The sequence below is a fragment of the Gallinula chloropus genome, assembly GCF_964237585.1.
Source record: "Gallinula chloropus genome assembly, chromosome: 5".
Taxonomy (NCBI): domain Eukaryota; kingdom Metazoa; phylum Chordata; class Aves; order Gruiformes; family Rallidae; genus Gallinula; species Gallinula chloropus.
Window position 1 is genome coordinate 17,688,598 of NC_140090.1, and position 105,695 is coordinate 17,794,292.

The window sequence follows — 105,695 nt, forward strand, 5'->3', positions numbered from 1 at the left end:
TTGTGCCCTTCCCAGAGCCAGTTGCCAGCCCCATGGACACTGGTTGCCGCAGAGATGCAGGGCAGTGGCACAGCTCTCTCCAGCCCCTCTCCCTCACACAGGTCTTTGCCAAGGCCACCTCCCTCACCTGAATCCTGGGCAAAGGCTGGGATAGCCCATTTCTTTGACACAGGTTGGTACTCCTGTGCATGGCCCTGAGCTCGTCCCGAAAGCTTGTCTGGCCTTAGGAAGGGGGAGGCTCCGTAGCCTTGGGCAGCTTGCCGCCCACTGCTGCCTTGTGCCCCTGCCCTGGCCTTCCCTGCTCATTGACCTTCAGGGCTCTTCGATCCTCCAGATCTCAGAGGTGCTTGTCCTGGGACTGCTCCCCAAAGGGACCCATAGGAGAATTAAACAGTCTTTCAAGGGAGTGAAAAGGGGGCATGGGAGCCAGTTCTCTGTTAGAAGCCTCTGGTGGGGACAGCATCCCTGGATATGGAGATCTGACCCTGAGTGTTCCCCTCCCACCTCCACCTGGCTGCCCTCAGAGCGAGGACCCTGCCCGCTGTGTCACAGCCTGCTCAGCAAGCACATTCTGCCTGCTAGAGAGCTGGATGGGGCTGTGCCCAGCCCTCCTGCCCGCTGTCAGGACACCCCAGGGAGGGAGCCAGGGCCCCGTGGCTGGGAGCTCTTCTCTGGGGACAGTGCTAGGAGACTTTGGACCCTGTACAAGGTTCCCCTGTCCAGGTGCACACTTTTGACTGGGGTGCCCCTACCCATGAGCTCCCGTGTCTTGCTGTGCAGAGGGGGTTCATGTGAGGTCTCCAGCAGAGAGGGGCAATGCTGCTGTAAGGTGGGGATGTAGCAGGCTCAGTCTTGGCTCCGAAATTTGGTTGCCAAAGCTTTTCCCTGCAGAGAGCAGGAGAGAGATGGGCTGGCATCCATGGGTGTCCTGCCTCCCTCAGAGGCAGCCTCGCAGGAACTGGAACAAGGAGAAGCACTGAGCACAAGCACTACACAGCATTCCACATCGCTCCTGCCAAATTGTTGTGTGACCTCCTGGGCCACCAGCTGTCAGCTGTGACCTTGCCGCTAAGCAGGATGGACAGGTAATGCCTCTCTTGTGACTTCTGCAGAGAGCGGGGACCTTGTGGTCCCTGCTGCCGGAGCCCAGCTGGATGATTGCCTTCATCTATCAGCCCAGTGTCCCTGGAGGATGTTCCGCCCTCCGGCACACAGGGCAGGGACACATCACTGGGGGCGGGAGAGGCTGGGGAGCGGCTGGCTCTCATCCTCAGCAAGGACAGATGGCCAGATGCTGGGGCTGGTTCCCGGTGCTCTGAACTGGGGCTGCACTCACTTCTCAGCCCTGACACAGACCTTGAAACCGAGTGCTCTTGCAGACTGGAGGCAGCTGCCTTTGAGAGAGGGAAGATGGAGCTGGGGTGACTCTAGCCCCACATGCTTCCTGGGCTTGCTCACAACCAGCACTGCCGGTTGTCTCCAGGGGACTTACAAGGGACACTTACATGCCAAACCAGGACAGGGATCGGCACTGTCTTGGCTGTGCGTGCACAGGGAGGAAAAGAGCTCACTCTTTGAGCGTAGAAATGGTTTTGCAGGCTGAAGCTGCGCAGCGAGATCAGGAAGAGGAAATGCATCGAGCTCCAGCTCCCCACACCCATCAGCAGACCTTGGCCGAGGCCAGGGGTAGTGATATGGCACCGTTTAACCTCCTCACTTGCTTTCCTGGGTTTGTCGTGCAGCCAGAGACAGAGCGAGCTACCCGTGTCTGGTAAAGTGGCCCTGCCCGGGCAGCGGCTGCGCCACAGCTGCCTGACACACTTTGTACAGCATGAATCCTGCAGTAATGGTATCTGTGAGCAAAGCCCTGCTTATACACTCAGTTAAGCAGAATCCGTAAGGCTGTTTGTAACAGAGCCATCTGTGACCTCCACAGCATCATGCCATTAATAGTGAGGCTTCGTCTGGGTCAAACAAAAGCAGGGCAGGCTTAATAGGAGAGGAAATTAGGTGGATGTGCTTGGCTGGCCTCATCCCTGCGTGTTTGTACTGTAATTATAGCCTTGTGCAGCTCCGCTCTCTTATTCAGCAAGCTCGCTGCCAGGACTGCATTTCTCATGGACAAGGTGTAAAAGCTGCACGTGAATATGTTTTGGCTCCAAGCAAACCTGCAGCAGCAGGAAGGGGGCAGGGAACCTTGTCTCTGCTGGGAACTGGATGTGTTGCCCAGGATAAGGGACGGAAGGGTCACGCCATGGGAACAGTCAGCAGAGAAAGCTGGAGATACCTTCTTATGGGTTTGGTCTATCTGGCATGGCCAAGTGCAGACGGGGCTGATGAAAAGTCCCAGGTAGTGTGGGCCCACTGGTGTGGCTAGGGAAGATGCTTTGGGGGTGAAGGGGTGGTGAAGGCATGGCACAGGGTGACACTGGGGCAGACCTTCCCAGCGTCCGCCCTCTGCTCCAGATCTCTGCTCTTGTGCTCAGGCTGAAAATTAAGAAGACATCCTGTTTCCCTGACCTGTGGAGAAGGGGCAGCCCTGGAGGGCAGTCCCGTGCCTGGTCAGGATTGAAAGCTCTTCCCACTGCAGTCAGACTAAGCAGGGATGTAGCTACCTTGGCCTGAGCTCTGTAGCGTGCCAAGGCAGCGCTGAGTACTGTGGTGAGACATGCTGGCTGCTGCTGCTGCTGCTGCCTGAAGTGAGACAGGAGCCAGCGGGGTGCCCGGGACACATAAACACCCCCCCCCACCCCATGTTGTTTCCCCTCGCAAGGAGGGTTCCCCCTCACATTCACACTCTCCAGGGGAGCAGGTGCCATCATGCTCGGTGTGACCCTGTGAAAGCCTCTCCAGGCGGCTGTAATCACATTCCTCTGCAGTGGGGACACATCTGGCACAAACATGATCCTGTCCCCAAGGAGCCTGGGCTAATTCCTGCCACAGAGCCCCAGAGCAGCTCCAGGCAGGGACAGCTTCAGCGTGGCTTTGACCACCACCATCCTCACCTTATGGGGACAGGGCTGGTGGGGAAGGCCACAGCTTCATCCTGAATTGGGGCAGCCTGAGCCCTCAGCAGGCCTGGTCAGCCCCTGCCCTGAGCTGTGGCCCAGCTCTCTGCAGGCTGGCAGCAGGAGAAGGGAGGAACTGGCCTTTTTTAATTGCTTTCAAGCAATTATGAAACTGGCCAGGACAGCGTGTGCCCTGCTGTGTGCCCCGTCCCCTCACACATCTGTGGTCTGTGTCAGGAGAGCACCTTGGTGTCTGGTGCTCTGCCAGGGTCAGGGGATCCTGCCTCGATTGCCAGCTCACCAGAGTGAGATCATCCCAGGGATCATGGTGGAGGAGATCAGTTCTCCACCCTACATGAGTGGCCCCAACATGGAGTGGGTGGGGAGGTGGCACCCGTGGCTGAAGCATCACAGCTCATTCCCTCACAGGCAATGGGAGACGAAGGCTGGCAGATGCTCACCGCCCGCGGTGGGGGCATGTCGGCCTGCCCGCCTCCTAGCCGTGTGCCAGACCCGTGGCAGAGGAGGAAATTGGGATATTGTCTGGTGTCCAGGAGGAATTCCTGCCTCAGCTTGTTCCTGCCAGTCCTGCACCGACCTTCCCTCGGTGTGGGAAGCCCAGCAGGAAGCTGACTCACTGTCTGCCGCTGCTCGGCGGCTGGGTGCGGGGCTCTGCTGCCTGCAGCGCTGGAGGGCTGCTCCTTTCACGGATGCAGGAATAGCTCATCGCCCAGACACCCCCCCCACCCCGCACCCACCCGCCTGGTTCTCCTCTGCCAGAGCCTGGCTTTCTGCAGGCAAGCACAGAGGGGAATAGCCGTGGAACCCTGGCTCCTGTGCCATCTGTGGCTGGATGGGCAGGAGGGCTGCCGCTGTGCCAGGCTCTGGGCAGGAGGCTGCCCCAAAGCGGGGAGGGGGCTGATGAGCTGGAGAAGAGCCCTGGGCTCATCCTGCGCAGTGGGGCCCATCCCAGCCCTCGCTGACTGCTCCATGTTCACTCCGTTGGTGATGTGGCGGCCAGCCGGGGAGCCGACAGGGTGGCAGAGGTAAGGCGCCAGACACCGGTGGCAGCCACTGGGCAGCTGGCAGTGGCAAGTTAGCACTCATCTGCTTATCAAAGCTCTGTGAAGAAGCAGATTGCAGTAGCCACATGTTCCCGGTGAGCAGCACCTAAAGAGACTTAGAAGACAGTTTAGACATCCCCAGTTCCAGGTGGATGGATGTAGGATGAACGACTTAATCCTGTAACAGAAAGGACCAAATATCAGGCATAAGTTTCTTAGCAAGATTCTCACAACTTTTCCTGCCAGGCAGCTGGATTGCAGGGCTGACAGCCCCAGTCACTGCTGCTGCACTTGGGAAATCCAGTGCTTATTGCCTGGAGAGTTTGGAAAATTACTTTGTTCTGAGGACTGGGTCACGACACTTTCTTCTCTCCTAGAAGGTGTCACTTACAGCAGTATTAATACTAAAAAACGTGTCTTCAGAAAAGTTGGTTCCTCAGCTCTCCCTGGGCTTTCCAAGCCCTGTTAAACCCCAGGCTCAGAGCTGTAGGGAGATCTGTCAGGCTGGAACAGTGCCTGCTCCCTCACACCTCCAGCAGTACGTGTGCTGCACCATGCTGTAAACTACGGCAGGTAGGGGCTTAGAAATTTTTTCCATGGTGTGTGTGGAGACCTTTTCCATGGTGTGTGTCCGGGAATTGATAAATGGGAAAGGGAGAGGGAGTGCACAAGGGCCCTGGCCTGGGAAACGTGATTGTGATGAGTGCGTTTGGTGTGTTTGTTTGGAGCAGGTTTGCTGCTCGCTTGCCACTTCATTGCCACTTCTCCCTTGACATGCAGCTGTGAGGGTCATGTCTTCATGGACAGCCCAGCCCTGGATGACTGGTACCATGGCCAGTGTTTCTCCACTGGAGAAGTCCAGGAGGACACATCTGGTGCTGGAGATACCTGCTGCTGGAGACCCTTGGCAGGCAGAAGAGGTAAAGGAGGGGTGTGCTCCTCAACTTTCCTATGGGTGTGAGGAGCTCCACATCCCCATGGTGATCACCTAGAAGGGAGAAGCTGGGCAGCCCAAATGATCTGCAGAAGCAGCAATGTTGGAGGAGGAACTCCCGCAGGGAGAAGGCTGGCTGTGGCAGAAACAGCCCGATGACAAACGCGTGGCTGCAGAGGGGACTGTCAAGGACAAATCAGTGTTGAGTTGATTTAATCCTCTTTGCTAAACAGGGTAATTGGCCTTGCGGATAGAAGTATTAGATGGGAGATAAGGACTGTAGTTAGTCTTCTGGCGCCGTCTTGCTTGATGTTTTCATAAGACAGGGAAAGTGGTGTAGATTAAGCTAATCCAGTGCAAGTACAAAAGGGCTTCCAAAGTCATGTCCAGGGTGGCTTGCAGTAAGTTGGTATCAAAATGGAAGGACACACTTGGCAGTGACTCACATATTAGGAAACCTTGCCAAAGACAGTGAAGGTGGAAGAGGCTGGTGGGGGTGGTCATCACAGGTTAGACAGTGGCCTAGGTGTGGCTCTCCTGTGGCAGAGGTTGGACAAGATGCTGCCATCTCCCCAGAACCCTCTCTGTGTTTTAAGTGAATTATTCACAAAGAAAGAACAAAACAACTCTCCTTTTGTGTCCTCCACGTCCTCCGTTGGATCTCCTTTCTTTCAGAATGAAGAAATAACTTCTTACTACTGCAGGAAACCCTCCCCCAGTGTAGGCACCCATGGATTGTGATCTGGCCACACTTTTTGGAGAAACTTCGCCCAGCCTCTCGCCCCATGCCAGCTGTTCCAGATCTTAGAGCCATAATTTTGAAGCTCCCTTGGGATTCACTATATTGCAATATGATGACCCGCTGAAGGCACCCTAACCCCCAAATGCTGGCTCCCCCAGCTAACATCAGTTGTCACAAAGCCTGCACTTAGGTTCTGGTTATAGGGAGAGGGGGGGTCTCTACCCCCCTCGTTGCATGTCCGTGCGTGGCACCGGCTGTTCGGGCTCAGCCGCGACCCCCGCACCCCAAACCCTTTCCAGCACCATCCTCTCGAGATGCCGGCCCCTTCGCAGCCAGCGTGACCAGCTCCCCTGCTCCTAAACGCCCAGGGGCACGCCGAGCCGGCCTACCTGCCGCGGCCGCGCTCCCCGCGCCCCGGGGAGGAGCGGGGCGGAGCGAAGCGGGGCGGCCCGGCCGCTCCCCGCGGCCGGCGAGGCGGAGCCAGCGCGGCGCGGGGCCGGGGAGTCGTGCCTGCCCGGCCGCGGCGATGCGGCGCTGAGAGCCGGCCGGCAGCGCTCCGTGCGGGGCGAGACCGCCCATGGACGCCTCTCTCTGCCAGGTGGGCAGCGGCGGGGGACCGGGGGCGCGGCGGCGGGGCTGCCCGCCCGCCTGCTTGCCCCTGCCCGGGGGCTGGTACCGGCGGGGATGTGTGGGGGGAGCCGGGCGGAGGCCGGCCGGCAGGGTCGGCTCCCGGGGTGGGACGAGCGCCGGGGTGCCGTACCCGGGCGTGGGGCCGCCGGGCGGTGCCCGGGGACGGGAGCGCCCCTTGAGCGGCGGGATGCTGCGCTCCCCGCGGGGCTCCCCCGCTGCCCCCCCAGCCTGGGCAGTCCCGGTTACACTTTTTCGTGAGCGCTGAGGTCCGGCGGGTTTTGTGCCCGAGCGCTCCCTGTGCCACACCGGGCAGCCCTTGCGGGGAGCCGGCGGGATGCGGGAGCCAGAGCCCGAGCGATGTGCGGCTCCTGCGATTCAGGCGGAGGGCTGCTTGCAGGAGGAGAGGATTTGTCGCATGATAGTCATGGCTGCCCGGAGACGGCTCGCATGCTGCTTTAATCCCCTGGAGCCACTTCTGGGTCCGGAGTCTGCTCCTGCCTGTGTGTGCATGTCACAGCTCGGCTTGCCGTACGTGGCACCGGGCCAGGGCCGAGCCGGTGAGGAGCCGGGAAGCGTGCAACGGGAGGGAGCGCTTGCCTTGGTGCCCTGCCTCCTCGGTGCCTCTGCCCAGTCACCTTCACGCTGATGGGCAGAACGGGGTCCTCCGGGGCCAGGCTCATACCTGTCAGGCCTAGGCTCAGGTCTCGTGCTTGTCTGCACCCTTTCCTTGGGGGTTCACAGCAGCTGTGTGGGGCACTGTGCTGCTCGGGGGGTGAAAGTGATGTGCAGCCTTAATGCAACATCCCATGCCAGTCTAGCCAGCCTGGTGCTGCCTTTGGTCATGAGGGGCAGGTGAAGGCAGGACTGGGGCAGCCCTTGGTGGCCCCATGGGTGACAACGAGTGCCCGTGGCACTGGCAGTGGGCACAGCAGGCACAATGGGATGACAGGGCCATCCTGAGGTCTGTGCCTGTGCTTTGTAAGCCTCCCGTTTGGGGCTAGGGATGTCAGACATCTCCTTCCTCCAACCCCCGATTGGTTTCCAGGCCATTAAACCCAGTGTCTGGCCCTTGCTGTATCCTGGGTGCAGTGGGAGCGCTGGCAGCCCCCCCAGAGCAGTGTGCTGATGGGCTGGGGCTGCCCCCTCCCTGGTGAAGCACTCTCTTTATCAGAACAGATGTTTTCCCAGATCTGGCCCCAGTGAAGGAGTGGCTGCCCCAGGGGCTGTGTGGCTGGGCTGCCCCGCAGCATGCGCAGCACATCTCCCAGGATCCTTTCAGCCATTAACTGATTAACCTGCTGCTCCTGGAAGCCTGGGCCGCCTGTATCTAATCAGATGGAAGCCAGGGTTTCCCAAAGGGCCATTTCACCAGAGCCTTTAGCCCACCCCTCTGCCACAAGGAACCTCCTGGCCTCTTGCAACAGGAGTAGCCACTGAGAAGACTGAAGGACCTGATGGGAATGGGAGGCTGGAGAGGGGATGCTCAGAGAGATGTGTGTCTCAGCAAGAAGCACCCATCAGAGAGCTGCCTGCTTTGTCCAGCACCACTTGTCCAGGCATGATTCTGCTGTTATCTGGAGAAACAAGGGTTTCCAGGGAAGGGCTGACAGACCAGAGACTCTCAGGGAGTCTTAAGTCTCTTGTAAATCATGGATGTAAACCCTGGTGAAATAAGGTGGCCCAGCCTGGAGAGCTGGGGTGAGTGTGTGTGGGAAAGCATTGAGCTTTGCTTTGCAGGAGAGGCAGTGGGGGTGGAAGAGAGGGAACGTGGCTTCCCTGGAGTGGGAATGTTTGGCATTTGCTGCACCCCGGCCACTCTTCCTCCTTCTCTGTGGGGGGTTCTTGGTGGGAGGGCAACGCCTGAGCAGAAGGGAGTTGCTCCACCTCTTTCTGCTGCAGCAGAAGCCAAGCTTGTCCCAGGGGATGCATGTCAACCCTTACAATGAATAGCTGAAACCCCAGCGTGTATCATTGGTCTTGCCTTAGCAGGCTCCCATGCTGTGCTTGCAGCATTTAGATACCATGCTCAGCCTGACCAGTGTCTGGGGTTAGGTGAGGATGTGGTGGGTCTTCCCAGCTTTCCTGGTTCCTCCCTGGCATGCTGGAGACCAAAGGAGTTCCTATTCTTTGAAGTTCATCTATGACAAGTGGTGTAGTGGTGGGTTCAACCTACATATATCATCATGGATCTATCAAGGGGAGAATAGTTTTGGCAGGTTGTGCCAGCTTGTCGCTGCTGAAGGGTTTCCCATGTGCCATGCCCTCTTCTGACTGCTGAGCCTGGGGAGCGAGCTGGTGGGTTATGTGCTGCCACCACTCTTCCGCTGCAGCATCCCAAGCAGGCCAGATTAGAAAGCCTTCATCCTCAGCAAGTGGTACTGCACGGAGATGTGTGCCTCTGCTGCCTGAGGTCTGGTGTGCAGCCTGGCTCGGAGGGGTGATGGATGATGCCTTCGCTCCAGCCAGGTCTGAGCAGAGGAGCCAGGATGGTGTGTGCGCTCTGCTGTCTCCTTCCTCGGCTGCTGCAGTGAGTCCTGTGCCCAGACAGGGAGGAGGGGCCCTGGAGGCCAGGGCTGTGGCACAGTGACAGATTAGGGTTTCCCTGCGTGTCTGGAGTGTGGGCAGGAAGTGGGGTGACACAGAGGATGTGACTCGCTCTCCAGTTTCCCCCAAGGAGCAGGAATGTCCTGGCCAGGGTTAAAGGAGACACTTCTCCCATCCCCTCCCTCTCTGCTCTCCACTTCGGGTGACCAGCCAGCACGGCCCCACGGTCAGCCTGCCCTGAGCAGCAGCAGCCCCAGCAGCCAGTGCGTCACAGATACCGTTCTTCTGCTCGTGTGCCACTGGCCTAGAAACGCTGGCATCTGAAGCGTTAAGCAGTTTTCTCATGGCTCTCTGGGTGAAATGCAGTGCCTTTCATCTGTGTTGTAAAATAAATCCCCCAAAGTCCTTAAGCTTTCTGACATGGGAAGGTGGGGGTGATCCTGTGCTCATGTCCTGTTTGGCTGTGGTGGTCTGAGCTGTTTTTCCTACAGATGGCCTGGTCTTCATTTACTGTGGCCCATCCTACCCTGGCTACAGCCTGTCTCTTTTTGTGCCCTGGGGCATCTGCCATGGAGGCAGGAGCCGCTTTACCCAGGGACACATGCAGAGCAGCAGGGACTCTCAGGGTCAAGTCCATGAGGAAGTACAAGGTCTACCTGAGATGGCACTGTGTATGCATATGAGCTGCTTTCTTGTCCCCAAATTGAGGCATCATGGTGGGGAACAAGCAGCTCTGCCAGGTTTCTTTTGCTCTGGCAGCTTTGCCCTGGCCGCAGCACGAGTGTGCTGACTGCTTGGTGCAACTGGGAAGTGCCTGACTACTCCACAAAGCCATCAGCTAGCCGGCCGCGTGATGCTCAGCTGTACACAGTGTCCTCCAGGCATCTGATGGCTCCTTGCTCCTGGTGTAAACTCATGTGGTGTAAGCATTTGCAGCAGAGTACATGGGTAAGAAGAGCTGAAGGGACTTGCAAGTGAATGCATCCTGCAGTGTGGAGCCCTCCTTATTCATGGGTGCAGCAGGTACATGGCAGGTCTGATTTTTGGTTGCACATGTGATTCTCACCAACTTTGAGCTCTTGGTGGAAGCTGCCTGGGTGCATTGTTCAGAGATCAGTGTCCCCAGGGAGCCCAGCTTCTGCTGGATGGGGAGGGCTCATACATATCGTCCTGGATTAGGTCTCTCAGCAGCTTGGTTTGCTTTCCCCATGGTCCCTGGGATTGGGAGAAGGTGTAGTTTCTGTGAGAGGGAGTGTGGATGGATGTCCTGGAGAATCCTTCCAGAGGCGCTTGTCTGAGACAAGGGAAATGGTTCAGCTGACTTGGATGACACTGACCATGAATGATGTGCTGTCTTTCCAGATAACAGTGATCTGTGTGCCTGTGTGTTAACAGCCCTTGGCTTAGGAAAATGCCATCTTGGAAAGAAAGAGTAGATAGAGCATTGTCTTCAGCAGTGGAACTGCTTCATGAAGGAGTAATCCCACCAAGCCTCTTTCCTCCCCTGAGGAACAAGTGCTTTGCTAACTTTCCTTGACAACCTCCTCTTAGTTTACTGAGAATATTGTGACCTCTTAGAAAAGAGGATCTGGAGAGATTAGGAAGAGACAGGGAAATGCTGACAATTACAGCCATGCTGTGCATGTAACTCTGAGTCAATACAGAACAGAGCATCCCCTCTCTGCTGAATTAGTCTGCACAGTTCAGCAAAAGATAAGTACCGCTGCCCTTGAAGATGTCCATGGGGTTCATGTAGCACGGATGTTCCTACTTGCAGAGTCCGTCATCCCAGCTGCATCTCCCCAAAACCATTCAGGCGATTGGAGGCAGATGTAGGGCAAAAGGGCTCGGCTGCCCTGTTCTGGAGCAGCACTGGTGAAGAAGAAAGCTCTTGTGCCGAAGGTGACATGAAGAAGTGTCTGGCAGAAGAGAGGGAGTCCTGTTAGCTCCTTCCTTAGGGCATTTGTCTGGAGCCAGGCTGCGTGAGCTGCAACCTTGTCAGATCCTATCAGCAGCACGAGGGTGGGCTGGGGCAGGCATTGGATGGGAGCTCCCACGTGAAGGGAAGCCAGGTCTCCCTGGGCCAGCCTGCAGCTGCCCCATCGCTGCCTCCAAAACCACCTTATACTGCTCCGAAGCCACCTCATTCTGCTCTGCTTTCACCCCCTTTATCTACTTTTTTAACATCATAATCACAAACGTTTCGCAATTTCTTATTTCCCGTTTTGCTGTCGGGGGAATGCGGCAGCTATTTAAATCCGATCATTAAGACTGAAACTTCCGCGAGTCTCGGTTTCCTGGGTATCCTCCAGTTACCCTGAGCTCCCTGGTTCCATCTCTGCGTTGCCATCCAAGACAGCAGGCAGTTCAGCAGTGCTGTGGGAGCCGAGTCCCGGGAAGAACACCTACAGTGGGAATGTCTGCCAGGTGCCGCTTGGCACGGCGTCCAGGGACTCTTAGGTCCTGTCATTAGGCGCGTGGTCATTATCGTAATGACTGAACCAGAGCTGGGACCTCTTGCAGTTACGGTGATTGGCTTTGATGAGGTTTGATGAGAAGGGGTCGAAATTGGGGTTAGGACCAGGTTTGTGTATGTGTTCCTGCTGCCTGCTCCCTTAGCCAATGGTTTAGATTTGGCTGAATCATGCTTTCTGGGAAGGCTGCTTATTTCAGTCGGATCCCCCGCTTTTCTGCAGTTTCTTCAAGTGGTTACACAACCTTGGTTTAAAATAAACCCTGCTTCATTTCCAAAGTGTCTGGCAGATCTGTCCATTTTTGGGCCCTACTTTTCTTCTGCTTTGGGAGAGTTGTTCTGTCCCAAATAACTTCTCTGTCTGCAAGAAATTCTTCTCCAGCAGCAGGTTTCTGACAAAGGTGAGACCACAGGTAGCAGAGCAGTGGCCTCAGTACCCCTGTGTCCTCCCAGCTGGGTGTCCTTAGTTGAGTATGCCAGGACAGAGGTGAGGTCTGCAGCCCATGCTGGGCCACATGCTGCTGCCACCCACCCTCAGGCTATCGGCGTCTGGGCTAGATAGAGCAGCCCTACCTCTGGCAACTCTGCATAATAACATTAACATTTTGACAAGTGCATTTGCATTACAAGGGATCTTTCTGAACAGCAAAAATGATGGAGGTTTTTAGATGTTCTCTGGAGAGCTTCTTCTCACACCTTGAAGTGTGAGCATAAACTTTCTGAGCTCCCATTTATGTATCCCAGGCATACATCAGCTCTTGTTGCAAGTAAATGTCCTGGGAGTTTCTGTTCAGCAGTTCCCAATCCTCTTTGGGTCTGTGACTTTCCAGAAGACATTCCTCCCTTTGAAGTGCTGCTTGCATTCCTTCTCCCCTGAAGCTGACCTCTCAGTTTGGCTGCATTTTAATCTTGTTTTGTTCAAACAAGAGGGCTGTGGAATCCATGCTGCTGACGGCCTCATCCTTGTAGGTACTTGCTGATCTGCCAGATGTTGGCATCTGCCCGTGCTGTGAGTGCTACTTTTGATTTTAGGTCCTTGGTGGGGATACGAAATAGAGACACAGTCTCTGCAGAGTTTTGTTAGAAACTCCCTCAATTAATCATGATTTCCCCACTCGTAACAAATGTTTTGAGATCCCTTTGCTGCTGTTTGCTCCTCAAGGGCTGGCTTTTATCACAATGCCGTGCTCCACGTGAACAATGCCAAGAGAGTCTACTACTGTCCTGTTTGTCTCCTAGGCTTGGATGCTAACCAAAGCACCAAGAAGTCTTTTTGACCAGACTTCTTTCCACATGTTGGCTGGCACTGGACAATGACTAGAGTATCTTTAAGGTGGAAAAGCTGAGAGAAAGATTGTATTTTCCTAGGGGTTGTAAGACCAACAACCCATGGTTACATGGAATTATCCTGATACCACCCTTGTTTAGGCTCTGGCCCATCCACTCTCTTGGGATTTTCTCAGCATTACCAGACCTATCAGAAATCAATATTAGCTCATGAGAAACTTTAACAGACAGATCTCTGGGAGCTCTTGGGACCTGTTGCTTTTTAAAATGCTTTACGTCCTGCCCATATACTAATATATGGGAAAGCACTTCAGCGTCTCAGTGTGATGCAAGAGGGGTACTTTCCAGTGATGTTTATTTAAAAACTTCTGCATGTCTCCATCATTATTCACAAAGCTGTCATCCCCATCCAGTAGCTGGACGCTGCTGCTAGCATTTCTTTATCCCCAGTGATTTTTAAAGAGAACATAGTGAAACACGGAGCCTACTGTCTTTACTATTCTCTAGCTCCTTACTTGCCTGGGCTGCTTCCCCCTTGTTCCCCGTGTTCACTCTTATTTCGGCTTGGCGGGCAGCTCAGTGGCACCCCCCTTGTTTTCTGCGCGGTGTTGGAAGGAAGGACACTGAGGACGATCAAACACCCGGAAAATTTTTCACGTGAAGAGTTTAAAAACCCTGAGAATACTTTATTGGTGAAATGACAAATAGGGGGAGACATGGCAAAAGAGCAGAAAGTAATGGATGAGACAGGGAAGGTGGATTGGATTCCTCTGTTCCTCCACCTCTGACTGCCAGAAAAAGGGATTTTCTGCTTCGTGGAGGTGAGGCTGATTAAAAAGTGTTTGTTTCCATATAATGTGTGAGTAGATGATAGGACTCTACATGGCAGGGATCTATTGAAGTCAGGGATGTGGCAAGATGCAAAAAGGTATTGGACATAATCCCAAAACATGCATAATAACAACTGCAGAAGTGTTGTTTCAGGGCTCTCGCCTGAGAATTTTACAAAACACATTGCACAGTGGCTGCTTGGAGGCAGGATGCTGGAGCTGGGATCTCTTTGATAGAATGCCACATCCTTGTGGCTTCCTGAGGCCCCGAGCTCCCCTCCCTGGACCTTGACTACTACCCAGCCATCCATCAGCCCAGCTTCAGCCTTGAAGCTATCAGCTGATGTGAGAGAGGGAGGGAGCTGCAAGGAAGCTGCGCCGCTATATGTTTGGTGGCAAGAGGGAGAGGACACCCAAAACAGTGTCCACGTTGAGGGAAGGGAGTTGGTCAGTGACAGCTTTGCTGGGGCATTTGCAATATTGTTGTCTCCTTCTCAGGGCTTCTACAGAGGTGATGTGGGAATGCTGACACTGCTGAGATGTGTTAGGGATGCTCAGAGATGGGGAATACTCATCTGTGGGCATCCAGGCTCTGTGAATAATGTGTCCTATGGAATGACTTGTTCTAATTCACACTTATGGTGGGGACGAGCTAGCAGAGACGGCATGGAAGTGGTACTGGGCAGCTCCACTGGCTCTTGTGGACTGAATGTCAGTTAGTATGTGTTCTCAGGGTTGAGAAGTTGAGGAGCTGGTGTGGGCACTATAGTGGGTAGTTGCTCCTTCGAGAGCCTCTGAGACCTCCTTAAGGTCCTCCTTTGAGGACCAGGCATTTCTTGGGGGATATCTGAAGTTGGGAGATGTGCAGAAGAGTGGGGAGAAGAGAAGCTGTGCAGCAGCCAAACTGGGGGAGGAGAGAGGAACAGAACAGATGGGAGGGGGAGGCAAAAGAGGGGTGGGAAGCAGTGCACATACATCAGTGACCAAAAGTGACAAACTGCACTTAGATTAGATGATTTAAAATGCACAAACCTTTTCCTGATACTGCTGTTCCACAGAGCTGCTGGCAGACTGAGGGCTTTGCTCCTTAATTAGCAAGAAATAGGGCTGCTAATTGGCAGAAGTAGTCTGAGTCATGGGCTCAGCCTGGGCTGCAACTTGGGAGCAGCAGGACCCATGGCTGCTGCTCTGTGCTCAGCTCTGTGAGTTGTGCTGGCTTGCAGAGTCTGCTTGGGCTCAGTGGGCTACAGCACTGGGAGCACTGGACCTTCCCGGGTGCAATCCAGACCCTTCTAGCTCTGCAGCGTGTCACCCTGCTGCTGTTGCAGGTATTGTCCCTCTTCCCAGCTGCTCTGTGCTGGCTCCTGCCAGCTCAGCTGTTCTTGCTTCTGTCTCTCTCCTTACCTGTGGCCTTCTGGGCTGAGCCCTCCCTTCCAGTAGCTGGTCCAGGTTTGATCAGATACAACCCAGGGACCGGCAGTGTGACTTCATTTCAGCCTGACATCAGAAAAACGGCGAGGCTGCATTCCTTCCCATGTGGGTCTAGGGTGTCAGGGACTCCCCCTCCCCACCAATCTCGTATCCATTAGCTGGGTCTCTTCATATCTGTCCTATCACTTATTCATGCTCATCTGGATCAATCGGTTGAAAAGTGCATTTATTGAAACCCGACCCTGGCTTTGTCTGGATGGCGCGGGCCCTTCCAGCCCCATCTCTGCTCTGTGGCTTACAACCACAAAGCCCACTGAGGCTGGGAGGAGAGCTGGCTTAGCACAACGCTGCTTCCAAGCCTGGGAGCGTATGGATCCCTCTCCAGGAAAAAACATGAGGTTTGGATGCCTCGTACCCATTGATCAGCCTCAGTGTGCCAAGAGGACAAAGGAACGTGTATACACAGCGCTTGTAGCTGGACAACGTACAGCACTCAGGGAGGTTTTTGACTTGGACGTGCGAGTGTGGAGAGGTTCGTTTCTCAGCCACCCCTGCCCTTGCTGCAGCTGTGACTGGGGATGGTTGTGCAAACCGAGGCACTGTAGGACCATCTCGTAGTATTGTGTTTGGGGGTTGATCTGGAGCCTGCGGACTGCACTCACTCACAAAGAAAACATCACTGAAGCCTCTCTCAATGGGAACAGAGTAGACAACTCTGTGTGTGTTTCATGCACTGGAAGCACTTTTCCTCTTTGAATAAACCCTGGAAAAACAATGGATCCATTGTGGTTGTTAGGAGCGTGTTACTCTTGGGAGTAACTCAGGTGTGTGCACAAGGAGGAATGGGGCACGTGAGCACTGTCAGAGGGGCAGCGCTGCTGCCTGCCTGCTCAAGCCCCTCAGCTGGGGCAGCTCATCTTTGCTGGAACCCAGGAAGAAGCCACTTCTACTCAAGAGGACATCCTGGGCAAACGTGACGATCCAAGGGTAGTCCAGACTACACGAATAAGAGGAGGGCAGGATATGATGACTTGTTTTTGAAGTGTGGTACAGTTATGGAGCAGCAGCTTGCTCTTGCCATTGCCCGAGTGCGTCTCCTGTTGGGCTAGGAGGTTGTGGGGAGGCAGAGGCACCCGTGGGCACGCCGTTCTGCGTACTTCCCTTTCGGTAGCTGGATAGCTCATGAGGAGGGTGTACCCGCTCTACTTTGATACACGGGCACTTTGCTTCTGCAGTCAGGGTTGTGCGCTGCTTGTTTGCCCCTGCACCCTCTCCCTGGAGTCAGCATTCCCTCATCCTTTCCCCACTGACACGGTACACTGCGTCCACTGAGATGCGGACACGGGAGTGTGAGACAGAACGCCTGGTACCAGTCATCCTAAAAAAGGCACAGAAGGCCAAAGAGATCTGTGGCTTCAATTGATTTCTTCTTATCACAGGTATCAGGAATGTTACTTATTTGCAAGTCTAGGGCCACAAAGTGCCAGGTGTTATTTGAACAGGGAAAAATGACATCTTAGAGCCCACAGTCCGCTATGGAAAACATCACGGTGTGAGTGAGGCAATACTGATGAAACAGTGCTCTTGGAATGCAAGTGACTTTATTTCCTAAATTATAACCCCATGTAATGGGATCAGTTTTCAGGATTGTGCTTCGTACGCGCTTTGTGGCGAGGCCAGTTCATGGATGGGTTGTCACTGAGGCCGTCGGAATGAGGATGCTGGTCTCTTCCTACCCTTGGTGCAGGAACTCTGGTACATTACTATTTGTTCTCTCCGTCAGCTCTTGCTGTTTCTGCTCCTCTTAAACAAACCCCCAACAACCTCCCTAATAAACTCCTCGTTAAAAGAAGGGTTGGGCAGCATTGAGGTATTTGTGCTATGTAAGGAGCTGGAGTTAACGGTATCATCAGTGTTCAGGCGGCTTTATTGGGTGGAAAGCAGTTACACAAAACCACGGCTCTGCTGTTCCTTAGCTGTCGTGTATCAGTTCACTCATCGCTTGTTGCTTCATTCTGTTAAACTGTTTTGTCTGGGGATGCCAGTGAGCACTTCTGTAACCTGGTTTGAAAACTGAGGGGCTCTTACTCTTGTTCTTGGGGAGCAAGGGTTTTCCCATCATCTGTGATGCCAGCAGGAGCTGGGACCCCGCATCCAAAGCTGGTGGGTCAGCACCCTGCAGTGCTGGGCCATGCTCTGCTTTGCTGCCCTCATCCCTCCTGTGGAAGTTCAGCCTCACTGCCTGGCAGTTCTTGGAAGCTTTCTGCTCAATTTAATCCTTTCAACTGATCAATGAGATGTGCGGTATTGGGGTGAGGCGAGTGATGTGAGGCCAGTCTCTTTGGTGTCACCATCTGCTTCTGTAGTTAGTCAAGGCTCCCGGGGGAATGTTGTGTTTAGAAAAAAGGGCTGATGGAAGGAGATGCACTAAAGCAAACTCAGCCTTTCAGGAAACGGGGGCTATGCTGGGCAGAAGTTACAATAATTATTTACTCTGTGGTTCCTATTCTGGCTGTCTCAGCATGATGTTCCTTTTGGAAGCACCATAAATGGGTGCAGTTATTCTACTGGGCAGAGGCAATTGCTGTTGTAAAAACAGCTACAACATCAAAGTGAACTGAAGTAAGTTCTGGGTGGTTGAAATGCTACAGTGCCTGGGAGTTTCACCATGTTGCCTTCTGCTTCTGAGCAGCACAAGAAGGATCTGCCGTAAGCTTGTAGGAAATGGTGCAATATTGTACAAAAAGAACTAGGTCTCCTCTTGGGAGTATATGTCATGACTCTTGCACATGGACTTCTGCTGGGAAAGGGGTCTGGGTGAGCCCAGACTTACCTGCAGGCTCTCATCTGTGTGCCTCTGGGTTACTGGTGTCTGAAGGCATTGAAATGTGCTGTTGGGAATGCATGTTTGTATTAAGCATACTAGAAAAGGTTTTCTGTCATCCCACTGGTGGGAACTCCAGACACAACTTTGCCATTTCCTGACTCTTTCTCTTGATACTGTGATGGTAGTAGGAGCCTTTGGTGAAAACAGTATCAAGATCTTCTAGTAATGCATACTGCTGTGCATATATTTATGCAGAATAGTCAGAATGTGAATTGGGAAACGGATGATTTCTCAACAGCAACATCTTGCCCAGACACCTCAGGACATGCTGTCTCAAGCATCAAGAGTTCCAGAAAATGTAAGAGGTTGCCATGAAGACCTCTATATAGTTCCTTAAAATATGTGTTTAACATTGCTTACCAGCTCTTATAGGATCTTGAAACTTGAACCTGCAACATAAGTTGTTTCTTTCTATTGTTATTGTTCGCTGGTTGTGAGGATGATCTTTGTGTGCCATCATTGGGTTTGGACACTGGTCAGCTGCACCAACGCTTTTCATTCACTCACTGAGGGGAAATAAATCTGCCTGCTGTGGAAACTCTAGAGCAGAACATAGCAGCAAAGCTAGAATTATGTAGGCCTTCTTAAATGTTGTTAAAAACAGTCCCTTTACTGGGAGGACTGGAGGTTGGAGTTATCTTCGACAATAAGGAGAATCCAAGGTAGCAAAGTGTATAAAGCGATTAAAGTAGTTTGAACAAACCCCAAGCGACAAACCGCAAACCCACCTAAGCTAAAATAAATCATTCAGGATGGAATTAGCATTCCACATTCTGTACAATGTAATACAGAAACACTATTGCATCTCTTCAAATGTGATAAGCCTATAAGCAAAGAGCTAATGGTGCTGACGGGCTTAAGAGGATAAGAAGGATTTTTATAATCAATAACTTAGGGGCAGAAACAAATTAGGAAGAAAGTAGGTCTATGAATCGATGAAAAGCAGGATGGCCTTAACGTTACTCATCAGTTCAGCACTTTGGCTTCTTCTCAATACTTATCTAAGCAGAATTTGTGATTTGTATGGAAAGGTACAGAACAGATTAGGTCTCAGTAACTGAAATGCAGTGTGACGTTATGTTCTCCCTGATTTGCCTTCGTGCTCCTGCTCTTTCCCTTGTACCAGGTCCCAAAGTTGGGCAGGGCAGGAAAGGCCAGTCCAGCAGACTGGTTTCCCCAGCACTGTTTGGGAGGGGAGGTATGAGGTCTGCTCGCCCCCCAGCTCCCTGCATGTGTGTTACCAGAAGTCTGCCCTGGTGCTCAGGGCCATCTTGAGGGACGCTGAGCAATTTAAGATGCAGCAGTGTGTGCGAAACTATACGTACATGGACGGCCATCATATATACATCAGTGTGTGTATACATCAGGGAAACACTCAAGTCATGTCATTTAACCAAGGAAACTCTCACAAGAGAGGAAGGCAAAGCTCTGTGAAGTCTACTTAGCTGTTGCTGATGACTTCTGGAAGCATTTTGACTTACAATGGTGTGTGGGTGTATGAAACTGTAAACACGCTTTATTTACATTTTCTATTATTATTATGGCATGACTTTTAATGAGTGGCTATTCAAAGTTTGAAAATATTTAGACAATCAAACCCACTGTTCTGCATGTTTATATCTCTCAGTGACTCTTCCTATAAAAGCTGACGTTTCTTTACACTGGTTTCCACGTGAAGCTGAGTAAAACTGCTTTTTCTTCCTCTCATGTTACATTAAAAATGTCAAAACCAGTTTCCCTGAAAATATAAGTAGAACTTGCTTAATAACTCTAAGCAGCTGTAGCTTGGAAGTAGCCTCTGGACACCGCAGGTTCCCCCAGCTTGCCCTGGGTGTTTGCACCCCATGTGTGCACCTCACAGGCTCCAGTTCTCTCTCACAGGAGGTCTTCTGATTTGTTCTTTTTGCAGGGTGCCAGGGTATGGCTGCGGGAGCAGGACCAGCTGCAGCCATGCACTGTTGGCTCATGTGCCGATGGAAATGTGTTCTTCACCTCGGATTATGGCATGGTAAGTGAAGTTTGCATGAAGCTGTAGCCTGTACCAAGTTGCAAGATGGACTTCTTGCGTGTCCTTCATGTTAAAAGGAAGTGTGTCAATTGAAATGCTGAAGTTTTGTCTGAGAAGTTGCCAGTCTCTGTTACAAACCAAGGTAAAGGTCTAACAATGGCTAAAAAGAGAATAGTGTTCTCTTTCTTCTGGCTATCTGTCTGCCCAACTCACTTGGCATGATTTTTCTCATGCCATCTTTGAAGGAGTTGCATTAACAGCCCAACAAAACCATCATATTGGCAAAATGCACCTAGGAAGGAGGCAGCTTTACTGACCAAGCAGCTCTTTCTCCAGGCACATGCTTCTTGTAAGCCGTGCTGCTGTAAAGGCTGTTGTACACACCATCATCTGCTGCAGCAGCCTTTGCCATCAGCCCTTTGGTTCAGGGGTATGTGGAAGTGAGGTCCCTGCATATGCTGGCAGCATAGCAGAGCTTGCTGTCAGCAACAGGGATCAGGTCTTTTCCCTGCCTTATTTCCAGCCCCATGCTCCTTGTGGCTCCCTGGCATGCCTGCTGCTGTGTTTGTGGAGTAATATTGGGAAGAGGGGACATCCGGGGATCATCCAAGTCCTCGGTGAGACAGCTGAGCTCCCTAACCCTGGGAAAACTACTCACTGAGGTTCTCTGTGAGTCAAACTGGGTCTGTGAGGAGCATGGGGAAATGTGCAGGACTGTGCCTTCCAACAGTGAGCCATGTGATCTGCTCAGCCCTTTTGAGGAAGGGTGCTCTCTAGGCAGCTGCTTTGTTACAGAAAACCAGACAGGTTTTTTCAGTCTCTTACCTGGCAAACAAAGGAGGACTCAGGAGGAAAGGGGATGTAGGACTCCAGCTTGTGGAGAGTGAGTGGTAGGACCATCATATTTTTCAGTCTTGCTTTGGAAGGGCGAGATTTCATACAGTTCCTTTTTAAAGAGCCCTATTTGTTTCTCAGAGACAGGAACTCACCTAGCAGACAAATAGGTTTTCTGTCTGGTTACTCTAGTCTCTCCAATTCTTTCTTGAGGAGTTCCCTTGTTTTGGGAGTGATGGATGGCCACTAACTCATTTTGAGACATCACAGGTAATGCAGCAGCCTGCGGAGAGTTGACACATAGTCCTGTGACTCTCCCAGACTTGCTCCTGTCTCTTCTGATAAGCTGCTGTAGCCTTGGAAAACCCTTCAAACACACCTGGCATCTCTGAAAGGACAGCAGAAATCCCACCATAGAGACAGCTGAGAGGGTGCATCCACCGCCAGCCAGGGTCCATGCTAGCAAATGTGCACAGTATAATTAATGCTGGATGGAGTCACAGGTTTTCTCCTCCCTGAAAGAAGAAATCCTTATGTTGATGGAGCATGTGCCTTATGGCTTATGCAGAAAAAGCACCTGGTGATCATCAAAAGGCTTCCTTTAGTTGGTGCCCTCCATGATAGCTCTTATGTGCTTCCCTTGCCTGCTGCCTTCAGTGCTTCACGACCGCAGGCTGTCCTAGCCTGGGTGAAAACTTGGATGAAAACATCTTCACTTTACTTTGGGTTGGATGGGCCAGATGATCGGTCTGATTTTAGGATCCTTAAATCTAGTACTGTTACGCTTGCTGTGGCCTGGCATTCCTGCAGCTCTGAGGTAAGAAGTCCAGTCATGCTTCAGAGCTTTTGCCATTTGTTTTCACTTCCTTAAAAACACCTCAGCAACAAATCCATCAGAAGTGTGACTTCCTGGGAGGAAAGGAGGAGCCGGCGCTTAGAAACACAACATTGGAAACCACAGACCAGCCAGACCAGCCAAAAGCTTTATGGACAAACATAAGTTAGATGCTGTGCTCAGGGTTATGCTAGTGGATGGATTTGAGGTTGAGAAGGAATCGTTTCTCCCTCGGTCAGCCTGGTCAGCAGGGTTGGCAGTCCTCATCTTGGCTTGTCTGCTGGCCAGGTTTTGCTTTATTCCTGACCATTGCAGCCCCTCTGAGAGAGTCTTGGTCATCTCGTTCAGACCACGGGCTAAAGCTGAGACAAAAATCTGTTTGTCACTGGGGAGAAAGTAGAAATCTTTGGCTGTGATGTGAGGTGTCTGTGTAGTATTTGGTGGCTTGTCTGTAGTTAGACTGAATAAACCCAATCAGGTGGCTCAAGACAGCTTTAATGGGTGATGATCTAATCCCTGATAATCATTTACTTGTGTATTCAGGGCCCCTGTTGCTCTTTGGGGTCCCATTTTCTCCTGTGTTGTCTGCAAGAGCAAGTAAACAAGCTCTGACCCATCACAATTATTTCTCATGCATAGCAGCTCCTTGGCACAAGTGCTGCCTGGTATCTTTCGGGACACTTGTCCACTCAGCTTTTTACCTAAATGTTTTCTTAATTCTCTTCTGGCCCAAATGGCCACGGGTGCTGACAAGGCAGTGGTAAATAAGTAAGTGCTGGGCAGATGTAAGGAAAGATCACGTGAGACTGTTCTGGACTTGGACAAATTTTTGAAGGGGACAAGTCAGCAGAGAAGGGAGAGCCAGGGTGGTTTGCTGCCTCATGGTTTGAAAGTGCCATAGTGGTTTTGCTCCTAACAGAGCCTGGTTCATCGGCAACTTAAATTTGGGGAAGAATACAGCTGTCCCATTTTCTCCCCTTGCTCCCTCAGTTTTCTTGTGGAAGTGCCTGAGGCTTCTGGAAAAGGAAAAAAAAAAAACCCAGGGTTTTTTTTTGGGCTGTGCTTACAGAGTGGGGCTGGCAGAGCTGCACACCTCTGACACCCAGGCGCAGGAGTGGTGTGGAGAAGACCAGAGAGGTCTGGAGAGAGCCTGCATGCTGGGGTGGGCCTTTGTTCTGACCTGTGAACAGAAACTGTATTTTGGAAAGCCTCCTGGCTGGCAAGAAAATCGGGCTGGTGGGCAGTGTCCTGGTGTAAGAGACTGAGTCCTTGTGTGACTGGGCAGGCCGGGGGTGGTCCCATCTGGGGAAGAAGCTTCTGCTTCCCCTCCAGGAGCAGAGCTGCTGTTTCTACAGCGCAGGCTTGTGGAGGTCTCGTTAGGGGATCCTGTGCCGGGTTATTCCTACCATGCCGTGGCAGGGTGGAGCGCAGGGCCCAGACAGGGTGCTGGCTGGGCACCTGCAGCGCGATGCGGCAGCCAGCGCCCTGCGAGGGACTCGCTGGAGGGGGCAGGGTGACCTCATTCTGTCTGCAGCCTGCGGCTGCCTGGCTGGCCTCTCCCTAGCAGTTAAGGCAGCCCAGGGCTGCAAGAAAGCAGGCAGGAGAAACCAGCTAGATCAACGCTTTACGTCATGGGTCTCTCTGGAGCCCTTCAGTCTCTTGCTGGTACCTGGGAAGGCTGACAGGCAGGGGTGGGAATGAGGTAGAGACCAGAGCCCCAACAGGGAAGGAAGAGCCCAAGTTTCTTTGGAAGGGTTACTGCGGGACAGGTGCCTTCTCCAGGCCACCTGTTTGAAGTCTCTCATCTATCTGTGCTGGGTTTTACCATCTAGTGCAGTTTAGGATGCAGGATGGGAGGTGGTTGAATCCAGGAGTGGGAAGCAACGGAAATAACTTTTGTGAAATGCCAGCATCGTGCTTGAGGAGGAGGAAAGGAGGGCTGGGACGTGGCTATGGTGGAGGGTAACAGTCACATAATCTCATCTGTGTTGAAAGGGGGTGAAGAAGATGACCTGATAGCTCAAGAGTGGGTTAGTGAGGAGGAGAAGGCTCTAGCAGGAAGAAGGATTCAGCAGTTTAGACAAAAAGAGTGCAACTGCATAGAGGGAGAAGAGGGCACTTCTCAGGGCAGTGGTAAAAGTTAATGGCAGTGACTGTGCAAATGCTTTGGAAATGTCATCAGAGATATGCATGCCAGCATGCATACAGGAGTCAATACTATATTTGACTTCTCATCTGCTTTGCTTTCCTTTGCCCTTGACATAGCACCCTCTCCCAGACATATTCTGGCTGCTCTGGTGGAGAGTGCAGGGCCAAACCTGGAAGGTGAATAAGCTTTTCCTTGACCTCCCCACAGTCAGGGATGTGAATGATCCCACCTATGTTTTCATGACAGACTGTTCCTGGTCTCTTGAGAGCAGCTGCCTTCATTAGTTGGTCGTGAGCTCAGTGTATAATACCTGTCCAGCCTAGTGCAGCTGGAAGCTGGTGCTCTGCTTCTGCTGAAGGGACTTTGGTAAAGATCAAGTAGCTTCCATGTCAATAGTGAAGGTGAGAGATTGACTCTATAGCAAAAGAATGCTGTATGGCTTCTGGCCAGAGAGCTCAAATAGGTAGGAACAGAAGAATAACTATAAAAACAGGGAGCAGATCTGTGCCTCATTCATTTGCTTTTCCAGTGTTGAAGTATAAAGCTGTGGAAAGGGCTGGGCATCTTTCCAGTGGGAAATTAGACCATGTGCCCAGGTGTCATGAGCTTATTTGTCCTCCTTTCCATTCTTCCAGGTATTCCAGTACCCCAAGGCCTCCCTTTCCAGAGAAAAGGTCTTGCCGATGCACCAGACCAGCGTTGATGGGGTAGAAGATATGTCCATGCTGGGAGATCTGCATGAAGCTGCCATCCTGCTTAACCTGCACCAGCGCTACCAACAGGGTAACATCTATGTAAGTGCTAAGCTGGGTCATGTCCCTTCTGGCCAGTGGTTTTTGTTTAGCTTCAGGGCTGCCCACTTTGCATGTGAAATACTGATTTTAGCATTGTTTCTGGAGCATTGTTTCATGTGGATAGAAATGGAGGGCTTTTTTCTGCCTTGCAAACTCCATCAGTCCTGTGAGATCCTACCTCTACCAGAGGGAACTCTTAGCATTTATAGAAAAACTTCTTCTGTGGTAGTTGTGCAGCTCTCTGTCCTCCGTGACCATCTGTGTTTTACAAGCTGGCCTCCGCGATCCCCATGTTCCCCATTATTGCTGTTCAGAGGTTTATACGACCAAGCAAACTGGGAAGTGCAGTGTACACAGGTAGTTGCTGAGTACCCTCCCAATCTGGATGAAGCTACTGCTTGACAAAGCTAGGAAAGCAAACTTGCTGCCTGTTTCTTCTGCGTTTATGTGCAGTTGTGCTTTTTTTGAGTTGCTCTGTTCTCATTGTACAGATGAATACTCAGAGCACCTCCTGATTTCCCTCTTGGGCCCTCAGGAAGGAGGCAAGTGTCAGGAAGGGGACCTGTGAGGGAAGACACACCTGGGATGAGGCATCCCCAGAGTGCCAGGATAGTGGCGTGCTCTGTGGAGACATGGAGAGGACAAGGAGGATACATTACAAAGACTGCCTTCCCTTGCTTGGCCATGCTATGCACACCCAGAGTTTTTCAGATTATGACAGGAAAAATGTAAATCTCTATCTGTGCTGCATGGCAACTGTTACCAAGGCAACCAAACCATACGCACCTGTATTCCAGGAAATGATCAATAAAGTGACCCCGTTTCTGAGCCACCTCCCACACTGGGATGCGGAGGACACTGCCTGTTCTCTCTTTGTTGCTGTAGACCCCCTTGCCTGTTGTCTGACAGCACAGCCCTGTGCCCCTGCGGCAGTACCCACGTGCATGGACTCTTTTGATGGCCGTTGTCCTTGTGGCTCCTCTGACCTCTGTTTGACATGTCCAATGCATTCATGCTGCTCTTCACCCATTAGGGTACATTCCTCTTGTTTCCTCAGGCTTTGAACTGTGAGGCAGGATTCTCCCCCTTTTCAGTCTGCTCCCTGTGCCAGGAATGCCACGCCACCAGCGCTGTGACAGCGTCACAGCAGCCTTTCCTCTAGCTCTGCTATGTCATGCCTTCTCCTTTTTCACTGTCAGTGAAATAACAATACTCCATCTGCGTGTAAAGGTGTTAAAGATTAAATATAATGTCATCTTTTGCCTGTGTGTGGCACATGAATGTCAGCTGTACACTTCAGATCTGGGTTTTTTTGAGATTTATGACTTCTGTAACATGGTCAGCACTGGGAGGAGCCCCTCCGTGGAGGATCATAAGCCCCTCCTTGAGTGGGACTGTATCTGCGTGTATGCTTGCACAAAGTCTGACCTGGAGCACACCAAGCCATACAAGTGCTTTTTTGCATTACTGCAGTACAGGTGTTCATATTGCAGTTACCTTGTCACTGACTACTGGCTTTTGCCATAGCCCAGCCACAGCTGAGCACAAATTGGGAATGTTGGCTGTAGTGCCTGAGGACTTGCAGTGATCTGAGAGTGAATGTTACAGGACTTGAGTTTGTTAATACCATCCTCAGCAGTGCCCATGGATAGAACGTAGTAGGCTAAGGTGGCAGATGATGTATTGAGAGGAGTTATGCCTGTCATTCAGAGCCAAAAATTATTGGAAGGTAATAGGAGAGCTCAGAAACAGATAAATACCATTTTCTGGAGCACAAATTGACCAGGAGGAGTGGGCAACCTGGAACATCGGTAACTAGTATTAAAAATAATAATAAACAATAAAAATCATTTAATGAAAGAATGGAAAGTTGAAAATGTGAAGTGGATGAGTGCTGTGACAAAGGGCAGTGTGGTTCTCAGCTGCATGCCTGGAGGCACCCTGCCATGAGCTCCTGAAAGGGATCCTTTTGATGCATTTCAGTCAGAGGGTGGTGGACAATGGGATCAAGTGCAGCCTGATGAAATCTGCAGGTGATACTGAACTGAGTGGGCAAGCAGATGCTTTGTAAGAGAGACACACCCTGCAGGAAGACCTGGATAGGCTGGAAGAGTGGGCTGACAAGAGCCTTATGAAGTTCAACAAGGATGAATGTATGGTCTTGTACCTGAAAAAATATCATCCAAGAGCGCAGCATGGACTGGGATCCACCTGCCTGGAGAGCAGTTCTGTGGAAAGGGTCCTGTGGTTCCTGGTGCACAGCAACCTCAATACGAGTGAACAGCGTGCTGCTGCGACAAAGGTGGCCAACAGGATGCTGGGTTGCATCAACAGGGGCATCACCAGCAGAGATAAAGGAGTCATTATCCCACTCTACTTGATGCTTTTCAGGCCACACCTGGAATATTGTCCTCAGTTTTGGTCCCTGCTACACAAAAAAGATGTGGAGAGGCTGGAGAGGGTCTGGAGAAGGGCCATGAAGATGATGAAAGGACTGGGAAACTTGACATATGAGGAGCAGCTGAGAGAATCAAGTTTGATCCTTGAGAAAAGAAGGCTTAGTGGGGAGACTTCATCACCATGTTCCAGTACTTAAAGGGTGGCTACAAAATACTGTTTAAGGAAGTTATGTGAACAAACAACAGCCTACAGTTTTTAGGAGTGCATCATCCCCCTTCATTCCTGCAATTCTTGTATCCCTTAATAAAAGCAGACCCAACATTGTGTGACTGAACTATAAATGAGCCAGGAGCTGTACTGCCACATTTTGTCCTGTCCCTAGCTCTGCCATGTCTAACTACCCAAGTAGGATCTCCTGTATTGAGATGTAGATGTCATGTGTGGCTTGTCTCACTCTATAGAGTTCTCTAGAGATGGTAACTCCTTGCAAACAGAGTGGCTGGTATGTACATGGTTGATGCACAGATACTACTGCTATTAAAAATTGTGGATAGAAATAATCAGTATGGCACTTCAGGATAGCAGCAGACTGCAACTGTGAGATGGAAAAGTTTCCTAGAACCACCTTTGAAAGAGATGGCTGTAGAGGAAGAAGATCTGCAGAGGTCTTTGTTCCTTGGAGAACTGAAACTAGAGTGAGAAATGCAGAATGAAACATCTGAGAGGAAAAAATGGTGTGAAGGTGTGGGGGAATGTTAGGGTGGACATCTCTGTCTTGCGGTTGCTGGACAATGTCTGTTGCTGAACTGCTTGTACAGTGCTTTTTCCTGATCCATGTTTCTCTCTCAGTGCTTTCCTATTTCCTCCCACCTGTCTTGCCAAAGATCATCTGCTTGCTTATTGCTTTCATCACCAATGAATTACATTTCTGGCCACAGAAGTCCATGCCAGAGGGTCCTTAGGACTCGTTCCATGCTAGCCTGTCTGTACTGATAATGCAATTAGCCCTAGGAGATGTGTTGGGTTTGGGCGTTTTCCCCAGCGGTTCTTGACTGCTGCTTTAATAAATGAGTCTTCAATATTTTCATGACTACAGCATCTTACGAGTCTGGCTTCAGAGCTTGGCATTGCAGTATGGCCCCAGATTTCATTAGGCAGGGAGAAAGCTCGCTTCTTTCTTGTCATCAAGTGTTTCACTTCCAGCTTCGCCAATGGATGCACGCAAATCCTTGTGTACCGTTGTGGTGACTCGTAGTTCATGGTTTGGAAGTATTACTAGATGTTGTCCCTGGCCACAAAGCTTGGCACCTACTGCAGTAATCTAAGTGTGTCCTCTGTCACCCCTGCTGAGAAGGATATTCCTGGAGTACAGCAGCCCGAGATGTCCTTGTGAGGGAGGCCACCGTACCAGCAGCGGGATTTAAGCTGGATGTTGACCATATCACAAAGCCATTGTTAGGAGAGAGGTGGCACCATTGCTCTGAACTGCAGCTCTGAGAATAACTGGATTTGAGCTGGTTGGCTGAACCGAAAAAGTCATGCCCCAAAAAGCAAAACTAATTTCCTTCTGTCTTCAGAAAAGGATAAGTTTGAAATGAAATATTAGGCTTCAAGTATTTTATTTTTAAACCTTGCTGACTCTTTTCTCAAAGTGTGAGATTTTCAAAATACATATTTTCAAAAGAAAATGTTTAGAAAATGTAGAAATGTTTTGACTTGAAATCCTGAGCTTCATCTTCAGCTGTCAATTTTGATTTGGCTTACCCAATGATTTAAGCTGCTCTGAACAGCATTTTTCAGCAGAAGAAAAATGCTGCGCTTTAGTGGCTCTTTGTACATGTGTGGGGGTCTGTCTCTCCCACTTCTTTGTTGAGGATGTGCTTGAGCCCTGCCAAGCCCCCTCTGCTTAAGACTGCAGCTAGGGACATTGAGGGTACATCCTGATGCTCCCTCCATCCTGGCTCTGCTTTTTGGCTTAAAGCACACTGCAGGGTAGCTGGGTATGAAGATGGCTTCATGTTTTTAAATTGTGTAAGTGTAATTTAGTAAAGACAAGACACTCTGATCACATTATTGTAAAACAGCAAAATTAAAACTGTCCCATCCATACCCAGTCATGCAGCCCTTGCCCTGAGGTTTGAGGTTCTTTGCCAATCTGGGGACCTCTCTGCTGAAGCCCAGCTTCCCCATTCCAGCTTTCTCCCTTAACCATGAGTTATTTCAGGGGTCAGGTTTGTTGTGTTTTGGTTTTTTTTTTTTTTTTTCCAGGAGCTTTTATTTCCTTGCTGTGTTTTGTTTTCTCCCCCTAGACAAACATTGGTTCCATCTTGGCATCAGTAAATCCCTACAAACCCATCCCTGGTCTGTACAGTGTGGATGCCATAGACCTGTACAGACAGCACCGCCTGGGTGAGCTGCCTCCCCATATCTTCGCCACCGCTAATGAGTGCTACTGCTGCTTGTGGAAGCGTCATGACAGCCAGTGTGTTCTGATAAGGTTAGAAATGGGAGAACCGGCTACTCCCTGACTGCATTACATGCCTTGCTCCTGCTGCTCTGTTTGCAATGACATCTGCATAAATATCCACACATCCTCCCTACCCTTTGCCTGGTCCCTGCTTGCCACAGCTATGTGTGTGTTTGTGGAGATCTCTTTGCTGACGTGGGTGGGATGGTCACCCTGGGTTTGTCAATGAAATGTGTGGGCTTTTTCTCAACAGCGGAGAAAGTGGAGCTGGAAAGACTGAGAGCACCAAGTTACTGCTGAAATTTCTGTCAGCCATGAGCCAGACCTCCCTTGGAGCCCCTGCATCTGAAAAGAGCACTCATGTGGAGGAAGCCATCCTGGAAAGCAGGTACAGTCATCCTCATGGGTGCACGGGGTCCCATCCCTGCAGATGTGGGTGTGCTGCCTTTGGTGGGGACACTGCCTTCTGGGCAGCTGGGCCATGGATGGAGCTGAACCTGGGCAGTGAGGATCATGCAGCTGAACCATGATATGTCAGGGAAATGTGGAGGTCTTGCTGGGACACCTGATGTTGGCTGCTCTCCGAGCTGCCTGTGGATGAATTAGGCTTCTTTCCAATAGCAGTGCGGGTGTGCTTGGCAACTGGAGAATTAATCCTCCAGCCAAGGCTGGGATTTCTCCTTCCTTCAGTAACTCACCCCCCGTACCCACACATCATTATGCAGTCCCTCTTGCAAGCTTTAAATCTCTCGTGGCAGTGGCTGGAGGGGACATGAGTAATACCCCCTGGCTGTCTGAGCTCACCCTGTCTCCTACAGCTCTTGGTTGTGGCTGTGCTTGTGACGAGTCTCTGCCATGCTTGGACTCCTGATCTCCTCCTATAGCTCCTGGTTTTCCTCAGCCTCCATTTGTTTCAGGCCACCAGTATGTCTTGCCTCAGAGGTCCTGTGGGTCACCTTGCAGCTCACTTGCTGTCCAGGCAAACATTTCATAGAGAAACGTCCGTGAGAGCTGAGAGGGGTATGAGTGAGGAGATTTGCTGGGGACTGCATCAGGGCCTGTGTGCAAGGAGGCTCCAGGCTGGTCGGAGCTGTCCCAGCTGGAGCTGGCACCTACCAAACCCTTGCCAAGGTGTTAGGCAGGCAGGGAAGCGTATGGTGCTCAGGTCAGACATTTTGGGAAAGAAACTGTGCTCTGTTGGGGAGTTCTTTGTCCCTGAGGAGGTCCTGATACCTCTGAGGGACTGTGACCCATGCCAGGGCAGGGACACCCATAGCCCATGGATGAATTGCATTGGAGCAGGGACACTGAGAAAAGAATTGTCAGGAAAACACGAAGAAGCAAAGTGAAGATGAGGAAGACCAATAAGAGGCAAAGAGCAGCAGACAAAATGAGGAAGCAAAGAGTGGTAGAAAGGAACAGCCTGGTATGCGACTTTCTGCACTGCCTGTGTGGGGAGTTGCAAGGGGCTGGGTGTAACCCCCGGTAAAATGGAAGCTGAGGCTGAGAAAAGGAGGACAATCAGTGTTTGGCTTTCCATTAAGCCTTGGGAAGAAAGAGGAAAGATGTTTATTTAAGTATGTTTTGTTGCTCAGGTCCTCCTTTGTCTTAACACCTGAATTCTATTTAATAACTTAAATGCTTCCTAACACAAGACCTGTGCCTGGAGGAACTTGCTGGGGTCTTGCAGTTCAGTACTGCCAAGGGTGAGGCTGCAGGTCAGTTCCAGTTGGAACCTGGGATAGTTGCAGAAACCTCCAGAGGAGTAAATCAGATGCCTGCGACAGGACCTAGTTGTGTTATAGGCTGAAATCTTTGAACTGTCAGTGTAAAAGTGACCCTCAAGCAAGTGGTGTATTTGAGGGCCCAGAAAGTAGAGAGAAGGAATATTTCCTATAAGGTGATGACTCAGAGCTTTGCCAGCGATCGTGGTGAAAATAGATAAAGCAGACATGCAGTTTCTAACTGCATGTGGTCCTGTGGGTCACCACGCAGTGTCTAACTGCATGTGGTGGTAGCTCCAAGAGCACTGCAGTTTTGAGGCTCCTTAAAGCAGAGCAGCATTCAGTGGAAGGGTTGCTGCTGCCTTTGGACTTGGTGCTCGAGAAACCGTTGCCGGATGATTTATCCTTTGCAGGTGCACAGATGTTACCAGGGATGTGGAAAATTGGAAAAAGCTCTTAAGCACGGTGCAGTCATGACTCAAGATCTGCAAAATCTGCTTTAAGGCAAGCAGCTTAGAAGGCTCAAGCCTGCTTAGCGGTTAAGTGGTAACTTGACTGTGAACCAGAAAGCTTCCAGTGGTAGGTAGGTGATTCCTGAGTCTGCGGGATCCCACAGCTGTGAGGTAGAGTAGGAGCTCATGACCCATTTTGTGTACATCTCTAGTGCAACCTGAGCCATTGCAAGGCAAGTGTGAGAGCATTTGATTTGTCACCTTTTGCCTGAAGAAGAGAAGCTGAAGACCTGGCCTGGAGCCAGAAGCTTCTGCCTCTCCTCATGAGTCTACCTCATATGTTTGCGGTTCAGCTTCACTCGCTCTGCCAGAGGCCCTCTTTGGGTCAGCTTATGGCAGGTTTTCATCCCTGCACCCAGTGCTTACCAAGGAATCATGCTGGATTCTTTCTCTGTTTCAGACACCATTATAAACAAAACATTACATCAGCTTTCTATCATTTGCTTGTGTGTTGTAACGTTCATGCTTGGTATATTTCTCAGAAATCCAGCTCTGAAAACTCCCTTGGCACTTCTCATTTGGTCTGTTTTCCTTGGGAATCAGTCCATTAAAAATGCTGCTAACTTCCCTCTTGGCTTTTTTCTTGCTTGCTTGGCTCTAAAGCAAGGTGGTGTTGCTGACAGCATAGTCACCTTTCCTTTTATTCATCCTTCTAACCTTTGAATCTTCATTTTTGTCTTCAACTATGCATCTGAATCCCAAAGCTGTGTATGGTACAGAGTTTCCAAACCCCAGGCTTTGCTTTCTGTTGCCTTCCTGAAACTGGTCCCTATTGCTGGCTGTGTCAGGTCACTCACCCTCCTGCCCTGAAGATGCTGCCAGCCTCAGACACACTCACGCCTGTTTCCTCCCCACCCCATCCCTGAAAGACTTATGCACTCACGTGCACATGAACTAAGCTGTAAAGATACTTCCTGTTGCTTTACTTATCTAATTTAACATGACTTAGAGCCATAAAGATTGGTGGGTTAGTTGCTGCGCTCTCGCTGCAGCTTTGGTGGTTGCATAACATAAAACTGGCCTCCTTTTCCCTGCTTGTCCCATTAATTTTTGTGGCATTGGTGTGCTCACTGAGGTATCCCTGTGCAGTGTCCTTGTTTACATACTTGGTTCGGAGGAGTAGGTCTTGGAGTTAAAATTCTCCAGGGCAAGGAACTTACCTCCTGATCTGTGCACAGAGATGTCTGTGACTGGCATTTCTGTGGCTGTAATGCATTATAACAGGGCAGCTTCATTTACATATTTTTGTTTCTTTAAAGTGATATTTTCATTTGAGATATTAGGAAAATACTGCCTGAAGTTTTTTGAAGTTTTTGGGGCCTTTCCTACAACCCTGGCTCTTAGCTAACACTTGCAAGGCCTGAAGCTTTCAGCAAACTCCAGTGGTATCTCTAGTTGAGGTTATTTGACATGTTCTAATTATTAACTCCTGAATAATCCTCTATCTGCCCCTGCCTCCAGTGGAACTGCCCATTCAATTGATGGAGATGTTTAAAAAGCCACTATTTCTCAGGGTAATAATGGCAATTAATTTTGTTTAAAATTATGTATGTTTTAAAATTAAACATGATCACATAAAGTTCTTGTAGCATCTTCATGACTCCTTTCTTGTCAGCCCTTTGGATTATTTTAGAATTGGCTAAATTGCAAAAATGACTATTTTAATCCTGGCTTCAGAGTGTCAGCTTTCAGTTTGAATGGTTTAGGCTTTTCCCCTGTACTGTTCTGTGGAGCAAGAACCAAGGTGCATTTCATCTCACTGTTTTCCATGTTGAACGAACCTCCTGAAGACAGGAAGGTGACCAGGAGACAAAATTCTTTGTCGCTTGTCTGAAGTTTGGTGGTAGGGGTTTTTTTCAACATTTTTTCCCCCGAAGCTGATGATGTGGCACTCTCAGAACAAAGTTTTCAAAACTGTAATGTGTGTGTATTCCCTTCACCACGTGGTTTGTATCAACCTAAGCAAGATTTAAGTAACAAAACAGAGTTTGTGTGTTCCAGTGTCAAATCTCAGTACCAAACTCATCAGTTTCTTACTGTGTTTGTCTGTTAGTTTGAAAACATCTACCTGCAAGTTTAAGAGCTGGTTTATAGTGTCTTCTCTTCAAAGGTAAAAACAGAAACAAAGGAGTATGTGGTTTAAAGCTACAGAGTGTTTGCCCTAGAGATGTCTGATGCTTCCAAGAAACCCCCCCAGCCCGTTTCATGGGATGCTGCTGTGTTAAGCATGCAACCTGACTGTGTCTCGCTGCCTTTCATTTCCTGAAGCCACATCGGTGGGGAATGCCCTCGGCAGCGTGAACGCCAGCTGCCCATGCTGATTGGGGGCTGATTTAATTAACTCCAATCCCAAAGGTTTAAAATTTATCCAGCAGTGTGTTAAATTACTCTTGCCATCCTTCCTTGCCCTTGAGCTCTTCCTGCTTGTCCGGTCTGGTGCTGTAAGAAATTAATCTCACGTGGCAGTGCACGCTGTGCCAATGGCAAAGGGTTGGGCACGTGCTTTGTTGTAACGGTATCAAATCACCAATGCTATCTTCATTGCCTCCCTTCTGCAGCCCCATTCTGGAGGCCTTTGGAAATGCCAAGACAGTTTATAACAACAACTCCAGCCGTTTCGGCAAGTTCATCCAGCTGCACTTCTCTCAACACGGACACATCCAGGGAGGACGAGTAACCGACTGTATCCTTTTCTTCAGTGCCTCACAAATGGATGGAGTGAGGGAAGATGAGGAAGAGCTCAGGGTGGGTCAGGAAATCCCTCATCACAGTTTCTCAAAGCCAGTTTATAATGGTGGGAAAACTTAAGGAGAGAGAGGAAGTGTTTGTTTTCTGGCTCTGCAGCACTTAACTCTGAAAACCTTTTGTCTAGGGTACTACACTAGGTAGGAGCATAGTTTGATTTTTCACTTTGGTGATCACAACACCTGATGGGTAAATCCCTAGAATTTGCTACCTAGGAAGATCCCTCATGTTGACTGCATCCTGTTTTTCCCAGACGATTTTTCCCTTATGTTATCTCTGCCAATGAATTAATCACTTAGAAAAGCGTAGAAAAGCTAAGAATCAATATATTCTGCACAATATTTGGATGCAGAGAAGAACAGGAATTTAGAGGGCTGCTTAGGACTCCCTGTTTTGTGCTGCCCATCCCAGTGGACCTTGGAACTCCTAATCATAAAATGCCTCAGTTTGCAAGACATCTATAAGCATCATTGAGTCCAACTCCCTGCAGGACTACCTAAAACTAAACCATATGACTGAGCATCATCCAGACACTCTTTGAACTCTGACAGGCTTGGTGCTATGACCACACCCCTGTGGAGCACATTCCAGTGACAGCCAGGACAGGGAAGACCAGACATGGTTGAATTACGTTGTGCCATGACCACTTTCTTCCCTGTGTGCCCATGTATCCCTCTCCCAAAGGCTTTGACCATTTTTTTGTCTACATGAAGCAGCTAAATCTGCCCTTGACTACGTTTCTTGATGTTGGTATTCACAGCTGCTGATGACTGCAGACCACACCAGTTTCCACTGGAGTCAAAGCCAGATGAATTTACTACTGTCATAAATAGCAGGCTTGGCTTGTTTAGTCTCTGCTCTTTGTGCTGTGGGTAGATTACAGACCCTGGTCCCTTGCAGAAGCAATGAGAGATGATGCAAGACTTGCTGTGTGCAATACAGACTTCCAGATCAGAGTGGCCTGTCTAATCTTTCCAGGTGTCCCTATTGTGGCTCATCCTTTGTTAAGTTACCTCACCATTGTGAAAGTCCTGTGTTTTATCTGACCCTGCCTTTTTAAATATCTCGTGGGCACATAGTATCTCCTTGGACAAGGAGTAGTGGGGAGGATCCAAGATGATGTTTGAGACAGCTCTTTGCCACTTTGCAAAGTGACAGCTATTTAATGATTTGGTGCTTGTTACAGGATTCATCCCAGCGAGTCTAGAAGATTCTTTGCCAGTTGTCAGGAGATCTGTGCAGATGTTATTTGAATGTTTTCTCCTTAACATGCTGTTCAGATTTACTGGAAAAGGTAGGTGCCACCACTGCTGCCTGCTGTGTGAGCCTTCTCCTCATGCTATGGTGGGGCAGTGCCAGATCTCCTGGGTGATGCATCCTTTGTCACAGCATGTAGCTATTATCTCTTTAGGCATTACTACTGCAACTGTCCCAGCTGAGGAAGACGATGGTAGGGGAACAATGTTGTTCTGAATCTATCAGAGCCCGTTCTCCTGTCTTTGAAAATGCTATGAATTACAGAGACTTCCAAGTTACAGCTGTTCATGAATCATAGACTCATAAGGGGAAAGGAAGAGAGAATAACCACCTGGAAACTCAGTTGCATAGAGAGGGACATGGGAGTACAACTCCAAATACAGATGTCTCTGCTCTGATGTCATTTACTTTGGACTCAGGAGCTCACTGAGGGCCAGAACCAATAATGTTCAGTTTGTCCATGTGTGCTCTGTCTGAGCTCAGAGAAATCTGTATGTGCACAGTTGCACAGCCACACATGACAAGGTCTTGATGTAGATCTTGTTTAGACAACGCCGTCACTAAACTGGAAGGAGTCCCTCTTGTGCATTGGCCCTGGAGATTTACCTGTATCCTAATCTTTTCTTTGACTTTGCAAACTCAAGTTTGATCCCTCCCTACTGGCTACTCCTGTATTCTTTGTTTCAGAACAGAGTGGTGCACCAGAATCCTGGAGAGAGGAATTACCACATCTTCTATGCTCTGCTAGCGGGTGTGAGCGGGGAGCAGAAAGGTAAGTTCATTTTCTGAGATATAGCTTTGTCTTCTTTCCAGTCCAGTAGGTGTAAGTCATCCTGAGCACAGATATTTAAGGTAGTTGATGTATAACGAAGCACTGATGGTCTTGCTGAAGAGATCAGATTTATGGACAGGAACATGTTAACAGTTGCAGTGTGGTTTTGAGCGACTGGGGAACTTCTTTATGCCTTTGTTCAATGTGTGTTAGAATAACCAGAACTGGGCCTGGTAGAGTGGAAGGAAGTAGGGCTTCAGTTCTAGGGAGTTCATGCAGGAACGGCCATGCGGGTGAATACAGAGTTCCATCTAAAGCCAAGGGAAACATTGAGGACCATGGTTATCAGCAAGTACTTAGGGAAAGCATGCAAACCAGATTATTCTCTTCAGCAGAACTCCACTATTCTTCCCCATCTCCCTTTCCAAGCAGATGTTCCAGGCTGCTTTACTTCCCCCATCTGTACTGTGTTTCTGTCTCTTGAGAATCCTTGTCTCCTTTGTCCATGGATCTTTTAGTTTTCCTCTATCCTTTTCAAAACAGGGGATCATACCTGCAGATAGTATTTAAGATGTGGCTGTGCTACAGATATGTACAGAAGTCTAATTCTGGGTTTATGTTTAGTTCTGTGTTCCTTCTAAAGCGGAAGGAACTGGATTGTGCAGTTTTTGACTGCTGCTCAGCATTGAGATGATGTCTTCAAACATCCTACTGTGACACTCTGAACTCTGTCTCAAGTGGTGATACCTAATTTAGAAGTCACTACTGTATGTGTATAATTAAGACTATTTTTTCTGTAAACTTTGAGATTGAATTTCATCTTTTGTTTGTTTGGGTTTTGGTTTTTTTGTGGTTTTTTCTGAGTCAATTCAGTATTGAAATATTTTTCTGTGACTCTTCAGCTTGGGATTTGAGTGTTCTAAATTGTTTTGCATACCATCTGCAAGCTTAGTTACTGCACACCCTCATCTTCCTCTTCTCCAGTGCATTCACTGACTAGGTGTGCCTTTTGAGGGATGTGGAATCTGTTCAGATGGACTCTCCCTGTAGTAAACATACATACTGGTTTTGGGGACCAAGAGCACAGAATGAAAAGGCTGATTGCTAAACAAATTGTTGTCTTTCTCCTCTTCCTCATCTGTTGCAGAGAGCCTCTGCCTCTCTGGGCCAGAGACGTACCACTATTTGAACCAGTCTGGTTGTGTGACTGATGAGAACTTGAATGATGTAGAGATGTTCAGTAAAGTCATGGTGAGTCCTGCCCTAATTTCTCCTGAACTTCTGGGTACAATCTCATGGGCTAAATGTGCTGCAGGATCTAGATCTCACAGGAAGAATTTGTTTGCCCTAAGCCAAAATTTGGTGTTCAAGAAGTCTGAAACTTGGCTGTACCTGTTTATGGTAAAAATAAGGCTCAATGAGTGGTTTTAGTGTACAGAAATGTGGGAGTTTAGGAAATAGTCGAGGATGAATAATAGTTGAGAATGATGGAACCTTTGGCGAGCACAAACCCTACCTCCCACCACATATTGGTTCCTGGGAACCCTCTAGATGACCTGATGAAGGAAACCTCACACTGACCATTAGAAAGGGAATATCTTGGTCTGAAGGTAATGTTCTACAGAAATGGTCTGGTACAGTTGTATCGCTGTGCAAGTGGCATGTTCTGAAATACCACACAGATTTCAATAGATGTCTGTAACATTACCAGAAGTTATGGGTTTAGCAGGATGAATACGCAATTCATGGTTATCAGCCTGAGAGCTTTGATAATGTAGGTGAAACCAGATAGGCAAGGTGCCAGAGGTCAGGATTTAAATAGCTCCTGCTTAGGTGTGATTTATGGGAAGGAAATATCTCCTGTGTGACAGAGGTTTCAATGGTTTCAGCTGAGGATGGGCCTGCAGGAAAGAAGGGAACTAGAACCCTGGCAGGGTGAATACATGAGAATTAGGTCCTACTCCTCAAAATCAGTTTATTGCCAAGAACCCTGCCTTGCATGCAGGCACTAAGACAGAGGGAATGTGCCATGCCTCTTCATTATCTGGTAACCTGTTTCTAACCTTCTGAAAGGTTAATGCTGAAAGTCTGGTTTTAAATCTTGCTGCACAAATCTACTACTGTAAGCCAGAGTAAATGAAGTATGTTATATGGATCTGTCCTTCAGGGAAGACAGTAAGGCAGAATGTGGAAGCAGTCCAGTGACCTCTGTAACCAGTACTGTTGGTGGTCAGGGAACAATTTCCTCACACAGGGACAGACAAATGTGTTCTTTCTGTGAGAAACAGGCAACAGCAGCAGCAAAATCCAGTTTGAGGATAGGGCAATTGCCCACCTGCCTAAGATGAGGATAGGGTAAATGAAGGAGATAACGGGAGACCAAGGTCGTTGACAGATGTATAGCTGTGGGAGGGGCTGTGCCCTCCCCAGTTTCACTTTGATTCACAATGACTTTTATATTTTTTATGGACATGAGTGTGGCAGTTGTACTGTGGCTGTATGTACAGCCAGCATTATCTGTATGGTTTTGCGTAGACTGCCATGAAGGTGGTGGACTTCAGCACTGAGGAAATCAGAGACATCTTCAAACTTCTTTCTGGCACGCTTCATCTGGGAAATGTGGAGTTCATGACAGCTGGAGGGGCCCAGATTACAACAAAAGCAGGTAAGTGGGACACAAGCAACATGGTAGATCATGCAAAGCCCCATAAGGCCCCCAGTGAAGCTCATGCTGTTGTCTTTTCTCCCTTGGCTGTGCTGGTGTGCAGTGCGTTTGCCAGCAGATTCCCTGCAGTTTAACCCTGCAAAAGCATTGCCAGAGGATGCATGGATGTACCAGGATGCACAGGATGCCAAAATACCAGCAGGATTTAGTGGTGCTGGGGCCCTGTGATCCATTTGTCCTCCTGTGTACTCTCAGGCTGAGCCTCCAGTCTCACAGTTTCTCATCTGTGTTGAAAGAGCAGGAAGCAATAGAACAGGGAGTTAGAGATAAAAGACTTTCCCACATCTTCCTGTGAAGCATCTGCTCCTGTGTGCTTTGTTACAGTTACCGAGTCTGAGCTGGTCTGATAAAGTGAATCCCTGAACAGACAGAAGCAATACACATCACAAGTGCTTCAAGTCTTCAGTTAATTGCCTGTCTTCTTGACATCCAAGTTTAGCAATCCCACGCTCAGACTGCATTATTGTGCCTTTAGGAAAACATATCTTCTCATTCAATAAATATTTTGCTGGTGCTGAGATTTACACAGTGCTTTGCTCTTCCTGTTGTCAGCAGAAAGGCTGACTTATATGAGTGTCTGACTGTGGCCCGTAGCGGGTGCTGACCCTGCCTCAAGACTGGTTATGTGAGCTTACAGCTATGGGTTTACCAAGGAGAATGAAGTAAAGGGAGTGCAGTTCGTGCTGGGGCTCAGTCACTTGCCTTGTCCTGGGATTTCCTCACCGAGCGGCAGAATGCAGATCCCCTCTGAGTGACAGGGGTCCATGCAGGAGAAAAAAGTGTCTCCTCTTTTGTTATTAGTGCTCAACATTGCCAGCGACCTCCTGGGCTTAGATGCCTTCCAGCTATCTGAAGTACTGACACAGAGGTCTATGATTCTGCGTGGGGAAGAGATCAGCTCCCCTCTCACTGTGGAGCAGGTAAGTGTCCTAGTGTATACTACTGCTTCTTCCACTTCTACATTTCCAGGCCCCCTGTCTCCCTCTTGTATCAGTCATTGAAGTGTTGAGATTCCTCTTATACCCTCTAGGTGCTCAGCTGTGTCCTTGAGTACTTTGTCCTCCTATTGGTAGTTCAGGTCCCAGTGCTGGTAACTGCAGAGCAGTGGAGCTTATTGGCCTCACTGGTCCCAGTGCTGACTCCACTTCTGAGGCTTCACAGCTTCAGTTCACCAAATGGCAACACACAATGCTGGTTTTAAGTCGCCCTCGCTCGCCAGGAGTCGGTCGTGCTCGTGTCATGCAGAAGGTACACCAGCTGCTTCGTGGCCGTTGCACGTGTGCACCGCACGCCTCTCCCTTGCAGAGCTCCCAGGTTAGGCTGCATTTGCTGGGAGATAAAAGCTTGCACGCAGTTACCACAAAACATCTGGCAGAGGATAGGCTGTTACCCCACAGAGGTGTCTTTGTGTAACCACACACCACAAAGGAGGACCGAATAAACTGACATGTAGTTCTGATCTTCTGAACCCAGACTGGGTGCTGAACCCGGTCCTGCTTATCAGTTCAGTTTCTCTGTGGTTCATGGCAGTGTCGTGCCTACTAACTAACTAGTGGTGTTGCTGATCACTTGAGGGCACTCTTGGTGTTTTAGGTCCATGCACTGTAGAAAATCTTCTGTCATTAATGCAAGACACCAGGAAACAAGGAATAATCTTACTAGGATGGAATAAGCATTGTGTTGTAGCAAAACGAACATCTGTAGTGGAAATCTTGTGCTGGCACAGACTGCAGAGGGTTATCGATCCAACCCCTCCATTATCAGAGAAATTGGAAGGCTCTCTCTTAGTAGGCTCTCTCTGACAGATGTCTGTCTAACTTTCCTTCACATTTCCCATGGAAGGAATTTCATAGCCTCATTAAGTAGTATCCTGATCTATCTGCAGTGGAGTCTGGAGTTGGAAAGATTTTCTTCATATTTAGATTACCTTTGACACCCCAGCTGTCTACCTTACAAGCTTCCACTTCTGTGAAGTTTTTCATGTGGTCTCTTTTCTAAGCTGAACAGTCCAGTTCCTCCAATGTTTCCTTGTAAGTAATTGGCTAAACAACTTCTTCTGTCTCCGTTTTCTGATGTCTTTCAAGAAGTGGGGTGCCTATAACTGGATGCCCTATTCAGGCTGAAGTCTCCACAGTGCTCATTTCCGCAGCATAGTCATTTCTTTTCTTGCTGTTAAAATGCCTGCTAATGTAGCACAAACTAAGCTTTGCCTGTAAGAAATAACTTTCTTTCACAGTCTGTGACCTTTCTTTGCAATGAGATTGTGTGACCGTTATTTTTCAACCTACAGCCTGTAGTAGGTATCTTCAGTATCCAGTACCACCACTCCTCTGCTCAGCTGTCTGTCCTAAATAAGCTACATCTTTCTATATCAGTGCACAAGGATGGATAATGAATAATGCCAAAGATGCTCCATGAGTCCAGAGCATTAGTGCACAATAGGGTTTGCTACAGCCTCCCCAAACAGAGCTTTCCCTGATAGTATAGCTGCCCCCGACACTTGTGCATCTTGGACCCCACACTTTAGAGCTTGGAGCCTGGAGAAGTCTAAGACTGCAAGGGAATTGTTAGAGCAAGTAGATGCTGCTGTTTAGCTGCTGCTTTCACCCGATGAGCCTGTTGCACTGAACAGTGGGCAGTGTGGTTCCAAAGAAGGTTTATTAACATGGTGATGGTAATAGGCGCAATGTAAATGTAAATATAAATGTAAATATAAATATAAATGTTCCTGCCTGAGCCCTCATGTGTGCCCACCTGTTCCCACTCGTTGCAGGAGGAATGTATTGCTAGGGCTGCCAGGCATTTCTCATTGCGTATCGGGCTTGTTGCCCATCTGAGCTTTGACATTTCAGTGGACTGAATGGATGAACTGGCCTGAAGGCAAGCAAAGCTGGGAGGATGAAAGGACCCTTTGAGCCTCTCATTTGAGCCACATTGTGGGGAAAGAGGCTTTGCTTACAGCTGGGTGGGGAGGTCCTGTTCCTGGAAACTGAGTCCAACTTACTGTGCAGCCAGAGATGCTATGGAGGCATGGCCTTGAGGGCAGTCTCAGTCACAACTAACAAGACAGATCTGATGGAGAGAAGAAATAGCTAGAAAAGGCATGTGTGCCCATGCTTCAAAATGTTCTCTTCTGTGGAGAAAGGAGGTTGCTGTGTGTCCTAGGCTTTCAGTTGCTGGACAGGAGATACTACCCAGGAAAGAAAGGAGGAGGAAAACAGTGACATTGGTGGAAAGGAAGATCTTGCAGACTGGCTTTCAAGAGCTTGCTGAGAGGGGCTGGGAGGATTCAGAGGCAGTTGGCAAAGCAGAACAGTAGAAGTCATGCTATTCAGGCTTGCAAAAGTGAAGGGGTGAGGGTGCGTTTAGAAGATCTTTGTCAGGCTGGTCAGGCCTCGTGAAGGAATTACCCTGTGTCACAGGTGGGACAGAGTAAACAACCTGTAATTGATGTAGGTACTGCAGTTTAGTTATGAAATGACAAGGTTATAGCTTTTACTTATAATCTACAGTCTACTGGATTATTTCACATACTTGCTCACTCACCTCTCAGCATTATGTCTGTTAGATGCCAGCTTCCTTTTCCAGCAGGAAGATTGCTGTTTGTCCAGGATGGCCATGCAGAAAGTTTTGTTGGTTTGTATTATGTAGCTCCTTGCAGTTACCAGTCTCGGGAAGTACCAGTCAAGGTCCTTGGGCATACCCTGGCATATGTCTCCACATCTCCATCGTCTTTCCCTACTTCTAGCATCTTTCTTCCAGTCAAGAGCTTTGCTGTCTTTTTTCTGGCTCCTTTTTCTCCTCTCTGGGATCATGTCTTCTTTATGGGAACTCTTATTTTTGGCTTCCTCTTCTTTCCAGAACCCTAAGCCCTGGTTTTCCATTCTAAGTAGTGCAGAAGGAGAGCATGTGATCAGCATCGTGATCTGTGGTTCCATCTCATGTCTCCTTATTAACTGGAGTATTTGGGGCATGCCACTTTTGTTTAGTCCAAGTATTATCAAAACTTGCAACCAGCCCATTCCTGTTAGAGCAGGCTGTTGCTTGAGATCTCAAAAGTTCAATTTCAGACATTCATCCATGCACTCACATACACCCAATTATCTGCTGCTTGTTAGTGATCACAATTTAAGTTAGTTTTTTGGTTGTTTTTTTTCCCACCTCTGACACTTGGTTATGTCATTGTGTGGGATGTTGGGTCCTTGCTCCTGCATTTGTTCCAAAAGATGTCAGGGATTTTGCTGCTTCCTTCAGCCTCTCAAGTTCAGTTACCCAAAGGTCGTACATGGAACATCTGTGTGTGGCCAGGCTGTTGCAAACTTGGATGTTGACTGCACATACAAATACTGCACCATGCACAACCAGGAACAGAGACAGAGACATCTAAAGAGGAGTGGAGAAACCTGAAATCCCACAGAGGTTTGTGGTGGCCTTTATGTTTTCCCTTTCCCCATGACTCATTTTTTCTCTCTGCGTTTACAGGCAGCTGACTCCAGGGACTCCCTCTCAATGGCGCTGTATTCCCAGTGTTTTTCATGGCTCATTAGCAAGATTAATACAAAGATCAAAGGCAAAGAAAACTTTAAGTCTGTGGGCATCCTGGATATCTTTGGCTTCGAGAACTTTCAGGTCAGGATTTTGTCTTTTGCATGGTTGGTTTTGGAGATGTCAGTGCATATAGGAAGGAATTTTGGTGGGTTTATATCCTGTTTGGGTTAATGCAGGGCATTCTGGGAGTTCTCCACTGCCACTTCCATCTAGGAGCAGGAAGGTATGTTTAGCTGCCCATTTCTGCTACCTGTATTGATGTAGGCTGATGTTCACAGTCTGGTTTGTGACACAGAGCCTAAGCAGATGTGCTGTCCTAGGTAATACTGAATTTTCAACTTGTATTCAAATTCAGCATCCAACTCCTACACACTTCTTGTTTGCTTACATCTCTTTCACCTTGTGTTGAGAATCCTGTGTGCTGTGTTTCTGACTGCAGTTGATCAGGGATGTATGTTGAGCAGCCATGTAGTGACTGCTCAGATATTTCACAGAAGAGAAAGCCCAGCAACCTAGCCCTTAGGGAATGTATGTCTTTCTTCCGAAAAAGATGAGGAACATGATTGTCTTTAGCACCCTGTACTACGCTCTAGGGCTACTGAATTAAACTTGCATGACCTACAAGAGCCATTCTCCTAGAGGGCTTACCCATACCGTCCTCCACATGTCCATCAGACACGCCTTGCCTCTGTGCTCTCTGGCTTTATCCCAGGCCTGGCATCCCACCTTCCCCATCGCTGTTGTAGATTCTTCTAGAGCCCAGAGGAAAGAACATTAAGTTTTATAATCTTTGTTTCTTCCCACAGGTGAATCGTTTTGAGCAGTTTAACATTAACTATGCAAATGAGAAGCTCCAGGAATATTTCAACAAACACATCTTCTCCTTGGAGCAGCTGGAGTACAACAGGTGACAAATGGAGGCCATGGCCCCCTGTTGTTTTTATGGGTGGTAGGAGGGAGGACATCATTCCTTCTCTGTGCTGCCCAGTCCCTGTCACGAAGGCAAGAGAGGCAGCTGGGCCTTCGTGCAACCCTGACTCTGGATGTGTCTCCATAAGCACTGCCCACATGCTTTGGCAGCGTAGGTCTCTTGTCTCCAAGCAAAAGCTTTCTCCCTTGCAGTATTTAGAAAGCCCAGATTCCCTTTTGTCTCTCAGCTGAACAGGAAGGTTTTGGGCTTGGCTCCATTAGAACACATGGTTGCTGACCTTTTTACTGACTCCAGTCATGAGCTACCTAAGGTGGTGGTGGTGTTTTGCAGGTGGAATCTTGGTGTGCAAAAAGTAAAGTCCCTGAGCATAGATGGATAGGTATCTGACAGCTCTTGCTGTTCTGGAGATTCCTATGCTATGGAAAGGGCTCTTTTCCTCAGCAAGAAGATGTAAATCAGGCTGTTCCTGAGCTTAAAGAGCATGGGGCCTTCTGCACAGCTATTTCTCTTCTATGGGATTCATACTGGATTGTATTTTGTGAACTACCTGCGATGTTCTAGAGTATTTCTGCTTCTAGAGAAGGCTGCTAGACAAATACTTCAGATCTTGCTCTGAAACAGAAGCCTTTATGTTTTTGAATGAAGCAATTGAATAGGGTCAGTGAGGGCAAATGAGAGCAGCCTTGTAAAGGGAGCTGGTTGAATAGGCAATTCATTAAATTCTAGATTGCAAAACTGCAAGGCTATTTATGCAGTCACTTCTCAGGCCAGTTCCAGCATTGCAGGAAGCTTGTGTTGAGAATGGCATCATGGTGACAAAAGACTTCTTTTCCTGGTGATTATATAGGAGTTTAAGTTCTGTGGCTGAACGTGAAAAGAATGAGAAAATTTTATTATTGACTACTCATCAAGTTATTCTAGGATGATGTGATTAAAGCTCATCTTTCACAGTTATCAGCTCTGCTTCCTCAGGTTTGGGAAGTAGTGCTGTATTTCATCATTCAATTAGACAAGAGGTCTGTGGCACTAGAGACAACTTGATTCATTTGTGATTTGATTTGTTTCAGAAAACTATGCTCCCTTCAATTCTGGAAGGACTTCTAGCTCTTAGAAGGAATGCAAGGGGTCTTTTGTAACAGTGTGTAGCCTCTCTGACATCCGTTGTTGAAAAGTCAGAAACACTGTGAACTGACATTTTTTTTGGTCATTAAGTGGGTAAGATATTCTATTTCCTGTGGGGCATAGATAGTTCTTTCCATTCTTCAGAAATTAGTCCAGTTTGATGCTTCCAACTGTTGCCCACAAGTTTCTGAATGCTTTGAACCTGACAGTATAAAGCCTAGGCTGAATCATTTATAAACAACTTCACTGTCTTCAAAATGTTAGCCTTCCCCCGAAAGGTGCCTGTGCCAGAACATCACTGAGCACCTTCACACACAGCCTGTAGCCTTCCTTGGATTCCTGAGCAAGGGTTTTTCCCAGGCATCTCTGAATTCTGAAAACAGAAACTGTGTGTATTATGGGAGTGTAAGAGGGTGGTAAAGAGGATAAAAACACATTCAGCACAGATCTGCAGAATTTCAAGGGTGATTTTCAAAGCACACTTGGTACACACATCACCTCCCATTATGAAAGATGCAGGGCCACCCTGTAGGTCTCCTGCATGTCAGGCCAAAGCTTATCTGTGTCATCCTCTTCAAAACTCTCCTTGAAAAGTTGGTCCTGTGTCTTCTTCTGGTGGAGCCATGCACTGTGGTTCAATCTCCTGGCAGTTGTGCTTCAGACCTGCTTTCCAAACTGTCCATCATCACCCACCACTTTAGCTGATGCTCATTGTGCCTGGAAGAGCAACTGAGAACAACTACAATTTCTTAGTGCTCGGTGTGGAATTTGTTTGGTGACTGTGAGCATCTGTCTAAATCACTGTGATGGGTAAGGAAAGCTGGCTCCTACTCCCATCTCCTTGTGTTAGCAGGACATTGTGTGTCCTGTTCTTTTTCCTCAGCCCTGTCAAAGCCTAATTCCTGCAAATCATCTTGAGCTCTGGGACAGCTGCCATGCTCAGCTCCTTTTTGTTCTCCTGTACCTCAGGGCACTGGATCTTGCATTTCACATTTTTGTTCTGTTTGTTCTTGATTACCAGGGAAGGGATAAACTGGGAAGCTATTGACTGGATGGATAATGCAGAGTGCCTGGACCTCATCGAGAAGGTGAGCAGTTACCTGTGACACTCCCCAGGGATCACTATGGGGATGGCTGACTGCCTTGAGACCTTCCCTGGGCCTTCCTGGTTTTAAAAACTGATAGCTGCTTAGATCCTCTTCCCATTGTGACGTGGGAAAGTATGAGATGTTTCTAGCCATAGTCCCAGCTCAAGAAAGCACAACTCTGCTCACTGTTGAGAGTAAGCTTCGGGGCAGTGTCATAGTTTTACACAGAGAGCAGTGTTTAAGTAAAACCTTAATGTGATTTTTTTTTTTTTGGTGGGGGGTGGGTGGGTAGGGTGTGTTTTGTTTGTTTGTTTGGGTTTGGTTCTTTTTCATAAATAATCTCCACTTTATGTTCTCCTTGCTGAACATGCTGTCTGGCCAGAATTCGGCTTTCAGCTTGAGGTTTGCTGGGTATAACTAAGGGGTTATTGCTCAGTGTGCTGTCCAGATCTCCAGCTCTTGGCTTGGTGCTGTGCTGTTGGAACTTTCACTGACTGTAAAAGCCTGTTTCTTGTTTGGCTCTAGAAACTGGGTCTACTGGCTTTGGTGAATGAAGAGAGTCGATTCCCCAAAGGCACAGACAACACCCTTCTGGAAAAACTTCACAGCCAGCATATGGTAAGTAAGAAAATAACCCGGCAGGCAAATGATCAGTATGTTAGCCTCATCAGCATTTCCAAACTGAAAGTGAAGGCTTTGTTGATGTAAAATATGTGCTTTGTGCAGGAAGTTTAAAATGCCTTAGGGCCGGACCCGCCAGTGTTTAATAAGGCTGCAAGGAGCAAAAGTAACATGTGAAGAAGCCTGCAAATGGTGTCCTGTGCACATAGAGAGAGGGATCGTGCCTTCCACAGGCTGTGGGCAGAGGAGATTTGAATTCCTTGCATGGGATGGAGGTCAGGTTCTCTTGGTCTGTGACAGGACACGCGGCAGCACCCCAGGCGCAGGATGTGGCCGCGCAGTTTGCATGGGTTTCTCCTGCCAGCTGACTCACAGGAGTCTGCTCCAGAGCACGCCAAATGTCTGTCTCCTGGGGCTGGGGACAGCTTTTGCCTCATGACTTTTAATGAAAGCTCCCTTTTTATTCCTAATTAATTAAATTCTTTCCTCCTCTTATATTCTGGACACAGGGGTAGAACAGCTTTTTCATGCAGGTCAGAAAGTTGTCCTGGGGATGCAGAAACCACAATGAGATCACTGTAGAAATATCTTACCCTGTCTCTGGTACAGCCAACGTGCCCTTCTCCTTAATACCAAATAGACTGAAACCAAAGCAGATTAAATCCTGTAGCATGGACATACAGAGTAATTCACTACTTCAGCAAGGACATTGTTGGCTAATATGTTTCCTAGTCCTCTAATTCAGACTTCATCGTAACCTGAAAACATACAATGTTGTATCCTTTATCTGACATGTTTTTTAATTGGCATAGGTACTGATATTCTTATTTTTCATATTTGCATCTAACTCTGCTAGGAATACTCACGGCTACAAACTTAGCAATGCATTCTGGTTGGCTACTTATATGTAGTTTTGTGGAAATATTTTCTTTCTTTAGGCTTTGGTTTAGTCTGCTGTGGCTTTCCCATGTATTAGAAGTCAGAGTATATGAGAATGCCTGATTTACCTTCTTTATTGTTGGTGGTATTTTTTTAACTTTTAATATATAAATGACAAATATTTTTAATACATCACTTATTTTGAATTTCCTCTCTGAACTGTCTCAACCTCTTCAGTTTGTCTGTGTAAGTAAATGGAAAATGGTGTGCCTAAAAGGAAATACAGTCCCAGTTTCACATTTGAAATGACGGGCCCTGAGCTGATTGCTGCTTTTCAGGAGCAGGATTCAGAGTTTGTGATGGATAGTTCCATGGGAACATCAGCACAGTGATCAGTAGTAATGAGAAACCCAGATCAAGTATTAGAAATTCCTGGTAAAGAAACAGAATTAAATCAGAAAACGCTGTTGTGACACACTATAATCCACGGATCACCTGCACTTCCAAGAGTGTACAGCACTGGGCCCCACCACTCAAGAAGGGGTTATATCAGATCTGGTAGACTACAGGTCTGGGTGAGCTTCAGGGTTATGGAAAACTATGCTGAAGGGACCCTGCATTGTGGAGGAAAGATGACTTTGGGGGAACATGATCAGTTTAAAAGTCACGCAAGACCTAAAGAAGGCAAATGGCACTAATGGGAGCCAGGCTTAAAACCAAGCAGCCATAGTTCCCCGTGCGGCTGGCTGAGAGCTCCCTGGGAAGGGATGCTTTGGGTGAAAGAAGTCTGCATGACCTCACATGTGGAATGGGCAAATATTTCAAAGAGAAAGCCACTTGTGGTTGCTAGTTAGGCAGAACGCATGAAAATAATTGGAGTTTGAGAGAGTAATAAGATTAAAGTATCATTTACATGCCTTGTTCTTACTCTGCCATACATAGCCACTTCTGGGGGCAGAATACTCAGCTGGATGGACTGGTGGTCTCAAGCACTATGGCTGCTCTCACATGGTTGATGGTTTTCGAAGAACAAAGAAAGGAGGGGAAAAAGGAGAGAATAGAACAGCTAATAAGAGAAAGGAAAAGTCAATATTGAAAAAGGGGAAGAGAGGAAAGATGAAATATAGAAGAAGACAGGATGTTGGTATGGTATTGCCTTTGACAAAGAAAAGATGTATAGGTATTCTGCGAAGCTGCCCCCTTCCCTGTGTCCTGATCCCGTGACCTGAACCATGTGGCTGGTGTGGAGCCAGCCTCCTTGGGTGTCAGACACACAAGAATTACCATTTCATCCATGGCATGCCTTCCCAACCTTGATTCCCCAAGCCCTTGCTCACATGAGGAATGCCTCGAAGGGCTGGATTTTTCCATCTTCTTGGAGTAAAGTATTTGTAGCTGCAGGTGACAGCAGTAGATGTGCTCAGGCTCTGCAGCAGCTGGTGTGCTTGCCCATCCAAGCATTGTCATAGTCATGGCAGAGTTCCTGACTGAGCCACTTTATTTTTACACTGGCATTATAGGAAGACCTTTTTTTCTTTCATTTCAGAGCAACCACTACTATGTGAAGCCTCGGGTAACAGACCATCAGTTTGGCATAAAACATTATGCTGGGGAGGTGAGTGTTCATGGTGGATCCATGAGATTCTTGCACTTGGGCTTAAGCTCCTGGATTTTAAATTCCAAAACTCAAGAATATCTCTGAGAGCTGTGTGTTTCTGCACAGGTAGTGCCTCATATCAGAGCACAGGGAGTGTGATAGGCTTAAAATAGCATTCTCCTGTATTGTACTCTCTAGTTTGGATGTTTGTTTTTCTCAAGTAACTTTTGGTTTGGGGGACAAAGTCCTCCTTACTTCTGTTATTTATGTTCTTTCTTGGATGTTCTCAAACAAAGCTCAAAATGAAAGTCACAAGGAAAATTTTACTTTTGGGGAGAAAAAGCTAAATATGTATTGCAAAAAGAAAAAGGTCTTCAAGCCTTCAAGATTAAATGCTGCTCTTTATTGGGAAGAAAAACAGAGCAGATGGAGGTGTGTCAGAGGAGGACACCTGTACACAAAAATGGGCTACCTCCTCCTAGAAGCATATCTGCTGAGCATTAGTGGTTGGAAGATCAGGGCACTGGGTGGCATAGTCAGCATTTCCTGAAGTGAATGGAGTGCCTCACATGGCACAGAGGATTTCCCCCCCCACACACACTGGGAAAAATCTCTGCAGCTGTTTCACTTGGCTCCTGGTTTTGATTTTGTTTTGTTGTTGTTTTTTAATTAATGGATAAAAGCCACTTTTGTGCTGGTTACTGCAGAGCAGTGGAGCTCGTTGGCCCCAAAAGTTGGGATCTGGGCTTGTGCCTGCAGTGTCACCATGTATCTGCGCTGGAGGTCTTGTACCCTGGCACGTCAGTGCAGAAGTGCTTACTGATTGCACTGCGCTGTTCTAGTGGCTGTGTCTGTGTTCCAGGTGCTGTACGATGTGAGAGGCTTCCTGGAGAAGAACAGAGACACCTTCCGAGATGACATTTTAAACATGCTGAAAGACAGCAGGTATGCCCTCCTTCCGCTTGTGAGGAGGCCACGTCTGTTGGGCTGGACTATTACTCATGTAATAACCAGACCAAGGAAAGCAGTTGCTTTTGTCTGAGCGCCAGGCATCATTCTATATCATTCTTTCCTTTGTGCTAAAGTGTCCTGGCAAAAGAAAGGAGAGATGGAGAAGTCCAATAAGGCACAGATTTAATCAGTCTTCTTGTTGTCCCAGTTTTGAAAAGAGCTATAAAAGGATAACAGAAATCCCCCCAGGCAATGCTGATTTTTCTCTTTCCTCTTCTTCATCTTACCTTGCTGTCCCAGCCATGGGAAATTTGCCCTGAGTGAGAGAAGGCTCTTTGCCATGCTGTGAAATGCCAGCCTTTGCAGAGAGGTTGCTTGTTTCCGAGCCTGCTTGTTAGTGGAGAGCTTCTGTCCTTATCCCAAGTCATTCTGAGTCCTCGCTGTGAGACAGGCACAGCCTCTAATAGTATATTGTAGTGCTGCAACACAACCCTAGAAATGAGCTGAACTTGACCTTGAGCAAGGTCTGGAAGACAGAGGTGGGTCCTGGTAGGAGTAAGGTATTTAATAACATTGGTGGTCCTAGAAGTTTTTGAGTAGCAGTTCTCACCACAGGCCATGCATTGCCTTTGGGCTTCAGCCCAATGAGACTGGTTCAGAATTGCATCTCCTCTGAAGCCTGTTACAGAGTTTGCATTGTGAGCGGCCTTGAAACAACCTGTGGGAGCTGAGAGTGTGAGCTGCTCATAGCAGCCTTACGCAGGCAGTGGCATCTGGGGAACATTTGCACAGGGCTTGGTGCCAGGATCATGGTCATCATTGTCCAGCATAATAGAAGGACTCGGGTTTTTTTCAACAATCCAGAAAGGGAAATTCTGCTAGAAGCTGTCATAACAATAAACTGGCATGAGAAGTGCTGGAGAACTTTGTGCCATTTTGTAAGAACCAGCACTGCTGCCTAAGGAGTGGCAAAGCCATGGAAGATTCCTCAGGGCTGACTTACGCTGGAGGTAGCTCTGGAAGTCCTCTGGCCACAGAAGGGCTGGGGGTGCAATTGAAAGAGACAATTGTGGTTGCAGTTGTCACGGGTGCTAGCCAGGAGAGCCGGGGCAGGGGGGATGGGGACAGCACTATCTGGAGTACCTTCCAGGTAGTTTTGCCTGGGGGCATGCAGCTGGAAGGAAGTGCCACGAAGGAAGTGCCACTCTGTGGCACAACAGGAACAACTGTGTGGTATTTCACGCTGGGACAGGGCAGTAGCTGAGAGTGAGAGCCATCTTCTCATGGATGGTGGGTGTCTTGCATCTTCTTTTAAATTTTTTTTAACTCCCTCTTAGGCTGGACTTCATCTATGACCTGTTTGAAAGAGTCTGCAGTCGTTGCAACGATGAGACACTGAAGATGGGCACCCAGAGGCGCAGACCGACTGTCAGTTCCCAGTTCAGGGTAGGATGTTTTCCAAGAGAGCAGCAGGCTTCTGGGGAGGAGCAGATGGGTAAAACAAGGCCTGCAGCCAAGAGGAGTCATGTGTTTTGTGTCCAGCACTGAAAATGTGCAGGAATGCTGTAGCGCTAAAAAAAGACAGTGCCACTGCCCCAAGGATTTCTCTCTGGTGTAAAATGTGAGATGCTAAGACTGAGCAGGGTGGCAGAGGGAAATAATACTTTGCTAAGTGTATGAAGTGCTTGAGGCTCTTTGATCTTTCATGTCAGTTTGGCGTTTCAGCTGTGTCTGTGTCTTTTCAGGCCACGTCTTTTACAAGAGTAGTGGCATTTCCAGTAAAACATTATTGGGGGGACCTTGTAAGTGTGAATCTCAGCCCCTTAGATTGTCTGCGAACCTTCTGTTAGTTGCACAGTTTTAGTTTCTTATATGTGAGATTTGAGAGACTTGTATAAATCACTCAGATTAGCTATACAGCACTGGAAACAAGGGTGGCCATGTGGGTCAAAGGACATGAGGAATGGGAAGGCTGCATGAAGACCCTATTGCATCAAATGTAGCCCCTTTCCCTCCTGTAGTGACTGATCCTTTGGGTTTTGTCTTGCTGCTTTCCAGGATTCTCTCCATTCCCTGATGGCCACGCTTAGTACTTCCAACCCATTCTTCATCCGCTGCATCAAACCAAATGCACAAAAGGCAAGTCTGTCTTCCAGCAAAATGTCTGCGTGAGGCACAGGCCTCCATGAGTGCTCCCCTGCACAGACACCTGGGAGGTGCCTCTGTCATGGTCCAAACTGAGGATAAGAGTAGTTCCCCCTCACCTTCCCTTTTTTCTTCTAGTTGTTGAAATACACCCTCCTCCTGGTAATCAGGTGAATAGATTTCATGCTGAGTATGACATGATAGAGCCATTCTCTTTACGTGCTTACGAAGCCTGGAAGGTGAACCAGGCTTGTGCAGAGCCCAGAGCTGTGGTAGAAGCAGCAGTCACTCCTGTTCCTGGTGCCTGTGGACCATTTGTGCTGGAATGCAGGGCTTGTGTGGTAGGAAGAACCTCGTGCAGATCCCTGGCTCTGAGGTGGAGGAGGTGGACGCTTCATGAGCAAGTCACAGTGCTTAGAGACAGGCTGGTATTGTGAACTGTGATGGGAGGTTGTGCTGCTAACTACATCAGGTGGGCAGCTCCCAACCCATCGTTCTCTTTGTGTGTTTTGAAACGGTGTTCGATGGGGCAGAGGAAAGCCTGCTGGGGTTTCATGCCAGAAGATAATTCTGCAGTTTGGCTCCAGTTTGACTGGAGAGAGACTGCAAAGAGGACTGAGTCAGAGCTCTGCATTTTGTATGTGCTAATGCATTATATCATTGCTTTGCTGCCATGATCTGATTAGGACAGCAGGCTGCAGGCTGTTTTTTTCCAAGATCTGCCCAACTCCCTTTCATCCCTTACTCCACACCATGCAGTGTTATTAGGTTGCTTTCTCCTTGACCCAAACTTCCCCCCTTCACCTGGCATGCCCAAATATGCGGGGTTGGCTTTCTTTGGAGAAATGGATGTACAACCCAGGACTCTTTCTTTGTGCTCAGAGAAACACTCACTGTTCAAGTCGGCACCAAGATTGACGCTCGCTCAGTCTCTCTTCTTGTTTCCTTTTGGATCTGGGATCATTATGTAGGCGCCGAACCTCTTCAACCCAGACGTGGTGCTAAATCAGCTCCGGTACTCGGGGATGCTGGAGACAGTGAAAGTGCGGAGAGCAGGTTTCCCTATCCGCCGCCTGTTCCAGGACTTTCTCAGCAGGTAATTGCTGTTGTTGTACCACATGCTGTAGCAGTCCCAAGGTACGGCCCCATATGTTTTCTCCCTCTATAACTGCTGTTACCGGTATGAATCATTTGTGGGATGTTTTCCTAACTGTGGCCTTATTGCCCTTATCATGGTCTGATTTGTAAATCCTTTTGGAGACTTGCCTTTAGAGTAAAAGTCAGAATGGAAAAATAACCAGATGGTCTGTTTTTATAGCTTTGCCACACATTTCCCTGTGTGATGCTGTGAAGCCCAGCTGGTCACTATATGTAAAAAGAAAATATACTTAAACCCTTTAATCTGGCAGGATGAAGCAAACTTTAATGGACAGTATCGTTGATGATTAATATTGGAATGAGTGATTATTTCTTTTTCTTAGCTGCATCAAAAGGATTTCTTGAAGTCTAAGGCTAGAAGGGCCCATTGAACATTGCTTCCTTTGTCTCTTGGAGCATTAAATGCCACCCCTATGCTGAACAAAATAACTTGTGTCTGATGAAAGCACATGTTTCAGAAGGACAGTTGTTCTTTACTGAAAAATGCTGTTGAGTTTGTATTTTTTTACTGGCACTGTAACAATAATTGCCAGTGTGGTAGGAACAGATAAAGGTTGGGGGGTGGAAATTTCCAAATGGGAAGGCAACCACCAAGAAGGGATGTCACAGAGGAAGAAGGACTAATGGGAGGAGGATCACTAGAGTTAAAAGATTGGGGCAAGGCTACTGTTATACATAATCTCATGAGGTTTTGTTTGATTCTTAGGTACAAGATGCTTGTGAAGGTGCCAAGCTCCTCAGACAACAGCAAAGCAGTGTGTGCAGGCTTTCTTCAGACCTATGACAGCAGCAGGAAGGAATGGCAGTTGGGTAAAACCAAGGTACTTGAGCAGTGTGGGGCAGGGTATGGCTTTGTTCCACCCGCGAGGGGATATGATTGCCTCTGCTGGGATTCACGCCAGTAGGGAGGGCAAAGTAGTGATGATGACCCTTTAAATACATTCCACTGACCTGTAGCATCTCAAATATTTCCCATATTATGTACCTAGAGATGTAGAAGGCTTTTTGATTTTGTCTGAACTCCTTCTCATGGACCAAGGCAGATTGATTTCGTTGTGTGTGATCCAAGGAGAACAAGCATGGGTGTCACTGTACGCCATCGCCGTGCGTGCTGTTAACTCGTGCTGCTTGTGCCAGGTATTTTGCTCTGCTTGGCTAACTGCAGTTCTTGCAGGAGGCAGCGAGCTGCTGCTTGGTACGTATTGAAACTGTGAATCGGTAGCTAGATGACCAGATGTGTGACAGCCTTCTGCTGTGGAAGCTTAGCTGGTGGTCTGTGCAGTTAGCCCAGATGCTAGCATATATTTTCTAAGAAAAGGTATCCAAATGCTTCTCCCCACTTGCATAATTCAGATTTTCCTTCTGTTTTGGTGAATTTTTAACACTTCTCTCTCGCTTGGTATAGTCTGGATTTTTTGGGGGGAGGTGGTGGTGTTTGGTTTGGGGTTTTGGGGGTTTTTTTTCTCCATACATCCAGCTGAAAATGTACCATTATCCTTTATTTAATGGGCAGGAAGCTGGGTGTTTCAGTCTGAACTTTTTCAAGCTTTGAGACAGCTTCAGACAGCAATAGGTGCGAGTGTTGTGAGGTATAGAAACCAGTAGAAATCTGGGAGTGGAAAACTGTCTCTATCACAACTTTCCACATACTCCAGTAAATTTTTCTTCACTATTCCAAGATGGATGGTGTCCAGTACAGGCAGCATTTCTAAGTAGTGGGTATGCAGTCCATATCCAGAGCAGATGGTGATCCATCAAAGCAACTTTTCTTGCAATTTTTGCCCACAAGCCTTCAAAATAATAATAAAAAGAAAGAGAGTATTTCCAGGTTCACAATGGAACTGAAAGCAATTCTAGTGAATGTTCATATTTAATTTGTCCAGGAGATCAGATAATGATATTTGTTGCTTTGAGCAATCAATTCTTAATGACTAGATAAACTATAATGCTTCTTAGAGAGCAAGATATCCCTCTCCTCTTCTTAAAGGAGTGGTAGGAGCCTAGTTGGAAGTCTGGGCTGTGAACTCTGTGTGACAACCAAGAAAAGCACTGGCCATTGCTGTGGGAAGGAGATGTGTTCTAAGACCTTCCTTCACACGCCTCTGCTGACATTCAAGAAAGAAGGTTTTATTACTTAGCTGTGTTTCTGCTCTATGATTAAAGTGTTCCCCATCTTCGCTTTAGGAATCTGATGTCTGATCCCTGCAAACCAGGAACCATTTCAGTCATTCTTGTCCCTAGATAACCCACACTGCTTGGGTGGCTGCCAGTCTCATGGCATTTTAGCCTTAAAGCCTGTATGGAGTGTATGTGTGTTGCAGAGCTGCTTGTGCCTGCAGAGCTTTGGAAAGAGGTGGTTAGAGATGGTAAACGTTGAGCCTGAACTTTCTTCCTAGCAAAACCAGAGATGGAAGATTGCTGGGCTACAGGAAGGGCAGGAAGAAAATGCATGGGAGGACCAAACTCACATGCACATATTTTGTAGAGCATAAAAGGTTATGAGCTAAATAGCTGGAGTCCAGGGACTGCAATAGACTGACAACAAGTAGGAAATCCAGGCTGCTTGGAGCCCCTGGCAGCAATAGGATCCCTCTTCTCTTCAGTCCCCATTGCGCATCCTACAGGACTGAGTCCATCTGTCTCTGTTCACTCACTCCTTGACCTGCACCAACAAATTCTTTTGGAAAAATTTGGTAAATTGTGGCAAACAAAATGTGCTTGTGTTTTACCAAAACACTTGATTTACTCTAACTTGTTTTGAACAATTCTGCCCTGTAAACTAACTCTTGGCTGAAGAGTTCTATGCGCTATATTGGGGAACAGCCGTCGCTCTGCCAGGGCACTGGTCGCTGCCAGGTCTGTATATTGTGGGAAGGAAGAAATGATTAAGGATGGCAGTCTTTCTTTGTATCTATTTCCTTATGACTGAGAAGGAAATTTGAAGGAATTGGGAAGCAGTTGAGCCATCTTTGTTGGTTGTAGAAGTTATTTTGTATTGAGCATGGTTTGAATTAGAGATGTGTGTCCTGGCAGAGGGGAGCAGGGCTATTTAAAGAATTTATCACTCCAAGGCTCTCCTGGCCTGTTCCACCCTTGCTGCCATGCTGAATGTCTGGTCATCCCTTGCCTGCTCCAAGGTGCTGTCACCATTGTCCTGCCGTTTTGTTCTTCAGATGACTTGCTTGACATTCTTTCCTGTGCTCAGAGGGTGGCCAAGCCACTTCATTGCTCCCTTGGAGACCCCTCTTGCAACTTGGCTCTGTGAGAGTGCCTCCAGAAAGCCCAGCCCTAGGACAGCAGATGCCAAGGTGAGGCCATGCAGAGCAGTGGAGCTTCCTGGTAGTTCCTGCCCTGCTGTTGGGTCCTGCCTTTGGATTATAGCATGCTTTGTTCATGTTTTAGCTGGGCCAGGTACCCCAGGCCTGGAATACTTGGGTTGATGAGGAAAAGAACTCTCATTCTCCCAGAGGCTTTCAGGTTAGGGTGAAGTGATGGTACCAACTAAGGGGCACTGTTGGTCATTATCCTGCAGAGGAAGTCCCCTGTGTGTCCTTGCTGCCACAGGTGCAGCTCTAGGTACCCAGACAGTGATTCCCAGGCCTAACCTTGGCGTTAGGAGCAGCTACTGGAAAAGGTGTGACAGACCAAGGGGGATGTTACCTAGGAAGAAGTATAAGGGGTGGGTGAAGAGCAAGACTTATAGAAGGGGGAATACTTCCTCCAAAATGAATGGAAGGATAATTATATCCCTAGCAATTGTTTGGAGGAGGAAGGAAAAGACTCTGTGAATTAGTGGAGGGGATTGTGAAGCTTGGGAAAGGAAATGGAGGAGGAAGGGCAGGATGATCTTTGTGTTTTTCATTAAGAATAGAGCAGCTGCTGTGCTGGCGATTGTCAAATTAATGTTTATAAGAGGTATTAATGTATATAAGACAGGTTTTAGCCGGTGCCATGGTAGAGATGAGGGCTTAGATGCAAACAAGCAGTGTGATGATGGAAGAGCTTGTGCTGAGGTGCTCTTGTCTTCACTGGGGATGTTCTTGGATGGAGTGGAAGCCTCTGTGTTCTTGTCCTCAGTGCACCTGGGCCTTCTCCCACACTTGCCCATACCCACCACACAGATTTCCCAAGGCTGGAATCCTTGCTGTTTGGAAACATCCATTTCCCCATTTCAACTTTCTGTTTTGCAGGGCCTTGTTGAAAGAGGAGGTTTCTGTAGACTATTTGGCATCCAGGTCACGGTGACCCACTTCCTGCTTTCCCAGTGTTGTCCCGAAGAATCATATGATCCCACTTATGTACACATGGGTGCACAAGTAGCTACATTTGTGTCTGCTGATCAACACATAACCTTAACATACTCCCTGTTGCACTGACAGTGCATGCAGGCACTGAGGTTGTGTGAGGAGCTCTGTGGTGTTGCCCTGTGGTTTTAAGCTTGGCCACTACCTAATAGGAGCAGATGTGATAGAAGTAACCATGTATGTTCTGTTTAATCATTCCTTTCTCAGATGAAAGTGATGATGTCATCTTTTCAGAGAGTGACTATGAATTATGACAAAGAAACAGCCACCGTTCAGGTTATTTCCAGAAGACATCAAAATATTTCTGGATTTGAATACAATTTACTCTTTTTAGCTATCTGCAGGAGTATTAAAAAAAAAACAACCCCAAAATATCAGTAGCTCATAACTAGATAATTGTTATGTCAAAGGTATATGGAAAACCCTAAGGGATTAGAGTTGAACCCTGCATGCCTCAAAGTTAGGCTTTCTTCTCTCCTTACTGGCACGGCAAAGTGTGCTTGCTAGCAAAATACTGATGGACTATTTTTGCAATTTGATGAAGATAATGGACTGAGGCTGTTTTGCTGGTTGCATTCTTGAAATGGGTGACTGCTGCTTGGTTCTGGAATGTAATGAGAAGACCAATCCCTGCCTGAAAGAAGTCTTTAAAATATTATTGAGTTGACAGAGGGAGTGGGTGTACAACTTGCAGGGAAGGATGCCAGCCAGCTTCATGGTTGGCAGTAGCTTGATAATGAACCTTCTTTTAAGGCTACCCATAGTTACTTAGTCATTATATACCAGCTCATTTCTCCAGGCCATCTTAATGGAAATGGCTCCCCAGGAGAAATTCCAGTCCAGGGAAGCCGCTGGCAATGGGTGCTAACTGAGGGAGAGGTTTCAGTACATGGTGGCCATTGCAGAGGGGAAAAAGAGCCTAAATAAGTGATGAGGCCAAAAAAAGTGGTGGGAGGGAAGGTATACAGAGACACGAGAGGAGGTAAATGGGGCAGGGGGGAGAGTTTGTGCAGAGCACTGGACTAAATGACTGTTCAAATCTCTGAACATCCTTCCGGCCTCTCAGCATCACCACATGGATCCAACCAATTTGTAAGGAGTTTTCACTGATTGATGTAGTTCTGCAGACGGATGTGTCAGCTCCCAGCCTGTGTTCACGGCAGTGCTTTAACAAGGAGGGCAATGCTTTCCTGGTGCAGTCCCTTCTGCTGCTGGCCCTGGCAGGGATGTAGCCAATGTCAGGCAGCAGGTCACACGGGCACAGCCATATGGCAGTCACTGCTGTGACTGCAGCCTGTATGGACATACCTTAGCCAACTTCAGTCTAGGGCGGGTAATGCTCGCAGTGTACCCACAGCACCGTGGAGCTCTGTGCAGGCTGCAACCCATTTCAAAAAACAAAGCATTTATTTCAGCAATTTGTGCTGAACCCTGGGTTAACATAATGCCAGCCAGCTGATTTAAATAAGCTCAGATATGTCATTGCAATTCCTGTAAACACACCCTTATGTTCCCGAATCTCAGTCCTTTTGTCTCTAAGATAGCACTGGCATCCCTCACCTGAGCAGAGGTTTGAAATACAGGTGATGGAGGATGCTTGAAGGTTAAAATGCTGGGCACTGAATTTCCATCAGTAACACTTGTGGACCTTTCCTATCCAGGCCCAGTTTCCCCTAGTGCATGCTGCACTGCCGAGACTTTCCAGAGAGAAAGCGGCCCCAGCTCAGAGTTTTTGGAGTCGGTGGAGGGCTTCAGCTTCCACGCAGAGCCAGCAAACGCTCAGCTCTGCACTTCGACAGGTCTTTTAGCTTTTTACCGTCTTCCATCATGAGGATTGCTGGTCAGATTGCATCCTGGAGTCTAGAAACCCGACCGTTCCTCCCTTGCCTTGAAATGCAGAGGAGTTTCTTTGCAAAATATTTAATCAGCCAAGTAGGTATCGGTGCCTGCTGCAGGGAGGTACTGGACGCTGCGGGGAGAGCTGCTAGCCGGGAAAGAGTTAATCTCAGGCGCAGGCACAAGCTCTCCTCCTCCCTCCTCTTTCCCTCCTTCCTCTGCTCCCTCCCTCTCTCTCTCTTTTAAGTCTTGACCACAGAGTGAGGGAGGCGGGGGTTGGGCGCCGAGTTTTGGCTCACGTCGCTGCAAAACTTTTTCCCGGTGCCCTGAGCACGGGCACCGCGGGGCGAGGCGCCGGGGCTGGCGCTGGAGCACCGGCCGCGGGCGCCCGGACACCGAGCGAGCCCGGCGCTGGTCACCCGGGGATGAAACCCCCCGGCTCGCCCGCGGACTGACTTCTTTCCTCTCTTTGTGTTTATTGAAACTCCTCCCCGTGGCGTCAGGTTTTCCTGAAGGAAGCTCTTGAGCAGAAGCTGGAGAAGGATCGGGAAGAGGAGTTGAGGAAAGCAGCTATAGTCATCCGGGCCCACGTCTTGGGCTACATGGCAAGGTCAGTGCTGGGGGCTGCCCCACCATCCCTGTGCTTGCGTGCCTGGGTTGTCCCGACCCCCTCGCTTCGCTCTCCAGTCCCCTCACATCCCTCCGCTCTTCCCCTCCCGTGTTCCAATGGAGAGCTGCAGTACCTGCCCTCCCTGCCAGCATCCGTTCTGCTGAAACCTCTCTCCTCCTTTGCCACCTCTTTTTGAATTCTGTGCACGCTCGCACCCCACTCCACGCTGCTCAGCAGGCTCCTGCAGGGACCTCTGTACCCATTGCTTGCCCCTGATGACACCTTTTCCTTGCCTTCAGGGCTCTCCTGCCTGGGCCCCACCTATGCTTTGGGTCCCCTCCTTTTCTTTTTGCCTGTCGACTCAGTTTTCTGCTCCCCCTGCAAATCGCTTCTTCCTCCCTTTCAGCTCTGCCTTTGCTCACCCTCTTTCCTCGCCCTGCCTGTTTGCCTCGTGATCTCCCTCTCCTTTTAATTAACTGGTAAGAATTGGTTTTTGGCCAGCTTTGCCCCAGTAATCTCCTCTTGCCGCTCCCTTTTGCACCTGACCAGAGGAGGGTTGGGAGAACCAACTGCAGACAGAGTGCCCCTCCTCTGCCCCTTGCAGCAGCGTAACAGCTGACTCCTTAATGGCTGTGGCATGCACACTTAATCCCAGTAAGATGCTCTTTCCTGGCTGGTCTCTGCTCCAGACACCTGTCAGTCAGGGCTGTGAGGAGGTGAAATCCCTGGCCAGCAGAGCTGCTCCAGCAGGCAATTACAGCTCCAGTTACACCAGGTAACTGGCCGGGCACTTGGGGATGCGTGGAAGGGTCATACCCTGCCTTGCCAGTGTGGAGTATCAGCAAAATACACATTTGGTCCCGGGGGCTTTTATTCATGTATTTATTGCCCTCTAGGAAGACAAATGAGCTAGGTCTATTGTTTGTACATGAGATTGCAAGTTCTTTGTGTCAGGGCCTCTGCTCTGTTTTACTTTGTGTCAGGCATTTGGAGAGAGGGTTAGGGATTAGCACAGGAAAATTGATTTTTCTGGGAAACATCACTACAGGCAAACTGGATTACTGCTTTTCTGAGTTCCTGGGAAGGTAGCTGCTGCCCTGCGGGGCTCTGATGGAGACAGTGTTGTAGTAGTGTGCCTCTTGGCTAGAAACCTTGTGATCCTCCAGTCTCCACAGATCTGAATTGCTAGTCCCACATGTTTCTTCTCGGAGTCTGGTCTTTAAGAACAAGCTGTGCTTGTAGAGCTGGAGTAGAAATCCTCACAAGCAGCTGGAGGTAACTGGACTTTGCAGGGGAGAAGAACGGGGAGGGAAGGAAGAGCTAGGGTGGGAGGCTGGAAAACTTCTCTGTGAAGAGTTTCCAGTTGCTCTGCACCTGTATTGGAGAGGGTCCAGCAAGAGGGAATTCATCTGGGCAAGTGGTGAACAGTCTGTGCAGAGTTGGGCAGGATGCAGGAGTACCAGCGTGTGCTGCCTTCAGCTTGATACCATTTCCCTTCGTTTTGGAAGGACAAGTGTATTTAAATTCATTTGGTTTTATGTGAAGTAGGCTGGTGAGGAAAGGTACGTATGCCACGGGAAGGATTTTCCTGGTTTCTCCTCAGGTTCTGTGAGCCTGGAGAACCAGTGTTCGCTGGGTGAGAACATTTGCTCTGCTTTCAGTCCCTGCAGCCTGCTATCTCTAATCACTAAAACATAAGACAAGAAAATCAAGCCCATTTTTCATAGGTAATCTGTGTAACTCCGAGCTGCAGTAATGACTTCACCAGCTAAAATATATGCCAACAGTTCCCAAGCTTGCAGGATCCATCTACAAATTTGGCTGTGTCCCTGGCTTCTGCAGGCCCTACTGCTTGGGGGAAAAGGCAGTACAAAATTACTCCATAGCCCTGTGTTCTCTAGTCCTTGGAGGCATAACAGCTCATCAACGGGATAATTAACTTAATTCCAAATGCAGCATTGGAGCCTTGCAGCCACCCCACCTTCTCTTGGGATAGATGGCCAGGATGTTTCCCAACTCCTTGGCTTGGGCTGCAAGTTGAATTTCCTTGGCCAGTTCAAGAGGCTGAAAAGGGGCAAAGAAATTCACGGGCCTGCATGCAGCAATCCCAGCTGAAGGGCGTCCGCAAGCTTGGCTGCGGTCGTGAGGAATGAGGGGGCACTTCAGCCTGGCAGATCAGCGCGCAGAGCCGCCCTGAGGCAGGGCAGGGCTTGGCACATGTTGCACTCGAGACTTGCTGGCAGATGCGTTCTGTAAAAGTCAGAGCGCCCTTCCTGATGCTCTTCTGTCTGCCTTGGCAGAGGGTGCGTGTGCAGCTGTTCACACCCTGCGTGCAGGGCACAGGGAGGGCGCAGGGAGCAGGGGTGAGGGGACTGCAACCCAGGAGCAATTAATCTGAAACCTCCTACTCCTTTTCTCCTCTTCCCTTTCCTCCTCTTTTCTCTGTGCCTCCTCCCTTTGACTTAATGCTTACGGAAAGGAGTATGACCTCCACGTACTACTGCTATTAGCATCCCTCTCCTGATTTTCTTGACTAGGCTGACGTGTCTGATGTGCAGGGAGACGGCAAGCTGTCAGCATGGGTCCCTGTTGCCATTTGAAGGGGGTTTGATTGGCAGGAAGGGGATTTTTTTAGGTGTGCCTCTTCCTCAGGGGTTGCAGAAGGTCTGTGGGAAGGATATGTGAGAATACTGTGCTATTTCCAGCGTGCTTTCTAGGACTGGAAGACTTCACGAGATCACTGTAGCCTGCTGGCCTGAGGTCTTGTGTAACAGACCCTTGGAGTTTCCTTCTGCGAATTCTGGTGTGGCATAAAGAAGGTTTTGATTTGAATAGTACCAATGATCATTGCCCTATAGCAAGATGCTAAGGTGTCTAAATATATTCAATTACTTTTAAAATGTCTGCTTATTTCCCGCCTGACAGGACTTCAGCTTCAGGACAATTAAATCTCATTATATTCCCCTGGTGAAATGCCACCCAGAAATGTGGGTGCTTTGGGACCAAGCCTTTCCTTAGCCTTCTCTTTCTTAAGACCACAGAGCAAGCACTTTCTGTAAGCCAGAACTTCTGGTTACCATCCTGTTTCATTAGAAATCACTTGAGGGTCTCACATAGTTCTTGAAATGGTGGTGCTGGCACTGAACACAGGTTTAGCAGTGCAGTCTCCTCCTTAGCAATATTTCTGCTTGCAAGTATAAGAATCCCAGCAGTATTTTTTATAGCACTGTGATGGAGTTTGCCTTCACCCAATCATCCCTGCTGCCCCGAAATCCTTTTCTGACTTGCTGCTTCCTAACGTTGTCCCGCATCAGGTGTGTTTGGCCTTTGATTCTTCAATGTAAGACCTTATGTTTGTCTCTTTTGGGTTGTTAAATGTTTGCTTGAGTCTGTTTTACAGACTGATCCAGATTACTATGTAATAGCTCTTTTGTTATTTGCCCTGTTTGTGTATCGTGTACAAACTTCTACCAGTAACTGCTTTTTCAGGTCTTTGATAAAAAATGACCTGTAAAGCAGAGGTGAGAACTGGCTTTTCTAGAACTTCACTAGACTGCAGAAATACTGAATGATTATTTTATTTTGGGGACACACAATGTTGTGGGGTTTTTTTGGTTTAAAGTACCCCAAAGTTGATTTTGATATCGTTTAAGCAAAATATTCTGTGATGGAAGTATACGTTTATGGGAGCTTGTTACAATGTTGCATTCAGCAATCAATATTGTGGTATCACTGTGTTTTCCTCCAAACAACATGAGATGAATGTGACCAGGTTTATTTTTTGCCCCATTTTTGCTTTTTCCCAAAGTAATTTGCTTTTGGCCACTCAAAAGATGGGGCAGTATGAGATTATTCCTTTCATAGTAATGCCATTTATATGTTTTTATTATAATAAATCCACACTGGTTGATTATACTAATTGCACAGAGAATGTGTGTACATGCAGTTCAAGGAGACTTTGGGCCAGCAGACCTTCTCTTTCCATGTGGCAAGTGTCTGTCCTTCATCCCTTGAAGGTCTTCACGAAAGCAGGTGTCCATAGAAACTGATGGTAGATACAGGAGTGAGAACAGTGCAGAGAATATGATTTATGCGTAGTGACAGTAGAAGATTAGAAAGTTTGTCCCATCTGTGCAATATTTTTTTTGCAAATTCATTTCTTTTCCCGTGGATGTGGTAGAATTGGTCGGTATCCCAGGGCATGAGAAATGCAAAGCATGCGGTACTTTGTGGCACGTTAACTGTCTGGTTCTGTTTTTAGGAAGAAGTATCAAAAGGTGCTAGCCAGTGTTGTTATCATCCAAAAGAACTACCGGGCCTACTTCTGGAAGAAGAGCTTGCTGCGGCTGAAGGCCTCTGCAGTCACCCTGCAGAAGCACTGGCGTGGCCGCCTGGCTCGTGGCCTCTACCAGCACCTGCTGCAGCAGGAACTCCAGCGGAAGCAGGAAGTGGAGGAGAGACGGAGGCAAGAAGAGGAAGAACAGATCAGAAGAGAGGAAGAGGAAAGACAATGGCAAGAAGAGGAGGAGCGTAGGAGGAAACAGGAGGAGGAAGAGGTGAAGAAAAGGTACAAGATGGTATCTTTCACTCATAGTTCCCTAGCCGCAGAGGTGTAAAAGTGGGTCTGGGGCATTGGCATGATGGTAACACTGGAACAGGAATTGCATGAGTCAGTGTCCCAGTGTCCCAGTGCCAGGGGGGCAGACTTGGGGTAGGGAGTGGAAAAGGAGTGTCCTATTTCCTTTAGGAAAGCTAATTTTGGTGTATTTTTACCTCTGGTTTGGAATGTACACAAAAGGAGGCAGTTTCACTGCCTGGGGAGAGGTGCACAATTTTTGCGTTGCCTTTGCAGTGGTAAAGGAAGTTCTCTTGCAGCCTTCCAAAACATGAAGGGATTAGCAGTGTGAGAAGATTCCAGGGTGCATGGGTCTTGGTGTGTACAGTTAGCTGGGTCAGAGAGCAAGATGGGCGGCATGCTGCAGTTCTTATGCTCACGAGAATCAATCATAAAATTATAGAATTGTTTGGGTTGGAAAAGATCTTTAAGATTGTCAAGTCCAAACATTAACCTAACACTGCCAAGTCCTAAACCATGTCTTCAAGCACAACATCTACATATATTTTAATTATCTCCAGGGAGGTATATTATGCTCAACTGCTTCCCTGGGCAGCCTGCTCCATTGTTTGATAACCTGTTCAGTGAATACATTTCTCCTAACGCCCAACTTAAACCTCCCCTGGTGCAACTTGAGGCCATTTTATCTTGTCCTTTCGCTTGTTACTTGGGAGAAGAGACTGATGCCCACCTGGCTACAACCTCCCTTCAGGTAGCTGTAGAGACTGATAAGGTCTCCCCTCAGTCTCCTTTTCTCCAGGCTAAACAACCCCAGTTCCCTCAGCCTCTCTTCCTAAGATTTGTTCTTTAGACCCTTCTCCAACTTCATTGTTCTTTCTCGGACATGCTCCAGCACCTCAGTGTCTTTCTTGTAGTGAGGGGCCCAAAACTGAACTCAGCACTTGACATGCAGCCTCATCAGTGCTGGCCACACTACTCCTGATACAACCAGGATGCTGTTGACCTGCTTGGCCACCTGGGCACACTGCTGGTTCATATTCAGCTGCTGTTGACCAGCACCCCCATGTCCTGTCCAGACACTCTTCCCCTAACCTGTGCAGCTGCAGGGGGTGGTTGTGACCCAGGTGCAGCACCCAGTGCTCAACCTTGTTGAATGTCATGCAGCTGGCCTCAGCCCGTTGATCCAGACTGTCCAGATCCCTCTGTGGATCTTTCCTACTCTCAAGCAGATCAACACACCTGCCCAACTTGGTGTTGTCTGGAAACGTACTGAAGGTGCACTCAATTCCTTCATCCAGGTGATCAATAATGATATTAAACAGAACTGGCCCCAGTACTGAGCCCTGGGGAACATCACTTGTGACCAGACACCAACTGGCTGTAACTCCAGTCATCACAACTCTTTGGGCTCAGCCATCCAGCCAGGTTTTCACCCAGTGAAGTGTATGCCTGTCCAAGCCACGAGCACCCACTTTCCCCAGCAGAATGCTGTAGGAAACAAGTGTCACGGGCTTTACTAAAGTCCCGGGAGACAACATCCACAGCCTTTACTTCACCAACTAAATGGATCAGCTTCTTATAGAAGGAGATCAGGTTGATCAAGCATGACCTGCCTTTCATAAACACATGCTGATTGGGCTTGATTATCTGTGTGATGGCACCCAAGATGATATGCTCCATAGTGTTTTTCAGCACCAAAGTCAGACTGACAGGCCTGTAGTTCCCTGGATCCTCCTGGCTCTTCTTGTAGATGGGGATCATATTTGCTAGCCTCCAGCCAACTGGAACCTCCCCAGTTAGCCAGGACTGCTGATAAATAATGGAAAGTGGCTTGATGAGCACTTCTGCCAGTTCTTTCCATAGTTGGTGGATCCCATAGACTTGTGTGTGTCTATGTCCCCTTGGATTATGGAGGCTTCATTCTGCTTTCCTTCCCTGTCTTCCAGCTCAGGGGGATGGGTACCTGGAGAACAACTGGTCTTACTATTAAAGAGTAAGGCAAAGAAGGTATTAAGTACCCCATCCTTTTCCTTATCCTTTGTCACTGTGTTTCCCCGTTCATCCAACAGATGATGGAGATTCTCTTAAGCTTTCCTTTTATTGCTGATTTATTTACAGAAAAATTTTTATTGTCTTTTTTGCCAGTAGCCAGATTAATTTCTCATTGGGCTTTGGCCCTTCTAATTTTTTCCCTGCTTAACTTCATGATGTCCTTGTGGTCCTCCTGAGTTGCCTGCTCCTTTTTCCAAAGGCCATAAGCTTTCATTTTTTTCCTGAGTTCCATCCAAAGCTCTCTGTTCAGCCAGGCCGCTCTTGTTCCCTGCTGTCTCAGTTTTAGGCACATGGGGACAGCCTGCTCCCATGCCTTTAAGATTTCCTTCTTGAAGGATTTCCAGCCTTCTTGGACTCCTTTGCTCTTCAGCACCGCTTCCCAAGGGAATCTGTCAAGCAGTCTCCTAAGCAGGCCAAAGTCTAACCTCTAGAAGTCAAAGGCAGCAGTTCTGTTGACCCTCCTCCTCACGAGAATCAAAAGCTTTATCATTTTGTGACCACTTTGCCCAAGATGGCCTCCAACAGTCACATCATCCACAAGTCCTTCTGTGTTTGTAAACAGCAGGTCCAGTGGGGTGCCTTCCCTGGTCTCACTTACCAGCTGTGTCAGGAAGTTATCTTCCACCCACTCCAGGAACCTCCTAGACTGTTTCCTCTCTGCTGTATTCTCTTTACAGCAGACATCTGGTAAGTTGAAGTCCCCCATGAGAACAAGGGCTAGTGACTGTGAGGCTTCTACAGGCTGCTTATAGAATATTTTGTCTGCCTTATCATCCTGCTTGGGCGTTCTGTAATAGCACGCCACCATGATGCCTGCCTTGCTGGCCTTCCCCCTGGTTCTTACTCCTGAACACTCGACTCAATCATCACCATCAGCAAGCTCTAGACAATCAAAACAGTCTCTAACATATAGGGCTGCCTCACTCTCTTCTTCCTTGCCTGTCTCTTCTGAAGAATTCATAGCCATCCATTACAGTTCTATGAGAAATCCCACCATGTTTCCCTGACAGCAACTGTTATCATAGTTCTTCCACTGCACAGTGGCTTCCAGCTCCTCCTGTTCATTGCCCATGCCACATGCATTGGTGTAGATACACTCCATTTGGGCTGTTGGACTTCTTGTTGCAACTTCATTGCTGCCTTGAAAAATCAGTAGTGGATCGTAATCTGAGGGCCATACCAGGGGAGAACGTTTTCTCTTCACATTTTAAACCCCAGCTGCAGGGAGGACGCAGACTTCCCTAAGAAGTGGTCTGGTCTGCATATTGGGCCTTCAGTTCCCTTCAGAAGGGAGTCTCCTATGACAGTGACCTGTCTTTTTTGCTTTTAAGAAGCCGTTTTGACACAAGGCATAAGCCATCTTAACCGTGATGACACCTCCAAGGGAGATGTACCATCATCTTCATTCAGTTCCACAATCTAAGAATGCACATGTTCTCCCTGTTTCTACTGCTGTGTTTATCTCATCAGGGAAATGGATATGTTGAGACCAAGAGGGGAAAGGAAAAGCTAACGTGACATAAAGAGGCGATCTGTGAGCAGTGACAGTACACCTATTGAGAATACTGGACCTCATGCCCTTTTACTTTTCACTCCATGATTATGTATATCTATCCAAACTGGGTATCTTGATAATCTTTTGTTTTAAGAAGCGTAAAGTTTCAGCTACAAGATTATTCCATAAGTTTGAACAGATAATCCTGTGACATTTTAAGTTTTTCATAAATAGTTGGTTACATTTCTTATAAGGCTTTTGTTACATATTTGGCCTGAAGTTGGATCTTGGCAGACTAAGACATGTGACAAGCATCAGAAAATCCTAAGGTCAGAGGCATGTCACAAGGGAAAGAGATTGCTTGTGGTTTCACTGGAGACAGTAGGGTGGTGTATCTCCTGGGACTAGACATGGAGCCAGTGACACTGATGGTGAACAGTTTGGTCATATTGAACAGTGCTGAAGGCTCCACTTGTTGAAAACTGACACATTGAACAACAGCCTCATCAGCAAGGTGAAGTTGTGCAAGTTCAGAAAGTCAGCAGCTAGTTTGCAGGTGTCAAATGCCATAGGTACTCTCAGGTCTGAAGTCCTCATTGTACTATATAGAGCATTTCCCTACATAGTTTTGGACAGAAGAACCTATTTGGTTTATTCATTCTAGTGTGCTTCTGCCCCTGCCTTCTAGTTCCTAGCCCATGAAGCCCATGCATTGAATCCAGCATCATTGTAAAGAAGTGTCAGTGTTTCTGGGAATCAGTTGAACCAATCATTTTGCTTTCATTGCCTACTTGATGTCAGGTGGCTTCATTCAGAATGACTTGCCAAAAAGGTGCTAGCAGACGAACTTCAACTTACACTTGACCTCAAAAAAAAGAAGTGGAAGTCCACAGCAATTGTGCATCAGCTGGTCTGAGAGCAAGTGGAAAATCCCCAGACACATGCAGAGGCAGAAGGACCAAGGTGCAAACTGAGCTATAGCTAACTAACAGTTGGCGTGCAGTTACTGTGCACGTGCTGTTAGTAAAAGGGAGACGTGGAGCAATTTTGTCTACTGTTCAACAGCAAGGAAAAACTATGACGTTGAGAAAGCTGAGATATTTGATGCTGCTTTTGTCTTCACCAAAATGCTTAGCTGTTGGGCACTAAATAGAATTCACACAGATAGACAGCAGTTCAGAACCTAGTTGGGAAAGAAAAGGTTAGGGAATGCTTAGGTAAATCAGATTACCAAAGAAGTCATCCAGACTTGGTGGAATTAATGTTTGGTTACTTTGAGAACCAGCTGAAACAGTTAGAAATCAGTTTGAAACACTTCTCTTTCTCCTCCTGTGTGGGTAGCCAAGGAGTTCCCTGAAAACTGGAAAATTCCAAACATAATGACCGCTTTTAAACTGGGAAAAGGAAGAACAAGGGGATTGTGGGCCAGACAACCTAATCTCAGTTCCAGGACGATACTGAAACAAATAAGCGTTTGTAAATGCTTGATAAAGGAGTTAAGAGCCAGCATGGATTTCTGCAGAACAAACAGCATTAAAGTTATCTGTTTTCTTCTGTGATAGCTTGTGACATGCCTTGTGGATAGGGAAAGGGCATAGAGGGTAGGTACTTTGACTTTGGGTTGCTAGAGGGTAGGTAAGGGCTTTGACATGTTATGACAGTACTCTAAGACACCATAAACAATGTGGTTTGGAAAAAAGTAGATGAAACGAGTAGGATTTGTGTGTTTACTGCACTGCATTATTGCCCTTTAATGAGTAACCACCAGTAGTTTTTTTTCTAAATAGGCAAGAACTCCTGAATGGGATTCCTCCATGGTTTGTGCTGCATATGATACTAATGGAATGTTTTCATAAGCTGGCAGAGGAAATAAGAGTATCCTTATTAAACTTGGAGATAAAACCATTTGGTGAGGGGCTGTATGGCCAGACAAGATTGCCATTGAAATAATTTTGACAAATTAAAGAAATCATCTGGAGAACATAGGCTAACATTCAATACAGACGTAGGCAGATCTACAGATAGGAATAATCGAATGTATAGAGGGAAAAGGAGGGATGCCTACTTCAGCAGCAGGAAGCAGGTCTGGAGGCAAAGCTGAGCATTAGTCACCAGCATCACGCTGTGTAAGAGGAGAAAGCAAATGCCATCTATAAACAGGTTTGTGTCTGTAAAACACAGGGTGATTCTTCGGTTCCGCTTTGCACTGGTAAGGCTTCAGTTGGAGTACTGTCCCCAGTTTGGGGCATCACATTTCAGGAAGAGTGTGGATTAGTTGGGGGATAGATGGAAAGCAGAAAGAAATGCCACAGGTGTAAAAAATGTGAGGAACAGTTGGAGGAATTAGCATGTAGATGGTAGGTGGTATTGCTGATTTGCTTTAAAATGGCTCTGCCTCTTGAACCCTCAGATCATTTAAGGCAGTTGTTTCACTCATGACTACTGTAGAGATCTTTCAGTAGAGCTGGAACCATCTGGATCTCACTTTTGTCAGCTTGCATTTATAAACATTTCCTGGATCTTTTCTCTTTTTTCTCTTTCTTGAGAGCGAGCGCACAGAGAGCTTTAAGGACTCTGTGACTGCAGCTGCACTTTAGAATTTGGCTGGGAAAGCTGCCGGGCCTGGGAAATAAATATTGTTGCCCTCCTGGTCTGCTTGAGGTTGAATTATAGATTTGAAAGTTACCACTGCCAGCCTGAATTTAGCTGCACAGTGGTTGCTACAGGCAGACTCTTCCATCCAGCCAGCCACATGCTATCCCTGTTCCCGTGCGTGACCCTGGCGTTTGTCTCTCTGCTGGTTCAGTCGCTTGCAGCATGGTCTCTGTGGTGAAGCTTTCCCTCAGAGCACAGCCTTTTTGATCTGAGCTGACATGTAGCGCTGTGGGATAGTTGGGTTTTTTCCTCTACTCATGTTTACTCACCAAGTTTGGATCTTTACTAGTAAAAACTTGGTTTTGCATGGTGCTGAGAAGTTATGCAAGCTGGAGCACCCAGGTCTTTGGAGTAGAAAGTCCTCAGCTTTGCCATTTAACAAAGTGCAATTTTATAACTTTTTTGGGGCTTTCATACAGTAAAAGCAAAACAAAATGTGAATTTGATGCTGGTGTTGTAGTAATTCTGTTCTATTTTAAAAGAAAATCAAAGACACTTTCCTGGTGCCTGTCCGTTTTGTATGTACAACCTCTAATGTCTATGGACTTACAGTACTTTGGAAGATTCTGCTTACATTTATCATGGGTATAACTGATCTGCCTTCGTGGCACAGTTTCCAGTGTCCTTCCTAGTGTGTTCCAACTAATCCAATTTCCTGACTGATCTGAAAGTTAAGTGCATGAGGAAAAAATCTGTCGTATCCACGAAGGTCATGCCAACCACAAAAAATTGGATTTTTCCTAAATTACAAAAGCTTTTAAATCCATCTTAACAACAGGTACCTTATTTTAACCTTATCCACGGAGGGATGATGTATCTGTGTAACTCTGAAAGCCTCCTGTAAGAGAACTGGGTCTGTCTCTGACTTTCACATCTCGTTTTTTTAACAGAGAAAAGGAACAAGTGAACGCACAGCTCCAGGAGGCTCAAGTAAGTTTAACAGTTACTCTTTCCATATGTTCTCTGAGTACCTTTGAAGGGTCCTTCATCGCCTGAGTTTTGCCTGGAGCTGGTACTGTTATTGTGGCAACAGGATTTAAAAACTGGGCTTTGTTCACTCAGAACCTGCAGGTGTTTGGCTTTGGCAGAGGGGCAGAGAGTTAACAGGGTGGGTTTTTTTCAAGGCTCTTGTAACAGCTTGCATAGTGCTTATTTTAAAGCTTCTGTGTTGAGCGTGCTGCATCCTTTTTTTATCTCTAGTGCTTGAGCTTATTGCATGACCTTGTGATGTGCAGCACTGTGACACCGTCTGTTTTGCTGGATTGCTGCCTGTAATTGCCAAAATAAGAGTGCAAATGGCTGCTACCCTGGCTAAAATAAACCCTTTGTAACTGATCTAATTGTTTGGTGGTATTTGATATATCAAGGAGCAGACCACCTACCCTGAGGTGTGTGCAAACAGCTGTGTGCTTCCTTTTTCTCTTCCCAAACCACTTGTTGCCCAGTTTCAGACCAGCTCTGTTCAGGAGATGTGACAGCGTGGGGTATAAAAATGCATTTGTCCACAACTAGGGGTCAAGTAGAGAAGAAGCATTAGGGTAACTAAATAAAACAAGAATCGTGGCTTAAATGAGCCAGTTCATTGGCTGCATTGTCATATCTCTGTCAGGAAGTACATGAGCTCCTTTTGAAATTTTCGTTTTATTTTTCTTGTGCATGTATGGTTTCAGCAGCCTCTGTGGAGGGGATGGTGACATCATCTTTTACCTAAACACCAGGGAAAGTTACCAGTATCTTTTCGTCTTCTAATTGTTGTCTACTTAATAAAAATTCCCTGTTACTTCAGTTGTGGAAAATAGAGGAAGACAGGGTCTTCAGCAGCCAGCCAGTCATCATCCATCCAGTGATGCTAAAGGTTGCCAAGAAGTTCTGGGTGGAGTTTTGGTAGGGTGGGGCTGGAGTGGGTACAATCCTGCTTCATTGCAAATATCCCCTCCAGACCTAGGTTCCGATGGTCAGACCCCCCAGCTCAGGAAACAATGAAATCCCCAAATCTTTAATGAGTCTGGGAAATATTCAGCTTTTAAGCAGGCTCTGTGTGTGTGTGTGTGTCTGTGTGTGTGTAATCATGTATAGCTGCTTTCTTCTAGATGTGTGGATGTGTATGAGAGTTCAAAAAAGGGAGGACGGACTTCCAGAATGCTTTTATCTGAACTGTAGCATGCAAAGGGCTGTAAGGTGAGCAGCAGGCAGAGAGGCTCTTCTAAAAACTCAGTGATCCCAGTGAGCTACTTTGTATGATTCATAAAGAAGATAGGCTGCTGTAAAAAAGGAGGCACCTGAAAATCCAGTAGTTTTACCTTTAGCTTTTACACCATGGGTGATGCAGATGTTGATCAGAAACTGAGAGGATGCTCAGCATCCTCTTTTTGCAGATGGGAAGTACAAGCAAGCGCGGGAGGGAGGAAGAAAGGAAGGTCGGGCAAGAAACACAAAGGTTGAAGGAACTGTGTTTAATACTGTTATGAATTCTTTAAGGTGGAAGCAGTAAACACTGAGGAGGTAGATATTCCCCTGCAAGAAGAAGAAAGACGTCAGATGGAGGAGATCTTAAGACTGGAGAAGGAGATTGAGAAGTTGCAACAACAGAAAGAGGATCACATGTCTATCATCTGTGAAAACACGAGGAATGAAATCAATCGGCAGCGAGAAGAAGAGATCCAGAGGCTGGAAAAGGAGGCATCTAGGGTTGCCCAGGAGTTCTTGGAGCTGCTGGATTTTGGCAATCTGGATGAAAGTGTGCAGAACTTGGAGCGCTCACTTTCTAGTGAGGGGACACTCAACATGGACTGCAGCCTGGTGGCACCACTGGCTGAAGAAGAAGTGGATGAGGGTTTCCATGCTGATGACGAAGGACGACCAACTTCCAGTTTGGTGGTGTTGAATCAGCACAGCCCAAGAAACAGTGATAACTGCACAGAAAAAGGTGCAGACACAAGCCTTTCAGTTCTCCAGAGGGAAGTGGGAGGCATTGTCTCTACTCAAGGACAACCTGTGGAACTAACCACTACCCCCAAGGAGCAGAGAGCCCTATCTGACCCGGCAGAAAGCATTTACAGCCGTGTCTCAGATACGCAGAGGAGTAACAGTGGAGAGATGGGAGAGCCCATTTACACTCCCCCACCAGATGTGGAGTCTGACTACGACCATGAGGAGTTTGATGGCTGTGGAGATGCAGGTAGTGCCTCAGCTGAGCCTCTGAATGGTGAAGAAGGTCTGAGACACTCCCACGGTACCAGCCTGGACTCCAACCGTGGCAGCCTGGACTCGGTAAGAATCCCTCCATTCACCTTCCTGTACATCAGCATGACCTCGTTCTGTAACATCTTGCCTTCTGATTGCATGCCTGCTTGTTCTAGGTATTGCCAACTAATACATAGTGCTCTCTGACAACAATAATCAGTTTAAATAAAAGGGAAGAGTCTTAGACAGGCTGAAGGCCGGAGGGCTGGTGACCGTCCAGTATTACTGGTACGCAAGGGAGCATGTAACTATCTAGGCTCTTTTAGGTTGTTTCAGGCACCATCTAGTAGTGTGACACCCTTCAGGAAGACTGAAAGCAGCAACTAGTGTCTTGTAGGTCTATGCTCTGCCTTAGAGAGATTTCACAGAAGTAGCCTGAGCTTCCAGTGGACAGTCCCAAGAGGAAACCTGAAAAGGCTGGGGTTTGATTCTTGTCCTGGTCCCATTGCTCTTTGGTGTCAATGGTTTATTTTCAGTCACAGTGTACAAGTTAAACTGTTCTAAGGTAAGAAGGAATTGCTGTAATGATCCAGGCTGGGCCCCCATGCACACAACCAAGAGCACCAGACCTTTTCATTCCTACTGCAGGCAGAGTGACAGGGTAGTAGAGCTGGGCTATTAGCCTCACACTTGAAGCATCTCGGTGTAGATCACACGCTGGGCTCTGGGCTTCCTGCATGCCCTCAGGCTAGTTGTTTAATAATGCAACCATAAATCTCTTACAGAACAGGATGTCAGATAAGCCCACGTAGAATTGTGAGGAGTTCAGGTGTGAAGCCAATGACAGCTGTAAAAATACTTCAGATAAAAGATGTCCCTGAGAATACAGACTTTTAGAAAATGATTGATACTTTTTCTTTTTAGGGAATTTAATTTATTGCTTTTGCTGTTCTTTTCCAATGGCAAATTGTAACCCTTCTGAAAAGGCTGCATGATTTTTCCTGTTTGCATTTCCCTAATGTCAGCTGCCAGCCATGAGGCATTTTTATGATGTCATCTGCTTGAGTAAAGGTCCTTTGTCCATGGGCAGGTACTCACAGATCACTGTCAGGTAATCCTCAAGTTGTGAATCATTCTGTCGTAGCCTGGGTGAGTTTCTACTATTCTTAAAATGTAAATAGAAGTGGGGAGTTATTGGGCTATTCAGTGAGTAAGACTCATGAAAAATCCGGTTCATACTGTGTCATGGCATGAGCAACAGGAAGACACAACAGCAGCTGGGTCAAGAACCCATCAGTAGTTGCTGATCCAAGAGTACCTGTGTTTTGAAGCTTAATGGCAAGAGAGGGAGAATGAATGAGGAACAGGAATCAGGCAGAGCTGGAGTGTAAAGGTGTCACAGAGAGAGGGCAGAAAGGAAAGGTGAAAAGAAGTAATGTGCATCTGAGGAAGAAAAAGGTCTAAGGAGCTGCCCTCATTACTATTAAATTAATAAAGCTGATCAAAGGAAGTTGTAAAGGAAATGACAGGGTAATTTGGCATTTTGTGTGTGAAGTACCTTCTCATGGGTAAGGACCATTATCAAGTTCAAGATCAGGGATGAGTAAATACAGTAGTATTATTTCACTAGTCTAGATCTTTCTTTTTAGGCTCCAGTTATCCTGGAATGTGGGTTTTTTTTCTTAATCAACCCGAAGCAAGGCATTTCCTTGCTGGGTTAAGATGAGGATTCCATCCCATCCAGCATCCTGGCCTGTTTGCCAGAAAAATCAGAAAAATCCTCCAAAATGAAAAATTGTCTCTTAATCCCATTAAATTAAGAGTTTGGACTGTGGACTCTGCTTTGGAACAGGAAAGTTGGTTACTGCAGGGAAGTGGAGTTTTCTAGCCATGCTCACAGCTGAATGGCACTCTCCTTTCTGGTATGAAATTCCAGGCTCGGAGACTCTTGCTTTGGGCATTAATGGGTAAGCTGTCATGGAATCATAGAATCATAGAATGGTCTGTCAAGCCTCTACTATTTTTTATTTTTTTTTAATAAAGGGAGTATGTGTAGTTTTGTACCTTCTGTGACTGTGTGACTTCTCCAGCTGACTTCTCTTTGCTCCAATCCTCCTGCGACCAGGAGAACACAAGTGGCCTGTATCTCTCCTTTTCCTTTTAGTTTCTGGACAGTGAAGAAGAAGTGGATGTTTACATTGATACAGATGAAGAGTTTTGTAATGGACGAGTCACTATCTTCAATGGCTCAGGGCCACCCTATTTTCACAGCTATCTCTACATGAAGGGTAAGTGGCTTTAGCCAAAGCCATGGAAGTTTGGAATCCAGGAAACCCGCTTCCCTCTTCTGTTTCTCCAGAAACTTCGTCACCATCTGCTTGCAGTTCTCTGTAAACTCTCCTTTTTTCTTTTCTTTTTTTTTTTTTAAGACTAACAAATAACCCAAAGTGCTAGGAGGTGGGTGTCGGGAATTAGACTGGATATCTTTGCTGCTGAAACCTAATTGTGCCCACTTGGTGTGGGCTCCAGTGACTCGTTCTGATCTACAAGACCAAAACCAGTACAAAAATATTGGAGCAACGCATATATTCTGTATTTTCTGTTTGTTTCAGTAGTTTGTTCTGTTTTTTTCTCTGTCCAGGCTTAATCATAACGTTGTTTCTTTCCCTTGTCTCCTTTGTTTCACGTGGAAACCAAAGTGGCAACTTAAGTGCCCGTGAAGCAGGATCCGAGCGGAGACGCGGCTCTTGTTTCGTGCCTGCTGAAGTTCTGCCCCCTTGCTTTGCAGGAGGTCTCATGAACCCGTGGAGGCGGCGCTGGTGCGTTCTGAAGAACGAGGCCTTCATGTGGTTCCGCACCAAGCAAGAGGCACTGAAGTCGGGCTGGCTCTATAAAAAGGGCGGAGGGATGTCAACGCTTTCACGCCGCAACTGGAAACGCCGTTGGTTTGTGCTTCGGGAGTCCAAGCTGATGTACTTTGAGAATGACAGCGAGGAAAAACTGAAGGGGACAATTGATATCAGAAGGGCAAAGTGAGTGATGAAATAAATCCTTTTGGTCCCTAGTACCAATCCCTAAATCAATAATGAAGCATCCATCAGCCTATGTATCCCAAATAGGGTAGGAGAATCAGAAACATGAGGGAAGGAAGAGGCCATTAGAACTTCTAATTTTACTCTGAAAGGAGTCTGGAAATACTCGGTAGTTCTTTTTCCAGTCTGGCATTTCATAATCCACAGAAGGTCTTTCCAAGCCATGGACAGAGCTGGACCAAGAGGGGCTAATTAAATCTATACCCCGCGCGTTCTCCCCTACCCTGGCTCCATCTGTTTCCTGGCTTCCCCAGGCATTTCACCTGTGGGATTTGAATTTGACAGCATGTACTTTCCTGAGCTCTGAATGCTCTTTATGCTTGCCACAGCCAATTCCTCAGCTCCCACTGTAAGAAGGGAGAGGATAGTCGCTTTAATAGCCTTCCAGGGGCCTGTAAATAGCCAAAAAGAGTGGCACGCCCCACTTTGTAAATAACCCTCCATATCAACCCCCCTGTTATCTCTTCTTCCATCTAGTCTGCTGGTGTCTTGAGTAAAATCCATCTAATGCTTTAAGCTTTGATTTTGTAGTAGATTATCTGTACAGGTCTTTTTAAGGGGAACCTGAAAGTCCTAATGTGTATTAGAGGAATTTTCTGTCAGGGTTGCAAGCCTTCTGACCCTGTGATCCCCTTTCCTTGTGGTGAATGGCATGATGTAACAAAAATGGCCAGGTGGGATTTGTACCTGTGAAAAGTTTTCAGTTTTTAGCTCTTGTGATTTGCTGTGTTCCAGGGAGATCGTGGACATTCATGAAAAGGAGAATGCGTTGGACATTGTGACAGAAGATAGAGTATATCACATCGTGGCAGAGTCTCCAGAAGATGCCAGGTATGAGGGGGAGTTTTGTTAGGTTGGTTTGTTCAGCGCAGGTTTGACCCGAGGGCTTGTGGCAGAGCCTGGGAAAAGGAATCACTTCCATTTTTCTGGGGAAAAGGGAGGATTTGTTCCTGAGTCATTTTGTGCTTACTGGGAGGTACCACACCCACTTTAGGGACTCCCTGTTGTAGCTACAGAGATGGAGGTTCATCTGTCTTCTTATGTGGCTGTGAGCATGCTGAATCCGAGGGTTATTTCAGGAGACACACAGAACCTTAATATAAACTGGCACATCTAATAGCTGATTTATTTATTAAATGGAATCTCGAATCAAACAAAAAGTCCATTCATGTTGCCTGTAAATGATTGCGAGAGCAGCTGGGTTTTATCCAGGAGACAGAGAAAAGGCTGCAGCTTATCAGGGTCTGTAGTGTCATCTGATAAAATCTTCCCAGAGCAAAGCAAACAAATGACTCATGTCCTTCCTTCTTGGCGTCCTGGCCAGGCAGTTGTTTAAGGGCAGGTTGGACAACCTGTTCTGGCTACGAAAAGCATGCTCAAGTCTTCCCACTTTTCCCACTCTTACCAAGGCTTCTGCCTTCTCAGCCCAGCCAGTGTAACTGTTTCTCTGATCTACTTCAATCTGATTCCATGAAGTTATTTAGGGACTGTTGTTGTTTCATTTGGGTGTAGGGAGAGGAAGGGGGAAACTATTTGGACACAAATAAATTAACAGAGTAAAGAACAGCCGCACGAACAAGGAAAGGGCACGTTCAAGGGGCAGTAGCTGAGTAACTTCTTAACCCAGAGCTTCCAGAATGGGAGTGGGCATGCCCTGAGATAACACTGCAGAACTGCTAGGGCAAGCATAAACCAAACGTGGCCTGCCAATGCCATATTAGTCTCTGTTCTCAGGGAGAAGAAAGCACCGACACTTGCACTAGCAAAGGGCAGATTAGCAGATGTCATAGAGCATCCAGTTCAAGAATCCTCAGAGAAGTCTAATGTTTGTTGATTTCACTGGAAGTTACAGATAAGAATCTGCTTGTTCTGCAGCAGAGATTAGTCTCCAGATATGTCCATAAGGAGAAGCCCTTTCACAGACAAATAACTCCAAATTAACTTATAAAAAAACCCCATGATTAATTGACAGCCATATGACTTTCAAGTTTATGGGCAGATCAGAAAGAGACTAGTTAAGGAGGCTCCCAGGCGTCTCTAGGACTCAAGTCCAGAAAGATTCCCAACTGACCATGTCTTTACAACTACTGAATGCTCTTCTCAGCCTGCTGACACGTGCTCCCTGGTGGGGCCACCGCCCGCTTACAGTTCCTTGCACAGCAAGTAGAAAACTGGATTTTGCAGGGAGCAGCTGTCCGTGGGTTGGAGAATGAGCACAGAATTTTCATGGGAGGAAGGAAGACATTAGAGGCTGGTATGACCAGCCCAGGAGAGATTTTGTAGCACAGTCCTCATGAAAAAGTGAATGAAGACCTTTTTCTCCATGGGCAGCTTTCCAGGTCCCTTGCCCATACTCTAGAGCTAGGTTCCCTACTCCGATCTTAACCCGGAGTCTCGTTTTGATTGCCAGTGGTTGGTTTAACGTCCTGAGCCGAGTACACAGTGCTACAGCCCAGCAGCTGAGGGAAATGCAAGACGAACAGGCCAATCCAAAGAATGCTGTGGTGAGTTACTGTGCAACCAGTGTCTGGGCGTATTTAGAGCCCTCTGTGTTTAACTGTTTTGTGCAGTTTTTCCGGTACTTGCCGTGCTGTAGTTCATGAGCAGCATAAGAAAGTGGTTATTGTACAGAAACAGTGAAGCTGGTAGAGAAGAGGGTAAGCAGTGGGGAACATAGTGGTTGTAGTGGTTGGCTCAGTTTGATCTCCAAAGGCGCTCCTCTTTGGTTTGGAGGGATGAGGGGGGCTTCCTCATGCAGATAAAATGTCTTCGGATGGGATTATGGGGCTAGTCTGGGTCACAGCTATTCCAGACAGAAGGCACGAGGTTTGGAAGAATGGGGTATTTGTGTGGTTTGCTACTACTGAGATGTGGCGGCAGAGGTTGTTTCGGACCTTCAGAGTGATCACTGGAAATCTATAGCTCTTTTATCTTGGGCCCTTGCAATCCTCTCATGACGTTTAGGGAGCAGAGATGACTCATTCATGCCTTTGTCGTAGTTCATTTCAAGTTACTAGAATTCAGAAGAATGTTTTCAGTTCCAATCCTATTCAAGATGAAGAATGTCTGTAATTTAAGATGGAAGCGATTCCTGTTACCTCTGTGTCTCTCTCTGTACAGGGAACTCTGGATGTTGGGCTTATTGACTCTGTCTGTGCCTCAGACAATCCTGACAGGTAGGTACAGCAACCTCACCATCTCTTGGGTTGGAAACATATTTTTGAGGGTAGGTCCATGTTTTGTTTGGGGTTTGCATTTGTTTAAACTCCTAAGAAATTATCTCCAAGCAAATGAACTCAAGTCTTCACGTCTCTTCAAGCTAAGTCATTTCATAGCATGGAAGTTCACAAGTGTGTTTTCTTGAGTGGAAGTTTAGATCCTCCTTTCCACCTTAAAAATGGGAACAGCATAATCTCAATGTCAAGAAACGATAGTCTTACCTAGTATCAACACTGAGCAAAAATGTCTAGCAAAAGCAGCACTTCCAGACTTTCAACAGTGTAATTTCAACTTCAGCTTGTAACTTTAAGGAAAACCAACAACATTGTGGAAGAATGATGGATGAGCTTGAAATCTTTGTGGTGGAACAGAGCACAGGCCTTTAGTCCACAGACTGGTTAGTGTCACAGAAGAGGTTATGGGACATTTCATATCACTTTATGTTAACATGTAATTATTTCCTACAGTGTTAACAGGTTCAGCCAGGGCAAAGCTTTTCACAACAGTGCTGAAGTAAAATGTTAGCTACTGAGTTATTTACCTCTGTGGTCTGGTTTTTTTTATAACCCAGGTTGCTGGAACTTTGGGGTTACTAGTTTAGAAAAGGCGTATCTCAGTAATGAACTAAGGTTTTGTTGATCAGAACATTTTAGCCAGTTCCCAGCCTGGACTCCTTATAGTTAACCTGTTAGTGAAAAGCTAGGCACAAATAGTAAGCTGAGTAGTCAAAATGTGCCCATGCATCTGCTGAGATACAGTCCTCCAGAGTATCAATCTTTGAATCAATGTTAAACAAATTCTGCTTGTTTTTCAGCCAGGGGGTTTACGCAGTTTATTTTTATAGTCCACAGGTTTCTGCAGTGGCTTGAGTTGCACCTTGTACTTTCTGCTTCACACTTGCATTCTACTTTTCAGTTTCTGTGTTCTCTCCTGGAAGTCCATGTTTGCTTTCAAGGCTTTTTTTTTTTTTGAAACTTGTCATATTTTCATTTTTAAATTTTCCTGCAAAGCATCAATTCTGTGTGGGGCTGGGAATGTCCTTTTGGTAGGACACGTTTGTCTGTCGCAAAAGGGCAAATTAATCTGGGAGCAACGTAATAGTCCTTCCTCTGTTTTGTCAGGATCAGCTCATTCTTTTTAAAACCAATGTCAAGCCCGTTTTAGCTGACCCTGCTGGGACCTATGTTTGCATCACTGGTTTTAATAAGTATGAAGAGAGTGTCTGTATTTGCTCAGACTGGCGGTACTGGCACTAACTCAGTCCAGTCAGAGAACACAGTCCTTCGCTTAGGAACCCAGGACGTTTTACAGCTGCTCATTAGCTAATTAGTGTTTTCTAGCCATGGAAATAGCTTTTGAAAGATGTGTAACTATTTATCTGGTGTCTGTATCCATCAGTTTGCAGACCAGCTGCACTGGAGATACTCTTAAGTGGTTCTATGCTTGACTGTAGTTTGCATTCAGGGAATCTTTCTGCCTTGGTTGTGGGAAGATTGAGGCTGTTGCTCTGGGTGTGCTGTGAGTTGAGGTAGTTGTATGGTTATGAACAATTTTAATGCTTTTATTTTCTGGCAGACCAAATTCTTTTGTGATCATCACAGCAAATCGAGTGATTCACTGCAACAGTGACACCCCCGAAGAGATGCATCACTGGATCTCCCTCCTGCAGAAACCAAAAGGCGAATCTAAGGTCGATGGCCAGGAATTCCTCGTGAGAGGTAAAAGGAGATGCACGCAATGATGACACGTGAAACTCATCTTCTGTTTATGAGGGGGGAGGTTTGATTGTGGCTAATTGGATCTAAGCTTTAGCTGCTCCCAAAACAGTCATTCCCCTCTCCACCTTCCTGCCTGCTGCTTGTCATGCCCTGTGTTGTGCTGGCACTGGCATTTACCCGGTTCCCTGTCGAGTGGATTCAGGAAGCTAAAGCTGGAAAAAATCAGTCGTTCTTTACACATGTAGTGTCTGAAGTTTGCTCCAAAGCCTATTTCAACGTGTCCAGCAAATACTGTCAGGAATAGGAGGAAGCATGGCTGCTGTTTGGGAGCAGCTGGCTTAGGCTGATTATAAGACCACACTGTAGCTTTTGTTTTCAGAAAACTCTGTTCCTTCTGACACCTGTCATGTAGAGAGGGAGGGGGAAAGAGAGATCCTTGTGGGGTTGCTGCTGTCCTCAGCTACACAAACTAACCTGATTCCAGTAGACATAGTGAGGTGGGAGTAATTCTCGGAGGCTGAGCAGAAGATTTAAGTTTTGTCTCTAGCTAGAGCTTGGCTGGAGATGGAGGAGCTAATGCATGTGTAGTGATCCCACACATAATACAGAATATTCCCCTGTTTGTCCTAAAGATTTTTACATCTCCTTACTGGTTTCAGTTCGTCGCATGGTGTTAAATGTTTGAGGATGCTGCTGATCCAATCTGTGGAGAGCAAATGCATAAGCAGATTGTCTTACATCTTCTAGAAAGTATCTGTCATGCAATGAGGGTCTGAATGTCATGGTAGGGCAGGAGGACAGGAAGAAAAGGGTCACCAAAAAGCAGCATGAGTGTTCCACCCTAGTCTTAAAAATTTCAAGGAGATTGAATAACTACTGGATTACAACAATTGTACCTTAAAATATTTAATTGCAAGGCAAAGGTTCCTTTTATCTCATATTACTCATTGGTTAAAGAAAAAAACCCAGGAATGCTTCTTAGCAAAGTCAGTGTGTGCTCTGTACTGCACAGTAAGATACCTGTGTGACCATAGAGGAGCCACAAAGGCACGTATTCGGGAAGGTCTGTCTCTCTATCTTTTCTTTATATGGACCCTCTGGGTTCAGTCCCACCTTCTTTGAACTTTTTGCCTTGTAGGTGGACATCGCTTTTTACAGCTCTGAATAGAAAATTGTGTTTCTGACAGCTTTAGCCACTCAGACTGTCATTTTCTTTCTTTTATTGTGTTGAATTTTCTTTTTCTTTTGTTCTTGTTCTGTGGGGAATCTAAAATGAGAGAGAAATTATTCATGACCATGGGAGAAAGAGCTGCATGTAATGCTTACAGATCTTTCTACTGGGAGATATGTGTCACCAAGCCTCTTCTGTCAAGGTTTGGATAGATGTTTGGCATATCTTTGGAAGAAGGACTTGAAATTTATTTATTCGGGTGTTTGTGACTTGTGAGGGAAGCATCGTGAATAGAGGATGCCCTCATGGTGAAGGCAAACTAAACCAGAGATCATTGATTAAAAATACATAGCGCTGAAGGATTGAACAGCTCTGTAGAAAACGTTGGGCTATTTTCTTACAGTGCAGGATATTGCTGTAGCCAGTAAAGTGGAGCTGGTATGTCCAGCATGAGCCTTTTGAAGAGAGGTGGAGTTCTGGGGAGAGCCACCAGGTGAGAGACAGGGCTGCTGTGGTGGTGAGAGACAAACATTGACACGTGTGTGCTCCTGTGCTAGGCTGGCTTCATAAAGAGGTTCAGAGCAGCAACAAGATGTCCTCTCTGAAGATGAAGAAACGCTGGTTTGTTCTGACAAACACTGCCCTGGATTATTACAAGTCATCCGAGCGCACAGCTGCCAAGCTTGGCACTCTTGTGCTCAACAGCCTCTGCTCCGTAGTGCAGCCTGATGAGAGGGTCTTCAAGGACACAGGTAAGTTGGGGAAGGAAGCACTCATGAGGAGATTTTCCATGTGTGGGGATGCCTGAAGAGGGGATGGTGCAGGAGTGTAGTGGTGTGTCGTGCTGAGAGGGTGGTCCTGCTGTAATCTGTGGCTGCAAACATCTTTCCCCACAGAAGTTGTAAGAGACTTGTCAAGGGCCAGAGAGCTGTGCAGGTGACAGCAGATCCCTCGCTCCTGACGTACACAGTGCAGATGTTTTTTCACTGGGTTGTGTCACTGTTTATCTTGGTGTTTCCCAAATAGAGGTATGAGGGGTATGAGTTCTTAGACGCCACACTCTAATTATCAGTACATCTCCGTAAATAACTGCCACTTTGCAGCATGACCTACATTTGTCTATGGGGGTCAGTGTTCTTCTCTTAAACGACAGCAATGACATACACTGTAAGTCTTTTTTGTAGCATCACTCATCTTCTTAGAAACAGAAGATGACGAGGGCCTGTGTTTGCTTTCTGTGCAGCATGGCACAGTTCTGGGAAGGCAGGAACTGGCATGATCCTCCATTGCTTGCCTTAGGATTGTGGGAGGATATGAGGGGAAGGGTGAATGTCCCTCACAAAGAAGCTGAATGTTAGAACAAGAAATTCTGCAGGTTTGAGTAATGGAGTTACTCGGATTATTTTTTTTTAAAGGGCTGGAAGCATTTAGTGAAGTTGGCACAGAGGAAATTTGTTTCGCTCACTTGTGAGGAATCGTCCATGGGTTTCATATTAACAGATGCCTGGGGCTGCCTTTAGCAGAGTGAATTGTCATCGCCCTGACCTGTTCTCTCAGTTTATGTCAAACGTTATTTTTTAAAGTTCTGAGGGCTGATTTGGCACTCTGATCAGGTGCTGTGTTCAGAGTGGTCATTTTCCGAGTGATTAATAGCACGGCGTAGCCCCAGCACTGTCTGTGAAAGTGAGCTGCCTGGTTGTCAGGGAAGCATTCATGTTCCACTGCAAGATACGTATCTTGGAAAGCTCTCTGTGTGCCAAAGCCTGGACTGGGCCCTTCCCCTAATAAACCTGCTTTGGGAACGGGGGATGTTCCTGCCTTCCTCCTCAATTTTAACCAGGTGCACCATATGTCACTATCAAAGCAGCAAGGGTTTTCCTCAGGCAGGTTCTAGAGACAAGGAGACGGTAACACAGAAGCAAGTTTCACCTTCCAACCTCTTTGTATCTCCTCAGGCTACTGGAACATCATTGTCCATGGGCGAAAGCACTCCTACAGGCTGTACACAAAGCTGCTGAATGAAGCTATGCGCTGGGCCTCTGCCATTCAGGGTGTCATTGACAGCAAAGTTCCCATAGAAACACCTACGCAGCAACTCATTCGCGACATCAGGGTAGGTGGCATCACGCTGATTCCCTGTGGAGCTGGGAGCAGCCACATCACTGCTGGCCTTTCCCTGCCATTGCTGAGAACGTGGCAAGAAACCGGGTTGCTGTCTAAGGATTGGGGGGGTGGTGGTGGTGGGGGTGGTGGTGGTGTTTGAAATGGAAAAGAAACCTGAATGACCATGCTAACCTCGCATTTGCAAATCCCTATTTTATCGTCTCCTCTTCCAAGCATCCTTCAGACACAAGTACAATGGCTATTCCTACCAGCCACGTGCCTTTGCTGTCCTCTGAATCCTTCTTCCTTCCTTAGGCTTGCTGGGCTAAATAGCGGGGTAAGGGGGGGAAAGAAAAGGTCCTTCAGAACAGTAGAAATTGTGCCAACGTAGCAGGAGTAACGTTTGAAAAGGCTTCTTACAAGACATGTGGTGAATTAAATGTATAATCATATTAGAAGACACATCAAAGCATATTTCAGAAGAAATGTATGTGTAAACATATACGTTGTGATGAACTCTAAACTAGATGCAATTAGATGCCAACTGCTCAGGAAGAAAGAGCAGGGAGTGATTGTGGAGAATCTCGGAAAATTTCAGGTCAGGGTTCAAGGACAAATGGGATGTTAGGTATTGTTATGAAGGACTATAGGACAAGATGTGGAAGAATGTGATGCTGGTGCGTGTGATAGTTGCAGGACCAGGTTTTGAACAGCATGTGTATTTTGGTTGTCCATTCTGCAAACACAGGTCATACAGCCAGAGAAATTCAGGGAGGAGAGGCTAATTGTTCCTGATTAAACATAGTGGATCTGTGGTCAGAAAGTCCATTGCCCATTTACTGTTGAAAACTGAGGGATATACCAGGAAGGAGTCATGCCATACATGCCTGTTACATGCCTGCATTAGGTACTGGCCACGAGCCACATTTGAAGTTGAGATCCTGTGCTTGGTGACCTTTAGTATGAGCCGGCATGGCTATTCTTATGTTTAATATTCAGGAATAACGTACAGAGTAATTTTTATATGGGAATTATACTCTGGTGACCTGGTAACTCTGTGGACCTCCAGAAACGTAGATAAAGGTAGTGGTTGAGCTTGAACCTAAATGTATAAGGACATCCTGTGAAAGACTGTCCCCACTGGAAGGTGTTTCTTTTTTTTCCAGGAAAACAGCACGAACTTTGAAGTAGTGGAACAGACATACAGGAGGAACCCAATTTTGCGATATACCCAGCACCCTTTGCATTCCCCATTGCTCCCACTACCATACGGCGATGTTAGTGTCAACTGTAAGTATTTTATCTGTGTGACTGAATCTGGTCATGTTTTCAGGATCAGTGTGGAACCTGAGCACCACAGAAGTGGTCTGGAAGGTCCCCTTGTGCAGGTGGAGTCTGTCTGGGGCAGTGCAGCCACGGGGTTCAGAGGAAGGGAGCAGTCCCTTCCTCTTCCCAGAATGCGTTCTGTGCCCACTGCCTCCTGTCTTAGGAATGCTGAATCTTAAAGTAAATGGGTGCAGACAGTTTATTGTCCAGCCAGGGGATGTGCAGCCTGTTATCCTTGAGCTGCAACTGGGTCGCAAATGGCTCCAGTGGAAATCCTGCAACAGGATTACATCATGCAGCTGGCAGTGGGACAGTATTCATGCGAAAGCTGCTGTAAAACCAGACTAAAGAAACCCTTTCTTCAGAGGCTTCAGGATCACGAAAGGGCGAGGCTGCTTGATAGGCCACCAGCAACCCAAAATGATTTGGTTGTGGTTCCAGACTGGCATAGGAAAACAAAGCTGCTGCTGAACTCCTCTAGAAGGACTTCTAATGCAGAGTGACAGGGCCACAAAAATCTTCTCGGGAATTAATTTCAATCTGGATATGCAAAGCAGTGTATATGGGAAGAAGTCTGCTGCATAGGCAGTGCTGGGTCTGAGTGATCTAGTTCTGCTTTGGAAGCGAGTGCAGATTTGCACAGCTTTATGAAACCGTGAACTCTTGTGTGGTGCACAGAAAGAAAACAGCTAATTCAAGGGTTTGAAAGCTTAGAAAAGGGAAAACTAAAGTCTTTGTGCAGCTGTATTGATTCATCATGCACCTGTATCTTGAATATGGGGTGCATCTTAGCCTTCCATGTCATAGTGAAGATCCAGGAGAAATAAAAACCTACCCAAAGATGATCAAAGGCATAGGAAGATTTGCCTGCAATTAAGAGACTAAATAGAGCAGGATTCTTCAGTCTTGAAAAGAGGTTTTTAGGGCTGGAGGACTGTCACATAGAAAGTGAAGATTAAAAGTACAGAACAAAATCTGAAATACAGAAAAATTACCCAGCAAGTACTTACACCGTGGGACTTAGTGCTGCAGGGCTGTGCATGTGTATTGTACAGTTAATGGATGGGCACTGGGGAAGCAATGGCTCTGTAGGAGATTGAGAAGGACCTACAGCCCCAGAGACAGGCAAAGGCAGGTGCAAGCCTGCAGCAGTACGGTAGCATTGAGTCCTTCTGAGCACTTCAAAGCAGACGTTTGGGTGACTAAAGACATAACCAGTGTTGGTGCATGCGTTTTAAATCTAAACAGTGGGTAACAGTGGGTAAAAGCTGCATCTGTGGTACAGCAGTTTGCCAAAACTCCCTGTTGGCTCAGGGGTCAAAGCTAATAGGGGCACAACACAAGAGTTTTAGATGTGCATGAGGCTTTGGTGTCTGCACTGAGGCACATAAAGCCTTCATTGCATTAGTGACCATCTGCTTTATAGCCGCTCTCTGGGAGACAGTTTACACAGAGAATGACGCTCTGCCACCCCTTCGCCTGTGTCTGCAGAGGAGCTGCCAAAAGCTGTCCCGTGGCACCTCGCCCACAGACGCTGGAGCCTGGACTAGATCTCTATGCTCCTTTCCTTTAATCAAATTAATCTGCTTTCCTGCACAGTATATCCAAAACTGGATCTGCAGCAGTGACAAATTAGATGTTAGCAAATACTAATTAAAACCACATTTGTACATTCAAAGGGGGAGCATTAATGAATATTGAGTGTAAATTTAGGTTCAGGAGATAGGCTAGTGCTCAGGTTGCTGTTCTCCTGTGACAGACTAGTACAGTTGCTAGTAGTGTTGCTGGGCCTGTAGAAAACAAGGGAGATGCTCACCTCTTCTCACCTTTGTGATTGCTCCCCAGTGCAACAGGAGAAGGGTTACAGCAGCTTACAGGATGAAGCAGTGAAGATCTTCAACTCCCTTCAAGAAATTGAGACTGTTTCTGACCCCATACCCATCATCCAAGGCATTCTACAGACCTGCCATGATTTAAAGCCTCTTCGTGATGAAGTGTACTGCCAGCTCATCAAACAAACTAATCACATGCCGCACCCCAACAGTACCGGGAACCTGCATCACTGGCAGCTGATGTCATGCATGAGCTGCACTTTCCTGCCTAGTAGAGGGATCCTGCGCTACCTCAAGTTCCACCTTAGAAGGTACATGTCCTTTTCATGTGGAGCCTGTTTCCTTCCTCTCTGCTTACCTTCCACTGCCTGGTGTACTTCCCTGTCTCACCCTCCTCCTGCGCAAATGTCTTCCTGGGGTGTTGCAGCCTCCTAGCTTTGTGCATGATTCTTCCTACCAGTTGTTGTGTAGTGTTGTATTCAAAGTTCCCCCCTTGCCACCCATCTGTTGTCGGTAGGGTGTGGGAAGTAAGGCTACCCAAACAGAACATGGGGAGACTCTGTTAGAAGTGGATTTAAAGCTGATGACCTACTGCTTACTAATGTCCATGTAAACATTCCCAACCTGCAGGAAAGGTGAGGACCACTGTTTCATATACATTGGAATATGTACTACCTTGCAGCTGCCACGAGCAAGACGTGTACTGTGGAGTAGTGGATATACTGTACATCCAAGTTATAATTTTTTCAATAATTGTTTGCTTAACTAAGCACATAATGCTTCCAATTTGTGTTTCTAATCTGCTTTAACCCCCAATTAGATCATTTACATTTCTTCCTAATTCATGTTCAGCATCTAACGTAGCATTCCAAAGCAGTCTGAATTGGGGCTGAGCTGCAGCTGTGTAGCTTCACTCCATTCATTAATGATGAGAAAGATCAATAAAACCTATTTGATTCCTTCCAAGCTGGGAAGGAGTGAGGTGAAATTCGTGCCAATACACCAAATAGCCACATCCAGGGCCTGCTTCTGGGAGCTGCTGAGGAATATTCCATGTGCCATTTCCTGCTTTTATCATGGAGATACAGATAATCTCACACTTAGAACTGCTGGCTGTTCGGGGAAGAGAAGTGGGTACAAGCATCTGCATTCTACTTTCTTGATTCTGTAAAAGTGGCTCAAGCACAACCAGCAGATTTAAAAAAAAATTAAGGCTCAAAGGGGAAAAAAAAGTTTACATTGGATTTTGTTGTTGTAAATTGAGATGAGAGAGCCAATGGGATCCTGGGGGGTATCAAGAGGAATGTAGCCAGCAGGTCGAAGGAGGTGATCCTCCCCCTCTACTCTGCCCTGGTCAGGCCCTACCTGGAGTATTGTGTCCAGTTCTGCACTCCCTGGTATAAAAAAAAAACAGGGATCTCCTGGAGAGAGTCCAGAGAAGGGCTACGAAGATGATAAAGGGCCTGGAGCATCTCCCCTATGAGGAAAGGCTGAGTGTGCTGGAACTGTTCAGGCTTGAGAAAAGATGACTAAGGGGGGACCTTGTTAATGTTTATAAATATCTCAAGTATGGAATGCAGGGGGAAATGGCCAGCCCCTTTTCAGTGGTCTGTGGTGACAGGAGGGAGCTGCTTTGGCAGGGGGGCTGGACCTGATGATCTCTTGAGGTCCCTTCCAACCCCTATGATTCTATGATTCTATAGTTAATCCTGCTATCTTCAGCTGGTACCATGCTCCTGAAAGTTTGAGCTGCATATTTCATACATTGCTGAGAAATGCCACTGAAGTGACTTTGGCATGATAAGCAAAAGCAGGTTGTAGGGTTTAGGAAATAAGCAGGTTCATTCTTCCTGTGGCTGCCTGTGACATGTCTTTCTCTACTGAACTCTTTACGTACGGCGGTCCAAGTTACATGATGATGTAAATGCTTTCTGGTTCACTGTGTAATGGGTTTTTTTGCTTCTCTTTACAATTAGGGTAAAAGACCTCTTTCCAGGCTCAGAAATAGACAGGTACGCGCAATTCATAAGTGACTCCCTGAAGAGAACAAAGACGAGGGAGTTTGTGCCTTCCCAGGAGGAAATACAGGCTCTTCTCACCCGTGAGGAAATGACCACGACAGTGTACTGCCATGGCGGTGGCTCCTGTAAAATCACCATTAATTCCCACACAAGTGCTGGGGAGGTAATGCATTAGGAGCATTAACCAGATGTATGCACACCTCTGTGTCTGCAAACTGAGTCTGTTGAAGGGACACCTTTTTCCCATTCTTCTCCAATTCCTGATTATTTCCCCCCTCACCTTCCCATCCACGAAGCCCATAGGGAAAGCTCAGCTTATTCTGCAGGCTCAGAGTTACCCAAGGCCTGCGTCAGGGATGTAGAATATCCCTTAGCAGTTGCATTGCAAAAATGAAACCAGTGTGGTGTTCTGGCCATTGGGAAGGTCACAGTTCTGAAGACTCACTAGCCAGAGTTTTCTGGACAAGTTGAAACTCCAGTTCATAATGCCCTCCAGCATTTCTGGAAGGGATATTGTACCAGTAACGTGATCCTTGGCAGGTCAGGAGCAAGTTTCCAGCTTACAGGAGGCACCTCCGTGAAAAATAGAGGTGAAAATAGTAGTAGAGTGGAATTGTTACTAGAGGAACAGAGAATGTGGTAACGATACCTAAATCCATTGCATGCCTGTATCTTGTGCAGAGTTCTAATTCCCCCATCTCCAAAAGGATAGTGGGGATTGAAAACATTCAATGAAGAACAGCAAGGATGAACAAACATAAGTAATGGGTTCCTTGCAGGGAATGATCTTCTAGAGTTAGAATCCTTTAATCTGAAAATGAGATAACCAAGGGAGAAATGTGATAGAGGTGTGAAATGGGGACAGTCCCGGAGATGAGCTGGTTCCTCATTGTAGAGGTCTACACAGTACCCACTCTGTGTCCCTCTGTCTCTGCAGGTGGTTGAGAAGCTGATCCGAGGTTTAGCAATGGAGGACAGCCGCAATATGTTCGCACTCTTTGAACATAACCAGCAGGTGGACCGCGCCGTTGAGAGCCGGGTGATTGTGGCTGACATCTTGGCCAAGTTTGAGAGGTAGAAGAACGTTCACTAAAAGCCTTTAGCTCCTGGTTGGGTGTGTAACGCTGGGTTACCTGATCGTGCAGTCAGGTAGTTGTACCCAGAGCAGTGATCCAGCCAGTCACTGTGGTTTGAACTTCCCATTGGTGAGGTCCAGCTGCTCCTTTGCGCCGTGTGGAAAACTGTGTTCACATCTGTTCTGGTGACAAAGAAGCGTCCCTTATCAGGCTTTTCAGGGCACCATTAGCAGTGGCTTCATCAAAGAGCAACGGTTCACTAGCACAGCTCAGGGAGGTTTGCTTAAGTCTGATAATGATCTTGTCAGTTGACATCGTAACAGCTGTATCAGGAGAGAGCACAAAGATCTGGCCATAGAAATGCAGTTATTTCTCACTGTGGGCTGCGACTTAGTGGCCAGACCTACAAAGAAAGCAAAACATTTCGAAAGGAGCCGGCAGTGCCGTTGGCTGCTTTATATCTGCTCTACAGGCAAAAATAGAATTGTTACAGATGGTGGCGAGGCCGATGCTTTTCGGAGTCACAAGATTACCTGGAAACAGTAGCTCAAAAATGGACTTACCTAGAACCACTGATCTAATTCTTGGATCAAGTATATCTGATAAGAAATTTGCGTCCTTCTAAATCAAGATTTCATGTGACTCAGAGGGAAAATTGGAAGTTTCCAGAAAGCCCACTGTGCTGATACTGCCCATGTCCATTAGGTAGCTCTGTAGGCTGTGTTTAGAAATCAGGGGTATCTTCATATTGTGAGCTGCACTGTGGACATCCTATTACTATGGTGATTCTGGTTACTGGTTTTCTCCTCTCTCATTCTCTTTCCTTTCTTACAGACTTGCTGGCTCTGAAGAAGAGGAGGAGGAAGGACAGTGGCAGCTGTATTTTAAGCTGTATTGCTTCTTGGATATTGAGAATGTTCCCAAAGATGGGGTGGAGTTTGCCTTCATGTTTGAGCAGGTGAGTTCGCTCTGGGAGAGCGATTTGGTTTCGCAGGTGGCAGAAGCAGAGTGAGTAGACAGAAAACTGGCTTACCTTTGTGTTACAAAAAGCTGGTTGAAACAGAAGAATTTAGTGTGTTGCTTTTTTGCCTGGAATCCACCAAGTGTCAAAGCTCTCCAGGGATTAGGAAGGGGTATTAGAACAAAAGCAAGAAAAATGAGCAAGGGCTTAAAAAAAATGGAAAACCAGTGATGCTAAAATGCTTTAAAAATTTATCTTTAAATTTAAAATATACAGAGATTTGGGTAATGACTCAAGAAGCATCAATAAAAGTAGCTGCTGCAGAATATAGGTGTAAAGAAAACTGGAAAACCCAGCCATCTGCACATCAGATTGCAAGAGCAGTGCACCCTCTGGGTATTGCAGTAATTGCCTAAAAGCCCTATGTTTTGATTAACAGAGAGGAACTAAGAGCTACAGAAAAGAAGGAAAAGAGAATGTAGTTGACAATATTTATCTCCTGAGTAATGTGTTTTTAAGTGACTATACTTCATGGTACGATGATGCTGGTTAGGCCAGAGGTCACAGTGGTATGAAATAACCTTGCAATTAGGGGTGCAAAACTAAATGGATCGGAGTACTCGGTTGTGTGATTTGTCCCATCTTTCTTTCTTCTAATGAACACTTTGATCTTGCCTAAGAAATTGAGAGCTGCTGAAAATTAATTAATATGTGTTAAAGGGGGTCGGTGTAATGAAGACTGAAACTCACAGTCAAATAGGTGGCATGTGCACCTCTAATCCAGGCATTACATGGGTGTACAAAAAATCCCATAAATAGATTTCACAGAAAAACAGGTAAAGGGAAGGAAGAAAATCAGGGAAGATATCAGGTGAAAGAGCAGGAGGTGGGAGGTGCTGGTGTGCAATGAGACTGAGGGGGAGAGTCATCAGTTTGTTACCTCTAAGTCTGGTGTGGAATGAAGTCTCCCCACAGGAGCTGCAGATGGTGCGGCACAAACCAAATTGCCTCAATTCTGATTGCTCCAATCTGTTCCAGACCTAAGAAGTCCACATTGTAAGTGGACTTTCAGTACAGGACAGGGGCCCTCAGAGATCTGTCCTGTCCAGGCTTACAGAAAGAGGTGTTCCACCAGCATGGACCAGTTGCAGACTTTTGCTTCTTTATTATGATGTCTACTCTGACCTCCTGATTTATGTCTTTCCTGCTGGGATGGGCAGATGCCATGGGAATCTGTACAAGGACCCAGCTGTGGACAAAGTGTACTTCTGCTTTCTAATGAGTTTGGGGGACTTCTTGTGTCTTTGTAGGCTCACGAAAGCCTCATAGACGGTCACTTCCCTGCACCAGAGGACACTCTGCAGCGCTTAGCAGCTCTACGGCTCCAGTACCTTCATGGAGATTATTCTAAAATAAGTTGGACCCTTGATGGAATCTACCCAGTTAACAGACTGAAATCCAAAATACTGCACTCTACAAAGAGCAGCGGCACTACCAGCCACACTCTGGAGAGGAGGCGGACGAGCTTCCTGGAAGGGACATTGAAACGCAGCTTCAAGACAGGCTCTGTAAAGAAGCAGAAGGTAGAAGAGGAGCAGATGATGGAGATGTGGGTAAAGGAAGAGCTTTCAGCAGCTCGGGCAAGCATAGCACAGAAGTGGACCAAGCTGCAGGGACTGTCTCAGCATCAGGCCATGGTGAAATACATGGCCATTGTGAAGGAGTGGCCGGGTTATGGGTCAACCCTCTTTGATGTTGAGGTAAGCCATGTGTAAACTCACATAGCTACTGCCACGGAGAGGCATCAATCTGGAGAACAGATACAGCTGCGGGTATTCCATTGCTCAGCAGCAGAGGGAATTTCAGGAACTTACTGAGCTCACGGTAAGCCCTGCAGCATCACATACCCACAGAGATGTGATGCAGAGAGCACAGAGACAGCAAGCTGGTGCATCCTGGTAAATCATAGAACCATAGAACTGTTTGTGTTGGATCACAAACCCCCTCATCTAGTCCAACCCCCTGCAATGACCAGGGATGTCTTCAAATGGTTGGGTTACTCAGAGCCTCATCCAACCTGACCTTGAGTGTTTCCAGGGATGGAACATCTACCACCATCCTGGGCAACCTGTGCCAGTGTTTCACAACCCCAGATAATGGGAGACAATGAACTCCCACTTCATTAGAAGAGCAAGAGAACTGGGGAAACCTTTTCTGAGCGTAAGTAGCTGATGGCTACTGAAAGTAGGAGTAAAACGAGGCTCTATTGTCCTTACTGGCAAAAAAAAAAGTGCAATACATTTTGCACAATTTCTGCAAAATCCAATGAGAAGCGTTAGGTATTACAGTTATTTATTACTCAACTACTATTTGATCAGATTTGCCACTTGAAATCTTTGCATCAGGCATGTGTGCAGGATCCCTCCTGCAGACATCAGGTTTTTCTTTTTCTATTGGGGGGTCAGCGGTTGAAATCTCTTACAGGATCCAGCCTTGAATCAAAGAGGATCTGGTAATGTATGTAAACTGACTCATTTATGCAAAATTTCACGTTTCCCTTTTGCAGTGCAAGGAGGGTGGATTTCCAAATGATCTTTGGCTTGGGGTCAGCACCGAGAACGTGTCTGTCTACAAACGGGGGGATCCAAAGCCACTGGAAACTTTCCAGTATGAGCACATCGTTTTCTTCGGAGCACCGCAGCCCAACACCTTCAAAATCACAGTGGATGAGAGAGAAATGTTCTTTGAAACATCCCAGGTACATGAAAACACAAGACCTGTTGTATGTGCAGTTTTACTAGCGTTTCACTGAAGCTCTGATTTCCATGAGCTAGACAGTTTCCTATGCAAAAACTCTTGCCAGGTGGACTGGATAGCCAGGGAACAGGATGAAGGGAGCTTACACCTAAAGTGCTGTTACACCTAAAGTGCTGTGAATACAGGGATAAACGGAGAAAAATTACACTGCTTAGAAAGTGAAGGGGATTGAACTGTCTTACAGTGCACCAGGAATTCCAAATTTCGGGTGCTCATGAATGTGCCTGGTTATTTCATTCTCTTCTAGTATTTGAATGGGAAGTTCACAAACTTTAAAACAAGTTTAGTGGCATGGAAGTTGCTTTTCTTTGAGCTACGAACCCTTTCGGTGTTAGCACCGCAGAGCAGAAACTTGCCAAGCTTTTCTTTCCTTACTGTCATGTCCCCTTCAGCATGACACACAAAATTCACCCCACTCTGCCTTTGGACAAGGGAATGTCCTCCCAGGCTTTTACCGTGCTCCTCCCCTGTCACTGTGTTCTCTCTCCAGGTGGGTGAGATAATAAAGATCATGAAGGCGTACATCAACATGATCGTGAAGAAGCGCTGCAGCGTCAAATCAGCCACCAGTGTGGACAGTCACGCTAGCGTCTGGACCAGGTGATACGGCGGAACTGCCACGAGACAGGGGCAGTTGTTCAGCAATCGGCGTTTGCAACTTGCCAGCACAAGTGTAGCAAAGATGTTTTTGTTTTTAAGAACTCCACCTGACTGACTACTGTATTTAAAAACTGAAGTGACATCTACAGTACCATAGGATTTGCACCTCTGCCCAAAGACGTTAAACAGCAACAACTGTTGTTAAATATTAATGACCCAAAACTTCTTTCCCCCTTGCTTGTTTGAAGAACAATGTACCTTAAAGAAGCAAAGTCAGAATCCTCCTCCTCCTGCCTGTCTTCTCTGCTGCTTTCACCGTTACCTGTTGTACTGGCAGCAATTTGGAGGCATCATTTCTCCCCTAGAGGAGGTGGACATGGGCTTCCTTGCGAACTTCTAACATGCAGACATCTGGGATTGGGGGATGGCAGCATGGTCTGCTAGAAGAGTATCTGAGTTATATTTATTTTGCAAGCAATTCTAAAATAGAAGCCACCATAGGTTTTTTTCTTCAGGAAAGGTCTACTAATGATCTGATCTGGTTTTAAAAGAAAATGCCCCTTTAAAATTGAAGCCAGGTGGTCCAACTAAGAGGTCAAACCCTACGTTCGAGAGCATTAAGCAAACAGAAACACCCAAGGTGGTTCTTCACCTTCCAACAGAAGTTCACAGGTACACAACTGTAGAAAGCGGCACTTTAATTTAAAATTCTCAATATTCCAACACAGAAGAAGGTCTCTGGGACTAGCACCCCTGAAATAGCATCATCAGGTGCCGATCTGGGTACATCCCAAGCAGCACCTGTTGCCTAAAAGCTAAAGACTGCCTTTCCCCTATGCAGCCCCGGAGGGGAGATGGATTTAGTTGCATGTCCAGAAGAGTTGCTGTTCACAAACTCCAGCTTTTAGATGGAACCTAAAAGGGTTGGGGGGTTTTGGTGAGCAGCCTGCCAGCGTTAAGTTCCTTCTTCCTCTGTGTGGGATTTTAGGATGACTGGGATCCCTGAGCTTTAACTGAACTGTTTCCCACCGAGTGCATCGGTGCTTAGGTAAAGGGTTAGAGGCAAGAATTTCACTTCCTCTGTGCTACTGTAAGCAGATGCCAAACCCTTCATCCTCCTCCAAATTCTAACTGGAACTGCTCCTATCCCCACGTCCCTTTCCAGTCTCCTCTAGGTCCCTATTCATCAGCAGGACTGGAAAACAATGCCGTTTTGCCAAAACAACTGCTTCTGGGAGGTTTTTATGGCTGCTTGCAATTGAAGCAGCAGATTTTTTTTTTTTTTTGAATTCTCAGTGAAAGATGACAGTCATCTTCAGTCTCTTGACTTCAGAAACTTGATTTCAATGTTTAAAACAGTATTCAGTATCAGTCACATTGTAAACTGGTTGCACTAGCAACCAAGAAACCCGTTGGCCAGACATTTTCCATGGCACCCTTGGGGTGCCAGAATGCAAAGGCCTGTTCAGTTTCTTAATGGAGCTGAAGAGCTGTAGGTAACATGGGCCTTGCTGCATGTCTGTTTAAAGTCCTGTGTCTCCAACTCTGAAGCAGCAGCAGCCAAGGCCGGGGAGCATGAAACAGAAGCTCCATAGAAAAGAAAACCAGGAGTCAGCATGCAGCGGGTTCCGTTCCAGGTCACCACTGGATTGTGCCATGTCACTAACACCGTGTCACAGAACACTAGTTTTGAGGTTGACAGTACAAGGAAAAACACTGCCCATAACCTGTGCTTGTCGCAGCCCCACTGCACCACCGCAGCGCACACACCGTCTGCTTGCCACGCAGCCAGCCCAGGAGGGTGGCCACTGCTGTGGATCTTACGTTCAACTGGAGTTTTGCCTTAAATAGCTTTACCGAAGGATCCTACAAACACATTTCCCTCCCCCCCCCCCCTTTTTTTTTGTCATAAAGAGTAAAAAGATGAGCAGGTCACAAGTGAGAGAGAACAGGAACGCAGAGGCAACCTGAGAAGCAACACCCTGTGTCGGTCTATACACTGACAAGATCTCTTCATGTGTCGGAACAGCCCTGATCAGCCCTGCCCTAACTCTGCACTAGCTCTGTGTTCTGGCTCTTGGGTTGCTGCAGGCAGCTTGAACCCACTTGGGAATGTAACTCCCTTTACTATTTGTTGTAATTTTGCTTATTTCTATTACAGAATTCCTTCTGCTGTCTTTTTTTAATTTGTAACTGGCTTTACAAGATGAAAGTTTAATAAATTATTGGATTGCACAGCCTGTATTTGCTCACAGACGTTGTGTGCTCACGTTGAGGTATTTACTCAGAGCTCTGACACTCGGAACTTGTAAGGGAAAAGTAGGCATCAGTGACATGGAGACACAGCCCCGCCTCTCAGGAGCAAAGTTTGCATTTCTGGTGTGCTGTAGAAACCAGTTTGCCCCTACACTGGGAAGGGTCTGTTTCCAGCTTCTGCTGCTCGCTCTGGGGCTGAGTCACACCTTCAGCCCATGCAATTCAAAGGGACTGGGTCAGAGTTGGATGCTGTGCGGAAAGCAGAGCAGGGAAAGAATCTCTAAAGACCCAGTCAGCGCCGTCCCCACTCTTCAGCTCCAGCAAAGTCACTAACAGCAGACAGCTGTTTCCAGCTCATGTCAGCATCCAGCTGCGCTTCTCCTAAAGTAGCATGGTGTCCACCTAGGAGCCTGTGTCACCGAAGTGGCAAAGCTGGGCAGGGGCAGCTGAGCTGACAGCAACACAGCCTGACCATCCTCTCGCAGACAGACATTCCCTCAAAACATACCCAGGTGGGGAAACCAAGCCATGACGCATAATCTCTGCTAATGCACTCTCATATCCCTTGGGCAGGTGCTCTGAGCACCTTGAGATGCTGGGGATTGCTCAAAGCAATTTCATCTCCAACTGCTGGAGGATTTTTAGTTTTCCCATCTGATCCTGGTCTAGCACCCCGACAGTGTGACGTGTGTTCCTTCTGGCCTCCTCCCAGTATTTCTCTGATAGTTGATTCAAATTTGCATGTTCTGACGTTTGCTTTACATGTCGGAGGCGTTACGTGCCAGCGGGTGTTAGAGATGGGCTTTGGCCAGAGTAGACTTTGTGACCAGCACCTGCGCAGCGAACACGCCCACGCGAGTCCCTCACACACCAAGTCCAGCCCTCACGGCGCCATAAATAAATAACCTCCTAAGACTGAGACTCGCTGAGCACGTGGCTGCACTTGCTCCCAGCGATTCCTGGTGCTGCACTACGTGGTCACGGAGGTCTTGCTCCCAAGCACCACTGCCATCCCCTGCCCACCCAGGAAGCACATCTCTGGGGGCAGGGCCCAGCCCCTCACGCCTCAGCAGGGAGGGTGCCACCTCACAGTGTTCCTGGATGTCATGCCAGGCATAAGGTCTGGACACACCTGACAGCAAAGGTTTTATATTGGGCATTCCTGGCTGCTGCCAGACTCACGTGATCCCTCATTTCCATACAGAGCCAGCTGGTTGGTGGGCGGGGGGGGCACCCAGCTCCAGCTCCCTCTAACCCTGCACATGGGGACACCTCTGTGGCCGCTCACAGCTCCCAGACACCACCCCCAGCACAACAAAGACTCCAGCCTTCCTCAAAATTCTGTGACAGCTCAGAATTACAAACCCAAACACACATCCTTCCTGTAAAACCAAGCACCAATAAATCCTATGGAATTCAATCAAAAATGACTGGCCACCAATATCAGCTGAGTCTGTAATGGGTTATGTGCTGGGCAGTTTTTTGCAAGGCCAGTAACAAGACAGGTATGTCCATAGGAGCAGCTTACCTGTCTTACTTCTTTCCCTGCTGCAGCCCCAAGTTCATTCCCTTCATCTGGGGCAGAGAACCTCAGCTGTTCTGAGTTACACCTTCTCAGGGTGTGCCTGCAGGCATGGCAGTATTTAAACCAGGAGCCTTCTCCACCCAGCTTCCCCTAGGATGGCTGCACTGCAGCTGCTCCTCCTCTCTGAGCAAGGTGATGCAGAGGAAGGCCTGTGCTTAAGCCCTCGGAAGCAGAGCTGATCCTGCAAGGTGAGACTGGTGGTGCTGAATGTGTGTGGTAGGAGAAGGGGAGAGGTGTGTGTGGGTCTAGCTATTGCCAGTAGTGAATTCCTCCTTGTGTTTGGAGAGCTTGGGCCAGGGTCATGAGAGCTGCTCTTTTCCCTGGCTGCTGTGGGCTTACTGCTAGCAGAGGAGTGGACAGGCCTGCCCTGCAGTGCTGTGCTGTTATGGGATGCTCTGGGTTTGCACTGGCTGGTCTGGCTCTTTCACAGCACCCTGGGCTGCTGTGGTGGGGCTGTCAGCAAGGCTGGTCTCACACCTTTCAAGCTATGGCTGCTTTGTGGTTTCCATTCTCAGTGGCTTGTGCGGGTGTAAGGCTGTGCAGTTGGGTCATGTCTGTGGTGGCATCTTCATAACTTGGTGGCTTAATCATTAGTGCTGTGAGGTGGGATGGGACAGAACAGGCAAGAGGCAGAAAGAACAGTGGCTGTAAGAGACAACACAAGATGGATGTTTCAGGAACCCAGCCCTTTTCACTGAGGTAGCTCATAATCCAAGCCCTATGTAAATGCACCCTCCTCTTACCCATGTACAAGTATAATTCATGATCTTGCTTGACAAAAGATGTTCTTTAACCACCCAGATGATGCTTATGAAAATAGATGTCTCAATGAAACAGTAAGCAGGTCAGTTGCTAGTGGGGATGACATTCAGTCATACAAGTTTGTCGAATCATCTCAACCACTTTGCAAGTCTAATCTGAATGCACAAACAAGGCTTGCTAGCTCTTACAGCCTATAAGCACCATGTTTTTGTAAATTATATGTTAGAGGGGACCTGTGACACATGACATCTGGAAACAGACGTTTAATAGAAAGCAGGAGTAGGTTCACTATCTGTAGTAGTGTCCTGAGAGTTGGTGTGTAGAAAGAGATCTCTGTGCTCATTTGTTTTAATAAAAAATGTGCATGTAAGGGGCCATTTCTTAACGACCATTTCATATCCTCTAACTTCCACTTTCTTAAAAGCCCCCTCAAAGTGAATTGCTCTATTTATGCTGAAAAGAAGCAAGGCTAACAAACAACTGTTTACAGTTATAGTCCCTCCTGCATTGGCAAATAGAAATCCAGAATGATGTACGGTCTGTGATGCACAACTCTGTAGTCACAAAAAAAGCCTCGTCCTGTATCCTCCCTGACTCCCTCGGATACGTTAAAAATACCAGTTAGGCAGGTGTTAGGAGAGAGTGTGCAGGAGTGTTCAGTGGGAAAAAAATGTAATGGAATAAACCCAAGGTAACAGCGTTGTATACTGGTTGTATACTGGCACTTCTGCTATGCACCATTTGCTGCCAACAGAAAAGGACCTTTCCTAGTGGTTTGTCAATCTGTACCTTAGAACTCTTCAGAAGTAAGTGGGAAAGGTCCAGCAGTGGGACAGCTGACTTTTTTTCTCTCCAGTTGCTAATCTCTGCTCTTCCTACGCTTAGTTCTTTGTCGCTCGCAGTTCTCACTGTAAACCTGTGCAAAGCCTGTTTCATATGGTCAGTAAGAGCTTTACATACTTCTTGACAACACAATAAATTCAATGAACTTTTATGTGCCAAGAAGCTTTTATCCCTCTGTGCTCCATGCACACAGCAACAGCAGATGCACAAAGGGCACAAATTGTAATCCTGACTTTCAGCAACAGGACCTGTAACGTGTGGTCCTTGCTTATTTGACACCACACAAAGGCCAGTACCCTGGCAGGCCCTGCAGCTTCCCCTCCAGCAGTGTTTAGCTGTGTGATGTGTGACCAGAGCAATGAGCAGAGGGTGTGTTTGGTTTAAAGAGAAAGGGAAAAATGAGGAGGGATGTAACAACTGCATCAGGCCCAAATTGTGCTCGTGCACAAGCACTTGTGGTTGATTTCTGCATCAGTTACTGATGCAGGAACAGTTAAGATACAAATGCTGGTCAGTCCAGTGGCAGATGTGGACTCACCTTTCTGTGACCCAAGGTCTTCAGAAAATGGGCCCAATTCAGGCCAAGTACCCAACCTCGTACTGTGCCCTCAGCCTGGCAGGAGCCCCTTCCCACAGCAGCGAGCTCTGCCCCAACAGGGGGGATGCCAATGAGACAGTTGTCATGCTCATCAAGTTCTAAGTGCAAAAATCCTTTGTACATTTACCTGCTGTTGGACAGTGTTGTCCAGAGGTACTGCATTCCACCAGTTGGTCTGTGCTCCAGGATGCCGGAATTCTAGGATGTCTTCCTGACTCCACAGCTCCCTTCCCTGGGAAAAACACCTCATTCTGTGCTTCTGTTTCCCTGCTCCTTGTCTTCAGTGTTTAGATTAATGTTTTTGAAGCAGATGACTCCGCTCATCCTCTTGCAGGCAAGGATACTTCTCCCAGCAAGCTGTTACTGTAGCTAAAAATAACACTGCCTTTGACCAGCAGCTGCAGATAGTGGGGTCTGGAAGTCAGAGGTGAGATGATACTTAAAGTGAATACAGCTCCTGCTTTAATTGCTAGTGCTGCATGGTTGAAAGCAGTTTAACTTTGCCCCTAATTGAGCAGGAGTTACCTTGGGAGCCCTTCTGAACTGCTTCAGAGTCAAGCTGGGCTGCAAGGCCCTAATGAATTACACCTTCATTAAAATAAAAGGCAGAGGGGACCATTCCCTGTCTGTGCAAGCCCAGGAGCAGCTTGATCAAAGCTCAGTATAACCACGTTATGTGATAAAGTGTGTTTTCCTTTGCAAAAAGAAAGTTACTGGCATTCTTCAATACATCAAAGATTCTGATTACCACTAGAATTTTCTTATCACAGTAGCAGGCGCTTATCTGCCCTCACAGGGAACACACCCCCTGTGCCAGTAGCTTTTTCACCCAGCAAGTAATGAGCTGAACCTTTGCTATGATAACTGCTGCCACAGAAATAAAACCAGCACAAGCAGTTTAGTGTTTTATTTAACTTTATTGTTTCAATAACAAAGCTGCTAAATAATCTTTCCAGGTATTTCAAACAGAGTGGGCGATTCCCCTGCACTCAGGCAGTTGTGCTTACTCAAATAAGAATTACCAGTGATTAGACAACTTGGGTATGATGAAACAAAGGTGAGAAACAGGGCCATACAAAATTATTTACATCATTCATCAGAATAAAATATATATATTTTTAAATAAAAAGTATTTGTTCGTCTGTGGTGGAGAATTAGGGTTATACTAATTCCCACTTTCAATTCCGGATTCACACCTAAAAATGCTCGAAGTAGAAACATCTACAAAACTAGTAAATCTCAAAAGATGAGAATTTGTAAATTGTTTTCCCCACTTGTTACTGTTGTTAGCAAAGGACAATAACCAACACCCTTCTTGGTTCAGTAAGTCATTTGGCAAAGCGCTTTGGCGTGTAAGCTAAACCTGAAGATAGCAGGAGCCCAGGAACTGGGGCTTGTGTTCCAAACACTTCCCCTGCTGGGTAAGTTTAAGAAGGGGGTCACTTTCATTACATAGTAACTAGCATTATAACTAAATTTTCTACAAGTTACCTCAAGAAAGGAGACAGAAAATGTTCACAATTGTGCCCGAAGTACCAAACAACCAACAGAAGTGGTTCCTTTGATCAGCAAACAAACACCGTGCCCCCACAGGTGGCTGTTTCAACAGCTTCTGACCGGTACCTACACACAGCTCTCTACTTCTCAACACAAACCATAAACACTCGCCTATCAGAATAGTGCAAACAGGAACAAAGAAAGTGCTGTCAACGTAAGTAAACTGCAGGGGAGGGAAAGAGAGTTACATCACCATGCTCTCACACCATTGCTTCAGAGGAATCAGTAGTACTTTTCTCAGCATGTCAGACCAAGAGTGTTATTTGTGTCACACCACCACTGTGTGGGCAACAGGTTTGGTCTTGCACATAGCCTCCTTCATAAAAGTAGACCTGCCTGTTCATTGTCTTGTGCATCAAGAAAGATGACAAATTACTTCTCCAAAACATTAATTGATCAAATCATTAGAGTAATTAATAGATAAGATTCTGTCTTCCCTTTTTCCCTTTATAGCTTTCTTTGGAGTGCATAGAAAAGGCCACAGCAACACATCACATACAAAAATCAAGTTTAAAATTTATGCAAAATACTCAAGTATTTTTAGCATTTATGTACACAAGTTTGTTTACTGTACATTCTTTCCCCCCCTTTCTTCAGATACCTTTAACTTGTTTCTTGGACAGATAATGCATTTCAAGTATGAAATTTTGCATTTAACCCTAGCATAAATAAGAGTATTAGGGGAAGTAAATGTGAGGAGGACCTTCTTAGAACAAGGAATACTGTCACTGTGACACTCCTGTCCCTGGGTGTCACTGTGCAACAGATCATACAGACGCTGGAGAGGGTCTTTTCTGTGCTCTGATCTATAAGAAGACCACTGCAGTCTAATTTTAGAGCAGTTTGCAGACATAGGGTAGAATGCGGTACATCTTTCTCTAAATACTACTCTCAGTGCAGGGGTTCTAATCTTACTTAACTAATCTTTACATCCAGCTACTGATTTTTCACTGTAAACATTCCTGCTACTTGTTCTTTCAAACTTCTGTGAATGGAGCTTTGAAAAGAAACTGAACCATTTACTTAAAGAACAGTTACATCACAGGATAAAACATAACATACATCCCTTTTTTAATACGGCTAAGGCTGTTCTATGAAATCCTGCTTGTGTTTGCAGTTAGCCCTTAATGGGTATTTCTGTTAGACCCACTACCACTTTTAGGGGATGAGAGTAATGATCTGCCAGGTTGCCTCATGTCTCAGACATCAAATGTTCTATGTTTATTTAATTAATTTACTCCTTGATGGCATCTCCATAATCCCTATTCAAAATGTCCATTAAATATTCTAAGAAAGATTCTTATCACCACTGTAGCACTGTTTTTGTGTGTGTGTCTTTAAAAGGGGGTAAAACC

The 105,695-nt window shown here is 47.2% G+C and overlaps 1 protein-coding gene across 1 annotated transcript; it reads left to right on the forward strand.

Moving 5' to 3' along the window:
- Positions 1-16,478: 16,478 nt before the first annotated feature.
- On the forward strand, positions 16,479-96,743 carry LOC311192992 (unconventional myosin-X-like; the record flags this gene model as incomplete). The annotated part of the gene is made up of 41 exons (XM_084265685.1): positions 16,479-16,493; positions 19,740-19,838; positions 24,292-24,450; positions 29,160-29,347; positions 29,571-29,705; positions 34,112-34,236; positions 35,579-35,592; positions 36,243-36,327; positions 37,475-37,578; positions 38,863-38,992; positions 39,854-39,972; positions 43,535-43,681; positions 44,407-44,507; positions 46,675-46,741; positions 47,267-47,359; positions 49,788-49,856; positions 50,701-50,783; positions 52,127-52,235; positions 52,848-52,928; positions 53,906-54,030; positions 54,799-54,913; positions 60,736-60,842; positions 65,104-65,409; positions 72,511-72,550; positions 74,099-74,890; positions 76,968-77,091; positions 77,592-77,835; positions 78,631-78,726; positions 80,306-80,399; positions 81,016-81,071; positions 82,690-82,832; positions 84,561-84,755; positions 85,959-86,116; positions 87,273-87,396; positions 89,278-89,575; positions 91,241-91,448; positions 92,223-92,359; positions 93,196-93,319; positions 94,633-95,082; positions 95,889-96,080; positions 96,630-96,743. The coding sequence occupies 41 exons, from the start codon at positions 16,479-16,481 to the stop codon at positions 96,741-96,743; spliced, it is 6,165 nt and encodes a 2,054-aa protein (XP_084121811.1).
- Positions 96,744-105,695: the final 8,952 nt, after the last annotated feature.